Below are 144179 nucleotides of genomic sequence, written 5' to 3' on the forward strand. Positions count from 1 at the left end.
ACCACCTGCACGTTCCCCTCCAAGTCACACACCATCCCGACTTGAAAATATATCGCCGTTTCTTCATCGTCGCTGGGTCAAAATCCTGGAACTCCCTTCCTAACAGCACTGTGGGAGAACCTTCACCACACGGACTGCAGCGGTTCAAGAAGGCGGCTCACCACCACCTTCTCAAGGGCAATTAGGGATGGGCAATAAATGCTGGCCTCGCCAGCGACGCCCACATCCCGTGAACAAATAATAAAAAAAAATACTTTGTGTGCCTGTGGTTTGTTATCTCCTTACATGCTGATTGTATTCCTAAAGAATTCAAATCGAAAATTGAATACAGGGTTTGCACCTTTAGGTACAGTTTGGTCACACTCAGATATAGTCCTATTAAATCTGCCATATCTTAACTCGTGCACAAAGGTCTCTCGGGAAAATCGCTCTCCGTTTCTACTCATTACCTCGGCCCATAGGTTTGTATCATCAGCAAATTTAATAATACTACAGATACTTTGATCCACATCATTTACAAACATATGTGACCAGTGGGGGTCCCTTTGTGAACGTCCCTGGTCAGTTGTGTACCCAGGCAGAACATTTTCTATTTATCACCACCCTCTGTTTTTCCGTTGCTAAGCCAACTCCCAATCCACCGAGACAATTTGGCAACTATTCTGTGAGCCTCAACATTCTCTAATTGCCTCACATGAGGAACTTTGCTGAATGCTGTTGGAAATTTCAAGTGAACTACAGCTACTGGATTCCCATCATCCACCAGCTTAGTTAACCCCTCAAAACATTCCAGTAGGTTTATAAGGCGTGACCTATTATTTCTAAAACCATGCCGACCGTTCCTTCCCATACTCGTGCTCTTTAAATGTTTTTTTGTAGCATCCTACAAAATGCCTTCGGGCATTTATCCCTATGGATGTTTGGCTAACCAGCCTGTAATTACCAGGGTTGTGTAATTCTTTGAGGATTCTAGGATGGATCCTATCTGACCCTCGAACCTGGTGAATACTTACAATCTTTCCAATTTCTGCATTACATATTTTTACCAACTTCCACATGTTCTATAGATCACTTCGCCCCATTTACTATGGCTGGAATTTGCCTGCAGTCTCCTTTGTGAAAACTGATGTCAAGAATCCATTCAATATATCTGCCAAATCCTGATCATCTGTAATAATTTTACCCAATTTATCCTTTAATGGACCCACCTATTCTTCCAACTTGTAAAACTTTCTTTGAATGCCTGTGATTTCTTTCAGTATTTCTCTTCCATCTTTGCTTTTGTATGAATTTTAATTCTCCCTTCTTATTGCCTAAAAATTACTGCTGGTAATATTCCCAGACGAATGCTCAGTGTGTTTGTCTGCCTGTTATTTTAGTGGGGGTATTAGTTAACATCTGTGTTAAAATGGCAGACAGAGGAATGCCATACAGATGTGTAAAGCATTTGTCTGCTGATATCACCAACACTCATTTCTAAGCTTCCAATTTACACAAACACTAAACTTGTCGTGTAAATCTGGAGCTAGTGAGTGCAGTGGAGTGAGACTGCCGAGACTCTCTTCTCCACACTATGTAAACATTTACATTTCAAACTTTTCAAAGGAAGCTCTGCACTTGTATGCGTCTGTGCAAGTGCACAGCTCCATCCTGAGCAGAATGATTAGTGATCCAGGCAGGCAGGAGCCAGACAATGTAAACACATATCTACCTGTCAGGAACCCAAACTTCATCTACTGGTCTCAGACCGCTAGTGGAATGTAAAAGCATCCTAAAATACCTTCCAGTTTTCTTCAGCTGGTCTATTTTTAAGTGTGATTTCCCACTAGTTCCAAAATGTATTCTCCTAAAGTCTTGTACCACCACATTGCTGACTTTGACCTTATCAAATTTAACAATGCAATGACCGCTAGATTTCTGACCCCACCACCTCCAGGTTACTAACCAGCTTAGGTGCCTTGTTGAACACCAAGTCTAACACAGTCTCTGTTTAGATACCAGCATCACCTGTTGTGTGAGGAAGTCGTTGATTTGTTTGCATTTCACTCTTTCCTTTGGTTTGTCCTAATCTGCCTATTCAGTCTCCAGGATGTTGAAATCCCCCATGATTAATACATTACCATGTGAGACAATAGTTCTTATTTGCACAAACAGCTCCTCGTCCACCTGCTCACCTTGTGCACGTGGTTTGTAACAGTTACCAATTAATAATTTGTCACACTGTCATTACTCTGTTCATTCCATGTTGTTTCAATCTTAACCCCTTCTGTCACTATATCCACCTTTCCGATCTTATCATTCCTTTACTGTGTTAGTCATGGCTCAGTGTTAGCACTCTCGCCTCAAAGTCAGAAGGTTCGAGAGTCAAATCCCACTCCAGCAATTTGAGCACAAAATCCAAGCTGACACTCCAGTGCAGTACTGAGGGAGTGCTGCACTGTTGGAGGTGCTGTCTTTCAGATGAGATGTTAAACCGAGACCCCCCATCTGCCCTCTCAGGTGGATGTAAAAGATCCCATAGTACAATTTCAAAGAAGAGCAGGGGAGTTTTCCTCAATGTCCTGGTCAATATTTAGCCCTCAACCAACATCATTAAAACAGATTATCTGGTCATTATCATATTGCTGTTTGTGGGACCTTGCTGTGCACAAATTGGCTGCCGTGTTACCTACATTACAAGAGGGATTACACTTTAAAAGTACTTCATTGGCTATAAAGCGCTTTGGAATGTTCTGAAGTCATGAAAGACACTGTATAAATTGTGGCCAAATTCAGATATATTTAAACCCCTTTTTACATTGAACCCATAGCTTTCATCCCGAATCTTAAAACCCTTCACTAAGTTATTGTTTCTATGTGATTTTTTTGATCAAAGAATAAAAAGCAGACAACAGATTTTCTTGATCGAATGAGAAAAGTTGCACCGTTTAGAGGTTTCGGTTGTACCACTGGAATAGAAACTTCAACTGCCCAGTTACATAGGAACAGGGGTAGGCCATTCAGCCCCTCGAGCCTGTTCTGCCATTCAATTAGATAATGGCTGATCTGTATCTTAACTCCATTTACCCGCCTTGGTTCCATACCCCTTAACACTCTTGCCTAACAAACATCTATCAACCTCGGTTTTGAAATTTTCCACAGCTTTTTAGGGGAGAGAGTTCCAGATTTCCACTATCCTTTGTGTGAAGAAGTGCTTCCTGTTATCACCCCTGAATGGCCCAGCTCTAATTTTAAGGTTATGCCCCCTTGTTCTGGACTCCTCCAGCAGAGGAAATAGTTTATCTCCATCTACTCTGTCAAATCCTTCAATCACCTTGAACATGTCAATTATATCAACCCTAAATCTTCTATCCTCATGGAAATACAAGCCTAGTCCATGTAATCTGTCCTCATAATTTAACCCTTTTAGCCCCTGTATCATTCTGGTGAATCTTTTTTTTTATTATTCGTTCTTGGGATGTGGGCGTGGCTGGCGAGGCCGGTATTTATTGCCCATCCCTAATTGCCCTTGAGAAGGTGGTGGTGAGCCGCCTTCTTGAACCGCTGCAGTCCGTGTGGTGAAGGTTCTCCCACAGTGCTGTTAGGAAGGGAGTTCCAGGATTTTGACCCAGCGGCGATGAAGGAACGGCGATATATTTCCAAGTCGGGATGGTGTGTGACTTGGAGGGGATCGTGCAGGTGGTGTTGTTCCCATGTACCTGCTGCTCTTGTCCTTCTAAGTGGTAGAGGTCGCGGGTTTGGGAGGTGCTGTCGAAGAAGCCTTGGCGAGTTGCTGCAGTACATCCTGTGGATGGTACACACTGCAGCCACAGTGTGCCGGTGGTGAAGGGAGTGAATGTTTAGGGTGGTGGATGGGGTGCCAATCAAGCGGGCTGCTTTGTCCTGGATGATGTCGAGCTTCTTGAGTGTTGTTGGAGCTGAACTCATCCAAGCAAGTGGAGAGTATTCCATCACACTCCTGACTTGTGCCTTTTAAATGGTGGAAAGGCTTTGGGGAGTCAGGAGGTGAGTCACTCGTCGCAGAATACCCAGCCTCTGACCTGCTCTCGTAGTCACAGTATTTATATGGCTGGTCCAGTTAAGTTTCTGGTCAATGTGTGACCCCCAAGATGTTGATGGTGGGGGATTCGGCAATGGTAATGCCGTTGAATGTCAAGGAGAGTTGGTTAGACACTCTCTTGTTGGAGATGGTCATTGCCTGGCACTTGTCTGGCATAAATGTTACTTGCCACTTATGAGCCCAAGCCTGGATGTTGTCCAGGTCTTGCTGCATGCGGGCACGGACTGCTTCATTATCTGAGGGGTTGCGAATGGAACCGAACACTGTACAATCATCAGCGAACATACCAATTTCTGACCTTATGATGGAGGAAAGGTCATTGATGAAGCAGCTGAAGATGGTTGGGCCTAGAACACTGCCCTGAGGAACTCTTGCAACAATGCCCTGGGGCTGAGATGATTGGCCTTCAACAAGCACTGCCATCTTCCTTTGAGCCAGGTATGACTTCAGCCAATGGAGAGTTTTCCCCCTGATTCTCATTGACTTCAATTTTACTAGGGCTCCTTGGTGCCACACTTGGTCAAATGCTGCCTTGATGTCAAGGGCAGTCACTCTCACCTCACCTCTGGAATTCAGCTCTTTTGTCCATGTTTGGACCAAGGCTGTAATGAGGTCTGGAGCCGAGTGGTCCTGGCGGAACCCAAACTGAGCATTGGTGAGCAGGTTATTGGTGAGTAACTGCCGCTTGATAGCACTGTCGACGACACCTTCCATCACTTTGCTGATGATTGAGAGTAGACTGATGGTGCGGTAATTGGCCGGATTGGATTTGTCCTGCTTTTTGTGGACAGGACATACCTGGGCAATTTCCACATTGTCGGGTAGATGCCAGTGTTGTAGCTGTACTGGAACAGTTTGGCTAGAGGCGCAGCTAGTTCTGGAGCACAAGTCTTCAGCACTACAGCCGGGATGTTGTCGGGGCCCATAGCCTTTTCTGTATCCAGTGCACTCAGCCGTTTCTTGATATCACGTGGAATGAATCGAATTGGCTGAAGATTGGCTTCTGTGAGGGTGGGGATATAAGGAGGAGGCCAAGATGGATCGTCCACTCGGCACTTCTGGCTGAAGATGGTTGCAAACGCTTCAGCCTTGTCTTTTGCACTCACGTGCTGGACTCCGCCATCATTGAGGATGGGGATGTTTGCAGAGCCTCCTCCTCCCGTTAGTTGTTTAATTGTCCAGGACTGCAGAGCTTTGATCTGATCCGTTGGTTGTGGAATCGCTTAGCTCTGTCTATAGCATGTTGATTCTGCTGTTTAGCATGCATGTAGTCCTGAGTTGTAGCTTCACCAATCTGCACTGCACCAAGCCCAATATTTGCTTTCTGAGGTGCGGTGCCCAGAACTGAATGCAGTACTCCAGATGCGATCTAACCAAAGCTTTATTCAACTGCAGCATAATCTGATTTATACATCTATAGCATAACTTATGCCCCTTTGTATTCCAGCTCCCTTGAGATGAAGGTTCTATTAATCTTTAAAATTCTTTTTTGTACCTGTCCACTAGCTTTTTGTGATTTCTGTACATGGACCCCGAAATCTCTTTGCTCCTCCATAGTCCCGAGCTTCTCACCAGTTACAAAATACTCTGATCTATCTGGTTGACTTCGTACTTCCTCACGTTGAACTCCACCTGTGAGTCCATTTGCAACTTTCTGCACCCATCTACACTACATACTGTGCCAACAAACTTAGTTTCATCAGCAAACTTGGATATCTGGCTCTCTATTCCTTCATCTAAATCATTTATAAATACAGCGAAACGCTGAGGCCCCAGTACAGATCCCTGGGGAACCCCACTAGTCACATCCTGCCAATTGGAATACATACCCATTATCCCTACTCTCTGTCTCCTAGCTCCTAATCAATTCCCTACCAATGTCAATAGGTTGCCTCCAATTCCATGTGCTTCCATTTTTCCTAACATTCTCTTATATGGGATCTTATTGAATGCCTTCTGGAAGTCCATATAAATAACATCCATAGACACTCCCTTATCTACTGTGTTAGTGACCTCCTCAAATAATTCAACTAAGTTAGTTAGATAAGACTTACCCTTTACAAATCCATGCTGACTCTCTCTGATCAGTTCATATTTGTCCAAGTGCTCAGTCACTTTGTCCCTAATAACAGGTTCAAGTAACTTCCCAACAACAGATGTTAGACTAATAGGTTTTTACTTTCCTGGTTTATCTCTCCCATCCTTCTTAAATAATTTAGTGACATTGACAATTTTCCAATCCAAGGGGACAATTCCTGAATCAAGAGAGTTTTGGAAGATCATGACGAATGCATCTACAATTTCCTCACCTTCTTTTAATACTCAGGTCCTGGACATTTGTCTATCTTCAGTCTCATTATTTTCTCTATTTCCATTTTTAACTTATATTAAATTGAGTAAGTTCATCCCATTGATTTATTTTTAGTTTTCCTTTCATCTCGTACTTTATCCAATTCCTCTACTGTGAAGACCAATACAAAGTAATTATTTAGCAAATCTGCCATTTCCTTATTTTCAATTACATTATCATCTGCGTCTGTCTTTAAGGGGCCCACATTACCCTTAGTCACCCTCTCTCTCTTTGTAAAAACCTTTAATGTTGTCCTTGACTCAATATCCTAACTTGTATCCTCATTATATTGACTTATATCCTAACTCGCACCGTCCCGTTCACCCATCACCCCTGTACTCGCTGACTTACATTGTCTCCCGGTCCGGCAACACCTCGACTTTAAAATTTTCATTCTTGTGTTCATACCCCTCCATGGCCTCGCCCCTCCCTATCTCTGCAACCTCCTCCAGCCCTACAACCCTCCGAGATCTCTGCGCTCCTACAATTCTGGCCTCTTGCAATTCCCCAATTTAATCGCTGTTGGTGGCCGTGCCTTCAGCTGCCTCAGCCCTAAGCTCTGGAAATCCCTCCCTAATCCTCTCTGATCTCTACCTCTCTCTCCTCCTTTAAGACGCTCCTTAAAACCTACCTTTGACCAAGCTTTTGGTCATCTGTCCTAATATCTCTTTATGTGGCTTGGTGTCAAATTTTGTCCGATAACGCTCCTGTGAAGCGCCTTGGGACATTTTTACTACTGAAGCCTGTATATTAGGGACATCTAAGGGACTTGCATCAGGTGTCCTTTATTTGCAGGTGTCCCTATTTTCAAAATGGTCATTGTACGTACAGTAAATTATTTGGGACTGTTAATGAGTGTCCCTTTTTTGGAGGTGTCCCTGTGTACAGGGTTTCACTGTATGTTAAAGACGCTATAAATGCAAGTTGTTATTGTTGATATCCCTCACAAGCTTTTTCTCCTATTCCCTTTTTGCAGCTCTTACCTCTTTCTTTGTATCCCTTTGCTATTCTTTATATCTCTCCCAGTCCACAGGATCTCGACTGCTCTTTGCATTTGTAGAAGCACTTTCTTTTCGGTTTATACTATCGATCACCTCCCTTGTTGACCAAGGTTGTTTAATTACACAAGTAGAGCTCTTGTCCTTTAGGGGTGTGTGCAGGTCTTGTATTGTACAACACAACAACAGCAACTTGCATTTATATAGTGCCGATAACATAGTAAAACGGCCCAAGGCATTTCACAGGAGCGATTATCAAACAAAATTTGACCCCGAGCCACATAAGGAGATATTAGGACAGGTGAGAAAAGCCTTGGTCAAAGAGATAGGTTTTAAGGAGCGCCTTAAAGGAGAAGAGAGTGGTAGAGAGGTGAAGAGGTTTAAGGAGGGAATTCCAGAGCTTAGGGCCTAGGCAGCTGAAGGCACGACCGCCAATGATAAAGAGGATAAAGGGGATCTTATGGATATGGTGTACTTGGATTTGCAGAAAGCTTTTGACAAGGTGTCACATCATAGGCTACTGCACAAAATAAGAGCTCATATTGTAGGGGGTAACATATTAGCATGGAAAAAGGATTGGTTAGCTAACAGGAAACAGAGAATAAGCATTAATGGATCATTTTCAGGTTGGCAAGATGTAATGAGTGGAGTGCCACAGGGATCAGTGCTTGGAACTCAACTATTTACAATCTATATCAATGACTTGGATGAAGGGACCGAATGTATGGTTGCTAAATTTGCTGATGACACAAAGGTGGGTAGGAAAGTAAGTTGTGAAGAGGACATAGGGAGTCTGCAAAGGGATATAGATAGGTTAAGTGATTGGGCAAAAATTTGGCAGATGGAGTATAATGTGGGAAAATATGAACTTGTCCACTTTGACAGGAGGAATAGAAAAGCAGTATATTATTTAAATGGAGAGAGATTGCAGAACTCTGATGTACAGAGGGATCTGGGTGTCCTAGTACATGAATCACAAAAAGTTAGCATGCAGAGACAACAAGTGCTTAGGAAGGCAAATGGAATATTGTCATTTATTGCAAGGGGAATGGGATATAAAAGTAGAGATTGTTTTGCTACAGTTGTACAGGTCATTGGTGAGACCACACCTAGAATACTGTGTGCAGTTTTGGTCTCCTTATTTAAGAAAGGACATAATTGCTTTGGAGGCAGTTCAGAGAAGGTTCACTCGACTGATTCCTGGGATGAGGGGGTTATCTTATGAGGAAAGGTTGGACAAGTTGGGCCTGTATACACTGGAGTTTAGAAGAATGAGAGGTGATCTTATTGAAACATATAAGATCCTGAGGGGACTAGAAGGGGTAGATGCTGAGAGGATGTTCCCCCTTGTGGGAGAGACTAGAACTAGGGGCCACAGTTTAAAAATAAGGGGTCTCCCATTTAACACGGAGATGAGGAGAAATTTTTTCTCTCAGAGGGTTTTGAGTTTGTGGAACTCCCTTCCCCAGAGAGCAGTGGAGGCAGGGTCATTGAATATTTTTAAGGCCAAGTTAGATAGATTCCTGATTAACAAGGGAGTCAAAGATTATAGTAGGTAGATGGGAAAGCAGGGTTGAGGTCACAATCAGATCATCATGATCTTATCAAATGGCAGAGCAGGCTCGAGGGGCCGAATGGCCTACTCCTGTTCTTAATTCGTATGTTCGTAATGGTCAAGTGATTAAAATCGGGGATGTGCAAGAGGCCAGAATTGGAGGAGATAAGAGATCTTGGTGGGTTGTAGGGCTGGAGGAGGTTACAAAGGTAGGGAGGGGCGAGGCCATGGAGGGATTTCAAAACAAGGATAAGAAATAAAAAATTGTGGCATTGCCAGACCATGTCCCAATGTAGGTCAGTGAGCACAGAAGTGATGGGTGAACGGGACTTGGTGTGAGTTAGGATATGCACAGCAGAACTTTGGATGAGCTCAAGTTTATGGAGGGTGGAAGATGGGAGGTCAGCCAGGAGAGCATTGGAATAGTCAAGTCTAGAGGTAACAAATGCATGGATGAGGGTTTCAGCAGCAGATGAGCTGAGGCAGGGGCGGAGAAGGGCGATGTTATGGAGGTGGAAGTAGACGGTCTTGGTGATGGAGTGGTTATGAGGTCGGGAGCTCATCTCAGGGTCAAATAGGATGCCCAGGTTGTGAATGGTCTGGTTCAGCCTCAGACAGTGGCCAGGGAGAGGGGTGGAGTCAGTGGCTATGGAACAGAGATTTTGGCGGGGACCAAAGACAATGGCTTCGGTCTTCCTGAGGAAATTTCTATTCATCCATTACTGGATGTCAGACAAGCAGCGTGAGAAATCAGAGACAGTGGAGGGGTCGAGGGAGGTGGTGGTGAGGTAGGGCTGGGTGTCGTCAGCCTACATGTGGAATCTGATGTTGTGTTTTCGGATGATGTCACCAAGGGGCAGATGAGAAATGGGAGGGGGCCAAGGATAGATCCTTGGGGGACAACAGAGGTAATGGTGTGGGAGTGGGAAGAGAAGCCATAGCAGGAGATTCTCTGGCTACAACTGGATAGATAGGAATGGAACCAGGCGAGCGCAGTCCCACCCAGCTGGACGATGGAGGAGAGGTGTTGGAGGAGAATGGTGTGGTCAACCATGTCAAAGGCTGCAGACAGGTCGAGAAGGATGAGGAGGGGTAATTTACCATGGTCACTGTCACATAGGATGTCATTTGTGACTTTGATAGGGGCCGTTTCAGTACAGTGACAGGGGCGGAAACCTAATTGGAGGCATTCAAACATGTAGTTGTGGGAAAGATGGGCGTGGATTTGGGAGGTGACAACACGTTCAAGGACTTGAAGATTTGAAGGGGAGGGGGACAGTACCTGAGGAAAGGGAGCCGTTAACAATATCATCTAGCATGGGGGCTAGGAAGGGAAGTTGAGTGGTCAGCAGTTTGGTGGGAATAGGGAGCACGAGGTGGGTCTCATGAACAAGATGAGCTTGGAGAGAACATGAGGGGAGATAGGAAAGAATCTAGAGAAAGATGCAAGTTCAGGGCTAGGGCAGGGGGAGAACCTTAGGGGAAGTTTGGCTTGGTGGGCTAGGGGAAGGGAGGGAAGAGGCAGAGGCAGCTGAACGGATGGTCTCAATCTTAGTGACAAAGAAGTCCATGAACTCCTCACACTTGTCGTTGGAGCTTAGGGTGGAGGGGGCAGGGGAGAGCGGTTTAAGAAGATGATTTGTAGTGGAGTAGAGAAGCCGGAGATTATCTTTGCATTCCAGGATGATCCTGGAATCGTGAGCAGTTTTGGCAGAGGAGAGCAGGACCCGATAGTGCTTTATGGGTCCAGCCAGATCTGGCGATGAGTGGCTAAACCATTTGTCCTCCATAAACGTTCAAGTCTGCGTCCCTTGGACTTAAGGGAGCGGAGATTAGGGCCGTACAAGGGGGAACAACCAGGGTGAGAGAGACTAATGGTTTTAATGCGGACAAGGGCATCAAAGGTGGAAGCGACGGTGTGATTGAGCTGCAGAAATGTTGTGGTGAATGGAGGGCCAAAGGCTCGACAGTCGGGAATTTAAAAGTGCTGTTGTAAGTGACTTGGGGAAGAGAAATCTTTGAACACTGCATTTATCAAGAGGGAATGTTACTTATTTATCAGCATCTCCATATGGAAGGTGTTCACCATATAATTCCTCATCAAATTCCTGTAATTCATATCAATAAGAAACGTATGACAGCTTGCTTCCTTTGGCTTTCTTTCAGCTCTCGAATTCTTTTTTTACACAAAGCGAACCAGCTCAATGAAAGCAGAGAACTTGGAGAAAGGATTTTAATTTGAGTGATAACGGTGTCTAATTATAAACTGGGGACAGTTTGCAATCGCAGAAGAATGTAAAAATTTCCAAATCCTGCAAAAGACTCGAGCAGAGTCCGATTCTTTGCTCTAACTTGAGAAAAATATTGTCACTGATAGATCTTTACACAGTCGACCACAGATACATTCAGTGGAGTGGAAAGATGTTAACGCAACTAAAATACACCAGATGGCTACTTTGGCAGCAAATCAACTATAATCTATATCCACACAGGCAACAAACTCGCTGCACTCTATTGTAAGCTGGGAACAATTCATCCAACTGTTCTGGACAGCAGTAGTAAGGATCCCACATTGGGTTTCAATGACTCGGTTTTACCAGCTACGGAAGAAATCATTAGCCCAGAATTCCCTTGGAGCTGCTCTCACTCTGCCATTGTGACTTAGAATCAAAGAATCATACAGCACAGGAGGAGGCCATTTGGCCCATCGTGCCTGTGCCAACTCTTTGATGGAGCTACCCAATTAGTCCCATTCCCCGGCTTTTTCCCCGTAGCCCTGCAAATTTTCCTTTTTAAGTATATATATCCAAATCCCCTTTTGAAAGTTACTATTGAATAAGCTTCCACCACCTTTTCAGGCAGTGCATTCCAGATCATAACAACTTGCTGCATAAGAAAAATTCTCCCCCCTCGTCCTTTTGCCAATTATCTTAATCCTCTGGTTACCGACCCTCCTGCCAGTGGAAACAGTTTCTCCTTATTTACTCTATCAAAACACATCATAATTTTGAACACCTCTGTTAATTCTCACCTCAATCTTCTCTGCTCTCAGGAGAACAATCCCAGCTTCTAAAGTCTCTCCACATAACTGAAGTCCCTCATCCCTGGTACCATTCTAGTAAATCTCTTCTGCACACTCTCCAAGGCCTTGACATCCTTCCTAAAGTGTGGTGCCCAGAATTGGTCACAATACTCCAGCTGAGGCCTAACTAGTGATTTATAAAGGTGTATCATAACTTCCTTGCTATTGTACTCTATGCCCCTGTTTATAAATTGTAAACAATTTTACAACACCAAGTTGTAGTCCAACAAATTTATTTTAAATTCCACAAGCTTTCGGAGGCTTCCTCAGGTGGTGTGGAAAAATTCCACACCACCTGAGGAAGGAGGTAGCCTCCGAAAGCTTGTGGAATTTAAAATAAATTTGTTGGACTATTGTTGGTGTTGTAAAATTGTTTACAATTGTCAACCCCAGTCCATCACCGGCATCTCCACATCCTGTTTATGAAGCCATGGATCGTGTACGCTTTTTTAACAGCCTTCTCAATTTGTCCTGCCGCCTTCAAAGATTTGTGCACATACACCCCCAGGTCTCTCTGTTCCAGCACCCCCTATAAAATTGTACCGCTGGACGTGTAGCAGATACCTCATTTACGTGCTTAAATGGAGGTTTCTGCTGCACTTCTGGCAAGGTTATGGTGGACGAGCAGCAGCCGCCCTGAGGAAATTCCAGGCCATAAAGTAGATTTTATGAATGTTCACTGACCTCCGCACCTGAACTCCCGATACGAACCCCAGCATGCAAGCACCCACGCAGGAAACACAAGTACATAAAATCTACCATTATGTTAACTACAGGCTGCAGGATCAGAAATGACGAGCTTAGGAACATAGGAACATAGGAACAGGAGTAGGCCATTCAGCTCCTCGTGCCTGCTCTGCCATTTGATAAGATCATGGCTGATCTGTGATCTAGCTCCATATACCTGCCTTTGGTCCATATCCATTAATGCCTTTGGTTGCCAAAAAGCTATCCATCTCACATTTAAATTTAGCAATTGCCGTTTGCGGAAGAGTGTTCCAAACTTCTACCACCCTTTGTGTCTAGAAATGTTTTCTAATCTCACTCCTGAAAGGTCTGGCTCTAATTTTTAGACTGTGCCCCCTACTCCTAAAATCCCCAACCAGCGGAAATAGTTTCTCTCTATCCACCCTATCCATTCCCCTTAATATCTTATAAACTTCGATCAGATCACCCCTTAACCTTCTAAACACTAGAGAATACAACCCCAATTTGTGTAATCTCTCCTCGTAACTTAATCCTTGAAGTCCAGGTATCATTCTAGTAAACCTACGCTGCACTCCCTCCAAGGCCAATGTGTCCTTCCGAAGGTGCGGTGCCCAGAACTGCTCACAGTACTCCAGGTGCGGTCTAACCAGGGTTTTGTATAGCTGCAGCATAACTTCTGCCCCCTTGTACTCCAGTCCTCTAGATATAAAGGCCAGCATTCCATTAGCCTTATTGATTATTTTCTGCACCTGTTCATGACACTTCAATGATCTATGTACCTGAACCCCTAGATTCCTTTGGACATCCACTGTTTTTAACTTTTTACCATTTAGAAAGTACCCTGTTCTATCCTTTTTTGATCCAAAGTGGATGACCTCACATTTGTCTACATTGAATTCCATTTGCCACAGTTTTGCCCATTCACCTAATCTATCAATATCCCTTTGTAATTTTATGTTTTCATCTACACTTACAATGCCACCAATCTTTGTGTCATCGGCAAACTTAGATATGAGACTTGCTATGCCTTCATCTAAGTCGTTAATAAAATATTGTGAATAATTGAGGCCCCAAGGCAGATCCCTGCGGGACTCCACTAGTCACATCCTGCCAATGTGAGTACCTACCCATTATCCCTACTCTCTGTCGCCTTTCGCTCAGCCAATTTCCTAACCAACTCTGTACTTTTCCCTCGATTCCATGGGCTTTTAACTTAGCTAGCAGTCTCTTATGTGGGACCTTATCAAATGCCTTCTGGAAGTCCATATAAATAACATCCATTTGACATTCCCCTGTCCACTACTTTAGTCACCTCTACAAAAAATTCAATCAGGTTTGTCAGGCACGACCTACCTTTCACAAATCCATGCTGGCTCTCTCTGATTAACTGAAAATTCTCGAGATGTTCAGTCACCCTATCCTTAATTATAGACTCCAGCAATTTCCCCACAACAGATGTTCGGCTAACTGGTCTATCATTTCCCGGTTTCCCTCTCTCTCCTTTCTTAAAAAGCGGAGTGACATGAGCTTCAGTGAGAATCAGCCAGAAAATTCCTTTCATCTTCAATCCGCATTGGTAATGTCTTTAGGAACAGTATAAGTGGGGTTTGCATCTTTAGGCACAGTTAAGAGGTTTGTCAACGCTCCCAGATTGTCCGGGAGTCTCCTGGAATGGGGCATGAATCTCCCAGACACCGCTGCTTTTAGCCCGGGAGAGCTCCGCACTTTGAGTTTCTTGCGGCATTAGTGCCCCCCCCCCCCCAATTCCGACCCCCCACCCCACCCCGCTCCCTAAAGTCACCAGCTGTCGCCGCAGAGAAGCTTCAGCTCGGGGACGAGAGTCGGCCCCTGCTTAGGGATGACCAGAAACTTGACTAACAATGCAACACCAGCAAAATCTACTTCAAAGCAGACAAACTGAACTTTCCAGAGTCAGAAAACAGGGCCAAAATAAAACGCCCAGAAGTTAACCAGAAGCCTGGCATGACAAACCAGCAACTAACCAGTAAGTACTGTGTGGTCCCTTTAAATAGCTCTGGGGAGGGGTCCTTCCTGCCAGTTGGTGCCACAATTTGCTGGGCGAGTTCATCTCGTGGCGAGTCAGGCGTTGGGCAGACCAAAATCGGAAAAGGGTCCTCCGAGAAGCACGTAATAAGTTTCAATAAGTTGTTCTTTACTTTAAATAGTTCTGGCGTACACTCTGGATGCTGACGGAGAAGCCCAATCCAATATGGCGGACGGCACACTTCCAGCTCGAAATGAGCACACACTTCCTACCCGCCATATTGGAGGCTTAGGCATGATTGTATTTCTAGCCCAATGTCTCTAAGGAACATATTTCTTAGAGAAAGAAACCCATTTACCATTTTTACAGCTTCCCTCCCTTGTTCCAGCGGGGTGACCTGTCACCCTCAGTCCGGATGGGTGCCTGTTTGTGCTTCTGGTAGCGTGGGCACCCACAAATGGCAGGCTAATTAGGGATCATTCCCTCCCCCACCCCCACAAACTCAGAAAGTTCACTGAGGTCAGCAGCTGAGGTTCCCACTGGGCACAATTGTGGTGTAATTGCCCAGAATGCAGGCTAACAGATTTTCAGGGCCATTGTGTCTAGGACCTTGGCTATTTCATCACTCAATATTCTGGAATATCATACAATTGGGCCTGTAACTTACGACCTTTAAGTTCTATGAACTCTTTTAATATTGTTTCCTTTTAACATTTATATTGGGGTAAACTTTCCCAGTTCTTTTTGTTATATTCATTCCCGGGATGGGGGTGTTGCTGGCAAGGCTGGCATTTATTGCCCATCCCTAGTTGCCCTTGAGAAGGTGGTGGTGGGCCTCCTTCTCCCACGGGAGTTCCAGGATTTTGACCCAGTGACGTTGAAGGAACGGCGATATATTTCCAAGTCAGGATGGCATGTGACTTGGAGGGGAACGTGCAGGTGGTGGTGTTCCCATGCACCTGCTGCCCATGTCCTTCTAGGTGATGGAAGTCACGGGTTTAGGAGGTGCTTCCGAGGAAGCCTTGGCGAGTTGCTGCAGTGCATCCTGTGGATGGTGCACACTGCAGCCATGGTGCACCGATGGTGGAGGGAGTGAATGTTTAGGGTGGTGGATGGGGGGCCAATCAAGTGGGCTGCTTTGTCCTGGATGGTGTCGAGCTTCTTGAGTGTTGTTGGAGCTGCACTCATCCAGGCAAGTGGAGAGTATTCCATCACACTCCTGACTTGTGCCTTGTAGATGATAGAGAGGCTTTGGGGAGTTAGGAGGTGAGTCACTTGCTGCAGAATACTCAACCTCTGACCTTCTCTAGTAGCCATGGCTTTTTTGTGGCTGGTCCAGTTAAGTTTCTGGTCAATGGTGATCCCAGGATGTTGATGGTGGGGGATCTGGTGATGCCATTGAATGTCAAGGGGAGGTTTTTAGACTCTCTCTTGTTCAGGATGGTCATTGCCTGGCACTTGTGTGGCGCGAATGTTACTTGCCACTTATCAACCCAAGTCTGGATGTTGTCCAGGTCTTGCTGTATGTGGGCATGAACTGCTTCATTATCTGAGGGGTTGCAAATGGTACATGATCGCTGTGTAATCATCAGTGAGCAGCCTCACTTCTGACCTTATGATGGAGGGAAAATCATTGATGAAGTAGCTGAAGATAGTTGGGCTGAGGACACTGCCCTGAGGAACTCCTGCAGTGATGTCCTGGGACTGAGACGATTGGCCTCCAACAACCACAACTATCTTCCTTTATGCCAGGTGTGACGCCAGCCACTGGAGAGTTTTCCCCCTGATTCCCATTGACTTTAATTTTACTAGGGCTCCTTGGTGCCACACTCAGTCAAATGCTGTCTTGATGTCAAGGGCAGTCACTCTCACCTCACCTGTCGAATTCAGCTCTTGTGTCCATGTTCGGATCAAGGCTGTAATGTGCTCTGGGGCTGAGTGGTCGTGGCAGAATCCAAACTGAGCATCGGTGAGCAGGTTATTGGTGAGTAAGTGCTGCTTGATAGCACTGTTGATGACTCCTCCCAATCTGATGATTGAGAGTAGACTGATGGGGCAGTAATTGGCCAGGTTATATTTGTCCTGCTTTTTGTGGACAGGACATACCTGGGCAATTTTCCACATTGTCGGGTGGATGCCAGTGTTGTAGCTGTGCTGGAACAGCTTGGCTAGAGGCGCGTCTAGTTCTGGAGCACAAATCTTCAGTACTACAGCCGGGATGTTGTCGGGACCATAGCCTTTGCTGTATCCAGTGCACTCAGCCGTTTCTTGATATCACGTGGAGTGAATCGAATTGGCTGAAGCTGGTATCTGTGATAGTGGGGATCTTGAGAGGAGGCCGAGAAGGATTATCCACTTGGCACTTCTGGCTGAAGATGGTTGCAAACGCTTCAGCCTTGTGTTTTGCACTCACATGCTGGACTCCACCATCATTGAGGATGGGGATGTTCGTGGAGTCTCCTCCTCCCGTTAGTTGTTTAATTGTCCACCACCATTCACAACTGGATGTGGCAGGACTGCAGAGCTTTGACCTGATCTGTTGATTGTAGGATCTCTTAGCTCTGTCTATACCACACCGCTTCTGCTGTTTAGCATGCATGTAGTCCTGTGTTGGCACCGCATCTTTAGGTATGCCTGGTGATGCTTCCAGCATGCTCTTCTACACTTCTCATTGAACAAGGGTTGGCCACCTGGCTTGAAGGTGATGGTGTAGTGAGGAATATGCCGGGCCATGAGGTTACAGATTGTGGTGGAAGACAATTCTGCCGCTATTGATGGCCCACAGTGCCTCATGGATGCCTAGTTTTAAGCTGCTGGATCAGGACTTCATCTATCGCACTTAGCACAGTGCCATAGGACATGATGAAAGTTGTCCTCAGTGTGAAGACGGGATTTTTTTTTTATTCGTTCATGGGATGTGGGCATCGCTGGCGAGGCCGGCATTTAGTGCCCATCCCTAATTGCCCTTGAGAAGGTGGTGGTGAGCCGCCTTCTTGAACCGCTGCAGTCCGTCTGGTGAAGGTTCTCCACAAGGACTGTGTTGGTCACTCCTACCAATACCGTCATGGACAGACACATCCACGACAGGTAGATTGGCGAGGACGAGGTCAAGTAGGTTATTCCCTGGTGATGGTTCTCTCATCTCCTGCCGCAAGCCCAGTCTGGCAGCTATGTCCTACAGGACACAGCCAGCTCGGTCAGCGGTGGTGCTACTGAGGCACTCTTGGTGACATTGATGTCCCCCACCCAGAGTACATTTTGTGCCTCTGCTAGCTTCAGTGCTTCCTCCAAATGGTGTTCAACATGGAGGAGGACTGATTCATCGGTTGAGGGAGGGCGGTAGGTGGTAATCAGCAGGAGGTTTCCTTGCCCATGTTTGACCTGAAGCCATGAGACTTTATGGGGTCCAGAGTCAATGTTAAGAACTGCCAGGGCCACTCCCTCCAGGCTGTATATCACTGTTCCCCCACTTCTGGTGGGTCCGTCTGTCCTGCCGGTGGGACAGGACATACCCAAGGATGGTGATGGAGGAGTCTGGGACATTTGCTGAAAGATATGATTCTGTGCGTAAGACAATATCAGGTTGTTGCTTGACTAGTCTGTGGGACAGCTCTCCCAACGTTGGCACCAGTCCACAGATATTGGTGAGTAGATCATCGTGTGACAGGAGCACATATTGGGAATTCAGGTTTGAGGTCAATGTGTCCAATTCATGGCCCACACATTTTTCTATCTATTAATCTCATAAAATCTGCCACATTTGTTTGTTGTTTTTCCATGTCCTCATCTGGTATTCCTGCAGTCCTTCTTCCACTCACTCCTGTAAAATATCTGTTAAGCATTTTGTTTATGGTGGGACAATTGATTGACTTTCTTTGCAATCACCATAGATTGAAACTAAAGGTGGTTAGTACAGTGTACGAGTGACTGCACACTGTATAGAAAACACCACTACAGTCTAAAGAGTTTCCCATCAATTGGCATAACACTGGAGTGGAGCTAGGTACACATCTGTATTATATTAAAAGTCTTACATGCAGCAGACACTTCCTGTAACACATTCCCCATCACAATGTATTGATGACATCCCTGTTGTTACATATACCCTGACTGGGAGCAACACCGGGGGGAGATCTGCTATTATTACAAATCCACGTTCTGTTAAATGGCTCTGGAAGCTAAGAAGTATGGTGGTAAGCAGGTGATCACCATGTGTGTGTGTATATATATGTGTGTGTGTGTGTGTGTGTATTTTATATATATATAATATACTCAAGCAAGAACGCAAATGTCAAAGAACGACCTTCACAGAATTACTTGATATTAATTTTGCTCTACTACTGTATTTTTAACTGACCTCTTCCAAGAAACTGCTGATTTCAGTATTATTCTACAGAGAAAGGATCTTATTGCTTAACAGACTGAAGTACTGTATCACTGCCACCGAGTCTGCGCTGCAAAGCCCTCTCTTTGAAGGCAAGTTGCAATAATTCTTTAGACAACTGTAAAGGTTCAGTGAGTGGAATACATTTTGGGGTGCTCACTTAAAACTGTATGAAGAATGTAATTTAAAAAAAATAGTGGAAAACTTAAAATCAAGTAAGTGTGCACGGTGCACACAGAGTTGAGTCCTAAAATGGTGATTAGGGTCCTATGTACCAATTTGCATAGTGAAAGGGCTTACCCCCTGACTCTGGGTTGGGAGGGGGCACTCTCTGGCTGCCTTTGGCAGTACACTCTCTGGCGGTGGGCCCTTGGGTATATAGTATCGGCCACACCGCCGGTGCCAGTGGGGCACTAAGTTATGCCGCACCCTATTAGGGATGGGCAATAAATACTGGCCTTGCCAGGGGCGCCCACATCCCATGAACGAATAAAAAAAAAATTCAGGGCATTACCGCCCCATTTACCCCGGGCAGGAGGCCTCAAAGTCTCCCCTGATTGGCGTACACTAGTTTCTACAGATGATCACCCCATTCTCCACCATTACGACATTTGTCCCTTTCCCATCCTAGCCAACCAGTGGACTCTATGAACGATGTTATGAAATTAGGGGCAGTTCTCTACAGTGGGCCCAAGCCCATTAGAAACTGGTATGAGACTATCCAAAGCTCTCCTTACAATCAGTAGGATTATCCTATCAGTTTGGGACTGATTGGACCACGACTTGTGATCAGAAGATTCCACTGCACTACTTGCCTATGGGCAAGAACAGCTCAAAATTTCTGGTTCATTGGTTTTAAGGAAGTATTAAAGAGAATTAAATGCAAATTCATCGCCATTCCTTTATAGTAGAACTGGCTGAAAATCCTTTCGACTCACAGCCTGGCAGACTAGTCTTACCCAAGATTATGGGAAAGGTTTTGGTGTTTCATCCAAGTGAGCATTTGTGCACCTAGACAATGAATGTTGGTGGGCTATTTCATTATGGAAGACATCACAAACAAGCCCAATTGTCTCCTCACCTGATGGCCACATATGCACACTTTCCACCAGGGGATCACTGAATTACTGATCAGGAATGGGGATCCCTGCTGATTTGTCCCCCACCTCAGGGCACTCAGACAATTATAGAGCCATTACTTCATGAGAAGGAGTGACTGGAAAAATTCAGATTGATGCTGTTTCCAACACTGACGATGCCACTGAAGAAGACAAAGAGGAGGTAAATTACCGATTTCTGGTGGGAAGCCGCGCCTGCCAGCTATGCCCACATCTACGTTTGGAGCGATTGCATGTGCACCACTCGCTATGTCCCGAAACGCACGAGGCATCCTTCCGGCACTGGGCACTCGGAAAATCAGCTCCATAGCATCTAAAAGATTTACAACAGGAACACCGCCAATAAAATGAAAGTATTATGTACTACTTTTTTAGTCATCTATGGCTGGAAATTCATAGAATCATATAGCACAGAAGGAGGCCATTCAGCCCATCGTGCTTGTGCCGGCTCTTTGAAAGAGCTCTTTGAAAGTCCTACTCCCCTGTTCTTTCCCCATAGCAGTACAAATTTCTCCTTTTCAAGTATTTATCCAATTCTCTTTTGAAAATTACTATTGAATCTGTTTCCACCACCCTTTGAGGCAGTGCATTCCAAATCATAACAACTCGCTGAGTAAAAGAATTTCTCCTAATATCCCCCCTGGATTTTTTGCCAGTTATCTTAAATCTGTGAACATAAGAACATAAGAAATAGGAGCAGGAGTAGGCCATACGGCCCCTCGAGCCTGCTCCGCCATTCAACAAGATCATGGCTGATCTTCAACCTCAACTCCACTTTCACGCCCTATCCCGATATCCCTTGATTCCCTTAGTGTCCAAAAATCTATCAATCTCAGTCTTAATTATACTCAACGACTGGGCATCCACATCCCTCTGGAGTAGGGAATTCTAAAGATTCACAACCCTCTAAGTGATGAAATTTTTCCTCATCTCGGTCCTAAATGGCCGACCTCTTATCCTGCGACTATGCCCCCTAGTTCTAGACTCTCCAGCCAGGGAAAACAGCCTCTTAGCATCTAACCTGTCAAGCCCTCTCAGAATCTTATATGTTTCAATTAGTTCACCTCTTATTCTTCTAAACTCCAGAGAATATACGCCCATTCTACTCAACCTCTCCTCATAGGACAAACCTCACATCCCAGGAATCAATCTAGTGAACCTTCGTTGCACCCCCTCTGGCCTGTGTCCTCTGGTTATCGACCCTCCTGCCAGTGGAAACAGTTTCTTCCCATCTACTCTATCAAGACCCCTCATAATTTGGAACACCTCAATCAAATCTCTTCTTAATCTTTCCATGAGTTTTTCCCAATCTACCACTGTAATTTCGAAAGAAGATCGCAAAACACTTGGAGAAATGGTGTAATTGGCCTTTTACGCAGTCTCTTTGGGGGGTTCTGCTAAACTCTCACCGAAATGACAACAGAAATCCTCCCCAAAACTTTGTAGACACATTTTTTTTGGGGTGGGGGGGTAATTCTGACTTTCTGCGATAGTGTGAAATGGGTGATAGAGAATCGGCAGGCCGTTTTACATCTCTCACAAATTTTATTTCCATTGAAGTCAATGGAACGTCTGAGAAATGCTACTAGCATCTACCTCAAACTTTTGTACAAGATACAAAAGAGAACTTGTCAATTGTTACCTCGTCCTTCTCTCACCTCTAGCCTCCAACCTCGCTCTCCATTGCAACCCTACTTGTCTCTCTCCATTTGGTTGATCATGCTCTAGTAAGTGCTCCTCTGAACTTTTCTATCTTATTCTTCATTTGCAAATACACGAACATACGAACAATGACGGGCAGGAAAAGACCCTCTGGTCCATCCAGCCTGTCCCATACAGTGTGATACCTTGTGTATAGACATGTACACAATATATATACTCCCACTCCACCCAAAACCATGTGATCTCCTGGGAGAGGTGGAAAAAACAGATAAAAACCCAGACAAATTTTTTTGGGGGGGAGAAATCTGGAAAATTCCTCTCTGACACCCCCCTCCCCGCCCAGGTAATTGAAACTAGTCCAGGAGATCACCGTGGCCTTGATAATTGTATGCATTAGATACCTTTTGTACGAGATGATCTCCGCCCTAGCCAGAAACAGGTCCAGCCTGTTCCAGAGGTCCACTATTCTCTGGGAAACGAACCATGTCCTGATATCTAACCTAGACCTGGTCCTCTCTAACCTATTTAATTGGAACAAACCGTCAACTCGAACACAATCTGTTCCCTTCATCACCTTATAAACCTTGATCAGATCATCCCTAAGTCTATGCTTCCCCAGGTGGAGTCCCTGCTCTTTTAGCCTATCTTGATAACTAAGATGCTTTAAGCTGGGAATTAGTCCAGTGGTCCTCCTCTGCACCCTTTCCAAAGCCTCAATATCACCGACCATGTGAGGAGACCAAAACTGGGCACAGTATTCCAACTGAGGCCTGACCAAGGTCTTGTACAAGACAAAATAATATGCTTTGTCTTAGTCAGTTGTCCTATAAATGCACCCAACACCGTATTCGCTCTATCTATTCATGGTATTGCTCATGAACCTTTAGGAGATCTATGTACTAGAACGCCCAGATCGCTTTCTTTCTCCACCTGCTTTAATGCTTTTCTCTGAAGGGTGTATGTATGCTGAGCATTTGCCCTTCCCACATGCATAACATTGCACTTTTCCAAATCAAACATAATTTGCCAGTCACGAGCCCAGTCCCCCAACACATCAAAATCCGCCTGAAGCAGTCGAGCATCGTCTACAGTCCTGCCACTCGCACAAATCTTAGTATCATTTGCAAATTTTCAGAGCGCGCTCCTAACACCGACATCTAGATTATTAATAAAAATAGTGAAGAGCAACGGTCCCGACCCCAATCCTTGCCGGTGACCGGTCTCCAAACAGATCCAAATCCATCTATAGCTACTTTTTGCCTAAAACATCCTGTGTTCCGATACATTTGCCCCCCTTCATCCTCGCTGTATTGAAATCAAGATGTATCAGACTGATTGTTAAACTCATTCTTTCTCAGGACCTCAAGCCCATGGATCTCCTTAACTCCCTCAGTCTTTCCTTCCACAATCTAAGAGTTTCTAAAACCCAAACTCGACATCTAATTTGCTGCACCTTCTCTTCCACGCGTTTTGGCCTTAGTGATGTCCTGTAATATGGCATTGGGCAGTCAGCTATGTTTCTTGATAATAATAACAAAATAAAATTTTGTGAAAATGTTGTACTTCTGGAAGTCTATTATTTAAAGCACATAGGATGCTAAATTGGCCTGTGTACCGTGACGTGCGCCTGACGCCATCTTGGTATAGGAGTCAGCGCATGGGCAAACACCAAGCACCGGAAGCACGTAAAGTAGGGAGAAAATGCATTCAATCAGTGTGCAATGCTGATTTGAAGTGATAGAAACCATTTTGGACCTTAACGCTCAACTCAAAGCACTGTCTTAACCACGCATACCCGAACATGTCTTAGAGTGCCTGGAGGACCCCCCACCAGCGCTATTCAAAGGGACCATGCAGGATTTACAGGTTAGTTGCTGGATTATTGCTTCTGGCTGCTGGTGGAATAAGAAATGTTTTTTGAAGCTCCCTATACTTACTGAGATTCCTAGACTACATTTGAGATCGGTTTGGCAGGTACTGCCTTACGGTTCGGAAAGTTACAACCGTGGTTGAACAACATTCCTGGTAACCATGGGTGGTCTGCCAGGGCTCCCACTGGGCATTGAGCACGACTGGGAGCATGCAGAGAGGCCACGCCGAACAGGTCAAGCTGCAAGGAAAGGGAGGACGAGGAGGCACAGGGCACTGAGCAGGAGGCCCTATCCAATGAGGGCCTTCCGGGATCAATTCTTTTACCTCAACATGACCGAGGAGGATTGCATCCGACGCCTGAGGTTCACCAAGGAAGCCATCACCGCGATCTGTCAACTGGTGCGGCCACAACTGCAGCCTCAGAGCAGGGCAAGGACAGCATTGCCTGTGGCTGTGAAGGTCACTGTGGCGCTGAATTTCTACGGCTCAGGAGCATTTCAGGCCTCTGCTGGCGACGTGCAATATCTCACATTATGCAGTGCACTGCTGCATAAGGGAGGTCACAGATGCACTGTACCAGATGAGGAACAGGTTCACCACCTTCCCTCTTGAGAGAGACAAGTAGAATGAGCGAGCATGGGGATTCGCTCGCATTGCTGGCTTCCCCATGGTGCAGGGTGCCATTGACTGCATGCACACTACTCTGTGTGCCCCGCACATCAACTCGGCCGTCTTCGTCAACCGAAAGGGCTTCCACTCCCTCAACGTGCAGCTGGTGTGTGACCACACGCATCGAATCATGGAGGTCGATGCCTGCTACCCTGGGATCAGTCATGATGCCTTCGTCACGCGGCAGTCCAACGTGCCAGCTATCTTTCATCCGACTCGGCAAGTCAAAGGCTGGCTACTGGGCGACCAGGGCTATCCCCTCACGACGTGGCTCATGACACCGGTCAGGAATCCACGCACACGTCCACAGCAGGCCTATAACGAGAGCCATGCTGCCACACGCAACATCGTGGAGCACACCATAGGCCTCCTCAAACAATGCTTCCGCTCCCTGGAACGGTCTGGAGGAGCCCTGCAGTACTCCCCTGAGCGGGTGGGCAGATTCGTGGTGGTATGCTGCATGCTGCACAACCTCGCCATCATGAGGGACCAGCCTTTGCCACCAATGATCGGAGAAGACCCTGAGCCAGAGGTGGAGGAAGAGGAGGCTGAGGAGGAAGAGGCTGAGGAGGAGGAGGAGCTGGAACAGGAAATGGAGGAAGATGCAAGAGTACAGCAGGAACCACATGCCTTGTGTGCAAGGGCTCTGCTGCTCGCCTGATCCGTACCCGTTATCAATAATTTGAACTACATCCCCTAACTCACCAACAGTCCTACACTCCCCACCTTTCCGCTCCCACAAGACAATTAAATCACCCTCCATCTGATTACACATTGGTTTCCCTCTCAGCTCACTGCATAAATAAAAACCACCACCAAATGCAAATTCAAAGTCACATTTATCAATAAATGAAATTATGCAAACATAATTGAACTATTCACCCTTGTGCATTCCCTTAGTGCCTTTTCTTCGTGTGCCTTTACCTATCCTAGTGCTCCTACGAGGTGCTTCCCCAGTGGCTGGAGCATGGGTGGTGGAAGGCTGCTGGCCTTCAATGGAGGAGCGTGCAGATGGCCTTGGAGGACGACCTCGAGCAGCTCTGGGCCGGGAGGGCCCGACTTCATTCTGCACCATCGCAGCATGGGCTGCAGCAGTCTGGCCTGGCTGGTCAATAGGCAACAACAAGGGCTCTGGTGGAGTGGTAGGGGTGGGAACAGGAAGGCTGTTGTCCTGAGAGAGGACAGCAGGTCCGACTGCCATGGCACCACTGCCACTCTCCTGGGGCGGTGCCTCAGCAATCCTGGTGATCGGCTGGAGAACGGATTGCTGGAGTGCTGTGACGTCCTGGAAACCCAGTTCCACAGTGGTCCCCAGACCCACGATAGCAGGAGATCTGAGCTTCTAAGGCAGCCGTCTGAGCTGCAACTGTAGCTGTCAGACCTTGGATGGCAGATGTTTGTGCTGCAATGGAAGCTGTGACATCAGTCATCAGACGCTGCATCATGGTGGGTTCCACAGGTGCGCTGATGGAGGTGGCCACCACGTTGGAAAGGATGGGCTCCAAGCTCTGCGCAAAGCCCCCTGTCAAGTTGGAGCTGGACTCCTCCATGCCCCTTGTCATTGTGTGCAGGTTTTCTGGCAGGCTTTCCAGTACCCCAAGCATTTGGTGGTGTACGCCCATCAGCCGTCTTCTGTAGCCTGGCCCATCGAAATCCTCATCTCACTCCTCTGCAGTGGAACTAGTGAGCGACCTTACCCTCCGGCGAGCTGGCCTAGCCTCTAAAATACGCGCAGTGTCAGTCCCTGAGCTGGTGGAAGCGAGTGTCAGATCGAGTGACGGTGTGGCTTCAGTGTCCTCCTCCTCCTCCTCCTCCTCCTCCTCCTCCTCGGACGGTGCCACCTCATGTTCTTGGGTATCTGCAATGACAAAGGGAAACAGGTTGAGTTGTGGAGTGGGGAGAGGAGCAAGTAAGACGTGCGTGCTGACAGCATCTGCAGCACGTGAGTCAGAAAAGATTATGGGAGGAGGGAAATGTGGGAAATGAGAAGGAGCATTAGATATGCAGACACCCCCTTAATCGGGATCTCCAGCGCGGCATGTTGTCGCAGCTGCAGTGACGGCCCGCCCAATGATCCGAAGCACTGTCTCTTCTAGGGGGGTGAGGACATGTAAGCATTCCCATCCACCCTCGGGTCTCTCCTGCTGCCAGCTGTTATGCTCCACCTTCTCCTGCAAGATAGAGGACAGTGTGTCAGTGAGTATCCTGCTGTATGGGTGATGTGCCTGTCATGGTCGAATAACTGCCAGTGTGACCTGTGAGTGGTGGTTGTGTGGCCTGCAAATGCGGTACTATGTGCGGATGAGATGCAGCATGCCGAGTGCAGCATTGCGTATGGATGGGCAGTGTTTGTTGGTGGGTGGGTGACTGGGAGTGTGATGTGTGGAGCAGTGGTGCAATTGGTTGGATGTGCTACTTGACACTTGCATTCACTCACCTTGACCACTCGTGTCAAATCATTGAACTTCTTTCAGCACTGCACCCACGTGTGTGGTGCAATGCTCCTGGCGTTTACTTCCTGCGCCACAGCCTGCCAATGCCTGCCCTCCTGCCATCCTTGCGGCCATCTTTCCCTCCTCCTAGTGGACGGTGCATGTCCCATTTAAAATGTGCACCTGCACCTTTAAGAGGTGCAGGCTGCCGATGACGTGCGCTGTGCACGCCCCATTTCCGGCTTCCTCATTATCCTCAGCCTCTCAGCAGCGTGGCTAGCGCTGGCTGCACGGAGATAGCATGGTAAGTAGCAGGCAGCACGGAATTCACGGTCCATCGGGCGAGGGGGTACTAGCGCATCACGCTACCCATGCCCAAAAATGGGCCCTTTCGAATTTTTTCCCCCATTGTCTCTTTACCAAAAAGAACAATGGACTGAGACCGAATGTCAGCCCTGGCTCAGAGATAGCATTCTTACTGCTGGATCAGAAGGTTGTAGGTTCAAGCCCCACTCCAGGATCTGAGCTCATAATTCAGCTGATAGTTCAGCATAGTACAGAGAGAGTGCTATGCTCTTGGAGGTGCTGTCTCTAGGTTGCAGTGTTAACCTGTGGCCCTATCTGCCTGTTTAGGTGGATGTAAAAGATCCCACTATTCGAAGTAGAAACAGAGGGTACGGCCTACGCACGAATGAGGGTAAATTCAAAACTAATCTGCGGAAACAATATTTCAGTGAGTGTGCGGTCAATCAATGGAACGGGCTCCCGAGGGAGATGGTGAAAGCAGATAGGGTTGATTCATTCAAATGCAAATTAGTTAGATTTCATTCAGAAAATAACATTTTGGGATACAGTATATGGGTAATTTTAGACATGACATGTGGTAAGTGTAGCAACAGGTGACTTTGGACCAATGGTTCCCAAAGTTGTCCATCGCTGGGGTTGTCTTTGTGTTATATCTGGGTCTGTTGGACAGTAATTGATAGAGATTGATTGCTATGATTAGTCAACAATTCCATTATCATTGTATCATATGACCACCAGGATGGTGGAAGGTGAACTAGATGGACTTCAGTCTTTTCCCGTCAAGCAATTCCGATGTTCCTATAAAGAGCAGCGGAGGTATTCCGGCCAATATTTATCCCTCAACCAACACAAACAAACACCAAAACAGATGAACTAGTCTTTATCTCATTGCTGTTAGTGGGAAAAGGGGCAGAGACTCAGCATCACAAGTCCATGTCCCCTTTGTATCGTTCTGTGATTTCTAGGGTTTTCACCGAGGAGCTACAAAGTGCTTGCACTTGGAGCAGGTCCAAGTATTCAAATTGGTTTTAAATGAGACAGGAGTAGCACAGTGACGCCTCCCACCTCATAGTGGGTATCCATCAGAATAAGTTGGCGTTAGGCTTTGCACTCAGACCCCTTCAGATTAGAAGAGCTCAGAGGGACAGGCAACAAGGAGGAAATGAAAAGGTAAGTGGCCTTTTTTTCAAGTTCCACATTGGTCTTCAGAGCTTGAAACTTTCCGGCTGCTTTTTGGACAGTAGTCAGACGGCCATGTAGCCTACGAACTGCTGCAGGCTTGAGTGACTTGCAGCAGTTGAGTTTCTGTCCCTGTTTCTAGGGGGTGAGGCCTGCACCCATGTGCGCTAGGGTGGCCAACTCTGCTTGGACGTATTCCTGAAGGTTTTATCACATGACCTCCCACCTCCAATCGTCCTTCCCAGTCAAACAGCATTTTCTCCCCCCATTTCCAATATTTTTATAACTAATAAACAAAAGTGTTCAAAGAAAATAAAAGAAACACCCAATTTTTTTCGTACCTCTATGATTTTTCTCTCGGATTGCTCACAGCTGTGTCCAGATTAATCTTTAATTCCTGTAGGCTCCAGGACAATTCTGGAGAGTTGGCAACCTTAATCTGCGCTAGGCATGGGGACATAACCTGAACCCACCAATACAGGCAGGTTCATGTCAGGTGGAATACTGTTTGGGTGCACTCCGCCTGACTTGCATTGGACGGGGAAGAAAGTCAGTGCTAACGTGTTATTCTGCTACTAAGGTGGAACTGTGTTTAAATTCCCTGTTCCTTTTAGATCACTAAAGCCTAATTGCTGTAAATCCTGATGTCAATAACAAGTTATTTACAATCCCTTACCTGTTATTTTATTACAGGCACCCTGTCAATTATTGACGGTCAGGCGTCATCCATGGGGGTGACAAATGGGTTAAAGTTACGGGTGTGGTCGTTTCATCAAAACTGGAGGATATTACAGACGAGCAGCATTTAAAAAAGAACATAAAGGAAATGGGGGAATAACACAACTTGTATTTATATAGCGCCTTTAACGTAGTAAAACATCCCAAGCTGCTTCACAGCAACGTTATCAGACAAAATTCGACACTGAGCCACATTCAAAGAGGTAGGTTTTAAAGAGTGTCTTAAAGGAGGTGAGAGAGGTGGAGACGGAGAGGTTTAGGGAGGGAATTCCAGTACCTAGGGCCTGGGCAGCTGAAGGCACGATTGCCAATGGTGGAACGATGAAACACACACACACACACACACACAAAAATAGAATGACCTGTAAGGTGCTCGAGTGGAAAACGAGAGGTGGTTAAATGGCAGAAGTGATATTAGCATGAGAAAACAGGAGATATTATTATTCGAGAATGGCTGGTGGTATTTGGCATGCCTTTGTTACCCATATGGGTCAATTCAAGAAAGAGCTTTCTCCAACTACTGCCAACAATACTGTCACTCCTGATAGGTTCAGCAGTTGATTGGCTGAGCATGGCTGATTTCTGATTGGTCAACTGGAAGAGGGGTGGGGTTTGTCAAATCCGTTATCTGGTATGCTGATTGGTCTACAATGCTGCACTTCTGATTGGCCAACTGGGTGAGAGACCAAGAGTCACTGGGGAAAACGTCTCAGGGTAGGGACACCGCTGATTGGCTGTGGAACGGATCTCATTATAGTGGCACCACTGATTGGCTGAGATACAGTTCTCTCAGCATAATGACACTTCTGATTGGCGGGGCGGTGGGTCTCAAGTAAATGGATGCCGCTCATAGGCTAAGAGGCGGGATTGGGTCTTGTGTGCAGCCCAATGGAAAGGGGCGTGTTAATGAGAAACGATCAGAGGAGGAGAGCAGCAGTGGTAGAGGTTCACCTCTGTCTCACTTGGATATTTTTCTTTCTGTCCATAAATCCCTCTGTGTCCTTTCACTTTTTAATCACCACTTTGGTTCCAGCAAAGTTTAAAACATTTCTTAGTTTTCATCTCTCTGCCCTCATGTTTCCCCTCTCATATTTCTATCTTAAGTAATTTGTCCATCAGTTTGCTTTTTAATCTCCTGATTCTTTCCTCACTTACCTAAACTTTCTTTTACTCCCAAGCTTCATCTGATATTTTATGTACACATCAATACTTCACACTTCTCTTGTCAGATTTTCTCTCTCGTTAGCACATATTGCTTTCTCCCCACGCTTTTCCTTCTCTCCTTTTGATCTGACTTCCTCTATCCCTCACTCCTATATCTCCTTTCCCCTCTCTCTCCCTTCCCTCCCTCCTCTGCATCAGCTCGCTTCCCCCAGTGTGCAGCGCTGAAGAGTCCAGCTGTCTTGAGTCAAGGGAAAGTGTTTTTCTTTTTTTTAAAAAAAAGACAAAGAAAATGGCGAGAGATGAAAATAAACTCCGTTCCCTTGTCTTCCCCCCCCCCCCTCTCCTCTTCTGACATAATTCCAACCAACCTAATAAAAGCGGCCGAGATGCCCAGCCCAGCACAACTTCTTTTTACGTGGGAGAAAAAAAAAATCCGAGGAGATTAAAGGGAACGTGCCTGGATGCCTCTGATCTTGTCCTGTCGTCCAGACATCTCGGCAGCGCCTTCTCCTCGGGGGTAAGTCCTTATTTTGCTCCGGTCTTTTCTCTCCCCATGTGCTGTTGGCGGGACCTGCGTGCTGTTATCCGCCCAGTGCATTAAAAAAAGTTTCCTCCCAAGTTTTCAGTTTGTTGTGGGAGAAGTTGCCGAAGAGTTATTTTGTTGCCGGTGTGAGATTTATTTGCCACCTCTCTCTCTCTCTCTCTCTTGCCTCTTGGCAATCGCTAGTTCAGTGAGGAAACAATTTAATTTGAATGTGACTTCGTTCCAAGTCGAGGAGGATTGTTGAAATGTAACTTGTTGTTCAGGCGCAGGTTTTAGGGATTTTAATTATTTTTGTTTTGACAGTGTCAAGTGACACACACAACTATACATCTCTTTTAATTCATTGAAGTAAAATGCTGTTTTAAAATGGGAGTTCAGCGCTTCAAATTCTGTCCCAGTCTGACTGTGGCTTTTTGGCTGGGATGTGTCTGTCACATTGAAATGAAGGATGAATTTCCCCCCTCAAAAGGGAGAAGACCCCCCCCAGGACACAGGGACAGAGACACTTAGCTCCTGAGGAAGAGGGGGAGAGGGTTGCAATACATCAAGAAAAATCTTCCAGAAGACTTGCAATAGTTTAAATGATTTCCTTGTGTCTTGTTTGAATTTTAAGTTTGTTTGTGTGTGTGTGTGTTTTGTAAGTTCTCAGAATCTGAAGAGGTGACCTTGACAGCAGAGACCTTGAGTCCATGGAGGAGGGGCTTCCCCACAGGTGAGGAGCAAGCATACTTTGCCTAGAACTTTTTCCACAACCATTTCTTTTATTTAAAGTGTGTATTCCGTTTTAAAATGAACTGATTTGCCTCGTTTTTATTGTACTATTCTCCCCAAATCTCAAAATTTGAAATCTTTTACTTTTTGAAAAAAGGTGTTGCATAAATCATGAAATGCATTAATACACTCGTATACTGGTTCAGACTGTGAAGCGTATTAATATCAAATCATGAAGTGCTCTAATATACTCTTGCCCTCAATAGTTTAAATCATGAAATGCTGTAATATATTCACCTGGTCACGGGTGCAAATTGTCGAGTGTCTTGCTGTCTTCATGTGATCATGGGTCCATTCTGATTCTGTTAATGAGTGTTTTGTTTAACGAAGGATTGCCAAATCAAGTTTTAAGTGTTAATACAGTTTTGGAAGGTTTATCGAAGTTACACTTTAAGCCATGGGAGGTAGGGTGTTAAATGGCTGATTGATTTTACTTGCACTTCTCATTGAATTGCTGGCACTGCTCTTGTCTATTTACCGTGAAGTGTTGTAAATCCTTGGCTAAGGGGAAAAATAACGGATACGTATGACACTACCATTACTTTTTAATTGAGTGAAATGGAGTGGGAAGTGACGCAAGATACACCTGTAAATATTTCCATTTAAATTGTTTTTTTAAAAGTTTAATAGTGATGCCCCATCTGAAAGAGAAGTGCATATGTTGGTGAAAACCAAGATTTTAAAAAATAATGTTTTCTCATCAATTTTGTCCTCGCCTCTCCTGAGATCAGATCAGATCAGAGACTTGGATTTGGCCCTGAAATCTCATGTATATTTACAGCAGTAGGTCCTAGTGGATTTAACATCTATTGAAATTGTACCATCTACGGAAGGTTAAGGGGAGAGGTGTCCAAAATTATGAGGGGTTTTGATAGAGTACATAGGGAGAAAAACCGTTTCCACTGGCAAGAGGGTCAGTAAGCAGAGGACACGGATTTAAAATAATTGGCAAAAAAACGCCAGTGAGGAGATGAGCCAGTTGTTATGATCTGGAATGCATTACCTGAAAGGGTGACGAAAGCAGATTCAGTAGTAACTTTCAAAAGTTTAGTATTAGGTATCTACTTAAAAAGAAAAAAAATTGCAGGGCTATGGGGAAAGAGTAAGGGAGTGGGACTAATTGGAAAGCTCTTTCAGAGAGCCGGAACAGGCACAATGGGCCGAATGGCTGCCTTCTGTGCTGTATGATTCTATTATTCTATAACATTTGCTGGAAGCTGAATTTATACTGGTAGCATTTGTACACCAAAATCAGACAAGAACTGCTTAGCTGATGGTGGATGACCCTCGGCTTTTTAAAGTTCAGTGTCCAGCAGCTGTGTAGTGAGCTACTGTTGAATCTTAATGATCATTGCTACAATGGGACTTACATGGAAAAATGTGCAAATTGCTGTTGTCAACTGAGTGAGTCTTTACAACTCAAAATATCTCATCTCTTTGAAGATAAAGGGAAGGAATTCTTTACTGGATTTCTCATCAATTACAAAATATCTCAAGTTACTTTGGTATATCAATTAAATGGAATACTTTGCATTGCAGATAGCCTTCCCTGACCTGATTTACTATCAGAGTAATATTTCCCATTTTGTTTCCCCCTCAAATTCTGTCCTCTCCTTTCCTGAAAGGATGGATTCATTTTGGGGTAGGGTGCTCTGCATACCGAATGTTGTCCCATATCTTGTTGCAGTGAGCATTTTTCACGCCAAAACCTAGACAGTGAGGGTTGATTGGTTGTTCAATTATGGGATGCCATACCTTGTCGGGTCCGGTTCCCACACTTTTTCCAGCAGAGGTCACTGGATAGTAATCAGCTGCAGGCATCCTGGCTCATTTTCTCCTCCTTAGCCTGGAGGTAGTAAGGCCAATCATTTATCCCAACTGTTTGTTATCTCTGCTCAGGTGGTAGCACTCTCTCCTTTGAGTCAGAAAGTCTTGGGTTCAAGCCCATCTCCAGGACTTGAGCATGCGTAATCTTGCATGACTTTCCAATCTAAGTACTGAGGGAGTCTGGATTTGTTTTGGGTGCTGTCTTTCAATTTGAGCCTCCATCTGCCTGTTATGAGCTTCTGACCACATATCCTCTCCATCACCAAGACTGCCTACTCCCACATCCGTAACAGCGCCTATCTCCGCTCCGCCTCAGCTCATCTGCTGCTGAAACTCTCATCCATGTCTTTGATGCCTCTAGACTTGACTATTCCAATGCTCTTCTGGCCACCCTTCATAAACTTGAACTCATCCAAAACTTTCCCCGTGTCCTAATTCGAACCAAGTCCTGTTCTCCCATCACCCCTGTGCTCGTTGACCTACATTGGTTCCCAGTCCAAGAACACCTCAATTTTAAAATTCTCATCCTTGTTTTCAAATCTCTCCATGCCCCCCCCCCCCCCCCCCCCAATCTCTGTAACCTCCTCCAGCCCTTGGCGATCTCTGCGCTCCTTCCATTCCGGCCTCTAGCGCATCCCTGACTTTAATCGTTCCACCATCTGCGGCCATGCCTTCAGCTGCCTAGGCCCTAAGCTCTGGAATTCTCTCTGCCTCTCTCCTCCTTTAAGACGCTTCTTAAAACCTACCGCTTTAACCAAGCTTTTGGTCACATGTCCTAATATCGCCTTATGTGGCCCGGTGTCAAATTTTGTTTGATAACGATCCTGTGAAGCACCTTGGGATGTTTTACTATGTTAAAGGCGCTATATAAATGCAAGTTGTTAAGGTGGGCAGTAAAGATCCCATGGTGATAGTCAAAGAAAAGCAGGAAATTACCTGGCCAAAAGCAATATTCAGAAAATTATCCATTAAAAGCCAACTTAGCCTCATTGTTGCTAAATCATTAATGGTTCTGCTGTGTAGCCAGCACATGCAAATGAACTTGTATTTTTGTATTTTAGTTACTGGGATACTGGATATTGCATATGCAAAAGAGAAAGTGGATTTTATAACTATAATAGCATGTTCTATGCGATCTTGCAGCAAACTCACATATCGTTGCTGTCTGGTTCCTCACCTTGTCATCTATAGGAGATGTTGTCATTGGCCAAGTAGGAAGTTCCTTAAAACCAAATACTAGGTTAAGAGGTCAGTTTTCTTTCCACTGGGATAGAGGGTGGGGTATGATGTGCCTTACATGAGGGTGGATAATGGATTTTCAGCTGGAAACAACTATTTGAAACTTCTTTAAAGAAGCACTTAAAAAAAGAGAGAAGAGCACTATGCTACATCTGAAACCTTTGTGTTGCACTGCCAAGCCCTAATACTATGTAGTCTTGTACATAATTTTACCATATTTGCAACCAGTTTTAAATGAATCTTTTTGCTGAGGTAGAAACAAATTCCCAAACTATATCTGTGGTGCAAATTGTAAAAATGCAGCAGCATTGATTTTTGGAGGGATGTCTAGACCACAGCTCATGGGCCATATGTGGTCTTGTGAACCCTGGGAATCTGGCTCACAAGGCCCAGGCAACTCACTTCTTCTGTTTGTGCTGTATTTCTTACTCGCTAGTTTGTAAGCCTCCAGTCCCATGAAATTCGAAGGGCTGGCCTTAGCAAAGCTGCCTCATTAGTGGATCGATCTTAAATCAGAACACCAAGATCTACTGATGTAAATGGAAATTTATGGAACATTCATTCAAAGCTTAGATGTGATCTGCAAAGTTCCATGGTATGTATGTGATCTACACTTCCGACCTGCAGCTCACCGCTATTCCAACATGGATTTTCTGTGGTGGTAATGTACTTTCTAATATTTAAAACCTGGCTTTGAACTCTGCAACTTCCAGGTAGATTCACACAAGCTGCTTGCTGAGATGAGAGATACAACAAGATTGAGGTCGAACAGACTTTCTATGCTTGCTTTATAGGCTGTAACCAGAGGCTAGTGTTTAACATGTAAGGAACTTGTGCAAACTTTTTTAATAAACTGGTTGATTGATCAAACAATTAAAATGTGGCCTGCTTAAAATATTTCATATGCAAACTCACTAAAGTTAGTCTGGTCACTGCTCATCAATTTGATTTTTTTGAATGAACAATTAGTTGCACAGTAATGATTGCTTAAAGCCTATTCATTAACGGGATATGTTTTTATTTGTATTGAGAAAACTAGGAGAAGGGCCAACGCCCACAAGTGTAGGGCATCAGCCAGGTTGCAAACAGTAGAAAGGTAGGCAAAGTGAATCAAAAAGTAGTGATTAAGTGACACGAAGGCTGGAAGTTTAAAAGCCTGTAGATTGTATGAGGAAGGGAAGATTGAAAGAGGAAAGCAGTCTTACAGTTTTGAGGTCCTGGGAAAGAATAAGTTGGCAGTAGGAGATAGCGTATTGTTTTCACTTCAACATAATGAAGGATGTAGGATGGTGTATTTATTAGAAAGAACAAGACAGGCAAGTTCAGAGGAGCAATGGCTGTGCTATTGATAAAACAAAAAATGTTGTGTGAGAGAGTTTGGAGACTAGAGGGGAGCAGGCCCCCCTCATCGAGTGACTTTTGTTTGTGAATGTCTTGCTTAAATGCAACTTTTGTAAAATACTGGATTGAGAAGGAATATTTAAGGAATGCAAATTGTAAATGAAACACTGTCGCCTTGGGTAGATGTCAGTCTGGTTTCCATGCAATATTGAAGAATTCAATGTACCAATAATTAACTCCTACAAGTGTGGCAACTCTGAACTTCAGGATCTTACAGGTTGGGCAGCTCATGATCTCAACGGTTAAACGTGCAGATTATTTTGCAGATAAGACATTTGTTGGAATGTTGAAGTTGAATTTCAGTAAATCATTGGTAAATGGCATTGATTTATGTAATGCAGTCTTGCTTCGGAGTAAATGCTCCCATCTCCTGGCCTCCAAGGTATCCTGGGCTGTGAAGCACAATGCAAATAAGTGATATAAAACATTTATTTTTTTCTGCAAGAAAGAAACGAAAACAGTACTTTTGATCAGTTGGTCATTTAGTGCTAGTTGGTGCATGAACTGAATCTGGGCATCTTATTTGTATGTGTGTTAGGCAGCAGGGTTCAGATTGAAACATCCCACTGTGAATTGAGTTCTTTAAATACAGCTTTCCCCTTCTGTCTTAAAGGCGGAAATGAGGAGGAATTTCTTCTCCCAGAGGGGCGTGAATCTTTGGAATTCTTTACCCCAAAAAGCTGTGGAGGCTGAGTCATTGAATGCATTCAAGGCTGAGTTAGACAAATTTTTGAACAGCAAGGGAGTCAAAGGATATGGGGAAAAGGCGGGAAAGTGGAGTTGAGGTAAAAATCAGATCAGCCATGATCTCGTTGAATGGCGGAGCAGGCTCGAGGGGCCGAATGGCCTACTCCTGCTCCGGTCTCTTGTTATGGTCTCTTTTATGTCTTTGTTCCCCACCTGCCAACATCACTCCTGCTAAGCATAACAGTAAAACTGCTTATTTTGACATTCAAACAGATAATGTTAACGAAGGAATTCGCACTTATATAGCACCTTTCACACACTCAAGACTTCCCAAAGTGCTTCACAGCCAATGAAATACTTTTGAAGTGTAGTTGCTATTGCTCTGTAGACAAATATTGGACACATCAAGGTCCCACAAACAGCAAATGTGATAAATAACCAGATAATTACGGTGTTAATGGAGGGACAAATGTTTGTGAAGACACCAGGAGAACTCCATACTCTTCCACGAATAGTGCCATGGGACTTATGTCCACCGGAGAGGATAGACGGGGCTTCGGTTTAACGTCTCAGCCGAAAGGTGACACCTCCTGATAATGTAGCCTCAGTGCTGCATTTGAAGTGTCGGCCTAGGTTATGCGCTCCAGTCCTGGAGTGGGGCTTGAACCCACAACTTTCTGACTTTGTGGCGAGAGTGCTACCAAACTGAGCCCAGCTGATAACAAAGTTTGTACATTGTTGTTGGAATCACAAAAGTGTTCAGTTTAAAACTAAATCCACAATCCCCACCTCGCTGTCAGATGTTTCAAATTAACAGGATTGCAAAGTGGATTTGCTGGAAAAAAAACACTTCTTCAAAGTTTGAGAGGGAGGTGAAGGTGGGGGGGAGAAAATAACCTTAAATGTTGACATTTAATTCACCTTTGAAAGTCCATTCTGTTAATCATACTCAAAAGTAGTGAAGATATGGTTGGCTGCTTCAGTGTTGTTAACATGCAATCGTGCTCAGCATCTAAATTTTTCAACGTGATTGCTGCCTACCTGGATGTACTTTTATATTTTTTTCCCCTCTTTGTTGTAAAGTTAGTGAAGCCCCTGAGGCTGGTCATAGGCTGGAATTTGTTTTTTTTTTCTGTTGAACAGAAGTGAGTTCCTGTCATTAAAGGACCACAGGGTGTGGTTATTAACTGATTGGAGTAGAAATACTTCCGACTCTGGGGCTCATGTTGCCTTTTTTCCTTTGCCGATAGCCTCTACAATGAGAGAGGACAAATTTGTGCCGTTGAAGGTTATTCGCGAAGGAGCTGATGACTGGTAACTGCCCAGTTTGGCGAGACAACTTCTGACGCCTGCACTGGCACGACCAGAATGTCCAGATGTGAAAGGGGTTATAAAACAGTAAGTAAGCTCACTTTATTTCTCTCTCTGTTTATCCTGCTTAACTTAGTCTGTGTAGAATAACAGTTATTTTGCATAAAACTGTTGGTACACCAGTGATATTTGATTACCTGTGTGATACTGAATATTGGGTTGTAACCTAATAGGGGTCATAGTTATAAACAGCAACATCATAACTTGAGCAGTTTATCAATACTGTGAGATCAATTATTTCTCTATAATCATGTATTCGAAAGAGCACAATGTAATGAATTTTTAAAAGATTTTTTACTTTGTGTTGTTTTTGCGTGTGTTTTCAAGAGTGTCCCATAAGGATGCTCACACAAAGGGTATTGTGTTGCTACTATTGAATGTCACAGTGAAGCTGTGGAGTGCCAATACGTATGACGTACGTACTTGACCTTGTAATACAGAAGCGACATAACCTTCCAGTAATACTTCATTAACCAGTTGCAACATATAGTGGTTAGTAAGTTCTAGCAATCATCAGCTGATTATTTCTTGATAAACCTGTGGAAGTGCTGTTGTGGACATTCAGCTTGCACCTTGAGCATTCTTGATTTTTAAATGACGTGACATGCACAAATAGATCCAAAACAGAGGGAAAAAACCATCCAAACAAATTTAAATGGCTAGCAGCATTAAAAGGAACGAGAGAATAATTTCATGGCTGTTTTTCTATTATAATCTAGGAGCTCAGATAATTTTGGTGTAGATTGCAATCCTTTTTATTGCACAGTTGCTGGTATAACTTGAAATAAAGACAGAAAATGCTGGAAACACTCAGCTGGCCAGGCAGCATCTATGGTTCCCACATTTTCTGTTTTTATCTCAGATTTCTGGCATTCGTAGTATTTTGCTTTTGTTTTTTCGATATAACCTGTTCTGCTCCTCCCTTGCCCACGTTAGTAATGGCTTGGTACCTGAGCTCTTGACTGAAGGCTCTGAACTTTTCTTCCTGTAATTTAGTGCGCTTTCTGACAAACCTTATGAATTTGGCATTTTTAAGCACGATTTCCATGGGCTCAAAATTCCGACTGCACTTGTGTTTTCACAGTTCTGGTGCAAGTGTCGGAATTTCTGAGACGGTTGGGTTTGTCCTTGTTATCCTGTTGTTTACATACATAGAATTACACAGAAGTTAGAACATGGAAACAGGCCATTCAGTCCAAGCAGTAGGTGATGGTGTTTATTCTCCACATGAGCAATAATCCTAATCCTAAAGCTGCCTTGTTGCTATATCCCTTTATTCTCCCTTTCCTTCAACCACCTATGTATCCTATTCTTAAATAGGTTCTCTGCTTCAAACACTAACTTTGTTGTTGCAATCCATAGCCTTGCAACTCTGTAAAATAAAAAAAAGTTTCTTCTGCTGCTCTCTGTCCTAAATCACTTGCATTTAATCTTAAAAGAAAGAAGTTGCATTTATATAACACCTTTCACAACCTCAGAACGTCCCAAAGCGGTTACAGCCAATGAAGTACTTTTGAAGTATAGTCACTGTCGTAATGTAGGGAAAAGTGGCAGCCAATTTGTGCACAGCAAGGTCCCACAAACAGCGATATGATAATCACCAGATAATTTTTTTTAAGTGATGTTGGTTGAGGGATAAATATTAACCAGAACACCAGGGAGAACTCCACTGCCCTTCAAGTAGTCATATGGCATCTTTTATATCCACCTGAGAGGGCGATGGAGTTTAACGTCTCATCCAAAAGATGGCACCACCAACAATGCAGCAGTCCCTCAGTACTGCACTGAAGTGTCAGCAACGATTACGTGCTCAAGTCTCTGGAGTGGAACTTCTGACTCTGAGGCAAGAGTACTACCACCGAGACAAGACTGACGCCTAATATCCATCTGATAGCTATGTGTCCTTAATGTAGACCTTTCAACCAGTAGGAACAATCACTTTCTATCTACCCTGTCCAATCCTTTAATATTTTTAAGACCTCTAAAATCATCCCATAATCTCCACTGTTCTGATGAAAACAACACCACTTTTTCAAGTCTGTCTTCGTATTTGTATTTTCTCATACCAGAGGCATCCTAGTGAATCTATGCCATTTTGCCTCAACATCCTTCCTATAATGTGGAACCCTAAACTGCACACAGTACTCTTTAAGATACTACTAAGATTTTATATTGGTTCACAATCTTGACTTCTAGGTTCTCTCCCTCTTGTCATGAAACCCAGTATTCCATTAGCTCCTTTTTGATAACCAGTTGAGGTGCTGCTTTTAATATCTTGTGAACCCAAATTCCTCTGCTCTTCCCCATCCCGCAGCCTTCCCCCATTCAATGTATAATTATTACTTTTGTTTTTAGGCACTTTAGAGGTGAGTGCATCTTCTGCCAGCAACCATTTCCACCAGAATCGAATGTGTATTTTAGAACGGGTGTAACTCTGGTGTATCTGATCTACACCTCTAATTCTGATCACCTATGCCAGAACTACACCACTGTTACCTCACAAAATATCAGGATTTTGGGCCCCATTTGTTTACCAAATCCAGTGCGTTGATGAATGCTGCAAGGGTTACAGCTTTGTGCAGTACTGAGGACACAAATTTAAGGTAATTTGCAAAAAAAAAAAAGCCAGGAGGGAGATTAGGAGAATTATTTTTTACGCAGCGAGTTGTTATGATCTGGAATGCATTGCCTGAAAAGGTGGTGGAAGCAGATTTGGTAGTAACTTTCAAAAGGGAATTGGATCTCTATTTAAAAATGAAACTTTTGCAGGGCTATGGGGAAAGAGCAGGGGAGTGGGACTAATTGGTAGCTCTTTCAGGGAGCCGGCACAGACACAGTGGTCTGAATGGTCTCCTGTGCTGTATCATTCATTCTATAAATATAAAAAATTTGGTGTAATTCAGATTTTCCAATGTTTTCATTTATGTTGGGTCTGGGTTTGTTCCCTGTGGAATCTAATCAGGACTTCAAAATAAGATTTATTTGCAATCTTATTTGTGAAGTTATTTAAAGCTGCTCTGTTGTAGAAGAAAATATTTGAAGTTGGAGAAATGCTTGAATTGTGCGCTGTATATTTGTATTTAAATATATTTTGATTATAGCGCATGAACTTCCATCAACAATGAAGGGTTAAAGACAAGAGCTACCCACTAAATGACAAAATAGAGGTTGTAGGAATGAAATCTGGTTAGGCAGGGTGAAAATTTTCTCTGGTAAATGTAAGCTAAGTAGATAAATTATTCAATAGACTATAAATTAACAAAGATTTTGCATAGGGTATGTGCTTTCTGTCTACAAATCTTACTTGTCACTTTTTCTGTCAGCATTTGTACATTGCTATGTCAGCATTTCCCATTCAACTGTGTGGTCAACTGTGATGTAATTGTGGACTTTGGCCTCTAGATGGCTCTGTGGAGCAAGTTTCTGAAGTCTCTCTCCGAGCTTTGTCTCCATCTCGTACACAAAAAAACATATAATTTATCAACTTACTCTGGGCAATGCCACGGGCAGTTTATCAGCACATAAATAGAGATTTAAGTTTGCATTTCTAATAATATAACATATCTCACAGGTAATTTGGAACTCCCAACTACAATCAAGGAATTGAAGATAACTACAAGCAGTGATGTTGTTTTCTCAAAACTGGGAAGAAAAAAGAAATGTTGTAATTAGAAATGTGGCAAAAGTTTTGGCATATCCCCTTATTCATCATTCTCTAAACTCTCTTCCTCCAATGCTCTCCTTGCTGGCCTCCTGACCTGGTTAACATCAGCCTAAGTGGTTATGGTACTGGACTAGCAACCATGAGGTTAGTTCAAATCCCACCATGGTAAGTTGTAAAACTGAATTCAATAAATCTGGTAATGTCGGGGCGCCCCAAAATAAAAACACAAAAGCTGTCTGATTGTTGTAAAAATCCAACTGGTTGACTGTCACTCACATCCCAAAAAACAAATTAAAAAAAAACTCTGTCCTCAATCATCCAAAATTGAGCCCCACTTGCTCATCGCCCCCATCTTGTTGACCTACAGTGGATCCCTATCCCCCAAAGGATTGTACTTGCCCTCATCTACAAATCTCTGAATGGCCCATCCAAGCTTCCAAATGGCCTCCCATGTCACCCAGTCCTCTGATTCCAGCCTCTTCTGCTCCATCTTCAATGGCAGAGCCTTCCCAAGTCCCTCTGTCTCATTACCTCTCACCTTACATTTTAAAAGCTTTTGCAATTCCCATCTTTTTGACCAAGCTTTCGATCGCCTCCCCAGGGACCTCCCAGGTAGGCTCAGTAGCCGCTCCTTTCCTCTACTGTGAAGGGCACTGACATTTTATTGTATTAAAGTCACTAGATAAATGTACGTTGTCAGTAAGATTCATTTCTCCTTGGGCACATTATTAGGTGACATTGAGTATCATGCACCACATAGTGTCTTCTCCAAGGCACTGTTGAGGTCACCTTTTGATGTTACATCTCGAAGGTGGACCTGAAGTGTTGATCGAGGTACCATCAGAAACTACGACGGAGCCTACATCTACCTCCCCTCAAGACCTCAGAGGAGGCAAAGCAAATTCTTGTGAAGAGAAGAAATCTGACTGGTAGTTGTACCAGAGATGTCTGTGACACGGATTGGTCTGGACCACGGACAGGCAGAAAGACTTTTGAAACAAAATCAGAAAATGCTGGAAATACACAGACGATCGATTTTAGTATTTGAAAGCAAAAGATAAGTTAAAATGCCATGATTTGATCCTTTGTCGGAAAACCTTCCGATTCATCGTTTTACCAAAGAGTCAACTGATCACTCTTTGCCACTAGAAAATTGGATGTAATCATTCTGTGCAACATTTGCCCTATTGTCAAGCTAAAGAGCTTGAATATTGATCACCGCTGCACCTGTGCCACTATCAATCTGGGAGTTAGGCTTATGTTGTGCTCATTATAGTAACACTTGCATCACTGCAGTGTGCTGCGGATATAGTTAAAAGTAACTTACTGGTACAAAGTTTGTTGTGTTACTAAGGTGAGATAAACAGTTCATTAATCACTCTTATCTCTGCAATGCTACCATGTTGAGATATACTAGGTGATTTGATTTGAGGCATTTAGTTGTTTTTATGTTGGGCCAGCATAACTAAAAGAACCAGAACCTTAACACAGGTGATTTGCTTCAAGCACACTGCTTAAGCCTACAGGACACATGCACGGAACATTTACAAATGCAATTCTGCAATATTGTTGTTTTCGAATTGTAAATGGGCAAACTAGCAACTGAAAATAAGTGTCTCTTGTGTCGTGTAAAATTCATGTATTGCTATAAAGTATGCTGAAAGCAAATCCGTAATAGGACTTTTGGCAAGTAAAGTTTGTTTTATCTCTCTAGTCTTTAACATCAAGGAGAAGTCAGATGCTGTCTGTTTCTAACAGGAAGATTTTATTTATACCAGCACTGCTTGCTGTCTCTCAATGGCTGGTGGTATTTTATTTGTTTTCAGGATGTGAGCTACGGTCTCAAGGTCACATTTGTTGTCTATTCTAGTTTCCCTGAGGGGGTTGTGGTGGGGCTTCTTCTTGAATCACTGCAGTCCTTGTGTTGATGGTGGTCCAACAATGGTGTTAGGTGTGGAGTTCCAGGATATTGACCCAGCGATGATGAAGGATTGGCAATACATATCTGATGAAGGAATGGCAATACTTGCCCAAGTCATGCTGGTAAGGAATTTGAAAGTGATAGCATTCCCTCAACATTTCTGCTCTTGTTCTTTTGGGTAGTAGAAGTCTCAGGGGAGGGAGGTGCTGTTGAAGTAAGCTTGGTGAGTTGCTGCGGTGCCTCCTGTAGATAGTTCATACTGCAGCCACAGTGTGCTGGTGATGAAGAGGTAGGGGGATGTTAAGTCTAGTGCCAGGGGCACTGATCAAGCAAATGGCTCTGTCTTGGATAGTGTTATGTTTCTTGAGCATCATTGTGGCTGCACTCATTAAGGAGAGCATTGAGTATTCCATCACATTCCTGACGAGCTTGCAGACGGTGGAGAGGCTTTGAGGAGTCAGGCGGTGAACCACTCATCGCAGAGTACCCAGCCTCTGACCTGTTGTAGTTGTCTTGTTGGTATGGCTGGTCCAGTTAAGTTTCTGGCTGGTGACTCCCAAGATGTTGATGGACACTCCAATGGTCATGACATTGAAGGTCAGTGGGCATTGGTTGGGCTTTTTCTTTTGTTTGACATGGTCGTCACCTGGCAATTATATGGCATGAATATTACTTGTCAGCCTAAGCCTAGATGTTGTCCAAGTCCTGCTGTAGGCTGGCATTGTCTGCTTCATTATCAGAGATAAAGTAATTGCATTGCCTGTAAACCAGATAGTATTGTTTTAGGAATTTATATTTAAACTAGTTATTAGCTGCTTCAGAATAGCAATTCATTTTGCTGCATCTTTTATTTTTATATTAACCATTGCCCTTCAGAATGTTTTTAATACAACTGGTCATTCTCTCTCTTTCTCTTCCTTTCGGATGTTTCTCTCTCTCTCTCTCTCTCTCTCTCTCTCTCTCTCTCTCTCTCTCTCTCTCTCTCTCTCTCTCTCTCCCTCTCTGTCTTTGGTTCTGGCCGTTTGTATATTCAGTAGTCTGGTATCTAATGTTTCTCTGTCTGAACACTATTCAATTCATTTGATTGCCTTGATAACGGGCAGTTGGAAAGATTATCTGTAATCACCAGGCAACGGTCTATGACTATATATGCGGTAATTTTCAAGGAATCCGACACTTACCTGATGAAGGAGAAAGCCTCCGAAAGCTTGTGATTTTCAAATAAAACTGTTGGACTGTAACCTGGTGTTGTAAGATTCCTTACATTTGTCAACCCCAGTCCATCACCGGCATCTCCACATTCAGGAGGTCAGCATGGCTAAATAAAATCACTGAGTTTTCTTATCGCTTTTACTTCAACAAGTCAGTTTTCCAGTAATTTCAATAGCCGTCAACAGTAATCAGCCAACCATTACCATCAAACAAATTGATTCCAACTTTTGATCATGGGCAATCAGCCACTTCATTAGGTATTGAGGTCCATAGATTATCTGATCATTGCTGTTTGTGGGACCTTAATCATAAGATAGGACACTTCATCCAGGAATACAGGGCAAAATCCATTTTTGTTTGAACCACTGAATACTTTTGCTAGGCTTAAAACTGGTAATGTTTACTCAGTGAAGGGCATGGGATAGTGAATTCTCTTTAGAACTCTGTTCAACTCCCTGGGGTCTTAGCTGACTCTCATTTTCCAAGCTTAACACCAAAGCTGCATTAGGGTTAGGGTTAGGGTTAGCTAACTGAGGCAATCATCTTTAGCTTAGTAAAACTTTAAAAATCCTCCTTGAGCTGTGTTTTCTTTAATCTCGACAGTTACTTTCCCGGGAAGATAAATCATCAGTTTCACCTTGAGATCCAGATCTAGATAAAATCTTCACTTTAGCTAGCAAATTCGTGAAAGATATCTGAATACTCTGCTGCCTGTACCCTAACTCACACCAGGCCCCGTTCACCCATCACCGCTATGCTCACTGATCTACAATGGCTCCTAATCCGGCATTGCCTCGATTTTAAAATCCTCATACTTGTTTTCAAATCCCTCGATGGCCTCGCCCCTCCCTATCTCCGTAACTTCCTCCAGCCCTAAAGCCCTCCATGATCTCTGCGCTCCTCCAATTCTGGCCTCTTGCGCATTCCCGATTTTCATTGCTCCTTGCCTTCAGCTGCCTAGGCCCTAAGCTCTGGAAATCCCTCCCTAAACCTCTCCGCCTCTCCACATCTCTCACCTCCTTTTAAGGCGCTCCTTAAAACCTACCTCTTTGACCAAGCTTTTGGTGACCTTTCCTAATATCTCCTTATTTGGCTCGGTGTCAAATTTTGTTTGATAACACTCCTGTAAAGCATCTTGGGATGTTTTACAATGTTAAAGGCGCTATATAAATGCAACTTGTTGTTGTAGTTGTTACCACAAGTCCTCCCTTTGGGGGGGCGGGGTTATGTGTTTACTACTAAGTGAAGTAAAGAGAGTTGGAAACTGAGCCCTCGGGTAGTGGAATCAGAACTTAAAAAGACATTGAAATAAAGCTTAGGTGAAAAATTGAAATGCAATCTTTTAAATAGTGACTGACATCTTTGTTTCTTTGCTTGAGTCCAATTAATAACACCAGATTTGGTAAAATGAGTTTAAATCAGATTTCTGAATTGTCCAATAAAGATCCTGTTACTCAAGCAATCAATGACTGAATAAATTCACTCAAAAAAAAAATGGTTAGTGAATAAACTGATTTGATTACAGTTTTGTTGGTGGTTTTTGCACATGTCATCAAATGAAGTGTGCAAGATTTGTAGGTAACTCATGTTTTCAGATATTTGGTAAAATGGCTGAGATCCTTTGGGGGAATAGGGCCAGGAAAGGAAAATCTGGGTGAGGGAGGAGTGGCACCCGACAGGGCAATGGGGGTGAGAGAGGAACGGCATGTTACCAGGGCAGGAGGCAACGACGTGCATTTGCGAATTTGGGGTGCTAGAAGAGAGGTATCCCATCTGAGAACGAGGGTGGGAGAGGAATGACCTATCAGGATCAGAAGCTGGACAATTCCTCCAGCCCCATCCGCCTGTGCGGTGCCCCATCCGCCTGTGCTCCGGGTGCCTGTATCACAGGCGTATACTGTATAAGTCTTCTAATTATACCCACTCCAAAGCTGCAGGCATCCGGGAGTTCTTTGTTAGCTTAATATCACTTGCTGCTTTTTATTCTTTTTAATTCCACTGAACGTCTGTGTTGTTTGCTGCTTAAAACTATTTATTAAATCACTTTACTGCAGCTGAGTGACAATGGAGATCAGAATTCAATCTGCAGCACATCCTAATTTTTTTGCTTAGTAAGTTCCCAAATCCTTACAACTTTGCTCCCTACTTCACGCAGCATCTCTACCTCTGGCACCATGGTTTAACTCTCGAGCCCCTTCTATCATTATGGAACAGTCAGAAGCGGCAGTGAGAGACTTTTTGTTTACAGTATCGCTGCTTGCTGCCTCACTACTTCCAGCTCCCTCAATGAATGGTGGCATGCTTCTTGTAAACTTATTTGCACAGCCTGTCCACCAGATTGTACTGCTGGTGATTGGGCTCACTGTTGGCTGTTTCACCTTACTGCATAGTCCAGTATTAACTGAGAATCCTTACCTGAATTTTCCACAACATTCACCTGAGGAAGGAGGAAGCCTCCGAAAGCTTGTGAATTTCAAATAAAATAGTTGGACTATAACTTGGTGTTGTAAAATTGTTTACAATTGTCAACCCCAGTCCATCACCGGCATCTCCACATCATGAATAGGTGAGGCATTGGAGTTTCATTGTGCCCCAGTATTTGCGTAGTGTTGTCAATTATGCTTTAGCTGTAAACTCTAGAGACGGTATTCTGGGATAATTATCATACAGCATTGTGGAACCAGTATTAAACTTAGTTTCTCTTTCCTGTTTTATTGAAGTTTGTATTCATTATGTATAAAATAATTTTAGTTACTATGGAACCATCACAAGGCATTTACTTTCAACCCAGACTAATACTTCTTTGAAAGAGTTGGTTCAATCTTGGACTTCAATCCTATGATTAAGTTTTCGCACAATGTAAAGAAAGAACAAACTTAAATTTATAGAGGGCCTTTCACGACCTCAGGACATCCCAAAGTGCTTCACAGCCAATGAAGTACTTTTGGAAGTGTAGTCACTGTTGTAATGTAGAAAATATAACCCACATGTTCTTGCCTCCAAAACCTTTATGCACTTCAAGTGGGATTGATGTTACTGGCCTCATTCTCATGCCCCACTAGGTTCTCTTTCGTTTCATTTTAATTTAATTTACGATAAAAAGTGTGACATGGTAATTCCACAGGGGCGCTCTCCTGCATGAGACCAATGCCCCCCCAAACTCACCCTCCGTTCCCCCTCCCCCCAAACAGCCTTAAAAAAAACCCAGCCATTTCTCTGCGGTTTCTGCCAAAGTTCCGACAGGAGATCGGGAGAACCCTGTGGAAGTCCAGGGCCAATTGACAAATGGCCCTTTTCAGTTTCGAAGCTATAGTTCCTAGCTGGTTCTTGGACTTTATATAACGCCATTATTGATTTCAGCGAAAATATAAATCGGGCAGGTTCTATAACCTGCAGGCGATCTGCTTCGCCACATTATCGCCCAAGTGGTGAAGGTGAAAATTATCCCCAATGTCTAGGTTTCAGGTTACGTCACTGTTGGGTTTTGTTGAGGTCCTGACCAATTCTTGTGCAGGAGCCACTCTTGGCATTTGCTAAGTGGTGATGGGGCTAATAGTTTTATTTGAATAGGGCCCTTTTGCTTGCTGCATGGAAGCTGGGAGACTGTACATAAGCCCAGCTCAATCAACATCCCACGGAGGTGGAAGGCGTGAGTGGAGACTTGCAGTCAGATGGAGCAGTGAGTCTGCGCAGGTGGAGGGGATCTGGGCTACATTGTAAGGATCAGTAGGTTTTGTGAGCACAACAAAGTGGGCAAGTTGTATCAACATGTCTGCTTTTAATATGAAGCATACTGAATACTGGTAAAAGTTTGTGGTTTTTATGAATGGCCTGTCCAATTAAAGATGACATTTTGTGTGGGAATGTTGCATTTTACTTGAATTGGCATGAATATGTCCAAAAATAAAAGTCTATATTTGGATTATTCACGCAGCTAATTTTAGGTGTTCCATGGTGCAGGAAAATATTCCTTTTTCTGGAAGAACATGTTAGTCCTGCCACACAGCAAATGTACAAGAATTCATTGTCACTCGACACAGGCCACAGCTTTAACTGCAGGCAATGATGCGACGGGAAACAGATTCATCAAAATTTGTTCAAAACCGTTCACCTGATCTGGATGAGACTTGGTCAGATCTTGCCTCAGAATCTATTGCTTGTAGAAAGGGATTGCTCTCAACTTAAAACTCAACTGTAACATTGCACAGTCCCTTAAAATGGTATGGGAATTACCCGAAGCATCTCGCCACTCCCCCTACAATCATAGATGCTCCCAACATGGTCTCTTCCACCCTGTCACTAAAACAGATTATCTGATCATCATATTGCTCTTTGTGGGATCTTGCTGTGTGCAAATTGGCTGCTGCGTTTCCTACATTACAACAGTGACTACACTGCGAAAGTACTTCCTTTTTCTGTAAAGTGCTTTGGGATGTCCTGTGGTCATGCAAGGTGCTATATAAATGCAAGTCTTTTTTTTTTCTGCTTTGTAGCTTAGCATATTGGCACATTAAAGCATTGCACCATCTATAAAATAAAAATGGCACATTGTGAACATTATGGAGTCAGTACAGATCCAGATGGATGAGGGTGGAGAATTTGTTAGTCTTGTTCTTGAAGTAATTTTTAGCTCTCTATACTTAGTGAAACATTATATTCTTGGAATGTCAATTATAGAACACAACAAAGCACCATAAAAGTAAAACTCACCAAGATTAAAATGGTTGCAGCGGAAAGATGTGCATATATGCCTTTAGGTGGTCACTGTACTTGTTGATGGAAACAATTGATGCGTCAGATGTTAAGATGGAGTCGCCATCAGAATCCCTATTAAAAATTCAGCTACTACAAAAAGTGATGAACTTAACAACTCTGTATTTTTACTGTTTGTTTTTTTTAAACTAATCTTGCTTAAATGACTTCAATAGGATACTGGATATGGATGATTTACCATTCTGGCAGTGTAAGGGAGCTGAAATAATACCATCTTAAATGATCACAGCTGTATGAATGTTAATTGGGTTCTCTTGCATGGTTGGGCTCAGTAACTCCTCCAAGCCAAAAATAATATCATCAGCACATGCAACACAGGGATTTTTTTTAAAGTTGAGAAAAGATAATTACAGGAATGTCAAAGTTAGTCCGAATTTCTTCTCAGCGGTCGATTCAGTGAAAAGGGTACCTGGAGAGAGACTCCCTCTCTCTTTTAAGAAAGGGAATTTAGTCAATTGGACCCAAAATTAAAAATCCCAGGAATGCTTCAGGAACACATACTTTTGGGAGAAAGTACCCATATTTGGAAGATAAGGGAGGAAGTAAAACTGGAAGGGGAGGTGAAGATCATGTTGTCCATCAGTCTACAAACTATCTAGTTCCTGTTCTTGACTCATTCTTTCCAGGACTCCCTGTCTATGGAACTCTTTACTTCATGTTCCCTTCCTCCTCCCTTCTTTCTACAATCTATAGACTTTGTGTCAGCCAACCACCACAAATTATTTTATTTCACCCACGTCTCCCATTCTTTTCAACCTCCGTGGTCTCCCTCACCTTTGGTGGTCTCCATCATCTAGGTTTCCCAATTAATACAAACTAACAGCTTGGGCTGTAAGAACTGCATGAATAACACTGTTGTGAGCCAGAAATAAAGAACGGCTTAACAATTTTGAAGACGTGTTGTTGGAAATGGACTGCCGTGCGGAAGGTGTGTGGTGGCAGTACATGTCTCATCTTAGTCAGCTCTTCCATAAGTTAAGTACCGGAAAGAGATGTGAAATGGTAGAATCCCTAGCTGGTAATTTTGAATGACCTTTCTAAAAAAAACACGAATGAAGCATATAATTATGTTACCTAACTGGATGCCCTTGAACTCATTTTTTTTAGGTTGATGCCAGGTGTAACGTTAGACATTGAATAATATGATCTTGTCTTTCTGATCAGAGATGGCCTTGATTTGACTTCGTGAATGCTTGATCTATTTGATATGTTCCTCGTAATGAACTGGAGACCGAGTAAAGAAGGTAAGAAATCGTGTGACATTCCAGCTATATTTTCCTGAAGTTTAGCTTTTCAACTGGAGTCTTTTATGTCTTGTTGACCTGATAACTATTAATGAGCGGGGCATTAATTTCTAATGTTTTTCAATTGTGCTCTGTGAGCAGATATACCTTGTGGGGAGGGGGGTGGGGAGACATCACCTTGGTGAGAAATTCGTAGTTTTATTGATGTAGCTTATAAAATATATTACCCATCCCCCCCCCCCCCCCCCCCCCCACTAACCTTGGATTAACATGCCAATTGTAAAGAATTCCTGGAATGCAGGATTGCTTTGCTGCGATAAAGCTCTGCTTTGTTCTGCTACTGACTGGACCCAGTGAGAATATACGGGTTGCCAGGAAGTTTTAATAGCACAAAGTCGATGGCAGTGAAGCCGACTGCTGCAGAATTATACATCTGCTTCACCTGCTGACTAGGAAATTAGTCTTTTTACTCCCGTGCTTAAGAAATATTGGTCGAGTGGTGTGTAAGAAGGTCTTTAAAGGCTGGGAATTTGATTCTCTTCGAAATGGAGCTGTTGCTACACGTTTTTTGATCTGGCTGTCCAGAAGTTTCTAAGTCACACACTGGACAAAAGAGTTTACTTATTTTACAAAATATCAATTTCCCCCCCCCCCCCCCCCAATTAGTCCCGTGTCTCCTAATGTGAGCGGCACTACATATACATCGAGTTTTCGTCAACAAAAAAGAAAAGCTCCCAACTCAAGCCTTCCGTCAGTCTTTGAAATTAGTAAAAGGTCATTTAAAAATGGCTGAGAAAGAAATATTAAAATCTGGGCTTCAAACCAAAATATGTACAAGGCTAAAGGGTTTATTCCATAAATTTTTAAAAACATGCTTAACTACCAAAACCTTGTGAAGATATCAGTGCCCCTAAACAGCACTCCAGGCTGTCATTTGCACAGTACACTCTGTGATTTTTTTTTACTGTTGGCAACATATATATTGTGTACAAAACATGGATATGATAACAGAGCTGTCTCTAGTTAGGAGAGTAACTGGTCTGGAGTGGTGCCTAAAGAACCTTTTCCTATGGTTTGTTGGGATGTCAGTGGTCAGGTGGAACTACACAGCTACTGCTTGACAAGTTTCCTTTCACTTATTCATTGGGCAGTTTTGGGGTTTTGTGAAGTTACATTAAGTGTGCTTGGAGGGGCTCGGCAATAGACCGTAATGGTTAATTTTTAGTCGATCAGAGCTGATGTAAACATTTTTTACTGGGCGCAAACTTTCAGTTGGGTGTTTGAATGAACTTGCTAGCTTCATTCTGCATGGTGAGTGAATTGTTTTTCTATCTCTGGCATCTGATGTACCTTTAAGGTTCTGTATCCATTAGGAAAGCCATTATATATTTTTGTTTCCATCATATAATATACGTAGCGGGTGACTTGCAGCTATGGGTTACTGTCGAGACTTCCGTAGCTTTTTTGCATGATTGCTTAGGCATCTAGTAGTGGCCCTGACCATCTATATCCAGTTGACTGCTATACTTTTGTAATTGTATTTTTTTTTCTTCTGCTGTGGACAGGCCATGTTGGACTTTCATAGATCTGCCCAGTTATTCCTGCTAGCTAGTGTTAGATGGTACACCAGGACAGAGCAGCAGCTGTTCCAGTAGGTTGACAGTATGTGCTACTGTAAACATCCTCGACTGGAAGCTGTGACGCAGCAGATTGGGCTTTCAGTCGGATGTTTGCAGCTGCCAGCTGCCACACACCACAAAAGGAAAGTCAACTTTCGTCCCGTACACTAACTGCTGAGTGTCCAAAGATGACTCGTGTGGTTCAAGCATCCATTGACCTCATGAATATTTATCATGTAACAACACTTGAAGAAAGGGAACCTTGGTTGGTTTCATAGTAACAACAACATATTACATTTATATAGTGCCTTTAACATAGTAAACTGACCCAAGGCGCTTCACAGGAACATTATCAAACAAGATTTGACACCAAGCCATGTAAGGGGATATTAGGACAGGTGGTCAAAGATGTAGGTTTTAAGGAGTGTCTTAAAGGAGGAGAGAGAGGCAGAGAGGTTTAGGGAGGGAATTCCAGAGCTTAGGGCCTAGTCGGCTGAAGACACGGCCGTTAATGGGGCGAAGGAAATCGGGTATGCACAAGAGGCCAGAATTGGAGGTGCGCAGAGTTCTCGGAGGGTTGTAGGGCTGGAGGAGGTTACAGAGATAGGGAGGGGCGAGGCCATGGAGATAAAATCCAAGGTGGTTTGAATAGCTTCCTATTTACATAGTTGCATCCAGCTTTAGAAAACAAAATGAGTAGTTTTGTTGGAGCATAACAGAGGCTCATTTCATTTGGCCTGACCCCGTTACTGCATTATTTTGAGCAGTGAACGATAGATAATCCTGCTCCATATTGGATTGTCTGTATATACATAAATTTAAATAATGAACAGAAGAGCCAAGTGATTTTTCATGCATGTTATCAATATCTAACTCTCTTCTTAGCAAGTTCCTTAATCTGTTCTCTCTCCAGAAACAATTTTCACTGACCCTGAACTCATTTAAACCTTTCATTTCAGCAGCCAACCCTAGTCACAATCCACATGCCTATTACGTTGCTTGTGTTTTTTTGGATCTTCTGCTTTGACTTTAACTTGTATTTAAGCTCATTGTCATAGTAACTAATTATTCATAAGGTCACCTTCATAATCGTGAAAACTTAAATTTTGGTTATTTAACCACAATCTCCTACCCAAAGATGTGGAGCATGAACACCGGCATAGACCAGTTGGGCTGAATGGGCTGTTTCTGTGCTGTAGTTCAATGTAAAGAAAACAAGGCCAACTTTCTTAACCTATCTCAGAGCTTAAATCTGTTTTTAAATATGATTGACCATGAACATTCCTGGAGATGAGTTCTGATTTGGCCTCTTAAACTCAAACTAGAATGAGCTGAAAGGTGAATTGCATAAGTCGGTCTGAATAAATCTGGGTCTGTAGACTGTACCTTTGTTGGCGTGTATTTGTGTACAGGCTAGGTTTCAAAAGAGGTAGTTACAAAATAAAAGTTTATTCTTTTAAGGGGGTGGAATCATGAAACTAGAAGGGGTGAAAATTGTAGGGCTATTGGAAAAGAGCAGCCACGAGGGACTAATTGGATAGCTCTTTCAAAGAGCCAGCACAGGCACGATGGGCGGAATGGCCTCCTTCTGTGCTGTAAGATTCTATGATAGAAGGTAATGTTTAATCATTCTATGCACTTTAATCTACATTGCAGAAAAAACAAAGGTCCACTGTCATCCTGTCTGGGTTATTTGCGTTGCTGTCTGTTACATCTTGCAGTGTCAAGCAGCAAATGTGCGTGTGTGATCATGGTGTCAGAGATGAGCACCACAGTGATGCTGGACCTTTAGAAAACTCCTGGTTGGATGCTAGAAGACTGTATAATGGCCACGTTGGGTCATTGAGATTCTGATGCTTTCTATTGCCTGAATGTAGGTTCTGTCACTGATGGTATTTTCGCAGGTACCTAAATGCCTTTTAGTGGAGGGGGTTGTGACAAGTCCGCTTTGTTAATGATGACATAATCTGCAAATATGTACAATGAAGTTATAGGATATGTGGAAAGAGCTGCTCTGTTGCTGACTGTAAAATATCTCACTCTGCTGTGACCAGAGGAGCTGCCATTCTAGTATTCAAAACAAAAGAAGACGTCTACCCTGCCAAAAGAAATCGAGATAAGGGGAAAAGGAATGATAAGTAGATATCAAGCAGGGGCAGGAAGATCAAATTATGTTTGAACTATAGAAGTTTACAGCAGAAACGATTTCCTCTGGAGAAAAAGAGAGCATAATCTTAAAACTCGAACTAAGCCATTTAGGAGTGAGGTGGAAATCTGGAACTCGCTCCCCAAAAAGGCTGTGGCTACTGGGTCAGTTGAAGCTTTCAAGACTGTGATCAATAGATTTTTGTTAGGGAAGGGTATCGAGGGGTCAAAGGCAGGTAAATGGGGTTGAGGTACAGATCAGCCGTGATCTAATTGAATGGCAGGCTTGAGAAGGAGGCTATTTGGCTCAAAGCGTCTGTGTTGCCTTTTTGCCAGAGCAATCCAAAATTAATCCCAGTGCACCACTCTCTCCGCATAGACCTACATCTTGCTGTGCTTCAAATATTTATCAGATTTTCCCTTAAGAGATGCAGTGATCTCTACCTAAGCCATCCCTTGTAGTAAAGCATTCCATGCTCCCAGCAACCCTCTGCGTAAATAAATGTCTCCTAGCCCCTTTCTTCACACTCTCCGTAACAGTTATAAATTGATGACCCCTCATAACTGGAGGAAATAATCTTTCCGTATATACTCTATCGAAACCCCGTATCATTTTGAAAAAAACTTTAATCTTCTTTTAGCATTCTCTGTTCCAGTGGAGATAGTCCCAGTATTTCAAGTCTCTCCTTATAGTTCCCCATTCCTGGCATCATCATGCTGAATCCACACTGTGCGCTCTCACTATAGCTTTAATGTCATTTCCATAATGAGACACCCAAAACTGCACAATACTTCAACTGTGGCCCAACCAGTGGTTTGTATAAATTACCATTACTTCTTTACTCTTCTACTCTAAGCTCCTATTTTATGGCTTTATGTATCAAAGTATTTGTGTACTTGAATCTATAGGTCTCTACAAGCCCTTCAGTATCTTGAATGCGAATCCATGGGTAGAAATGTGCTTCCAAAGCGGGAGAATCTAAGAAATTTGGACAAAAATCTGACTGCAACAGCCAGATTAACTGGAAAGCTGCTATATGAGTTGGCTGTGTTTATTCAACTCCCCGAGTTCATGCTTTGGGGAGCAGTGACGAGGGTGTTTCTGGAACTTAAAACTTTGTAAGGCTGTTGGAATAGAAGAATAAGAGGAGACACAGTCCAGGTCTTGCTGATCCAGAGGTTTGTATAATGTAATGTAAGCAGGTTGCTTAATATAGGCTCCATCACTGGAGGGAACGAGTACAAAATTAATAAGCCTTAAGTAAAACAAGAGATCAGAAAAAAATACCTTCACCCCTTGCCCTTCCCATGAAGTAGTGGATCTTTCAAATAGACTTCAATTGAAAGCACTTAATGCTGCTAATTAACTGCTTTACGTTTACAAGCAGCAGGATAAATATCTAGTTAGGAATGGAATCGAAAGCACAGAAATGGATGATCAAATGTTCTCTGGCCTTTAGGGATGTGATCTGTGGAATGCATCTGTTCAGGAATGAATGAAGTAAGTTTTATTGTTAGATTAATATTTTTGAGTGTCAGCCAATAGCTTTCAGGGAGTTGAAATAAAAGCATCAGAGTTTCGTATTGAAATTTTTTCTTCTGCTTTTTTTTCCGCCCCTCTCCTGCATCTCCGTCTCAGTCTCTTGCAGGGCTACAGTTCCATGGATTCCAGCAACTCCCTGGTATTTCACCCGAGTGACCATTCTTCATATGGCACGGAGTTCAAAGTGGTATAGTAATCCAACATGTCGGGCTACTTGCAGCTACAGGTCCCTTGCTTTCCAGCTGCATTGTTCGAGGTCACTTGAGAAACTTCAGCCCAATGGCCAGGCACCTTCTCCATAAAGGACGCTGCTCTCGGAGGTTTGGGCGAGACGCTGGCCTTGCAATAATGAATAGGTGCCAAGTCTCAGTGGGTCAAGGCATCTCTGATTGGGTCAAGGCATTCAGTCACAAGAAGAATATTGCCAACTGTGCAGCCTGGGACCTGGTCTGTCAATTGCTCATAGGGTGGACTCAATGGCTGAAGTCATCAACAAACTGAAGCTAGAGCCTGCTAGCCACTTGATCACTGAACAGGTGGTTGCAGAGGGAATGAGAGTTGTTAGATGGAAACAGAGGACCTTTTAAAGTGATACTTGGTGCCTCTGGAGCAATTGAAAGCTGGTGCAAAGATCAATTATGATGCAACATGAGTGCAAATTCAGGATGGACATTAGGCAGATGAAGTGGGATCAGTGAGTTTTGATTATACAAAAGTTGCAAGAATATACAATTACACAAAAATAAACCTAAATCGTTGATAAACTTTGCCATCGGTCGTGGTTGAAAAGGTACCAATAATTGATAACTCTAACAACTGCCTGACGGTATCCTGGAGCATGGAGAAAGCATTATCCCAAATGCCAGCCCCCCTATGGCCATACTAAGGATCTATCCACAGTGAGATTGGAAAAGCCAGTGGGGATGTACTGCATGGATGGAAGGTCTTAAAAGAACTTGTATGCTGGGAGGAAGTGGACTTCACACTGTTGCTTTCTAATGGCAGGGTTCAGGCATGGACGGTACTCAGGCTGAATTGCTATAAGCTCTGGGAAAGCAACAGCAATGGTCTTGGAGATGAGTGCTAGCTATTGTCCAACTTGCCTGGGACCTGTCCTTCTAAGACTAAGGATTTCCTTTTGAGGCCTTTGGTTTTCCAAAGCACAGCTGTGGTTTCTATCCACAAGAGGGTAATCCTTTTCAGATTGAAAGCTAGAGAGACGTCTCTCAGATATTAGTGACTGTTCTAGCGGTTCCCCCTGTTATTGTAGCACGTATATTGGATGCTTTGGGGCCCATTTAGTGATAGGAAATAAACAGTCTGGATTTCCCCCTAATAAGGGGGAATTGGATATATAGTCGCAAAGGAGAAATTTGCAGGGCTACGGAGAAAGCAGGGGAGTGGGATTAATTGGATAGCGCTTTCAAAGAGCTGGCACAGACATGACCGGCTTAATGGCCTCCTCCTGAGTTATATCATTCTATGATTAGGAATGTATAGGGTAGGCTGTGGTTCATGAGGTTCCTTAAGACTGTAGAGCTTGGGAAACCCACTCCGATTGTTTTCAGTGAATTTTTTTTTGTTAGATTTTTGATGAAGTGAAGAATCTGATAGCTTTGTGATTACTTGGATTTCATCTGGTGTGTCTCTTCCCAGTTCCATGACCCATGTAAGAATAGATGGGAGACTTCTTGAACTTATCTCCCTCAAAAGAAGAATGTGAGGCAAGATTGTCCACTGTCACTAATCCTATTCAATGTCTTCTTCAGTGATGTGTTGGATGATATCATAAGGTTCAGCCTCGATGTCTGCACTGGGTATTTCTAAAACTATTGTGGTCCTGTTTTTGTAGATGATGTTGTGTTGGTGGTCTGCTCACCTAGTGATCTGGGTGCTCTATTCCCCATCTTAAACAAGGGTCTAACTGGTAGTATTCCCAAGTGCAGGCTTAAGTGGCAAAATGCAACGGGTTTCTGTCCCAATTGTTAACTCATATCATTATCTTGGGGTTCTGTTGGACACTAATTTTAGTCAGGACACAATCCCTTGGTCTTTCACTGAGAAGGCATTTTGGTCTTTCTTTCTTCAATGACACAGAAGTCCCATTGCAGATTAAGCTTGTGATGTGTATGTATCTAAAAATAGACCTCAGCCCTGAGCATGCAGCAGAAGGGCTTTATGTATGAAAGTCAGTCCCAAGCTCTGATGTGAATTGGTGGAAAAAAGGGGAAAAGGTTGTAGAGATAAGGGCTACTACATGCACTGACCTGTCACCGAAAGAGAAGACTACCTTAAACAAGACACATGTCTTTGCCAAAGCCCTACATAGAAGGACCTGGACTAAGCAGTTAGTAATGAGAAGCCTGGCATGTGGCACTGGATTTGGACTCTGGCAAGCTGCTGGCACATCACACCTTACCCTGTGTATGTCCCTCCATCGCACTAAAAGCAGATGTCTATCATGAGGAAACTCAGACACTTGAGATGGCAGCTACTGTAAGATGTTACCTGGAGGTTGGGATACAGAACACATGCTAATATATCCAGGGTTTGATATCGACCATGATTGGGTTGTAGATGGGCAATAAATGCCAGCCTTGCCAACATCCCGACAATGAATAAAAAAACAAAGATAAGCTGTCGCCGCTCTGCGCCCCCAGCTGGCGTTCGCCGCTCTGCGCCCCCAGCTGGCGTTCGCCGCTCTGCGCCCCCAGCTGGCGTTCGCCGCTCTGCGCCCCCAGCTGGCGTTCGCCGCTCTGCGCCCCCAGCTGGCGTTCGCCGCTCTGCGCCCCCAGCTGGCGTTCGCCGCTCTGCGCCCCCAGCTGGCGTTCGCCGCTCTGCGCCCCCAGCTGGCGTTCGCCGCTCTGCGCCCCCAGCTGGCGTTCGCCGCTCTGCGCCCCCAGCTGGCGTTCGCCGCTCTGCGCCCCCAGCTGGCGTTCGCCGCTCTGCGCCCCCAGCTGGCGTTCGCCGCTCTGCGCCCCCAGCTGGCGTTCGCCGCTCTGCGCCCCCAGCTGGCGTTCGCCGCTCTGCGCCCCCAGCTGGCGTTCGCCGCTCTGCGCCCCCAGCTGGCGTTCGCCGCTCTGCGCCCCCAGCTGGCGTTCGCCGCTCTGCGCCCCCAGCTGGCGTTCGCCGCTCTGCGCCCCCAGCTGGCGTTCGCCGCTCTGCGCCCCCAGCTGGCGTTCGCCGCTCTGCGCCCCCAGCTGGCGTTCGCCGCTCTGCGCCCCCAGCTGGCGTTCGCCGCTCTGCGCCCCCAGCTGGCGTTCGCCGCTCTGCGCCCCCAGCTGGCGTTCGCCGCTCTGCGCCCCCAGCTGGCGTTCGCCGCTCTGCGCCCCCAGCTGGCGTTCGCCGCTCTGCGCCCCCAGCTGGCGTTCGCCGCTCTGCGCCCCCAGCTGGCGTTCGCCGCTCTGCGCCCCCAGCTGGCGTTCGCCGCTCTGCGCCCCCAGCTGGCGTTCGCCGCTCTGCGCCCCCAGCTGGCGTTCGCCGCTCTGCGCCCCCAGCTGGAATGGTCACTTGGTTGAGGTGCTGAACGGCAGGCACCGCCTGTGGAACTATACACTGGGGTAACTCATTGCCTTCAGGAAAGGGAGAGGCAAAGATTTTCCTTCAAAAAAAAATGTAGTGTACAAGCCAGTTACTTAGCTTCTTGGAAGCTGATTGCCCACTTTGTATCCTGCAGGAGCTTCAATGAAATAGCTATTATTCGAAGTATGGATATTTGATCATTGTCAGGCACAGCATGTAAAGACAATAAGTTACTCATCTGAATAAATGTTGAGAGGAGGGTGCAGAATCTGCAGCAGTTTGTGGTTTGATTTTCCTGCCACTATCCATGTTTATTGCCATTTATAACCCAGATTCCACATCCAAAATCATTTTAACAAGTAACACTAGTTTAAGATAAAAGTACAGGGATGAGTTCTCGGTCCCCCTCCCTCCCTCCCTCTCCACCCCCCCCCCCCCCCCGCCCACCCTCGTTCCCATACTGCAGTTTTTAGAAGATGTGAATCAAAAACCAATCCCGATAATACAAAATCAGTTTGAGCCAAGGTTTCTGTTGTGTCCCGATCTTCTCCAGTACTTAAATATCGTGTAATATTGTGATGCGCATGTGCTTGACTGGGCTCTGTGTGTATGTTGCATTGTTTTCCTGTTTCCTAAGCGGAAGTGTGAGGTCATCCACTTTGGATCCAAGAAAAACAAATGGGAGTATTTTCTAAGTGGTGAGAAACTAGAAACTGTGGAGGAGCAAAGAGATTAGGGTGCCCATGTACACAAATGCTTGAAAGCTAGTAGATTGGTCCAAAAAGTTATCAAAAAAGCTAATGGAATGTTGCCCTTTATCAACGAGTGGTTAGGATCTGGAATGCACTGCCCGAGGGGGTGGTGGAGGCAGATTCAATCATGGCCCTCAAAAGGGAACTGGATAAGTACTTGAAAGGAAAAAAAAAATTGCAGGAACACGGGGATAGGGCGGGGGAGCAGGACTAGCTGGATTGCTCTTGCATAGAGCCGGCGTGGACTTGATGGGCCGAATGGCCTCCTTCCGTGCTGTAACCCTTCTATGATTCTACAGTCAGACCCATCTGGAGTAGTGTGTTCATTTTAGGGCACTGCACCTCAGAAAGGATATATTGGCCTTGGAGGGGATTAAAGGGTTACATTGAGGACAGGATGCATAAACTTGGCTTGTTTTCCCTTAAGCATTGAAGATTGAGGTGTGATCTAATCAAGGTGTTCAAAATGATGAAAGTATTTGATAGAGTAGATAAAGAGAATCTATTTCATCAGGGGGGGGAATCCAGAACAAGAAGGCATAATCTTCGTTAGAGCTAGGCCATTCAGGAATGAAACCAGGATGCACTTCTTCACACGAAATGTAGTAGAAATCCAGAGCTCCTGCCCCCAAAAGGCAGTGGATGCTGGGTCTATTGAAGCTTTCAAGACTCAGATTGATAGATTTCTGTTAGGTAAGGGTATCGAGGGATAGGAAGCAAAGCCAAGTAAATGGGAACAGATCAGCCATGATCCAATTGAATGGCCATGATGTGGAGATGCCGGTGATGGACTGGGGTGGACAAATGTAAGGAATCTTACAACACCAGGTTATAGTCCAACAATTTTATTTTAAAATCACAAGCTTTCGGAGATTATCTCCTTCGTCAGGTGAGTGAGCGAAAGGTTCTCAAATCGCATATCTTATATTAGGCTGGGACACCATCATCTGTTTCCTGTCCCTTAGCCAATTCTGTATCCATGTTGCTACTGCCTGCATTATTCCACGGGCTGCAATCTTAATGATAAGCCTACTGTGTGGCACTTTATCAAACTCCTTTTAAAAGTCCATATACATCACATCAACTGCATTGCCCTCATCTACCCTCTCTGTTGCCTCATCAAAAAGTTCTATCAGGTTAATTAAACATGATTTGCCTTTAACAAATCCATGCTGGTTTTCCGTAATCAAGTGACTGTTAATTCTGTACCGGATTATCATTTCTAAAAGTTTCCCCACCATTGAGATTAAACTGACTGGCCTATGTTTGCTGGGTTTATCCTTACACCCTTTTTTGAACAAGGGTGTATCATTTACAATTCTCCAGTCCTCTGGCACCACCTCCCCCGCCCCCCCCCCCCCCCGCCCCCACTATCTATATAGATGTTTGGAAGATTATGGTCAGTACTTCTGCAATTTCCACCCTTACTTCCCTCAGCAACCTAGGATGCATCCCATCTGGACCGGGTGACTTATCTACTTTAAGTAGAGCTAGCCTTTCAAGTACCTCTTCTTTATCAATTTTTAGCCCATCTGGTATCTCAACTATATCTTCCTTTACTGAGACTCTGGCAGCATCTGCTTCCTTGGTAAAGACAGATGCAAAGTACTCATTTAGTACCTCGGCCATCCCCTCAGCCTCCATGAGTAGATCTCCTTTATGGTCCCTAATCGGCCCCACCCTTCCTCTTACTACCCGTTTACTGTTTACATGCCTACAGAAGACTTTTGGATTCCCTATTATGTTGGCCACCAGTCTATTCTTATACTCAGTCTTTGCCCCTCTTATTTCCTTTTTCACTTCCCCCCCCTGAACTTTCTATATTCTGCCTGGTTCTCACTTGTGTTATCAACCTGACATCTGTCATATGTCCCTTTTTCCCATTTTATCTTACTCACTATCTCTTTTGTCATCCAGGGAGCTCTGGCTTTAGTTGCCCTGCCTTTCTGCCTTGTGGGAATGTGCCTAGACTGTACCTGAACCATCTCCTCTTTAAAGGTTGCCCACTGTTCAATTGCAGTTTTGCCTGCCAATCTTGGATTCCAATTTACCCGGGCCAGATCTGTTCTAATCCCATTGAAATTGTCCCTCCTCCAATTGAGTATTTTTACTTGAGTGGTCCATGTCTTTTTCCATAGCAATTCTAAACCTTATGATACTATGATCGCTGCTCCCTAAATGCTCCCCCAATGACACTTGCTTCACTTGACCCGCCTCATTCCCTAAAACCAAGTCCAGCGATGCCCCCTTCCTCGTTGGGCTGCAAACGTACTGGTTAAGAACGTTATTGGCAGGTTTTACTGATTGGACACTTCCGTGGTGATTATTGCCACAGCATTGCCCTCTTGCTAGTTGCAATTTGCTAAGTCATAATCCAGTGACACTTACCAGCCTGAAATTTCACTATGTATTTTTGCTTTAAGCTGGACAGAAAGGTCATTTAGAAAATGTCATAACCAAAGTTTCAACTTGCAAGAATAGTGCTGAGAGTTAAACCATGCTGATCAGGAATGTCCCAGGTTCAATCTCCAGTTGCTGCTAAGTTTGGTTACCCCAGCTGGGACAGTAGTATAGGTGTCCCAGCTGGCCTCACTACCAGGAAAATCAGCTGCGTGCCAGCTCCTGATCACTATCCAGTAACCCTTGCTGAACGTGAATGCATGTGAAGATTGCATGTGGCAGGATCAAGCACAGATATGGTTGTCCTTCATTGGAATAATTACCCATACTCACTGTCGAGGCTTGTAATTGAATAATGAGCTGTTTGGACAAGGTACAGAAGGACAACTTCTAGCCATGGAATCATATCTCATCAAGGAATCCAATGCTTTCAAGATGTTGTCAATGCCTTAGAATGATTTATTGTAGGGTATTCTGCACATGGCAGATAAGAGACATTGGTCAGAAACCTCTGCAGTGAGGGAACAGGTACATTTTTTTAAGAAAAAGATCAAGTTGGATCTGAGAAAGAGCTTCATTAGATTAGCTGAATTACCATTAAATGGACAGCTTACAACCAGACAGTTTTTTTAAAAAGCTATAAGTTGGTGCCAATTTTTTCTTTTAAGCCCAGGCAATAAAATTTACATCATCTGTGCAACACCACTTTGATATTAACCTTCATAACATGGACCTGGGGAACCAAGTGTTAATACATTATAACTAGGCACATGCTGTAAGAAGTCCTGTTAAAAATAACCGAGAACCAAGGTAGAGTGCAGGTTTAAAACTGGAATATTTTAGAGGAGGAGCCTATAAGATGTGATCCCAAGTCTCAAGTGTTATCATTTACATTTTTAGAATAAGAGGATGAGCCTGAAGTAATTAGACCACCATTATTGGGTTCATATCTTGACCAATCCATCACTGAAAATAACTTAGCTCAAACTGCTATAGTTATGGGGGAGGGGTGGGGGAGAAGAAAGTTTAGAAGGGCCTTGAAATGGGTAGAAGGCATGTTTCCCAGCAGCTATTTCTGTGAAGGATCAATCTGCCTAAAGTCTTTGAACAACTGGTGGAAATGGGACCAAAGCCTGCCATCTAGAGAATTAAATAAATGCAAGCCTTTGTTACAAAAGTTGGAAAATGTCCAGCTAATACTGGAGTTGTCGATCTGAATTTGTATAGAAGCCTGTAGTTTGTGTGGATTCGTGTACGATTGCCTGCTTGGTTTTTGGCACACTTGATAGCAATTATGTGATTCACGTTTTTAAATTGAAACTTGGTTCCAGTTAATGGACGAGTTGTACCAGCAATTGTGAACCAAGCATAAAGAACAGAACTGTAACATCTAACATTTCACTCATTGTGAATAGACATCTATTGGTGTCTATAGGAGCTAAAAGGGTTAAGTTATGAGGATAGGTTGCATTCCATTGAATACAGCAGATTAAGGGGCGATCTAATTGAGGTGTTTGAGATGATTAAAGAGGTTGATAGGGTGGATACAGAGAAACAATTTCCTCTGGTGGGAGAGTCCAGAACAAGGGGACATAACCTTAAAATTAGAGCTAGGCCATTCAGGGGTGATGTCAGGAAGCATTTCTTCACACAAAGAGCAGTGGAAATCTGGAACTCTCTCCCCCAAAAAGCTGTTGAGGCTGGGGGTCAATTGAAAAGTTCAAAACTGAGATTGATAGATTTTTGTTGGGCAAGGGTATTAAGGGTTACAGAACCAAGGTGGGTAGATGGAGTTAAGATACAGATCAGCCATGATCTAATTGAATGGCAGAACAGGCTCGAGGGGCTGAATGGCCTACCCCCTGTTCCTATCTGTGCAGCTTTTTGCATTGCATAACTGGATTTCTCCCAAGTTTAGCTTAAAACTCAGTACCAAACCCTTCCAATGTTTCCCTCCCCCTTTCCTGAAGACTGTGGCTCATGCTGAGGTACAGTTCCATGGATTCCAGCAGCATTCCTGTACCTCGTGTAACAAGCTCTTCTTTGTATGCGAGGGTAGACAGTGATTGTTTGGCAGATTTTACAACAATGGGGTCGTTACAGCCAAGCCCAGTCCTCATTCCATGTAGTTACTTATGCACATCTGTTGTTATCAGGAACCAGAGCACGGGGATGATGTTCCTCCTCTCTAGCCCTGGAGAATATAGCACCCCACCTGAGATCAGTCAACACACCACCGACCAGGGATCAGATATAGGGCTTATCTGCGCTATATCACTCCCTACCACACCATGAGGTGCACTGAGCCAACAGAAAAAGCTCTGAAAAGCTAGTACAAATACAGTGGAATTAAAATCAAAACTTCATAAATTTTGGATTCCAGAGCTAAACCAGTACAGTCTTCAGCCGTGAAAATCATGCCAATATTGTCACTGTATTCCAGAAGTGATGATAGGAGTCTGCTTTGATCAGTGCTATTTGATTCCAGGCAACAGGGAATAACAGTGTAGTGATGTGATGTATATTTATGGCTCACTCTTGACACTATTACAAAATCGCACTACTATTCTAAGTATTAGAAGCCAGCACATAGTACAGTAGATAGCCTAATAGTTATAGCTACAAAGATTTACAGCATTAACATGGCATTAGCCTTTTCATTATGCTGAATGTATCTCCAGCCAGAATGTTATTAAATGTGTGTGTGTTTTTTTAATCAATGGAGCTGTTTAATTTTTTTTTACACAGACTGACCTGGGACTTGGCTGTAGGTATCAGTTTTCTGTTGAATTTATCCAGCTGAAGGCCTTTTATTATTTTTGGAAAACAGAGCCCTACTGAAACCATAGTGAGTCTTGCCCATTACAAAAATCACATGTTAATAGAAAAGCTTTCATTTATAATCCAGCTACTAATGACTGAACAAGGACCTTGAGCTGCTCCGATATCCTCAGGGAGTCACGTAGTTAAAGCTAGACTTTCATGTCAATATTTTGCTTAACACCAGAAAGTAGCCATTCCCCCTCCCACTCCTCACATCACAGACTACCATCTAATGTAATGATGTCAAAGCTTTCATAGTAAAATCTATTTTGCTGTCGTTGGCCCTGAACCAAGTATGGCGAACCTATATATTACAGCAAAAAATTGTTTCTTCAGTGTCTTTGGTCCTAATGAATGACACTAGGAAAAATAAACAGAGTTTAGCATTTCTGAATTGTGGAAATAGACTAAGTTAAAAGATTTTTTTTTTAAAGTATTGTGCCGATTTTAGTCAAACACTCCATATGAATAAGAGTTTTTGGTACAAGGTAATTGCACATTTAAATGATTTAGTTGGTAAATGCAGATGAGGAAGGTCCATGGTTTGTGCTGGGTTAACTGATCTCAGCTGGGGTGACCATAAGGGCACTGTAACTGGTCTCATTGCCTTTGGCCAAGGGAGTGGAGGGTAGGGGAAGGAAGTCACTTAGATTTCCTGCTCCTGATTTTGGTCTGGTAACTCCTCCAGCAAAGTGTATATGTGTGGATGAGTCAGGATCTACTTGGCTGTGATAGCAGGAAGGAGATTAGAAAGGCTAAAAGGGAAGATGAAAAATGACCAACAGGTAACGTAAAAGGGGATAGTAAGAACTTTTATAAGCATATATAAAGTAAACAATACCTAAAAGAGAGGGTAGGATCACTCTGATGGAGGAGGAAGATATCGTGGCGACATTAAATAAATATTTTGCATTGTTCTTTACAAACTGAGTATTGACACCACAGTCAGCCAATGAGTTTGAGGCAGGGCGGGACTCGCAGCAAACAGTCTAGTTACGCAACAAAGTCTGTTTAAACAGAGCGTCTACGAACTACAGAAAACAGAACTCATGACCGAAACTACAGCAAAGTCTCCCAATAAAAGCAGGATTATTTCTCCAGCAAAATTCAGTGAGTGGTGGATAGTTTAATAATACAAACTGTGTGTGTAAAATCAGTCCCAGTCACTTCCAGCAGTGCGGTCTCCAGGCATGATTGATGGGGGAATTCCCCCATCATCTCCATTCTGGCTAGGATTTGAGGTGTCACTATATGCAGCCTTTTCACAAATGATGGTAGAAGTGAGAATGTAGATACACTAGAGGAGAATCGGTAACTATTGATGGGAATAATTGTAGAAAAGGAATTGGTTATGAAGAGATTAGCAGAACTCAAGGTTAGTAAGTCACCCAGCCCTGATGTGTCCTAGGCTGTTGAAAGAAGCCAAAAAGTAAATAGAGGCTCTGGTCACAATTTTTTAAAATCTTCCTGAACCAGGCGGAGTTATCTGCACTTTTCTTCCTGGCATATGCTGGTGATTTGGACCTGGGTATAGGGAGCACATACTTGAAATTTGCTGAACACACAAAAGTAGGAGATTTTTCACACAGCAAGAAGGACAGTAAAAGAGTTCATGAAGTTGTAGGTAGGTTAGTGGAATGGGTAGGCAAGTGGCAGGTGCAATTTAATGTGGATAGGTGTGAGGTAATATACTTGGGAGAAAAAAATAAGGAATGGGAGCATACACTTAATCGAAAGACACTCAAGTGTGTGGACGAATCAAGGGACTAGGGAATTAAGTACATAATTCCCCTGAAAGTGCAATTGTAGGTAGATGAAACCGTAAAAATGACCGGTAGAATTTCAGGATTTATAATTAGGAGCATAGCATACAAGAGTAAAGAAGTAATGATAAATATGTACAAAACATTGGTTAGACCTCATTTAGAGTACTGTGTGCAGTTTTGGGTGCCCCGTTATAGAAAAGATATTAAAGCCGTAGACAGCATATGGTATCGATTTGCCAGGATGATGCTAGGGATGGGGAGCTATAGTTATGAGGAGAAACCTAAGACACTGGGACTATTTCCACTGGAGCAGGGAATGCTAAGAGGAGATTTAATGGAGGTTTTCAAAATCAGTGAATAGTGAAAGACTTATTTCCTCTGGTCGGGGAGTTGGACATGAGGGCGTCAATTTATAATTATCGCTAAGAAAGTAAGGAGAGATATTCGGAGGGATTTCTTTACTTGGAGGGTTGTTGGAGCTTGGAATGCTTTACCACAAGGAGTGGCTAAGGCAGAGACCATTATATCTTTTAAGGGAAAATTGGATAAATATTTGGAGCAAAGAAAGAACAAGGCAATCGGGCGGAGGTGGGGGGGAAGGGGCGGGGGGGGGGGGAAGGGCTGGAGCTGTTCCATTTTCTTGCTTTGATTGATGCAGGGAGGAATTCTTTTTAAAATTTCATTTTTAAATTAAAATTTCTCCTTTTTCAGAGGGAGTGCTGATTGACTCTTGTTATCACTGCAGAATCCTTGGTAACAACACGTCAACTTTCAAAAATGCTGATCCTCTCTTTTCCCCAGCCTCGGTGCTGACCTGTAATACCAGCTTTCCATGTTTGTACATCAGTATGTCTAGGTTCCTGCGATCTTATTTAGCATAATCCTTTCAAGCAATCATGTGACTAAAGCAATCAAATTATCTTACAAGTTTGAGGTTTGAGCTTTGACCCACACACTGGGCATACATTGTTGAAAGGCTTACAGTACTTTCATCATGATATGTGCAACATATGTACTACTTAAATGAAGAAGGAGTTCATAAATTTCCCATGAGTTTTAAAAGCTGGTTAGAAATTAAAAATCCTAGTTATTCCACTTCATACATACATACATACATAAGTTTATGTTTACTTAGCGGTCCCAACTCTCCTGACTGTCTCAGTACAGGCTAGGGTTTGAACCTGGTACCTTCATGGTTTCTATGGCTTGGCCACACTGGGCAGAGTTTTTACCCATTAAGCCACCAGTTTCAAGATCTGCAGTGCAGACACCAAGTTTAGGCCAGACTCTTTTTCTCAGCAGAAGGAAAAATGCCAGCAGCCAAATTGCCTTGATTACTTTTATGACCCCCGAGAATAGCCGGTTACACAGTGACATTGGGCAGGAAGGAGGCCCTTCAACTGCCTGGCGTCTTTGCTACAGCATGGTGTGTGACCTTTGAAACTTTTTGTTTTTGTTTTGTTTTAGCTTCATTAAATTGAGACGTTACGAAGTGAGTGATGAATTTGCAGATTAAAAAATAAAGTCAAACTTCAGTTATTTAGCAGGACTAGAGAAGCTGGAATTGTTCTCTTTAGAGCAGAGAAGATTAAAGGGAGATTTGATGGAGGTGTTCAAAATCATGAAGGGTTTTGATAGAGTACATAGGGAGAAACTGTTTCCACTGGAGGGCCAGTAACTATTGGACACAGATATAAGGTAATTGGCAAAAGAACCAAAGGAGAGATGGAGAATTTTTTTTTAAGCGGCGAATTGTTATGATCTGAAATGCACTGCCTGAAAGGGCGGTGGAAGCAAATTCAGTAGTGACTTTCAAAAGGGAATTGGATATATATTTAAAAAGGAAAAATTTGCAGGGCTATGAGGAAAGGGCAGGAGAGTGGGACTGATAGTGTCGCTTTGAAAGAGCGATTCAATGAGCCAAATGGCCGCCTCCTGTGCTGTCCCATTCTACGATTCGATGAAATGGTAACAGTTATGGAACAGAGTTCTCTGGATGTATTGAAAATTTTTGCTGCACACTTGGAGCTTGAACTCCCGGGTATAGTTAATGAGAGGCACCTTGGTGATAAATAAACTGCCCGTTATAAATGAACAATTTGCAATTCTTCCAGTTCTGGGCTATCGCAGCTGTAGGTTTCCACCCCCAATTCCGCCACCCTCCCCACGCTGCCAGGTCCATGGAATTGCCTCACTGTTTCTGACGTTGCATCTGCTCGAGGGACTAACTGGTCAGATGGAAAGCTACCAGTTTTCCTCGGAGCGAACGGTCTGCCTTCGGCATTGAATCATTGAAATGCTCTCCTCCAATTATTGGAGGCAGACTATGTGATGTTAAATCACGATTGTGGTAATGTGTGGCTATCAAAATATGAAATAGTGTTATGTATAGACTGAGAGAGGGAGAGAATTAAGAATAAGAAGAGCCCATCTGTTTTGCTTATCCTGTTTTATTTAGCTCCACGTTCTGGAACGACTCCCATCCTGCTCTGAATTTCTGGCATCTCGTGGAGGCGGTGCCTCTACAGGAGTGTCAGAATCACCCTGTCCCTGGGATTTGAGACTGGGTCAAGCGTCCCGAGCAGCTGACAACTGGAACTCCCGCTCTGCCCTACATCCAGCGGCTGAGTAGCATCCCAAGAGGTTTGGGCCTAATATGGGCGAGTTAGCCATAAAAATTACACCCCTCAAATAGTAGCAATCCAAAACAAAAACAGCAAGTACTGGAAATACACCGGTCAGTCAGCATCTGAAAGAGAAAGACAGGCTAACGCTTCCACTTTTTATAAAAGGTCCCACTGAAAACAACTATTCAGATACTGACTCAGCTGTTATTTCAACAAGAACTTGCATTTATACAGCGCCGTTAACGTAGTAAAACAACCCAAGGCGCTTCACAGGAACGTTATCAGACAAAATATGACACCGGAGCCGCCTCGGGATGTTAAGACAGGTGACCAAAAGCTTGGTCAAAGGGATGGGTATTAAGGAGCGTCTTAAAGGAGGAGAGAGAGGCAGAGACGGAATTCTCGAGCTTAGGGCCTAGGCAGCTGAAGGCACAGCCGCCGATATCGGAGAGATTAAAAGCAGGGATGTGCAGGAGGCCAGAATTGTAGGAGCCCTGAGATCTCGGAGGGTTGAAGAGCTGGAGGAGGTTACAGAGATAGGGAGGGGCCTTTGCTGTCTTTATTTCCTAAATTGTGTTTTATTTAATTCAAAATATTGCCTCGACACATTCTGAATTTGTGCTAACAGCACACTTCCCTCTTCCCCCCCCCCCCCCCCCCCTTTTTCCTGTTAATGTTGTCACAGTTCTCAAGTCTCCTGGCAACTGGCTCTTGTGATTTTTTTTTATCTCTCTCTTTAGAGACACTGGTTAGCTAGTCGACATGTTGCACTTGTGTTGCTGGTTCATCTGGCAGTTGACATTGTTCACATGATATTCCTATCCTGGAGCCTGGACTTCCAGGGACAAAGATTTGAAATAAAAATGTTTGGAGTTTTAGTGGCTATGTTTCTCCATTCTACTGATGGACCCAATCATTGCTTCATAGAACTTGGCACCTTGGAATGGAGTTACACGTCCTACTCAAAAGCAGCTAACAAAACGAAACTCTTGAAAGTGAATAAGATGGGTGTAAACACAGAATACGTACAAAGTACTGAATAAATCCACTTCAAGCTCTAGAATTGTGCACTTGCGACTAAATATTTCTCAGTAGTTCAAACTTTGTGATTATGTCACCATTAATTCTTCTGTGTGCACATCCTCATCGATTACCTGGTTAACGGTGTTCAAATTGACAGCCACCGCATGAAAAATAACAGAACAAGACCCACCCCCCCAAAGTTAGTAATCTATATTGTGATACCAATAGGAAGATAGGAACAGGAGTAGGCCATTTAGCCCCTCGAGCCTATTCTGCCATTCACTGAGATCGTGGCTGATCTGTGACCTAAATCCATGTACCCACCTTAGCCCCATCTCCCTTAATACCTTTATGAACTGCAGCCTTGAAATCTTCTCTTGAGGTCCAAGTGATCAGTTGTAAACCATTTGAGATTTCCTTCAGAGTGTGTGTTGACATTCTCTGATCTCTTCCCCTGCCCCCCACCCTCCCCCTCTATTAGATTACTGCCTTGCAATCAGTCATATGTTATTATATCTCCTATTGCCCATAGGCCACTGCTGGTGCTTGCACCTTCCATTTATAGAATCATAGAAGTTACAACATGGACACAGGCCCTTCGGCCCAACATGTCCATGTCGCCCAGTTTATACCACTAAGCTAGTCCCAATTGCCTGCACTTGGCCCATATCCCTCTATACCCATCTTACCCATGTAACTGTCCAAATGCTTTTTAAAAGACAAAATTGTACCCGCCTCTACTACTGCCTCTGGCAGCTCGTTCCAGACACTCACCACCCTTTGAGTGAAAAAATTGCCCCTCTGGACCCTTTTGTATCTCTCCCCTCTCACCTTAAATCTATGCCCCCTCGTTATAGACTCCCCTACCTTTGGGAAAAGATTTTGACTATCGACCTTATCTATGCCCCTCATTATTTTATAGACTTCTATAAGATCACCCCTTAACCTCCTACTCTCCAGGGAAAAAAGTCCCAGTCTATCTAACCTCTCCCTATAAGTCAAACCATCAAGTCCCGGTAGCATCCTAGTAAATCTTTTCTGCACTCTTTCTAGTTTAATAATATCCTTTCTATAATAGGGTGACCAGAACTGTACACAGTATTCCAAGTGTGGCCTTACTAATGTCTTGTACAACTTCAACAAGACATCCCAACTCCTATATTCAATGTTCTGACCAATGAAACCAAGCATGCCGAATGCCTTCTTCACCACCCTATCCACCTGTGACTCCACTTTCAAGGAGCTATGAACCTGTACTCCTAGATCTCTTTGTTCTATAACTCTCCCCAACGCCCTACCATTAACGGAATAGGTCCTGGCCCGATTCGATCTACCAAAATGCATCACCTCACATTTATCTAAATTAAACTCCATCTGCCATTCATCGGCCCACTGGCCCAATTTATCAAGATTTGGTTTCATGTCTGTTATACATCTTGGACAAAAGTGTTTGTTGCCATGAAAATAGAAGTGTGAGGATAACACATTGATTCTGAACTTTAAGAGTGCTAACACTTAGTTGATGAAGTAAAGAGACGAATATGGGTTCAATTCCCAATTTAGGGATGAAAGAGGACTTAACTTCTCCCTCCGATTTATCCAGGTTAACTAATAACATACCAAAAAAAACCGGACTGATAAAGACCAACTGACCCATTGATCAAAACATGGGGAATATATAATTTTGAGAGGCGTTCAGCAGTCTAGGAACATTCTAATGAAGAGAAAAGGGGCTGCCTCTAGGCTCGTGGTTCTGATCGAACAATCAAATTTGGCTGCAAATAAAGCCCAGGTTGAAGCTAAGTACACAGAAGAGAGTTGTAAAAAGTACCATAATCCTCCAACAGAAACAAAACAAGAAGCGTGGAGAGGGAGTATGGGGGGAAAGAATCTTGCAGGCAACGTAAAGGAAATAGCTTTTTTTTCTTATAAACGCTTTAGGAAAATGACGATCATTAAGAAAGGGTGGAGTCCCTCAAGAATACATGTTTTGAGATTATAACGGTAGATAAGGAAATGGCAGTGTTGTTTAATATGTTTACAGTGTTTAGAGGAGAGTGAAGGAAGACTTCAAAGGTTTGTGAATTAGGAATTAGAAGGGCAGCCAATAGATGTATGGATTTATAAGGAAACAGTCCTTGAGGATTCTGATTGATAAGTGTCTAGGACCCTGATGGTGCCAACGGGCTCCAAAATACTGGAGGAGGTTGTGGAGAGACTAACCATGATTTTTCAAAATTCATTCAGGATGGGAGCTGTGCCGAAGGACTGGAGGGTGGCAAATGTGTGCACATCAGTTCAAAAAGGGATAAACTAGATAACTATCAGCTGGTTGGCCTTGCATCAGTAGTAGGAAAATTATTAGAGGCTATAATTAAAGGTAAAATAAATTGAATGTTTTGAATATCGACTGATCAGGGTTGTCCAACATGTTTGATTAACTTGATATTTTTTGAGAGAATAATGGAAAGTATAGATGGAGGGATGCAACAATTGGGCTTCCGGAATGCATTTCACAGTGTGCCATGCAAGACATTGGTTGAGAAAATTAGGGCCATTACATAAAAGGGAAATTGGCCGTATGGGTAGAGAGAGGCCTGAAAGGCAGACAACAGAAGGTTGCACTGAGTGGATGTTTTTCAGACAAATGGCAGTAGCTAGTGGGGTGCCCCAGGGTTTGGGGTGGGAACCACTTGTGGGGTTAGAATTTAATTTTGGCAGCTGGGTGTAAATGGGGCAGTAGCGGCCCGAAAATGGCTTACCGCTCTGTTTACGCTGGCAGTCCAGCTGCCGCCGTCTTCGAAGAGGCCTACTGCTTAGTGGCTGAAGCGCCCGGCTGTTTCAGGCAGCAAGTCCTTCTAATATGCAAATCGGGGAGACTCTGACTTGCAGAGGCCCTGATTACCATGTTAGGACAGAACTGGGCAGAGTGTGCGGTTTCAGCTGGCAGTCTAGCCGAAGGTGAGCCCAAGGGTATGTTTTTATTTAATCTTGTGGAGTCAGGAGGAGCAGAAATGAATACCCCCACCCAATATTGTACCGACCCAGAGCCAGCAGGGACCGTTTTCTGCCTGCAGCCCGATGGTTTGCTAATAAGTTCACAAAATGGACAGGGTCTCCCATCGGTAGCAGCCAGCACACTCCGCCCAATAGTCAAGATCTGGACCTAGACACGAGTCATCAATGTCTTGCCGATTAATACTAAACTGGATCGGAGTAGCACATTTCCAGGAAGAATACAGGAGACAGTGGGAGGGCACGAACGGGCTATGAAGATGGGCAGATCGGAAGCAGATGCAGTTTAATACTGAAAAATGTGAGGCAATATATATATATTGGGGTGGAAATATTGGATTTATGACTTTTAACTCATTGGAGTTATGAGGAAGGGCTAGAGCAGCCAGGCCGATATTCTCCCAAACTGAGAAAAATGAGGGAGGATTTGATGGGGGTTCAAATTAATGAAAGGAATAGACAAGTAAATGTAGATTATTTCTATTGCTGGGTTAATCGATATCAAGAGACCATGATTTTAAGATAGGCTCTAGATACATAAAGAGGGACATTAAAAGGAACACTTTCACGCAGTTGCCATAATGTGAAATGCTTTGCCTCAAGTGATGACCGATGCTAAATCGATTACAGTGTATAATAAGGTACTGGATAATTACTTAAGGAAGAAGAGGGAGAAAGCAGGAAAATTTGATTAGTTTAGAGAGGAGGAAGGAAATGGGACTATGTAAAATCAACCTCCCAAGACTCGCCTAAATTCAACACCGGCAAGAAGAGCCAAGTGGCCTCCTCCTGTGCTAAAATATCTGTTTCAATCTGCTCCAAGCTGAATAGAAAAGCAGGTAGCAGAGGCTGCAGTGTATTCCTGCACGAAGGAGGGAAATTACTGGTGTCTAGCACCTCCAGCTGGTGGCATTAGCAGCAGTTCGGGGGCAGGCCAGATGGACTGCAGTTGAAGGATCATTTACATAAGAATGTGGCAGGTTTGTTTTATTATACCCAAAGGTTTCTAAATATGTGATATTAAAGCTGCACCTGCAATATTTTACTTCAAGCGGCAAAAATGTTTTCTGCTCCCTCCCCCCTTCCGCCTCCAGAAAAAATACATAGAAATAGGTCTGAAGGTGCAACATCAATCATCCATCAAATATGTCATGTTATGACACACAATGTTAATTTCTCATAAGTTTGGGATTTTTTTAAAGTTTATCTAGATGTTACTATTGTGCCCAAAAAGTTAGTCGAACTTATTGGACCCTTGAGTGCATGTAAATATAAGGAAATGACTACACAGCTTTAGTTGTAGCAAACTGAGCGTGTATGTGTTGGTTCAAAAAGAAAGACTTGCATTTATATAGCGCCTTTCACAACCTCAGGGAGTCCCAAAGCACTTTACAGCCAATAAAGTACTTCTGTAGTCACTGTTGTAATGTAGGAAACGCGGCAACCAATTTGCACAAGGTCCCACAAACAGCAATGTGATAACCTGTTTTTAGTGCTTCCAACAGTGCAGCACTCCCTCAGTACTACACTGGTGTCAGCCTGGATTTTTTGCTCCAGTCTCTGGCGTGGGACTTGAACCGCTGACTCAGAGGTGACAGTGCTACTATTCAGCCACAGCTGACCAGAACTATAATGTTTCTGTTACATTTTTTCCAAGCTTTCTCACCAGGCACTGTGTCCGTAAGGATTTAGATAATAACTAAATTTATTTAGGTATTCATACTAAGTAGTTCTCAACTCTTTTCAGCCTTGGAGAATGAGCTGCACTAGTTCAGTGATAATTGTATTTTACTTGTAGTCTCCATCTGTAAAACGTGTAACATTGGAAACGCTCTTTCGGTGACCTTCAGCTGCCTAGGCCCTAAGCTCTGGAATTCCCTCCCTAAACCCCTCTCCTCCTTTAAGACGCTCCTGAAAACCTACGTCTTTGACCAAGTTTTTGGTCACCTGTCCTAATAACTCCTTATGTGGCTTAGTGTCAAATTTTGTTTGAAACGCCTTGGGACCTTTTTACTACGTTAAAGGCGTTATATAAATGCAAATTGTTGTTGTATATTTGCCAACATAAGCTGGTGTTGAAGCGGCTGAATGGCTGCAGTACTAAGAGTCATTGGAAGTGACCAGGAGGAGGAGCCCAGAGTTTAAATCCACCTTGACTGGTATTTGTACTTGGACTTCCCTTCGAGGAAGGAAAGCAAGCCTTCCAGAGAGGGATCTCTGCCTGCACCATCTGAATATCTCTTGGTGGGCCACCCAACCACTGGCCCTAGAGATATCCAAGGACAATTATAGAATCATAGCATGTTACAGCACAGAAGGAGGCCATTCGGCCCATCGTGCCTGTGCTGGCTGTTTGAAAGAGCTAGCCAATTAGTCCCACTCCCCTGCTCATTTCCCATAGCCCTGTAAACTTTTCCCCTTCAAGTATTTATCCAGTTCCCTTTCCTGACTATTGGGTACCTAACCTAGGGGAAAGAGGGAGTCAAAAGAGAGCACGTTATCAACAGACGTTTCGGTAAAGGTTGCTGTAAAAAGCGCAGTACTTGTAAATTCTACCTGTTACGCTTCAGTTATTCACTATTTTGCTGAACGGATTTATCCAAAATGCCCAGGAAGATTGATGTTTTCTGTCCAAACTAGACCTTTTTTTTAATTGGGCAGCAGAGGTCTAACTGTTCAAGCTGCATTTAATGAGATCCAACAGCTGTAAATAGGATTAGGTGGTACAGTACTGGATTATGGCCGGTTTCTGCAATCCTGGGTCAGTCATCACGGCTTTCTATAGGAGTTAGGATTTTGTTATGTCAGTACCTGCTTTAATGCTAAAAACACGGATTTGCGGAGCTGTTAGGAAAGCTGTGGCATTTTTAGATTAGTGTTTCTTGATTTCCGATCACTGAACTACTGTACAATACATGAAATCTTTGAACATGAGCTGTGTAACATAAGTTCTGCATGACGGGGAGTGGGTGGGGTTGGGTGACAGATTACATCATGATCCAAGTTAAGCCTGTGATGAGCTGTATATTCTAAAAGGTGCTGTATGCCAATATTGATCTCAAGAGTCCCATTCGCTGCTTGAGTTAACTACAGCACACAGTATTCTATGTGGTATTCGGAAGAGAGGAAAGAAAACGCTTACCTGAGATAACCAGAAGTTTTATTTCTTGATTTTCCTAAAACTTGTTTCTGATGGTGTACAAAATACTTTTTTTTTTAAGATGTGCTACAGATAACGAATCAAATGAACTTTCCTCGAGGAATGAAATTTGCGAACCATCAGTTTGTCCTGCGATGTAGAGAACAGATTTCTGCAACAAGGCCATGCCAGACAAAAGCATTGTTTCTAAACACAAGTTCAAACATAGATGATGGATCATGGGCCGAGAATTTCCTCGGAACCTCTCCCGCTCTACTGCTGTTACTTCTCTGGAGTTTTCAGCGGAACGGGAGCAGCACCGAGGACATTCCCGGCCATAAATTAAAAATGACTCCATTTACCCATTGTAAATTAGAATTGCCTGTTGCGCAGGCTTGTCCCCCTCTCTGAGGCTTGGGGCTTGGGTTCTGCTCCATTCCCAGAGCTAAAAGTCTTCGCCTGTTTGTACTTTCCAGGTATTTCGCAGGAGTTCCACATGTGTGAGTTCAATAGCTCTTGGGACAGACATTAGAAGCACCAACCCTTTCCTAAAATGTGATGCTTTTGGCTTATTATGTATAGAACTGAGGACCAATGCAAAGTTTGGAGAAACTTCTTTACTCAGAGAATGGTGAGAATGTGGAATTTGCTACCACATGGAGTGTTTGAGGTGATTAGCATAGATGCATTTGAGGGGAAGCTAGATAAACACATGAGGGACAAAGGAATAGCAGGTTTTGCTGATCAGGCTAGATGAAGGTGGAGGGGGCGGTGGGGAACGCTCGTGTGGAGCACGAACACTGGCATAGACCTGCTGGACCGAATGACCTGTTTCAGTGCTGTAATTTCTGTGTAATTCTATGTAAGCTTCAGGCTTTTCCCAACACCCTTTACTCATTGAAATGGGCTGATGCCAGTTTCCACAGGCAGTCTGCCTCTCTTACCAGCTGAGACCTGCTTCCTTTCCTTTCTGCCGCACCAAGTTACCGTAAGCTGGTCCAACAGTTAACTCCAACAATGGTAAGTTGTTTACTGGAGAGGATTTAGGCTACTCATTGCATCTCCTGTCAATTCAGAAGGCAGAAAATATCGGAGCTTGAGCGGTGACCTGATCAGAGTTATTCAGGATTATGAAGGGTTATGGTAAGGTAAATAGTGATGGACTGCTCCTTTAGTCAGTGAGTTGGTTACACGAGGGCACAAATTTAAGATAAACACAAAAGGAATTAAAGGGGAGGTTAGAGAAAATGTCTTTAAACAAGAAGTTGGTTGGAATGTGGAATTGTGTACCACAAACAAGTCATTGAAGCAGAGCCCATGAGTGCTTTCAAAAGGGAATTAGATAGTTGCTTGAAAATGAGGATTACTAATGGGTATGGGAAGTGAGCAGGAGAATGGGATTAGACTAGGGAGCTAATGTAGAGATAAACACCGGCATAGATCTGAGGGGGATATTGCAGTGCTGTAGGATTCTGTACAGGCTAAAACTACTGATCAGAATTCATTCACAATTAGATTCACAGAAACAAAGAGACAAAATAATACGGCTTAGATGGTAATTTACAATACCTACAACTGGGGTCACTGAAAGAGTCGGTTCTCCCAGCTAGCCCGGAAAACTCTTGAAATTACAGTCTCTTGCTGTAAGGGCCCGTCTGCCCTCTCAGGTGGACGTAAAAGATCCCATGGCACTATTTCAAAGAGAAGCAGGGAAGTTCTTCCGGGTGTCCTGGACAATATTTATCCCTCAACCAACATCATTAAAAAAAAACAGATTATCTGGTCATTATCCAATTGCTATTTGTGGGACCTTGCTGTGAGCAAATTGGCTGCTGCATTTCCTACATTACAACAGTGACTACACTTCAAAAAATACTTAATTGGCTGTAAAATGCTTTGGGACGTCCTGAGGTTGTGAAAAGCACATATAAATGCAAGTCTTTTTTCTTTCTATTGGACCAAAGCATGTTTTGATTCTCTGACTTAACTGCTGACTATTGAAAGATTCTTGTTTTTTAAGAAGTTAAAAGCAACTCACTTGAGGATTATAAATCAAATAGAATCTTAACATTTCTGTTGCAATTCAAGCTTTCGCCCAACAATTTACCTCACTGAAAGTGAGGAGAGAGGTTAGGAGAACTTTCTTTGTATAGAGGGTTGTTGGACCATCAAATGCTTTACTACAAGAAATTGTTGAGGCAGAGACCATTGCATCTTTTAGTGGAAAATTGGATAAATATTTGAAGCAGAGGAAGATACAGAATTATGAGGAGAGAGCAGGGCAGTGGGATTACTTTGGATTGCTCTAGCAAAGAGTCAGCACAGACACAAAAGGCCAAATGGGTCTTTCTATGGGGTTAACTTCTATGATTATTGCTTGCAGCAAAAAGGTGGTTCCACTAACACTTGTATGAAGCAAAACCTACTTTTGTACATACCTTAAATAGAATGACTTGCCCCAGAATTAACAACTGTCCCTTAATTATGGTATAACGCACCATTTGGGGTTCCCACCATGTTATCCTGGATACTGCAAAAGATGATACAAACCACAATGTCGGAAGATTCCATTCAGGCTGAAACAGTCAGACAGATTTATTTATATAACGCATAATTATACCGAAGCAGAAAGATAGAGGAAGAGAATTGTACTACAGTGACTTACGCAATACATAAACTGTTACAAAACAAAAAGACAGTCTGAAAACCTTGTAGTTCTTTTCAGTAGCCGTTGACTGAGTCTCTGGATGTTGTATAGCATATTGACCACCCAGGGAAGCCTGTTAGCCCTCTCCCGTGGTTGAGGCAGTACAGAGCTGGGAGGGGAGTTGCGAACTACAATGCTTTTCCTCAATTATATGTCTGTCCTTCGAAGTTAAGGCGGGCTCGTTTGATCAAATAAATGCAGCATTAAATAATCTCATGGGTAAATTTCACAATCTTTGTGTAAATTATTTTCACGCGTTTGATCATAATTATTTATACAGTGAAATATTCAGCTGGGTCATAAATCAAAATGGCGACTGAAACCACTTGGAATAAATAAATTTAGCAAAGTGATTGCTTCAAATTGCAGTGTTTGAATTGACTTCTTTTCAAGGTGTTTTCCTGCTCAATATTTCAGTGAGTCAGTAAAGGATGACATTTGATTTCTTTTTCAGGTGTCTCATTTAATATACAACCTGCAAGACTTTTAATTACATATATTGCAGTTACTTAAAATCGCAGTTACAAAATGGTGTATCCAACCACTGCCCACTGCCCCTCTTTACCATGTGTATTATGAAGACATCCCAAGTTTGTCCAGCAGTTTCAGGAGTGCCCTCTAGCTCCCTGTATTTTCCTCTCGTTGACTCCTGCTTTTGGCCAGAGAATTCCAACTGCGCAATTTGACTGGAGTGAAGGTCGGAGGCCAGTGGCTTACCAACACGAAAGGTACTTGAAAATTGCCTCTGCTGCATAAAGCCAACCCATAAATAGGGTGAAAACTTTGGCCTGGAGTTTCCGCATGATTTCCAGCCAGATAATCTGGGCGGAACTAAATGAAATAGCGCAAAAGGTTCGCGGAATTTTAAGTCTAAGTGCGTGTGCCCATAATCGCTTTACGCTGGAGTTTCCGCAATCTTTTACGCTGGTTCAAAAGACCCTTCGCCAGTATAGTCCCTGCCCACAAAACTGGCCACGCCCCCACATTGGAAAGGAGAGATTCCAACGATTGCGCCCGTTCGGGGCTCATCACATTGCGCCTAGAACCTCGGACGCACAGGCACCCATGGGTCACGTTAATTCATCGTAAATAACCTGCAGCTGCAGTGACCAGCAGTCAATGGAAGCCTCACTCATGTCGGTTTCTCATACTGGTGCTACAATTAGTTTGAATTCAGTTTAAATGAGTTAAAATTCAGACCGTTGATCTGCCCCTTCTTGCATAAGACCTGTGACCAGCAGTCAGTTGAAACCACTAATAGGCCTGTTTGTTCAACTTCAGCATTTACTTGAATACAGTTTCAGTTAGTCATCTTGAGGCCCCATTGGCCCCGTTCCAGTCAATAACCAATTACGATCGATAGCCCTGCTTGATTGTGCTGATTTATGGGAGATTGTAACATTCGGGCTTATGCAAATGAGTTTGAGTGGAAACCTGGGCGTATTTCAACCTCGGCAAAATCCAATGCAGCGTCCAGCGCGTTTTACCGATTCCGCCCCTAGCAAAAACTCCAGGCCTTTAAGTTTAACTCCCTCAATGGCTCAGTGAGTGAGTGCTCTAACTGGGATTGAGCTGTATAAACTAGGAAGGTCCCAGGTTCGATTGGCAGTCTCTGCCCAGGTGGCAGTACGAATGCAACAATTCAGGTTCCACACCCATGAGATTGTGGCTCCTGATTACTTGCCAGGAGTGCAAGAAGTGCGGCTGTTGGACGAGGACCCTACCCGGTTTAACTGCAATGCCTCCTGTGGTCGAACAGCCTGCACCTGCTGTCAAGACTCTCACTCGAAGAATGATCACTTGGGCGCAATACTGGAGGGTGACTATAGACTCAGCAGCAGAAAATGGATGGTGATTTTTTTCTTAAGTAATTTCCTAGGCTTCTTCCTGTACATTGAAAGAAACCTTTTATTTTGCAGCTGCTATGGAGCCCAACAACTGTAACGTGACAATTTCAGATTTGATTTTAAAAAAAGAACTGGGCCTTAGAAATGAATTGCGGTGTAGACCCAAATGGAAGACCAAAGCATTACAGAAGAGTAGTTTGCTGTTAGGGGTAGATGCTTTTACATGCTAATTAGTATGTTCGAGATCTCTGGTAGCAAACTGTGGTACAAGAAGTACTTGAAAAGGGATTGTCTGCGAAATAAGACTCCACTTAATTGGAGCATTGTACTGGTATCGAGCGACACTGTCGCATTAACAGTGTGGTGGCTGTGTAAACATAAAATGTGGATGGTCTCCATATTTCTGTTTGCTCAAGGGATTACACAGGAGACTCCCTTCCAATAGAGGAAATGGCCTGATGAATGTAAAATGCACTCCGTACGAGCTCATTGAAATCCACAGAGAAAGAGCTGCATCCTTCAGAGAAGGCAGTCGCCACACAGTGGGACCATGACGTTAATCAGTGGGAGGTGGTGTAAGGATATTCTGCAGTTTTGTGCCAGTTTTTTTTGCGATTTTTTTTCCAACCTATTTGGAACAGGCTGGAGACTGAATCCTAATGCGTGCAACGTACAAACAAGGCTTCACTGTTGCGGCACGCTTGATAAAAAATCGCCGGCTGTAAAAAGAAACTTTTGTCTTTTGGTTGTGATTTAAATAACTTGCATTCAGTGGAAGTGCCACAAAGGAAATCCATTTAATCTTTTCATTTTTATCTCACTCTTAGACAAATAACAAAAGGGATTGTTTTCCCCCTTCCTTTCCTTTTTCTGCAGTTCTCTCGATGGATTCGAGAAGTGGGTCTTGCATTCTAAGCTGTACCTTGCATTTTCCAGAACTTAATTTAAAACAATGCAGCTTTATCAAAGGCAATTTTAAACAGAGAGAAGCTGATGTCTTTTGTTTTTGAATATCACTTACACAAAGTCTCGCGAACAGTGCAAGATAACAGTAATGGCCGTATACTTCAAAGCGCGGGGGCTCCTACAGTGAGTGGTATGTGTACAAATCCCCACAGAATGGTTTTTAAGGCATTAGCTGCAAGTCTTTTGGGAGGAGTACGCTCACCCTCTTGAACTGGAACTGAATAGCACATTTACGGTTTAGAGGGAAGATGAATCTGAAATTGTTAATATACAGTTATACAAAGTGGTTGCTGGCCCTTCTGGGGGAAGTCAATTACATGCTATGAAGTTTTCTCTCTTCCCCCTCTTTCCCCCCCCCCCCCCCCCGCCCCCCTCGCCCAGGCTACTAGTTGTCTGTGTAATTCCTGGGCTTCCTTTCCCTACAATGTTTGGCTTTAGGAAGAGCTCCGTGTAGCTCACAGGCCTGCAATTCTGAGTTGGCACAAAAACAAATCTTGCAGCAATCTGTTTCTTTGCCAGTATACTCTAGGTTTTTAAAATTTATGTACTCAGATAAACTGGTCTTTAATCAAAGCTTCCTGTTAGTTTAGGGTAGAGGTGCCACCCAGTGAGGAACAAAGTTGTCAACACCAGGAAGGTGTCAGCCCTGGCTCACTGGTAACTCTCTCGCCTCTGGGTCAGAAGGTTGTGGGCTCCAGATACTTTAGCACTAAGTCTAGGCTGACACTCCAGTGTAGTACTGAGGGAGTACAGCGTTGTCAGAGGTGCCGTCTTTAGGATAGATGTGGAGATGCTGGTGATGGACTGGGGTTGACAAATGTGAACAATTTTACAACACCAAGTTATAGTCCAGCAATTTTATTTGAAATTCACAAGCTTTCGGAGGCTTCCTCCTTCCTCAGGTGAATGTTGTGGAAAATGGATAAGATGTTAAACCGAGGCCCCATCTGCCCCCTCAGGTGGAGGTAAAAGATCCCATGGCACTATTTCAAAGAAGAGCTGGGGAATATTTATCCCTCAACCAACACCTCTAAGCAGATTATCTGGCCATCATCCTGTTTGTGGGACTTTGCTGTGTGCAACTTGGCTGTTGCGTTTCCTACATTACAACAATGACTGCACTTCCAAAGTACTTCATTGGCTGTGAAGCTCTTTGGGACATCCTGAGGTTGTGAAAGGCGCTATAGATATGCTGGTTTGTTCATTCTTCTTACGTGCCCCTGGGCCGAAGGATCAATTAAAATCTTTTCCATGGCCAAAAGGTTAATGGCAAAGCTCAGTGTGGCACTAAAGCCATACAGACCAATAAAGGTCGCAGGCTTAATGGCTAAAGTTGCTGATGCAGCAATTAAGGTCGTTTTATGATGGGGTGGGGATCAACTGGGCTGCACGGTCACTTGCTATCCAGTGATCCTTGCTTAAAAATGCATGTATGGGTTTCAGGCGAGAGAAGGATCAGGCTCAGAACTGCTGCCTTCTGTTGTTGAATAGCCTGATGGTACTCACTGTCTATAGGCTTACATGTGTAGGTGTGTGGGAGGGACCACTGTGCTTTCAGCTGGTGTGGAGCCATACCCCAGCAGGAGTCATCGTCTGAAAACTGGCAAAAGGAAATAGTCGCCTCGGGTTTTATTTTTGCTGATTTATTTTTCTTTTCCCTCGCCTCCTCTGCGCTGAAGATGTTGGCTGACCTTTGTTGGCGTATGATTCTACAGCGACAAGTCACCCTCTGGTACCTCATTCAAAGGGCAGTTTTCATCTCTGCGAGCTGGCCTGCAGGAGCTATTCGACTATGCTGGGCATCCTGCCCAAACAGCCAGACTTCACAGTACAGATCACTGAATAGATATCAGGAGTGGGAAGCCCAAGTAACAGGCTAATTACAGCACCCCTAATCGCACTCTGGCAACGATTGGTTAACTCAATATCGATCAGGAATCAAACTCTCTTCCAAAGAGCCGGCACAGGCACAATGGGCCGAATGGCCTCCTTCAGTGTTGTATGATTCTATGAAACCTGGGGCCTTCTTAGGCTGTATAGGTCCATTCTACACAGGACAGTGTATTTCTTAACTGAGCTCTTGGGGAGCTCCTTCTATTTTTTTAATATATTGGTTCTTATGGATACAAAGGTAAACATGTAAGAATTCTACACACTGACTGGGGTGAGCTCCCTTTCTCCCATGTCCTCCTGCTTTATTTCTTCAGCTTTTACTTCGTGCTTATTCTGTTATTTGAAGTCTCTCTCTCTTGCGACCTTTTAGATTCTTAAATACACCGCTTGACATTGCGCTCTGTACCTTTTTTAGATTTGTAAACAATTTTACAACACCAAGTTATAGTCCAGCAATTTTATTTTAAATTCACAAGCTTTCGGAGATTTTCTCCTTCCTCAGGCAAATGTTTCAAGATCTCCTTTTTTCTCCTTCCTCAGGCAAATGTTTCAAGATCTCCTTTTTTAGATGACTTTTATTTTAAAGGCCAATTATTTATTGATTTTAAAGTTGTGAAAGCTGCAATGAATTGTTACCCAATAAAGTAACCTCTTACTCTGGAAACACTGCTGATTGAAACACTTCATCTTTCCAGATTTCTATTATGTAACTGGCGTGAAAGATTTGCAGAACTTTTAGAAAGTTCCATACATCAGTGTATTTTAGAAGGCTTTTGATGTGCTGCTACAAGATTTTTTTTTTTGTGTTTTTGAGTAAAAAAGTAATGAATGAATTGGCCAAATCTCAAACTGTCAGTGAAAAACGACCAATTGAGTTCTGTCTCTTTGTAAGATATTGCTCTAAATATGGTCATTGGTCCCCTCACATTCTTCTGTAATGATGTGGAGATGCCGGTGATGGACTGGGGTGGACAAATGTAAGGAAAAATAAGAACGGGATATGACGCTCGACTTGTAGATCGACAGTTCCGATGGGCCACAGCGAAGAATCGCATAGACCTCCTCAGAAGACAAACACGGGACGCAACCAACAGAGTACCCTTCGTCGTCCAGTACTTCCCCGGAGCGGAGAAACTACGCCATGTTCTCCGCAACCTTCAACATGTCATCGATGACGACGAACACCTCGCTAAGGCCATCCCCACGCCTCCACTACTCGCCTCCAAACAGCCACCCAACCTCAAACAGACCATCGTTCGCAGCAAATTACCCAGCTTTCAGGAGAACAGCGTCCATGACACCACACAACCCTGCCACAGCAACCTCTGCAAGACATGCCAGATCATCGACACGGATACCACCATCACACGAGAGGACACCACCCACCAGGTACATGGTTCATACTCCTGTGACTCGGCCAACGTTGTCTACCTCATACGTTGCAGGAAAGGATGCCCCGGAGCATGGTACGTTGGCGAGACCATGCAGACGCTGCGACAACGGATGAACGGACACCGCGCAACAATCGCCAGACAGGAGGGTTCCCTCCCAGTCGGGGAACACTTAAGCAGTCAAGGACATTCAGCCACCGATCTTCGGATCAGCGTTCTCCAAGGCGGCCTTCGAGACACACGACAACGCAAAATCGTCGAGCAGAAATTGATAGCCAAGTTCCGCACCCATCAGGACGGCCTCAACCGGGATCTTGGGTTCATGTCACGCTACACGTTACGCCACCAGCAAGGGGAAAAAAAAGTTATCTGTTTTTAATATTCTCTCTCTCTCTCTCTCTCTCTCTAGGGTCTCTTTCTCTGTCTGTGTAATTTGACACAATGTGTATTCAGTATACTGGGACCTTCTGTTTTCCGTGGCTAACCTGTCTGAACACCAACGACACCTTTTGATTGGTGTGATGGTGTCCCAGCCTAATATAAGATATGCGATTTGAGAAGCTCTCATTCACTACTCACCTGACGAAGGGGACAATCTCCGAAAGCTTGTGATTTTAAAATATAATTGTTGGACTATAACCTGGTGTTGTGAGATTCCTTACATAATTCTTCTGTAAGGGGCTGAGGCCTGAATAAATCAACACATGCCTATTTGTTTACCCCTTCACCAACTTTTGGTTGTTTTTCTACATTATAGGTGCTTTTATAAATTCACGATGTTGATGATTTAGCTTTACATAGAAGTTACAACATGGAAACAGTCTGTTCAGCCCAACCAACAACTACAACTTGCATTTATATAGCGCCTTTAACGTAGTGAAACGTCCCAAGGCGCTTCACAGGAGCGTTATCAAACAATATATAACACCAAGCCACATAAGAAGATATTAGGACAGGTGACAAGAGGTGGGTTTTTAGGAGCGTCTTAAAGTAGGAGAGAGAGGTAGAGGTTTAGGGAGGGAATTCCAGAGCTTAGGGCCTAGGCAGCTGGAGGCATGGCCGCCAATGGTGGAGCGATGAAAATGGCAAGAGGCTAGAATTGTAGGAGCGCAGAGATCTCAGCGAGTTGTAGGGCTGCCGGAGGTTACAGAGATAACTCGTTCATATTGGTGTTTATCGTCCACATGAGCAGTAATTCTAATCCCATATCCCTTTATTCTCTCTTCCTTCAACTACCGATCTAACCTGTTCTTAAATGTTGACATGGTCTCTGCTTCAATCACTAACTCTGGTCATGCCTCACCACTCTCCGTGTAAGCAACGGTTTCTCCTGCTTACTGTCCTAAATCTTTTGTATTTAATCTTCCATCTATGTCCTCATATTATAGACTCCTCGGTCACTGGAAATAGTTTGTTTCTAACTACCCTGTCCTGTCCGTTCAGAATTTAAACACCTCTAATCAAATCACCTGTAGTCTCCTCTGTTCTAATGAAGCAGCCTCCATTTTACAAGTCTTTCTTCATATTTAATATTATTTGTATTATCCAGTTCTCCTTGTTCCCACAGGATTGGAGTTATTGCTGATACAACCATGATGTCTGGACCCATTTGGCCAATTAAATGGTTAAAAATTGAAATTCAGCAACCAGGGTCTTGATGGGAAGACTGTCATGTAGATTTAATCAAAATTGCCTGTGGATAAGAGTGAATTCATACTTCAATCCTGATCTGAATTTTATTTCTTGCAGAAAATGCTAAAACATCCAGAGCTATTATTTTTGGGGATTATACTCTCTCTCGCTTATCTCTTCTGAGTCCTGTTAGCACTGGTTAAGAATGAGTTGATTTGGCTTCAGCAGGATTGGCTGGTATGAAGATCAGTCAAAAATCCTTTTCAAGGCATGGAATTGGGATCTACTGATGCAGATTTTGCCTTTTTTAAAATTTTAGGAACTTTCCTAGTGAAATAGTAGGGAAGCTCACCAACGTGCCAGGGGTATGCACTTATTATAATATATATTATGCTTTTAGTTCATTGCTCAGATAAGTCCATGGTAGTGCCTTAGGATAGAGTACCTCAACAAAATTTCTATTCACATCACATAGATGATGTTTTTCTTTCCCCGTGACAAAATATATCTAAGGGTGCATTCACACACCATTCCCAGTAGCACTAAAGATGGCGTGTAAACAGGGTCGATGGCAGATCTAATCAATCCCCAGACCGGTCTGTGCGCCTCCCCCCACCAAACACCTGATGGTTCCAGACTCGAATTGTAGATCATAGAAAGATACAGCACAGAAGGAGGCCATTCGGCCCATTGCACCTGTGCTAGAAAAACAGGAGTTGAACCTACTATTTTCCGATCTGTAGTCAGGCGCGTTATCCATTGCACCCACTGGCCCAGACTGTCGATCTCTGATCGTGGTGCAAACGCGGCCTTCTACAGTTCAGGTTCCAAAGGGCAAAGTTCAGCAGACCTAGGGATGAAAAACTTTTAAAAAAATATTACATCAAATCGTTCAGCAATCAGTTGTCCCTCCTGGGAATGATGCAGCAAATATTTCTAATTACAGCCAGAACAGTTCCGTGCACGCGCTTTGTGACATCACCGCACAAATGTTATGATGTCACCAGACTAACACATCACTGGGGACTCAGATCGGGTTTTGGAAGTGCCAGTGTGAGTCAGACCTCCAAAGCAGCAGTGAACTTGGCAGCGAATCGCTCAGAGTTCAATCGAAAGAAAGAAAGCCTTGCATTTATAGAGCGCATTTCACCACCTCAGGACGTCCCGAAGTGCGTTACAGTCAATGAAGTACTTTTGAAGTGTAGTCACTGTTGTAATGTAGTAAACGCAGCAGCCAATTTGGGCACAGCAAGTTCTCATAAACAACAGTGTGATACTGACCAGATAATCTGTTTTAATGATGTTGGTTCAGGGATAAATATTGGACACGACACCAGGGGGAATTTTCCTGCTCTTCTTCAAAGTAGCGTCATGGGGTCTTTTACATACGCCTCAGAGGTTTAACATCTCATCTGAAACTGTACCTCCAACAGTGCAGCACTGCCTCAGTACTGTACTGACGTGTCAGTCTAGATTTTTACACTCAAGTCTCTGGAGTGGGACTTGAACTCATAACCTTCCTGACTCAGAGGCAAGAGTGCTACCACTGAGCCAAGGTTGACATCATTGAGTCTAAATGGGCTGTTACACACTTTAACACTTCAATACTTGAGCAAATTTTACAAAACAAATGACCTATTGAAATACTTTAAAAACAACCCTCTCTGGTTGAATGCTTGCCTTTTGCCAGGTTGTGAGGTTATGCATCTACTCTATGCATAGATGAGTAGCATGGGTTTTGCCAACGGACCTATTCAGAGGTTGCACACAATGGGTAGTGGAAATCTGGAACTCACTCCCCAAACAGCTGTGGATGCTGGGTCAATTGGAGCTTTCAGAACTGAGATTAATAGATTTTTGTTGGGCAAGGTTATTAAGGGATACCAAACAAAGGCCGGTAAATGGAGTTGAGATACAGATCAGCCATGATCTAATTGAATGGTGGGACAGGCTCGAAGGACAGAATCGCCTTCTCCTGTTCCTATGAGCCATCCCTTGTGTTTACTTGAAGGGTTTGCTTTGGAGAGGAGCAAAGGGCTAAATTAACACATTGCATTGTCATACAACAAATGTGTGCCTGTCTCAAGGGCAATTAGGGATGGGCAATAAATGCTGGCCTTGCCAGCAACGCCCACATCCCATGAATGAATAATATTAAAAAAAAAATACAACAACCTTGGCAAACCAAGTGTAGAGAATGGGAACTCGTTGTTAATTTGGTCAAATTATAAATTATTAGTCCTACCATTTCATTGTAGTGGTGTAACAAGATTTGCTGCCACAGGTTTATTTTATGTAGTTTTCCAACCAGGCACATTCCTGTGATTTTTGAACTGGACACGAGCAGTTTACATTCATTCATCCAGGTTGCAATGACACTGTTTACAGGTTGACTCGTATGATTATAAGGAAGCAAAAGCTACAAATGTTTGACCCAAATATAGACTATGATGGGAAAATGTCTTTCACAAATGAATGGCTGAAGAGGTTTGGGCTGCATAGTGATTACTTACTGCTTTAATGGAAAGGACTGCAGAGCCATGCAATACGAAATCTGCCTGAGTGTGTTAATTTTGAAATGGATTTAGTCTTTACAGAAGAAATCGGTTTTCTTTTCCAAGTGAATATTGACACCACTGTATCAGCCAATGAGTTGAAGGCGGGGCGGGACTTGAGTCTTCGAAATCATGACCGAAACTACAGCAAACAGAGTCTCCCGATAAAAGCAGGGTTATTTCTCCAGCAAAATGCAATGAGAGGAGGATAATTACATGAGCGTAAAGTCAATCCCAGTCATTTACAGCAGTGTGGGCTCCAGGTGCGGACTAAATGTCAGTCCCTGGAATATGTAGTGGCTTTAAGTGAAAGTAGAAATCTTCAGTGCTATTTTATAGGCAACGTCGGAGGGGGTAGTGAAGACTTTGGGGATAGGGGGAACTGAGTCTTGAAGCAGTCAACTGTAGAGGTCCAAGAAGACCTAATAGAATTATTAACATGGGTCACTTTTTAATAAGCGATGCAGTAAAAATATGGCTGCAAAATAGAAATTGCTTTAGTTTGCATGTCTGCTTTGCAATACTGCTTCCAGGTAGAGCTGATGTGGACGTACTTCTGAGCTCATGTCCATTGCTGGGTCCGTTACCTTCCTAAGAAACCCAAGTTGCAGTTAGTGTAAACATCCTACACTCTCAGTTGTGACAACTGGAAAAGCTGGGAGAAGGTTGTTTACTCTCACTGGCTTGGATATTCAGCGGTCCTGTAGTAGACTGATCACCAATTGATCTTGATGACTTGTAGGGTTTTTTCCTCTTAGTACACAGGTACCCTTGTGCTAACGCAAACATACTGCTTTAAACACACTTTCCACCAACGGATCTGTTGCTACAAAGAGATTACTTTTTGTTCCAAGTATATAACTGTACTCAGATGGTTGCTAGTTTCAATTTATAAAGCATCTAACCATTATCTGGAGAGAATGGAGAAGCAAGGATTGTTCTACTTAGAGCAGAGAAGGTTAAGGGGAGATTTAATAGAAGTGTTCAAAATTATAAGGGGTTTTGAGAGAGTAGATAGGGAGAAACTGTTTCCAGTGGCAGAAGGGTTGATAACCAGAGGACACAGATTTAAAATAATTGGCAAAAAACCCAGGGGGGAGATGAGGAGAAAATTTTTGACTCAGCGAGTTGCTATGATCTGGAATGCACTGCCTGAAGGGGTGGTGGAAGCAGATTAAAACCAAAGTCAAACTTCAGTTGTGTGAAGAGACTAGAGAAGCTGGGATTTTCCTTAGAGCAGAGAAGATTAATAGAGGTGTTCAAATTATGAGGGGTTTTGATAGAATAGATAGGGAGAAACTCTTTCCACTGGCAGGAGGGTCAGTAACCAGAGGGGACAGATTTAAGATAATTGGCAAAAGAACTAGAGGGGAGATGAGATTTTTTATTACGCAGCGAGTTGTTATGATCTGGAATGCACTGCCTGAAAGGGCGGTGGAAGCAGATTCAGTAATAACTTTCAAAAGGGAATTGGATCTCTACTTAAAAAGGAAAAATTTGCAGGGCAATTGGGAAAGAGCAGAGGAGTGGGACTAATTGATAGTTCTTTCAGAGAGCCTGCACAGTCTCAATGGGCCAAATAGCTGCCTTTTGAGCTGTATGATTCTATAACTTCCTTGCATTGATGTAGCCACCTACAGTGCCTTTTTTGTAAATTGGCTCTATTTATTCTCTGGTGATCAGTGCATGGTAGACTTTAATAGGGCTTTTATTTGGATCAACATTTTTGGTCTAAACAGGATTTGAATGACAACAGTATTAATAGCTAATAAGAACTGGTGATTGAATGGCACCAAATGACTCCTGATCACGATCAGAGCAGTCACTACCTTCTTGCTTTAGTACCTGGTCTAATTAAGGCAAGTTGTGCATAAATCTGTCAGCATCATTAAAAGGAGAGGTCGGGTGGAATATTTCTGCACAAAGAATAAAAGTTGTGAAATAAGTTAGCAAGGAAAGTGATTAGAAATGGTTCCCAAGAGGCAACTAGATGTAGATGTTTTGGACAAATGGCTTTTTTTCCAATTCTCTACCCCAGAGGGCTGTGGAGGCTCAGTCATTGAGTACATTCAAAACAGAGATTGATAGATTTCTAGATATCAAAGGCATCAAGGGATATGGGAATGGTGCAGGAAAATGGGGTTGAGGTCGACGATCAGCCATGATCTTGTTGAATGGCGGAGCAGGCTCAAGGGGGCAGATGGCCTACTCCTACTCCTATTTCTTATGTTCTTATCCAGTCACTCCTGTTGGTAAGATGCAGGTGTGGGGTGTCTGGTAAGGATCAAACGTCCTGCTTTTAAAGGCAATTTTTGGTATCATTAATCAAAACCTTTCATTGGCTTTTTAGGTCTGTTTACAGTTTTTTTTGATCGTTAGTTCCTTGCGGGTTTACTCAGTTTTCTGCCTTTTGTTTATTTCTTCACAGAAGGAATGCCTTTCAGGGCTTGATTTACCTCCAGGCACTTTGCTTCTGCAAACCTCTGTTGGATTTAATTGAAACTGACAACTTTATACTGTTACAGTGCTTGTATGCTGGGATTCCTTTGCATGCGTCAATATTATGGTGAGTTCATTAGTCATTTTTCACGAGTTCTCTAGTCCTTTATTGAGTAGAATGGGCCTATATTCTCTGGAGTTTAGGAGAATGAGAAGTAATTTCATTGAAAAGTATAACATTTTTTGAGAGCTTGACCGGGTAGATGCTGAGAGGCTGTTTCCACTGGCTGGAGAGTCTAGAACTGGAGGTCATAGTCTCAGGATAAAGGGTCGACTGTTTAGGACCGAGCTGAGGAAAGATTTCTTCACTCAGAGGCTGTGAATCTTTGGAATTCTCTACCCCAGAGGGCTGTGGATGTTGAGTCGTGGAGTAGATTCAAGACTGAGATTGATAGATTTTTGAATACTAAGGGAATCAAGGGCATTGGGGACAGGGTGAAAAAGTGGAGTTGAGGTCAAAGATCAGCCATGGTCTTATTGAATGGCGGAGCAGACTCGTGGGGCCTTATGGCCTACTCCTACTCCTATTTCTTATGCTCTTCAGGCCTACTACTTTTCATTGGAAAGGTGTCTTGTTGCGTGCAAACCATCACATTTATTATTCTGTAACCATATTACTCTGGGTGTGCTGCAAGGTAGATCTGAACTCTGTTTTAAACTTCTAATTGGCACTGATACTTGGTGAAACTCTGTGCAATGAAAATTGAATTTTTGTTGTCACGGTAGAATGTCTATTGAAGCCTAACTAAGACGAAGTCTATCTAACCTCTACGAATGAAAACTGAAGGATGTCAACATCTGAGCAAACACTCTTGAAAATTCCACAGTAATGGCCCTTTTGGATGAGATGTTAAACTGAGGCCCCATCTGTCCTCTCAGGTGGACGTAAAAGATCCCACAGCACTATTTCGAAGAAGAGCAGGCGTGTTCTCCCCGCTGTCCTGGCCAATATTTATCCCTCGACCAACATCATTTAAAAAAAAAAAAGATTATCTGGTTATTTATCGCATTGCTGTTTGTGGGACCTTGCTGTGCGCAAATTGACTGCCACAAAAGTACCTTTTTTTTATTCGTTCATGGGATGTGGGCTTTGCTGGCGAGGCCGGCATTTATTGCCCATCCTTAATTGCCCTTGAGAAGGTGGTGGTGAGCTGCCTTCTTGAACCACTGCAGTCCGTGTGATGAAGGTTCTCCCACAGTGCTGTTAGGAAGGGAGTTCCAGGATTTTGAAAGTACTTAATTGGTTGTAAAGCGCTTTGGGATGTCCTGAGGTTGTGAAAGGCACTATATAAATGCAAGTCTTTTTTTCTTTTATACTATAGCTTGGGTTTTGGGAGAGCAGCCCAAGAGTGTCATTATCCCAAAGTTAAGGCTGCAGTCAGGCCCTGAACCGGTGGCAAAGTACAAAACACAAATGGAACTGGGGAACATAAGTGCGATCACTCAGTGGGGAAATCCGCACACTTTCTCCTGTGGAGCTTCGGAACTCGACGTTCCTCAATTCTTATGTCACACCAAGAACTTATGGTCAGAAGTTTAAATTGCTATGGAAGTGCCGAATCGTACCTAAAAGGATCTGGCTTTCAAAATGATGGGTACTTGGATACTGTGCTCAGAAAATGGGGATTTAAATGAGTTCATGTGCAAATCATTTTTTAGAAATTGTACCAGATGATTTGCGTGGGTGGGAGAGAAGTTCACTGTGGACCATATGTAAAAAAAAATCATGAACCTGTTTATAAAGAATGAGTTTCCAATCATGCACAGACAAAATCTCCCTCCCTACCCCCCCACCACCACCCCAATCGGGTTGATAGTTAATAATTGTAATGCACTAAGTGAAGATGGCTGAGAAAACAGAGCGTTGTGCTATCTGACGAGCTTCAGTGATCCATTTACCTGGGCAGTGATCCATTTACCTGGGCAGTGATCCATTTACCTGGGCAGTGATCCATTTACCTGGGCAGTGATCCATTTACCTGGGGGATCAGCCACAATACCGTCGTGAGCCAGGAGACATGACACAGAATAGGTCGAGGGGGTGACATTGGGACTGTGAAGTGTTCCAGTTGTAACAGGGTGATGAGATCCTCCATTCAGCAACCTGAACTGTAAGAGCTGAGATCTTCAAGCAGGGTGTTGAGTGGGGGAGGGTAGCCCAGGCCCATTTTCCAAAGTCAGCTCATTTGCACAATGGTGAGTAGGCTCCCATCCAAGCAACGCCCACGATTGGCATAGCGCGGTGGAGGCAGGGTGGCAAGTAAAAGACTTAAAGAGGCAGACATTGTTAAAGAGTAAGGAGAAAAGGCATAATGTGATAGCAAGGGCCCTTTCAGCACATTGTGCTGCACAAATTTCAGTGACACTGACGTGGAGGTCCTACTGCAGGAGATCAGGAGAGGAGGGAATTGCCAAGGTCAGTGGCAGCAGCTCAGTGGAGAGAGGTGACACTGGCAGTTCGTGCCACTTCCACAACACCCCAGACAGCTGTCCAATACAAGGAAAAGTTCAATGACCTCACTAGGCTAATGTAAGGAATCTTACAATACCGGGTTATAGTCCAACAGTTTTATTTGAAAATCACGAGCTTTCGGAAGCTCCGAAAGCTTGTGATTTTCAAATAAAACTGTTGGACTATAACCTGGTGTTGTAAGATTCCTTACGTTTGTCCACCCCAGTCCATCCACCGGCATCTCCACATCCTCACTAGGCTAGGCAGGGTACAAGGAATTACCCTCATATTGCCCCAGCTTGTCAACCTACACTGTTCCCATGATGTGTGCCCTCTCATGACTAACTCTCTTTATGATCGATAGCTTTAAAAACATTATACTGTGTGCCAGTGTAAGCAAACACCCTTGCCCTCCTACCTGTCATCTGCAAATAAACCTTCCCTTACAATCTTAGCTACACACTTACCCTTCAAAGGCACATCTGGCATGTCTCCATTTGTTTGAAGCATTTGTCATCATCCATTCATGCTGCGTCTCCTCACACCTGCATTTCCTACCCAGGCCTTTCACACTGTCAGCATTGTTCTTCCAGGAGAAGATGGCTTGCACTATAGAAGCCCTTAGAGCAGGACAAGCATCCTCACTGGCAGCTCTGATTGCTGCCCATAAAGGCCTCGAGCGACCAGGTCAAGAAGGCTATGTCCTCTGGCTTGGTGATCAGTCGTCTGTTGGATCCAGTGTGGAGTGCCAGTGCACTGCCCGGAAAGTGCTCAAATAATCCTGCTGTGTCTCAGGATAGTCGGACAAGGGAGCTGTCCAGCCGGTCCCCACGGGTCCCTGCACATGTGCAAGTTGCAATCTATGGCAGGTCCTTGTTAAGACATTGGCAGAGAGTAAAGGCACCACAGTTCCAAGAGCCTCGTACAGATAGAGGTGCGAGGAAAGCAGATCCCGAGGCAAAGAAAGAGCAGGATCATCATAAGCTTAGTCAAAGAGGTGGTTTTAAGGAGGGTCTTGAAGGTGGAGAGGGAGGTGGAGTGGTTTGAGGAGGGAATTCCAAAGAGAGGGGCATGGGCACCTGAAAGCACAGCCGCCAATGGTGGGACGAGAGACTGGAGAACACAAGAGGCCTGAGTTAAAGAAATGGAGATTTTGAGGGGAGGGCTAGAGCAGGTTATAGAGATGTGAAGGGGTGAGGCCAAAGAGAGATTTAAAGACAAGAGCAAGAATTTTACATTTTATGTATGGAGAGGGGGTGGGGGCAGGAGCCAGACTAGGAATAGGATCTTATTTTTCCAAGGAGACTACAGGAGAGAGTGCATATGGAGGGTTCTGAGGAAGAAGTGCGAAATGTAATATGGAAGTAGCGGATGGAGAGGGCCCTCGTGTGAAGGTGTCCCTCAATATGTTATTTCCATTGTTAAGTCATGCAGGCACAGGGTTATTTCTCCCTGTTGCCTTCCCATTTCCTCCCCTCCTGGTTTCTGCAGTTGGATATCTCTTTCAAGGGTCAAAATATGGAGCAAAAGGCTACGATCCTGGACACTCCTGCTGGGATCTATTACAGTTCCTTTCCAGAACTGTGACATCTACATGCCAATGGTATGTTCAGTAAGAACCCTTATGGCTGAATACCACTCATCAGCTCTTTCCTCTACTGCTCCAGGGGAACGGCACCAGCGTCGGAAGCCAAGATCCATCTAGAACTTGCATTGAATCTCTCAGAAGAGGTGGTACACTGGAAGGTCACATGATCACAAAATAGTTTTGGTTGAGGATGAGGAAGACAATTTGGCCTATATTTGTTCAGCCATCCAGAAAGATCCTAAGGAGTCTTGACAGATCCCTGGAAAATGCACGTGCCTAATTCGATGGTGATGGTCACATAGGAGCTGTACATTCAGTCAGTGGAAGCCTATTCTGCTCACCAGGAATTCAGGAGACACTTCTTTACGCAGAGACTGGTTAGAATATGAAACTTGCTCCCACATGGAATAGTTGAGGCAAATAGTATAGATGCATTTAAGGGGAATCTAGATAAACACATGAGGGAGTAAGGAACGGAAGGGTATGCTTGATAGGGTTAGATGAAGTAGGGAAAGGAGGCTTGTGTGGAGCATAAACACCGGCCTGGACCATTTGGGCCAAATGGCCTGTTTCTGTGCTGTAAATTCTATATAATATTTGCAATACCATGAATATATAGTCAAGTAGGTCCCAGTGTTAGCCTCTTGCTCAACTCGGAATCTTGCCATTCTGGGAACAGTAACTTCCCCTTGATTGACCTTGCAGCCATTGGGAAGTTAATGATGTGTGGTGCCTGTGCTTGACCTTCCTGATGCATTTGTGCACAGCTGACTGGGTGATATAGATATACCTCCCTTCCTCCCCTCCCCCGCAGCATCATGAAAGGATCCAGATGCATAAAAATTGACTGCAGTTGTTAATTTACCAGCTGCTGAGAGCTCGGGAGTTGTCGAGGTTTGTGTGGAGCTCCTGCTGCAACACTTGGTGCAGGTCATGGATGGCTCCTTTGGGGAAGTGCAGCCTCCAGGTGCACAGCTCTTGTGTGAGGTACACAAGATTACCGGGTTCGGTACTTTCTACTTGGTGGGTTGCATCCGCCTTCTGCGCTGCCCAACATACCCCTGTCTCTCTGTTCTTCTTCCTCCTGTTGTTCCACGGCTGTCAAATATAAAGCAATTTCCAAGGTGACTGACATTCTCCAAAGGGTGCCCATGGTCAGGTGGTGGTGTTGGGGGTCCCAGAAGTTGGATGTCGGGCAGCTTTTGAGATATACTCCATGGGATAACAGAACCAAAAAAAAAGCTTACAGTTTTGGCAGCCCTGAGTAATGACTATACGAAGCCACTACTGCCTTTGCCAGTGTACCTTGACAACAGGGAGCATCTGCTTTATACACGCGTCCCTTAATTCAGGTGCGTGTTAATATGCAACGAGGGAAAATGTAATAATAATGTCACTCGTAATGCATTAATTTCAGTTTTTATACCTGAACGTGGGTGGGCACTTTTAGCATGCAACTGATTAGAGATTTTAAATGACACAAATCTATTTCCTTTACAAATCACCGGTTAGGCCTCAGCTGGAGTATTGTGTCCAATTCTGGGCACCACACTTCGGAAAGGATGTCAAGACCTTGGAGAGGAGATTTACTAGAATGATACCAGGGAATAGGGACTTCAGTTACATGGAGAGATTAGAGAAGCTGGGATTGTTCTCCTTAGAGCAGAGAAGGTTAAGGGGAGATTTAATAGAGGGGTTCAAAATCATGAAAAGTTTTGATAGAGTAAATAAAGAGAAACTGTTTCCATTGGCAGGAGGGTCGGTAACCAGAGAACACTGATTTACAGTAATTGGCAAAAGAACTAGAGGGGAGATGAGGAGAATATTTTTTACGCAGCGAGTTGTTATGATCTGGAATGCACTGCCTGAAAGGGTGGTGGAAGCAGATTCAATAAGAAGTTTTAAAAGGGAATTGGATATAAACTTGAAGGAGAAAATTGCAGGTCTATGGGGAAAGAGCAGGGGAATGGGACTGATTGGATAGCTCTGTCAAAGAACCAGCACAGGCATAATGGGCCGAATGGCCTCCTTCTGTGCTTTAGGATTCTATGATTTCCCGGCATACCCATCCGACTGATACTGATAATGTGGCAGAGGGAGAGTGAAGGATTCCAAACAATGTCTTCTAATCATGTTACACTGTTGGAGTAAGAGGTGCACTCCATAGTGAGGAGCAAAAGTATATATTTTTTTAAATTAAGGGACTAAGTAAACTATTTCCATGGATATAGACTTATAATTCTACCCCAGGGGTAGAAATTGGTATGCATTGTCCCGTTTTACAGGCGCAAAGCGTATCAATTTAGCAATGGAACGGTCTGCGGCCAGTCTACACAGGCGTTGGTCCCATTGCTAAATTCATGAGGGCCTTTTATAGGCAACCCATCCGGACACCTAAAACAGGCACTGGGTCCCTTAAATATGTAAATTAGCCCCCCCCCCAACGCCAGTTGAAGGACCCCATTGAGAAATGAGTTGGCGATGAGCAGGGCAGATTGACGTCTGCGTCTGCCCCGCTCACGATTCCAGGCCCCTGTCGCTGCCAACTCCAGGCAAGTGTGAAGCCAGGAGGAGCGGGACTGCTCCCTTGACTCCACGAGAGTTGCAATCGCACCCCCCCCCCCCACCTCCTCCCCGGCTCCCTGCAGCCCGGTCAGTCCTCCCTCTCCCGGACTGCTGTCGGCAGCCTGACGTTGACGTCTTCGCTCGGGGCGAGCTGCCCGTGGAGGAGCGACAAGCACCGGCGGCTCACCCCGAGCATGTTGATGAGGCGATACTCTGGCCTCTTGGGTCAGGCGTGCACTGGTCTCACAGCACCGAGTCTGGACCCGAAAATAGGCCCGGACTAATTTCTAGCCCCAGATTTCTTTTTTTTTTAATAAATAGGGTTATTTATAAATGTCTGTTTTTGTAAAGAAACTCTGAATTGGACTGGATCCAACCTGCATGATGTTGCAGTTTGTTGGCTTTATGGCTTACAGATGCATTCATATGTTGATGAATGACCCACTGATATTTTGCCTACATGCTGTCCTCGGCCAACAGAGCCAGAATAGGCCAGTGATACCGGTTTGGGATGAGAGAAGCAAGTGTGGGTGTGAGAAGACCCGGAGAATGTCTGTGGATTTTGGATTCGATTCTCGATCCAGCCTGGTGGGGCATGGACCTCCGGGACAAAGCTAACCATGATTCGGCATTAATTGCCAATCTCACTCGGAGAGGGCTAAGGATGGGAAATGGGAATAACAGGCCTGATTTTGGTGGAGCAGGCCCATCTCGCAGTGTGCCCTGTCAGTTAGACTTACAATTGCATGTTTAGGTTTTAAAATTTTTTGCCCACAAAGTTACTGGAAGTGTGAGCCAATAACGGCGCAGTGAGGGCAAAGGGGCATCTGGGACCTTGGTGAACAACGGGACAAACAGGGTATCTCCTTAATCAATGAGTTTAAAGGATTGAGAAATAAGCAGAGCAAGGACTGAGAAGGAGGCTGAATTAGAGTGGGTGAATTCAATGTCAAATCAAGTACAGAAAGAGAGGGTAAGAAAGATTGGATTAAGAGAGAGAGAGAAGAAAAAGACAAAGGAAAATTAAGAAAGAAATTTTTTAATTTGACATTTTTAAAATCTCCGAAAATCATTCACAACCTGAAGGAAAGAGACTCCGCACTTATAATTGTTTACTTTCTGGGCAAGAGAGGTTGATTGGCAGTCATTAGTAATTATCATGCCGTTAAAAGGGTACTTACACTGATAATTACTGGACTTAACTTTGAGGCGAGTTTAATGGGCAATTAATGTGCAAACGCAGCAGCTTCCTGAAAATCACGGAGGTTAAGGGTGAAGATGCCTTTTTTGTGAAGCTAACGGCGGAGCAGCACAAATCAACCAGCAACTTGTGGCGATTCGCAATTCACGGGATATCTCTTCCTCGCTCCAATTTGCTGGCTGATTTGCACGTTAATAATAGTTTGCGTTGTCCAGATGCCGTTATTTTTTTCAGCAAAATCTGGTCCAATTGGAACAGTTGGGAGTGTTCTTCAGAGGTTGGGGCTGAGGCACAATGTTTCAGCAGAGTAGAGGGAAAGAAAGACAGAACTTTCATTTATATATGACTTTTCATGTGCTCACGGCTCCCCAAGCATTTTTTAAATCAGTTAATTATTTTGAAGTGTAATCACTGTTACGTAGACAAAAACAGCAACCAATTTGTACACAGCAAGATCTCACAAACAGCACTGAGATAAATGACCAGCTAATCTGTTTTTGGTGGTGTTGGTTGAGGGACAAATGTTGGCCAGGACAACAGGAGAACTCTCCTGCTCTTCTTCAAATAGTTCCATGGGATCTTTAGCAGCTACCTGGTGCCTGGTCCAACTACATGGGAGCCAATAGTGAGTGTTCACCATTGGGTGCATTATAGCTGAGCCTCTATTAGCCCAACATCCACACATGCACTGACTAGCAGGGGTCACTTGTTAATGATCAGTAGAAATCCTGCCTAATGTCCCCCCAGCTTTTTAGGTTAGGAGAACTGAGGCTAATTGTAGCTCCACAGCCATCACTCTAGCCTGAGATCAGCTAATTCAAGAAATCTGGGGATTGAACTTGGTCTATGTCTGAACCAAAGGGGAGTGGAAATCTGGAACTCTCTTCTCTAAAAAGCTGTTGAGGCTGGGGGTCAACTGAAAATTTCAAAACTGAGGTAGATAGATTTTTGTTAGGCAAGGGTATTAAGGGTTACAGAACTAAGGTGGGTAGATGGAGTTAAGATACAGATCAGCCATGATCTAAATAAATGGGGGAACAGGCTCGAGGGACCAAATGGCCTACTCCTGTTCCCATGTCTGTGTGTCTGTTTCACATTGAGCATTGCATTTACCAAATGAGCCATTGGGGCACAGCCATTATCTATTGGGGGTGGGGGGAAAAGAGAGGAACATTTAAATAAAAAAAACATCAGGGCTCTCACAATGGTGCAAATGAGTTGATCATAAAGACTAGGAAGATCCCAGATTTGATTCTTGGCTTGTGCTCAATTTGATGTCAGCCTCAGCACCCATTCGTTAAGGAGGAGAAAGTTGGCCAAGATTTCATCACTATCCAACCAGCTTCTGATGTTCCCCCTCTGTGAAGGTACATGGTGGATGGGATTGAGTTCAGTTATGAATCCCCCCCCCACCACCCCGGTTTAATAGGCTGCTGACACTCAAGGTTAAGACCGGCATGAATAATGGCCACTTGGGCAAGGGACCAAAGAGCAGCATCTGTGAAACTCAGCAAGGTGTTGACGTCTTCAGGGGAATGAGGAAGACAAACAAATTGTATTCTATCATAAAGCTTTGTGGGTTTAAAGCCCTTCTGTTATCAATATATGGTTTGCAATCTTGATTTTGTCAAACTGATGCTGTTACGTTAACCATTTGAGCTGCTGACCCAGATCTCACTACCTCTGTACTTTACCTATGGATGATGTCATCTTTTCTACCTGAAAAGTGGCTGTTTCACCGGTGGGAATTTTTGGCTGTGTGAGGTGTGACCATCTGTATTTGTTGTTCATTAGAAAACATTCTGATTTGAAGCATTTAGTAATATGGTGCAAGTTGAGGAAATGATGGCCATTTAACTTTCACAGAGAAGGCACCCATTATTCAGAATGTTTAGATACGAAGGAAGAATGAGGTGTGGTACTGAGATCTACTTCATAACTATTGATCGTTTGAAAAATCCAAAAAGAAAATTAAAATATTTTTCAAACTAAAATGCACTTCAGATTCTCCCAGTAGCTGTGTGCCCGTAAAAATGAACAGAATTTCTCCGATGATTCAGGCTACCAATATACACTTGGGACCAGGAAGGTCTCAGGTCCAACTCTTGCCTGCTTTGAGTTAGCTGATCTCAGCTGCGGTGCTGTAATTGGCCAGAGCATCCCTCTTCACTATCCAGGAACTCATGCTGGAAAATCCGGGTGTTGGGCAAGGACAGGACTTGTTTTGATGCCCTCCATGATCTAGTAACTAGGCTCATTCATGAAGAATCCACTAGGATGAGGTAGTCACGGGCTGCTGCCACCCATGGAACCAGACTCTAACGTGAGTTCTAGCATCTTCAGCTTAGAAGGGAAGCAAAAGAAGAAAAATGTAGAAATACATAACATCAATTGTTCCTTTAAAGATGCTAACAGACCTTGCTGGATTTATTTGGAATTTCCAGTATTTGCAATTTACTTTTCCCCCCCCTCTCCCCTCCTGTAAGAAGACTGGTTGTGTTTGTGGGGCTTGTGAGCAATAGGCCAAAAACAATTGGTAAGTTCCCAATATTGATGAGAATGTTTTAACTCTAAAGTTTGACTGCATATCACCGAGATCATTAACCATGGTGGAGGATCAAGAGTTTGCAATGGGGGGAAATGGTTTTGGTGCCTCTTAGAGTTGCTAAACTACAGACAATAACAATTTTATACTTTGAGAAATTCTAGGTGAATTTAAACTAAGCAAAAGGTTCCATTGAAGGACTAAAGTATTTAGCCAGGATACTAAGGATGTTAATAGTATTAAATCTTTCTGTGTATTTTACTGTTTTACAACAGAACTTTCCACATGGCATCTGAACAGGACCAAAATGACAATTTGAGGACTGTTATAAATGGAAAGAATATTGCTGCAGTTATTCAAGGACTAAGCACTGAGTACTCATCGAGTGTTTCCTCGATCAACGAATCTCACGCATGGAAGGAGGGGTGCGGAGAAATGCCCCTTTTGTTGGTGTGAGTGTTCTGTTTGAAGACAACACCGGACTGTTACCAAAGACCCAAATTTCAAATAGAGAATTCTGTCTAGCTGAATTCGATGAGAGCTGTAATGACGCTGAGATGTTTTTACCACATGCAGTGAACTCCTGTTTCATATTTATTGGGGTGGGGGAACAGCCCCACGGTGCAGGTATATTTGGGCCAATTCCCCCTGGGGTTTCTTTATAAATAAAATTACCCATCACATATGTGACCATTGCTTTCTGTATGTTTTCTTTGTAAATTGGTTTGTCTAGGTGGCTGAGACACTGGGGTAGTGGCACAGGGATTTGAATGGCTTTTCTTTCTAACCATCTCTGAGAAAGTCATTTGGAGCTACTTTTTTGGGGTATGTAGCAGAAGCTGGTCCAGTGTGCAATCTGAATTCTACTTAATGCCAAAGTCAGTTAATTGTTGGATTGTCAAGATTTACCAAGAAACTGCTTTTTGAAGGAGGAGGAATTGCATGGAGGGGTATGGTAATATAGTGGTTATAGCACTGGACTAGCAGTTTAGAGATTCAACTTCCACCATGGCAAGTTGTAAAATTGAACTTAATAAATCTGGTAGCAGCAGAAAAAATAACCATGAGAGTTGTGGTATAAACCCAACTGGTTTACTAATGTCCTTCAGGGAAGGGAACCTGGCCAGTCTGGCCTACATGTGACTCTGGTCTCATGGCTGACTCTTGATTCCCTCCTGAAGTAGCCTAGTAAGCTACTCATTATTCAAGAAACATGAGGCAAGAAGGTGGCCCGCCACCTTTTCAGGGCAACTGGGGATGGGCAATGTCAGCTACATCCCGAGAACAAATTTAAATACATCTGGCTTATCGCACAAACCAGATGAAAAAACATTCAGCTCAAGCTAAAATAGCAACAGCTGTGTGTCAAAATCTAAAAAGTTTATCAATATGGCAATCATTTCTTTGTACAACTTGGGACTTCCCAGCCTGTTTTACCTGACTTGCCAGACAACCTGTAGAATCCAGTAGATTCTCATTCAAAGATCCTAGCCCTGAAATTCCACGGAAGTTCTCCTGGGTCGTGACTCCAGTGGGAGACCAGCAGAACCTCCCAAGTAAATGGCAGAAAACCGACATAATTGGGCTATGCCCGATTTCTGCCATTTCTTGGGCGGTTCTGCTGGTCCCCTGCTGGAATTTCAGAGCCCTCTAGTCTGCTCTTTTGCAGTTAGAATCACCTGAAAGAACATAAAGAATGGAGGGAAAAAGCAGCCCATCTAGCTCAACATATTTAAGTCCATGGATCATTTTGATCACCCTCCTGCCTTGTGCCAAAGTTGTGTTGCTCCATATTGAATGTGGAATCGGTTCCTTTCTTTTAATCCTTTAACTAATTTGAAGAGCCACCTTGCTCTCTGCTTTCAAAAACCCCAAAACCCTCCTCAGCAACCAAGTCTTGGGTTCTGTATTGTAGCCCCTCCATTCTCCTCCCATTTCCCCACGCTCTGATTCCATCGTATCCCTTTCCTCCTCTATTGTGAAGCACTCTGAAGTCTCTTCCTATACCTGAGGACCACTGTATAAATGCACGTTGTTTTCACATCAGCTTCTTCAGTTGGGATTGGATAACTTCTCCACTTCCCTTGGGTGTGGTAAATGGCTCTTAGGTTTTGCTTTCAGAAAGGAAGCCCGATTCCTAGTTGTTATGGTAGGTACAAAAAGATATATCAAGGCAGACGTACAATTATACTGGTATGTGATCGTCACCCTTGGGTTATTGCAAGTCACTACAGTAAACTTTTTAACTTAAGTTTAGGGAGGCTAGCTGTATCTGCCCATATTCATCAGGTACCCATGTCGCATTTTGGGGGTCTAATCTAAATTCCAGCTTTTTGGCTAATGTGACACTGCCATTGATCTGAATTGGATTGGGGGGGGGAGCTGAAAAACAAGTCATTGTGAACATACATCCCTGCTGCAGAGTTGTACAAATAGGACTGTAGGCTCTACTCTATATTAAACCAATTATTAATAATCAACTCAGAGGATCGTCTGTTTGCAGTGCTAGCTGAATTGTTCAGAAACCAGACTAGCCATAAAGCTCAACTAAACTGAGGTCACCGTTTTCTCAGATAAAAGTTCTCGAGTCCTATATTTATTTAAGTTTTAAGTAAGTACCTTCAGTGGCCAGTGGGTATAACTACTGACCTTGCAGACCAGAAGGTCCTAGGTTTGATTCTTAATTTGTACTAAAAGTTAGCTGATCTAAACCAAGGCAGCTGTTGGGTCTCTACAGTTGCTTGAATGTCAGTGGGTTGGAGATGAGGGAAACCAGTCAGGATTCCAGCTCCTGATAACCATCCCATACACATCGGGTGAAAACCGGTTTGTACTTGGTGTGTGATGCCTTCCATGAAGGAATAGCTGTCCGACAATTATTATCTGTCTAGACTTGCATATGAAGAGCGACTACTTAAATGAGATGCCTGAGAGCAGTGGGCAGTTAGCACTAGTCGAGTCGATACCTTCACAAAAGAATGGTAGAAAATTGGAAAATCTTTTGTTTAAAAAAAATGGAATATTATTAAATTTTTCTCCCCGCTAAAAGTGCTGACTCCTGATCACATAGAAGTTACAACACAGAAGCGTGCCGTTCAGCCCAACCAGTCCACGTTGGTGTTTATCCTGTACGTGAGCAGTAATCCTAATCCTATGTGCCTGCTCTACTCCCAACTTCCCTTTTCTTCAACCACCTATCCAACTCCTCTTAAATGTTGGTCTCTGCTTCAATCACTAATGCTGGTAGTGCATTCCATAGCCCCCCAATCCTCCATGTAAAACAAGTATCCTGTGCTATCTGACCTAAATCTCTTGCATTTAATCATGTGTCTATGTCCCCTTTGCCCTCGAACCCTCAAAGAAAGAATGAACTTGCTTTTTCTATAGTGTCTTCTAGGACCTCAGGCCGTCCTGAAGTGCTTCACAGCCAATGAAGTACTTTTGAAGTGAAGTCACTGTTGTAAGGCAGGGAAATGTGACACCCAATTTGTTCACTAACAGCAATGACTTTAATGACCAGATCATCTGTATTGAGAAATGGGCGATGTCAATTAAAACTGATGTGGAGATGCCGGTGATGGACTGGGGTGGACAAATGTAAGGAATCTTACAACACCAAGTTATAGTCCAACAATTTTATTTTAAAATCACTAGCTTTCGGAGATTATCTCCTTCGTCAGGTGAGTGAGTGAATGAGAGGTTCTCAAATCGCATATCTTATATTAGGCTGGGACACCATCACACCAATCAAAGGTGTCGTTGGTGTTCAGACAGGTTAGCCACGGAAAACAGTAGGTCCCAGTATACTGAATACAAACTGATGGAGATTACAGACATTCAGATGTCAGATCAGAGCATTTTAATCCTGGAAATGCTAAACTTTGTACCTTTTTAGGTGCGTTTTTCCACCCCCACGTAATAGTCTATTTTTACCCAAAACATTTTTTTTTCCAGATTGTTTGTGTAGTTTCATTCAAAATCAACAGAATTAAAAATCCAGTGATTTCTTTCAATGGGTATTTGCTACATCATCGGAAAAGGAGTAGGCCATTCAGCCCCTCGAGCCTGTTCCGCCATTCCATTAAATCATGGCTGATCTGTACAACTCCATTTAGCCACCTCTGATCCTTGAGATGAGACGTTAAAGCAAGACAGTCTGCCCTCTCAGGTGCACGTAAAAAAAATCCCATGCCATTATTTTGAAGTAGAGGAGGGGAGTTTTCACCGCTGTCCTGGCCAATATTTATCCTTCAACCAACACCGTAAAACAGATTGTCTGGTCATTATCACAATGCTTTTTGTGGGATCTTGCTGTGAGCAAATTGGCTGCCGCGTTTCCTACATTAACACAGTGACTACACTTTAAAAGGTACCTTGTTGGCTGTGAACCATCCTGAAGTAAGTTCTTTCCCTTTCTTTAACAAAAATCTATTGATCTCAGTCTTGAAAGCACCAATTGATCCAGCATCCACAGCCTTTTGGGGGAGAGAATTCCAGGTTTCCATTAACTTTTGTGTGATAATGTGCTTCCCGATTTCACTCCTAAATGGCCCAACTCTAATTTTAAGGTTGTGCCCCCTTGTTCTGGATTCCCCCGCCAAAGGAAATAACTACACTGTGTCTACCCTATCTAATCCTTTTGTCATTTTAAACACCTCGATTAGCTTACCTCTCAACTTTCTAAACTCACAGGAATACAAGCCACGTTTATGCAACCTGGCCTCATAATTTAACCCTTTAAGCTCTGGTACCATTCTGGCGAACCTATGATTTACCCCTTCCAAGGTCAATATATCCTTTGAGGTGCAGTGCTCAAAACTGAACGCAATACTCCAGATGAGGGTCTGATCAAGGCTCTATACAACTGAAGCCTCACTTCCTCCCCTTTGTATTCTAATCCCCATGAAATAAAAGCCAACATTCCATTAGCCTTGTAGATGACCTCACACTTCCCCACGTTGAACTCCATCTGCCACAGCTTTATCCACTCACTTAATCTGTCTGTGTTTCTTTGTAACTTACTGTGCCTCATAATTTACTATCATCTGCAAACCTGTATGTACAATTTTCTATTCCTTCATTCAAGTCATTGATATATATGGTGAAAAGCTGATGCCCCAGTGCAATACCCTGGGGAATACCACTTGTCACATTCTGCCAACGTTCCCTTTATCCATACTGCCTGATTACCCTCACTGAAATCCTTTCTACTGCTGCAATATTGCTACTGCTTCTTGCCAAATGTCCCTGTCCTTTCTAAAGTTCCTATCGTCTGGAATAATTGCCTTCAATCATGCCCAGTTTGTAGCCAGGCCTCTAATAGTAACTATATCATACCCTTTAAGCTGAATTTGTGCTTCTATCTCACTTGCTTTATTTCTTATGCAATGTCCATTTGCATCAAGTCAAAACATTACTTAAATGTCCTGCAAAACTGGATCAAAACTGTTATCACCTCAAAAACTCACTATTCTTTATTGTATTTGGCATTTCAATATCCTGCAATTAAAATATTTATAGTCATTTTGATGGATGTTGGTTTTTAGAAGTGTGTATTGTAAAAGTTCAGAAAGCTATGCGTTACTCAGAGGGGCTAATTTAAAAGACCAGCTCAGATTACCGCATTATTTATTACATTGCATAAGGAACCAAATTATACCATGAATGCAAATTGTTTATATATTCCTCGGGTAGTAACTTTTTTTCTCTCTTGCTACATGAAGGTTGCTGCAAAAGTAAAAGGTTTTATTCTAAGAATATTCTCTATATTTATAGAGTACGAGGCAATGACTAAATCACTAGGGCCCAGACTATGCTGCATTGTAAACTACAGACCTGCCACAAAATGGGTGTCTTTTGCATCAGTCATGATAGTTGCAAGAATGAAAGCTGTGGAAAGGTCTCAACTCTGCTTGGTGTCTCCAATTCGAAAGGATCTGGAGAATGACTTTAGAAATCTTAACTAAATTGATGAACGGCCAAATTCTCAGGAGGGAACATGATTTTCTGCTTTGATTGGACCTAAAAATGCTGAGATGAGGTATGGAATGAAAGCATCAAGTCCATTCAAGGAAAATGTATAACTTGCCTTACTATGGACTCAACTGTCTTGATCTTCATCGAGAGATAAATGCAGATCTGTGCAATTTTGCTCAACCCTTTTAAGAACAAGACGACAGGATGTTAATCCAGATTTCTAACACACATTATTCAGTTGCACATACCATAACTGGTTCAACCATGGTCCCATGTTAATCACCAATGCATTTACCCTTATTACATTGTATTCTGTTCTTAACCATTTCCATTTTTAAAGGACTTAATCAACATAGAATTAACAGCTTTGGGTAAGAGCCTGTTCTACATCCACGCTGCTCTGGGGAAAGGAATCTTCTAATCCCCGGCCTTGACAAGTTTGTACTTGTGTCCTTAAATTGCATGATCAGTCCAAGTTTGAAAAAGCCGGTTGGTGTCCACACAATCCATACAATGATTGTGTTTACAGGCCTGGATCATATACATCTTAAATTATGTTTTCACTTTTATAAGTCTTCATAATTTACAGCCCTAAGTTCCAGAATAATTCTTGCCACTCTGTTTTGAATTCGATCAAGTCATTTTGAAAGTAGGTTTGACACCATATTTTAGTAAGTTATATAGGCAACATATAGAGTACACATATAAGCACCATGGGACGTTTTAATACGTTAAAGACGCTATATAAATGCAAGGTGTTTTTATTATAGTAACCCCTTTTGGCTTATTACCAAATGCCTTTGCGATGCATCCTTGTGTATGTCTGATTGTTTTCCTTTCAGGTATAATTATCAGCTCCATGGACTAAATGGATAAGATTTCTGACTTCAGCTTTACCAATGAGACTATAAGTTTGAGTCTTGTTCTGTTTCTTCCCAAAATAAAACCAATTTTTGACGCACTTTATGTTTACTGTTTCAGTGTGATTTACTGTGTATCTGTCTACAATAGTACGTTTATATACTCTGACGTTCGTCTTCCATTGCTATAGTCTGACTGTTTAATTGATCTTTGAATGCTATCGACCCCCCCTTAAACTGGGCATCAGCCACATTGCACCTGAAAATTAAGCTATGACAAATATCACCCTCGCTATTATTTATGAATATACCCTGATGAACCTCTGCTTGCCACTGAGCCCAAGCCAAAGCTTTTCCAGTTTAACTTTGTGCTTCCTATTGCCAATTCAAATTTCAACCCATTAATTGGCTATTAATACAATGAGCATTAAACTTCTGCAAAAGCCTTGTGAAGAAATGTTATCATTGTGAGTGAATTGGGATTGCTCTTATCTAGCAATTTAATGAACTTCTCAAAGAATTCCTGTAGATCTGTGGGGCGTGAACTATTGTTTCTAAATGCATGCACCCCATTATCTTGCTTCTGGTTGAACATTGATATCCAATCATAGAGGCTGTCGGTGTGGAGTGTAACTCTAGTTTTTTGAATATCAGGATCACATTCAGCACTCTCCAGTCTTCAGCTATGGCCCCTGTATTTAATAAACCTCCTATTTGCTTATTTTCCTTCTCATTTCATTGAGGATTTTAAGCTGCACCATCTTGTTCAGGTGCCCAATAGACATTGATCTCCCTGAGATACCTTCATAACCTATGTTATAGATTGCTGAATCAAATTGACTGGATGCTGAATTTGTCTAATCTTCACCAGTGATGATTGATGTGCCCCATTTGTTTAATACATCTGCCATTTCAGGATTCTCCATAACATTACCACCCAACTTGTTTCTTAAAGAACCTTATCTGTTTAACACTCCATCCACTTAGTTCACAGCTTAATTTTTTGGAACCCATTTGTTGCTATCTGCAGTTTTATTATTCACTTTAGTTATCTCCAACTGACTTTTAAATAGACAGAGCTAAACGATTCCACAACCAATGGATCAGTTCAAAGCACTGCAATCCTGCCACATCCAGTCGTGAATGGTGGTGGACAATTAAACAATTAACGGGAGGAGGAGGCTCCGTGAACATTCCCATCCTCAATGATGACAGAGTCCAGCACATAAGTGCAAAAGACAAGGCTGAAGCGTTTGCAACCATCTTCAGACAGAGGTGCCGAGTGGATGATCCATCTCGGCCTCCTCCCGATATCCCCACCATCACAGAAGCCAGTCTTCAGCCAATTCGATTCACTCCACGTGATATCAAGAAACGGCTGAGTGCACTGGATACAGCAAAGGCTATGGGCCCCGACAACATCCCGGCTGTAGTGCTGAAGACTTGTGCTCCAGAACTAGCCGCACCTCCAGCCAAGCTGTTCCTGTACAACTACAACACTGGCATCTACCTGACAATGTGGAAAATTGCCCAGGTATGTCCTGTCCTCAAAAAGCAGGACAAATCCAATCCGGCCAATTACCGTCCCATCAGTCTACTCTCAATCATCAGCAAAGTGATAAGGTGTCGTTGACCGTGCGATCAAGCGGCACTTACTCACCAATAACCTGCTCACCGATGCCCAGTTTGGGTTCCGCCAGGACCACTCGGCTCCAGACCTCATTACAGTCTTGGTCCAAACATGGACAAAAGAGCTGAATTCCAGAGGTGAGGTGAGAGTGATTGCCCTTGACATCAAGGCAACATTTGACCAAGTGTGGGACCAAGGAGCCCTAGTAAAATTGGAGTCAATGGGAATCAGGGGGAAAACTCTCCAGTGGCTGGAGTCATACCTAGCACAAAGGAAGATGGTAGTGGTTGTTGGAGGCCAATCATCTCAGCCCCAGGACATTGCTGCAGGAGTTCCTCAGGGCAGTGTTCTAGGCCTGACCATCTTCAGCTGCTTCATCAATGACCTTCCCTCCATCATAAGGTCAGAAATGGGGATGTTCGCTGATGATTGCACAGTGTTTAGTTCCATTCGCAACCCCTCAAATAATGAAGCAGTCTGAGCCCGCATGCAGCAAAACCCGGACAACATCCAGGCTTGGGCCGATAAGTGGCAAGTAACATTCGCGCCAGACAAGTGCCAGGCAATGACCATCTCCAACAAGAGAGAGTCTAACCACCTCCCCTTGACATTCAACGGCATTACCATTGCCGAATCCCCCACCATCAACATCCTGGGGGTTACCATTGACCAGAAACTTAACTGGACCAGCCACATAAATACTGTGACTACAAGAGCAGGTCAGAGGCTGGGTATTCTGCAGCGAGGGACTCACCTCCTGACTCCCCAAAGCCTTTCTACCATCTACAAGGCACAAGTCAGGAGTGTGATGGAATACTCTCCACTTGCCTGGATGAGTGTAGCTCCAACAACACTCAAGAAGCTCAACACCATCCAGGGCAAAGCAGCCCACTTGATTGGAACCCCCATCCACCACCCTAATCATTCACTGCCTTCACCACCGGCGCGCCATGGCTGCAGTGTGCACCATCTACGGGATGCACTGCAGCAACTCGCCAAGGCTTCTTCGACAGCACCTCCCAAATCCGCGGCCTCTACCACCTAGAAGGTCAAGGGCAGCAGGCACATGGGAACAACACCACCTGCACGTTCCCCTTCAAGTCACACACTATCCCAACTTGGAAATATATCACCGTTCCTTCATCGTCGCTGGGTCAAAATCCTGGAACTCCCTTCCTAACAGCACTGTGGGAGAACCGTCACCACACGGACTGCAGCGGTTCAAGAAGGCGGCTCACCACCACCTTCTCAAGGGCAATTAGGGATGGGCAATAAATGCTGGCCTTGCCAGCGATGCCCACCTCTCATTAACAAATAAAAAAATAATTTATCCCTCAGCCAACATCACCAGAACAGATTATGTGGTCACATTGCTGTTTGTGGGACCTTCCTGTGCACAAATTGGCTGCCACATTTCCTACATTACAACAGTGACTACACTTCAAAAGTGCTTCATTGGCTGTAAAATGCTTTGGGATGTTTTGATGTGCTGAAAGGTGCTCTATAAATGCAAGTCTTTTTCTCTTTTTCTCTTTCAAGGATTGATAATTTGAGGATAGAATAGAACAAATTTAAGATTAAAAAGATGCTTCAGAACTAATTGTTTGGAGCTCTTTTCACACGTTGCTGCTTGATAAATCATTCTAAGTACTTGTTAAGGGCACTAGTGTTATTTTTTGTAATCATGTGAGAGAAAAATTTGCAACTAATTACAAATCAAACTTCCATTTTAATAAGATAAGAAATTATGTCAAATATCAAACTGCACTAATAGAAACAGCTGCGATGAACAAAGCATTTCAGATTCAAAGTATCTAGGATAGTCATCCATCCAGCGTTTGGTACCACAGTACATATTTAAATTTTCAATGAAAAACATTGATTTGTCAGTCTTTTGGTGAGTTCAGACTCTAATTTAAGTTGGGAATTTTTTGTGTTGAGAGGCCTGGGTGAAGGCGCAGAACAGCACCAAGGCGGAAAACAAAAGAAGTTTTTGCCTCTTCTGCAGAAGCTGCTCACCCTGCTGGGCTGTTCCCATTGCTCCCTGGGTTCTTGCTTTCAGAGACCATTCTTCATCTGTGAGCTGAGACAGTGAGTGCTGGCAGGTTATTTAACTCTTGGGGTATTGCAGACGAGTACAATCCTGTCCTTGCTTAACATCCACACTTCAGCAGGTCTGCAGTTTTCAGCAGGTGTTGCTGGATAGTGAGAAGTAAGAAAGAACCTACATTTATATAAACACCTTTTATGAGTTCAGGACATCCCAAAGTACTTGGCAGCCAATTAAGGAATCACTTTAATCTAACAGGCAGTGCAGCTTACAGACTAAAGTCTCTGGAGTGGGGCTTGAACCAACAACCTTCTAAACATAGGATAGGAACAGGAGTAGGCCATTCAGCCCCTCGTGCCTGCTCCGCCATTTGATAAGATCATGGCTGATCTGTGATCTAACTCCATATACCTGCCTTTGACCCATATCCCTTAATACCTTTGGTTGCCAAAAAGCTCTCTATCTCGCATTTAAATTTAGCAATTGAGCTGGTATCAATTGCCGTTTGTGGAAGAAAGTTCCAAACTTCTACAACCCTTTGTGTGTAGAAATGTTTTCTAATCTCACTCCTGAAAGGTCTGGCTCTAATTTTTAGACTGTGCCCCCTACTCCTAGAATCCCCAACCAGCAGAAATAGTTTCTCTCTCTCCACCCTATCCGTTCCCCTTAATATCTTATAAACTTCGATCAGATCACCCCTTAACCTTCGAAACTTTAGAGAATACAACCCCAATTTGTGTAATCTCTCCTCGTAACTTAACCCTTGAAGTCCGGGTATCATTCTAGTAAACCTACGCTGCACTCCCTCCAAGGCCAGTATGTCCTTCCGAAGGTGCGGTGCCCAGAACTGCTCACAGTACTCCAGGTGCGGTCTAACCAGGGTTTTGTATAGCTGCAGCATAACTTCTGCCCCCTTGTACTCTAGTCCTCTAGATATAAAGGCCAGCATTCCATTAGCCTTCTTGATTATTTTCTGCACCTGTTCATGACACTTCAATGATATATGAACCTGAACGCCTAAGTCCCTTTGGACATCCACAGTTTTTAACTTTTTAACTTTTTAACATTCTGACATCAGAATGCTACCAACTGAGCTAAGGTTGACACTTTGGTCACTGAGGAGTGGGAACCCTGACCAATCTTTCCTTTCCTTAGCCTGTGAGAACCGAGTCCAGTTATAGTTTCATTAACTGCCTACTACCCAAAGGAAATCTCCTCCTCCCCCTCCCCCTCCCTCTCCACCTTCCTCTCCATCTCCCTCTCCCTCTCCACCTACCTCTCCCTCTCCCTGTCCTCCTCCCTCTCCACCTCCCTCTCCTCCTCCCTCTCCTTACACTCCTCATCCCTCTTCCCTCTTCACGTTCCTCTCCACCTTTCTCTCCTCCCTCTCCTTCCATTCCTCCTTCCTCTCCTCCTCCCTCGTCTCTCTCCACCTCCCTCTCCACCTCTCTCCATCGCCCTCTCCACCTCCCTCTCCTCTTCTCTCTCCACCTCCCTTTCCCCCTCCCTCTACACTTTCCTCTCTGCCTACCTCTTCCTCTCCATTTCCTTCTCCACCTCCTTCTCCTCCTCCTTCTCCTCCTCCCTCTTCACCTCCGTCTCCTTCCACTTCTCATCCTTCTTCCCTCTCCCCCTCCCTCTCCACGTCTCTCTCCATCTTCCTCTCCTACCTTTCTTTCCACACCTCATCCCTCTCCTCCCTCTCCATCTCCCTCTCCTTCCTCTCCTCTTCCCTCCCTCTTCCCCCTTCCTCTCCACGTCCTTCTCCATCTTCCTCTCCTCCCTCTCCTTCGACTCCTCATCCCTCTCTTCCCTCCCTTCCTCTCCTCCTCCCTCTCCACCTCTCTCTCCATTGCCCTGTCCACTTCCCTCTCCACCTCCATCTCCCCCTCTCTCTCCACTTCTCCTTCCTCTCCACTTCCCTCTCCTCCCTCTCCATTTCCCTCTCCTCCTCCCTCTCAACCTTCCTCCTCCCTCTCCCTCTCCAATTCCCTCTCCACCTCCCTTTCCTCCTTTATGACTCGGCTTAAAACCCTTTATTTTGACCAAGCTTTTGGTCACCCCGTTTAATCTCTCCTCCTTTGGCTTGGCCTTCTGCCTATGTTGAAGGTGCTATATAAATGCAAGGATAAATAAATTCAAATAACTATCTGAGGAATATGAATAAATACTGGCAAACATATATTTGAACAAATCCCCAAACATGTTTATATTTGCACCAAATGGCTTCACTCTGCAGCCACTAGAATCAACTAATTAACGCTGCTTTTTAACCCATTACACACCATGCTAAATCTGAGGGAAAAAATGCTTCAATTTTATCGCAAATGCATTGTGGTGAATAGTTAATTTTTGCCTTATTTTTGAAATATAATTGTGGAAAATGTGGGCATATGATTATGGCGTTACCAGAGGGAAGGTGAATTTTAAGTAAGCGAGCAAATTTATTACTGTTTCCCCCTTAGCATTTTTCCCATTTTTTCCCCTCCTTTTATATTCATTGCTGAGGCAAATGCTCAAAAATAAGAACAAGCTTGTTAGAAAGAATGGAATGGGAGACTGTGTATTCAATAACTATGTACAAATCTATTCAATTGTGGATGCTGCCCCATCCATTTAACTACTACGTAATTAAGCTAAACCCCAGAATATGTACAGATACTCACATCTTCACCATATAAGAACAACATTATCATTTGACCCGTCTCACAACTGCCCAAGCGATATAAGAACTGCACTCTGTGGCATATCTGACGGTCTCAGTCTCTATCCGACGGTCTCAGTCTCTATCCGACGGTCTCAGTCTCTATCCGACGGTCACAGTCTGTATCCGACGATCTCAGTCTCTATCTGACGATCTCAGTCTCTATCTGACGATCTCAGTCTCTATCTGACGGTCTCAGTCTCTATCTGACGGTCTCAGTCTCTATCTGACGGTCTCAGTCTCTATCCGACGGTCACAGTCTGTATCCGACGATCTCAGTCTCTATCTGACGATCTCAGTCTCTATCTGACGATCTCAGTCTGTATCTGACGATCTCAGTCTCTATCTGACGGTCTCAGTCTCTATCTGACGGTCACAGTCTGTATCTGACGATCTCAGTCTTTATCTGACGGTCTCAGTCTCTATCTTACAATCTCAGTCTCTATCTGACGGTCTCAGTCTCTACCTGACGGTCTCAGCCTCTATCTGACGGTCTCAGTCTTTATCTGACGGTCTCAGTCTCTATCTGATGGTCTCAGTCTTTATCTGATGGTCTCAGTCTCGATCTGATGGTCTCAGTCTTTATCTGACGATCTCAGTCTCTATTTGACGATCTCAGTCTCTATCTGACGATCTCAGTCTTTATCTGACGATCTCAGTCTCTATCTGACGGTCTCAGTCTCTATCTGACGGTCTCAGTCTCGATCTGATGGTCTCAGTCTCTATCTGATGATCTCAGTCTTTATCTGACGATCTCAGTCTTTATCTGACGGTCTCAGTCTCTATCTGACGGTCTCAGTCTCTATCTGATGATCTCAGTCTCTATCTGACGGTCTCAGTCTCTACCTGACGGTCTCAGTCTCTATCTTACAATCTCAGTCTCTATCTGACGGTCTCAGTCTCTATCTGACGGTCTCTGTCTCTATCCGACGGTCTCAGTCTCTATCCGACGGTCTCAGTCTCTATCCGACGGTCTCAGTCTCTATCTGACGGTCTCAGTCTCTATCTGACGGTCTCAGTCTCTATCCGACGGTCTCAGTCTCTATCCGACGGTCTCAGTCTCTATCTGATGATCTCAGTCTCTATCTGACGGTCTCAGTCTCTACCTTATGATCTCAGTCTTTATCTGACGGTCTCAGTCTCTATCTGACGGTCTCAGTCTCTATCTGACGGTCTCAGTCTCTACCTTATGATCTCAGTCTCTATCTGACGGTCTCAGTCTCTATCCGACGGTCTCAGTCTCTACCTTATGATCTCAATCTTTATCTGACGGTCTCAGTCTCTATCTGACGGTCTCAGTCTCTATCTGACGGTCTCAGTCTGTATCTTATGGTCTCAGTCTTTATCTGATGATCTCAGTCTCTATCTGATGGTCTTAGTCTCTATCTGACGGTCTCAGTCTCTATCTGACGGTCTCAGTCTCTATCTGACGGTCTCCGTCTCTATCTGACGGTCTCAGTCTAAAACTGACGGTCAATGTCTATGCATATCCAATTAAATATTTCCAATTTATTATAATACTTGTTGGTAACACCCATTGTTGCTCTCCTTTGGCAGAAAGTGCTTGCGGTTTTGCCTCATAAATCATTGTATTGTGTAACAGTCATATTTTAAAATGCTGAAGCTATTAGGTCCCTAATTGATAGTATTCAATGTACAACCCTTGGTCCTCATGAGGGCAAAGGGTGCTCGAAGGGAAGGCACAGGAAAGCAGAGTGGAATGAAAACACATTATTTAGAAGTGAAGAGGCTATGGGGGAGGTTTTCATCTCCACTGACTGGGTGTAAAACATTGTCCAGATGGGGAGAATTGCACACCTGCCTTGTTTTCTTTCCATTAATTTAAATAGATGGAAAATTGAGCATGTTCCATTTTGGGTCTACGATCCTCAGCACCCCATTTTCCTCTCTGTGCCCTTCTCACGCAAAGCTTTACAGTCAGGCAGTAAAGACAAGAATCTACCATGTGTTGCCCCCTTAGCCAAGTCCCGTTCACCCATCACCCCTGTGCTCGCTGACTTACATTGGTTCCCGGTCCGTCAACGCCTCGAATTTAAAATTCTCATCCTTGTTTTCAAATCCCTCCACGGCCTCGCCCCTCCCTATCTCTGTAACCTCCTCCAGCCCTACAACTCTCCGAGATCTCTGCACTCCTCCAATTCTGGCCTCTTGCGCATCCCCGATTTCCATCGCTCCACCGTTGGTGGCCGTGCCTTCAGCTGCCTAGGCCCTAAGCTCTGGAATTCCCTCCCTAAACCTCTCTGCCTCTCTAACTCTCTCTCTCGCTCCTTTAAGATGCTCCTCAAAACCTACCTCTTTGACTGTCCTAATATCTCCATATGTGGCTCGGTGTCAAATTTTATTTGATAACGCTCCCGTGAAGCTCCTTGGGATGTTTTACTATGTTAAAGGCGCTATATAAATGCAAGTTGTTGTTGTAGCCCCTCCCACAGTGTGTGCTGACGGATGTGTAATCTCTCTCAGGCTCCTGGACAGGATGCAAGACGAAGCTCATCAGAAGGTGATCCTTCTCTCACCTTCAACTTTCAATCTCTCTTTCTCTCGCCCCATCTCATTCTCTCCCATCCTTCCCTATTTCATTGATATTACTATGGTCAGTGGTCCTCTGAATGTTCCTTTCTTGTTCCTCCTAAACTCTAAATATGTTCTCCTACCTGTTCTCCTTTCTCTCTGTGTCCTTACCGTGTTGAAATCAAGACTTACTGCACTCCGGCTCACTCATAACCCAGTGCATAATCCAGGCTGACACTCCCAGTGCCAGTACTGAGGGAGTGCTGCACTGTCGGAGGCGCTGTCTTTTGGATGACATGTTAAACCGAAGCCCCGCCTGCCCTCTCATGTGGATGTATAAGATTCCATGGCACTATTTGAAGAACAGCAGGGGAGTTCTCCCCGATGTCCTGGCCAATTCTCATCCCTCAACCAACATCACTAAAAAGCAGATTATCTGGCTGTTTGTGGGATCTTGCTGTGCACAAATTGGCTGCCGCGTTTCCTACATTACAACGGTGACTACACTTCAAAAAGTACTTCATTGGCTATAAAGCCCTTTGGGAAGTCCTGAGGTCGTGAAAGGCGCTATATAGAATGCATAGAATCATTGAAAGGTTACAGCACAGAAGGAGGCCATTTGGCCCATCGAGTCCACGCGGGCTCTATGCAAGAGCAATCCAGCGAGTCCCACTCCCCCACCCTTTCCCTGTAGTCCTGCAAACCTTTTCCTTTCAAGTACTTATCCACTTCCCTTTTGAAGGTCATGACTGAATCTGCCTCCACCACCCCCTCAGGCAGTGCATTCCAGATCCTAACAACTCGCTGTGTAAAAAAGTTTTTCCTCATGTCACCTTTGGTTCTTTTGCCAATCACCTGAAATCTATGTCCTCTGGTTCTTAACCCTTCTGCCAATGGGAACAGTTTCTCTCTATCTACTCTGTCTAGACCCTTCATGATTTTGAATACCTCTATCAAATCTCCTCGCAACCCTCTCTATTCCAAGGAGAACAACCCCAGCTTCTCCAGTCTATCCACGTAACTAAAGTCCCTCATCCCTGAAACCATTCTAGTAAATCTCTTCTGCACCCTCTCTAAGGCCTTCACATCTTTCCTGAAGTGCGGTGCCCAGAACCTGATACACTACTCCTGTTGTGGCCGAAACAGTGTTTTATAAAGGTTCATCATGACTTCCATACTTCTGTACTCTATGCCTCTATTTATAAAGTCCAGGATCTCGTATGCTTTTTTAACCACTTTCTCAACCTGCCCTGCCACCTTCAATGATTTGTGCACATATACCCCCAGATCCCTCTGTTCCTGTACCCCTTTTAGAGTTGTGCCCTCTAGTTTATATTGCCTCTCCTCATTCTTCCTACCGAAATGTATCACTTCGCATTTTTCTGCGTTAAATTTCATCTGACATGTGTCCGCCCATGCCACCAGCCTGTCTATATCCTCTTGAAGTCTATCGCTATCCTCCTCACTGTTTACTACCCTTCCAAGTCTTGTGTCATCTGCAAATTTGGAAATTGTACCCTGTACACCCAAGTCTGTGTTGGCTCTTTGCTAGAGCAACCAAAACTGATCCCACTGCCCTGCTCTCTCCCCGTAGCCTTGTATTTTCCTTGGCTTCGATTATTTTTCCACTTTTCCTTTCAAAGTTGCAATGGTCTCTGCCTCAAATATTCCCTGTAGCAAAGCATTCTCGGCTCCAAAAATTTCTCCTCGTCTCTTAGTGATGATTTTAAATGCATCACCCCTCATCACTGATTTCCTAACCAAAGGAAATAGTCTTTTCCTGTTCCCATATCAAAACCCTTCTTAATGTTGAAGATTTCTATTAAATCTCCTTTTAGCCTTCTCTGCTCCAGTGGAAATAGTCCTGGTATCTCAACTCTCCTCATAACTAGTTTCTCATCCACGGTGAATCTACATTGTTAATCCTCTATAGCTTTAATGTCCTTTCTAAAATTGGGGTCATAACTGCACACAGTACTATAACTGCGGCCTAAATACTGGTTAAGAAAGCTATCCTGGACACATTTCAAAAATTCCTCCCCCTCTGTGCCCCTTGTATTATTATTGTTATCCCAGTCCACAAAATGCAGGACAAATCCAATCTGGCCAATTACCGCCCCATCAGTCTACTCTCAATCATCAGCAAAGTGTCGTTTACAGTGCTATCAAGCGGCACTTACTCACCAATAATCTGCTCGCCGATGCTCAGTTTGGATTCCGCCAGGACCATTCGGCTCCAAACCTCATTACAGCCTCGATTCAAACTTGGACAAAAGAGCTGAATTCCAGAGGTGAGGTGAGAGTGACTGCCCTTGATATCAAGGCAGCATTTGACCGAGTGTGGCACCAAGAAGCCCTAATAAAATTGAAGTCAATGGGAATCAGGGGGAAAACTCTCCAGTGGCTGGAGTCATACCTAGCACAAAGGAAGATGGTAGTGGTTGTTGGAGGCCAATCATCTCAGCCCTAAGACATTGCTGCAGGAGTTCCTTAGGGCAATGTCCAAGGCCCAACCATCTTCAGCTGCTTCATCAATGACCTGCCCTCCATCATAAGGTCAGAAGTGGGGATGTTCGTTGATGATTGCAGTGTTCAGTTCCATTTGCAACCCCTCAAATAATGAAGCAGTCCAGGCCCACATGCAGCAAGACCTGGACAACATCCAGGCTTGGGCTGATAAGTGGCAAGTAACATTCGCACCAGACAAGTGCCAGGCAATGACCATCTCCAACAAGAGAGAGTCTAACCATCTCCCCTTGACATTCAACAGCATTATCATCACCGAATCCCCCACCATCAACATCCTGGAGGTCACCATTGACCAGAAACTTAACTGGACCAGCCATATAAATACTGTGGCTACAAGAGCAGGTCAGAGGCTGGGTATTCTGCAGCGAGTGACTCACCTCCTGACTCCCCAAAGCCTTTCCACCATCTACAAGGCACAAGTCAGGAGTGTGATGGAATACTCTCCACTTGCCTGGATGAGTGCAGCTCCAACAACACTCAAGAAGCTCAACACCATCCAGGACAAAGCAGCCCGCTTGATTGGCACCCCATCCACCACCCTAAACATTCACTCCCTTCACCACCGGCGCACCGTGGCTGCAGTGTGTACCATCCACAGGATGCACTGCAGCAACTCGCCAAGGCTTCTTCGACAGCACCTCCCAAACCCGCGACCTCTACCACCTAGAAGGACAAGGGCAGCAGGCACATGGGAACACCACCACCTGCACGTTCCCCTCCAAGTCACACACCAGCCCGACTTGAAAATATATCGCCGTTTCTTCATCGTCGCTGGGTCAAAATCCTGGAACTCCCTTCCTAACAGCACTGTGGGAGAACCTTCACCACACGGACTGCAGCGGTTCAAGAAGGCGGCTCACCACCACCTTCTCAAGGGCAATTAGGGATGGGCAATAAATGCTGGCCTCGCCAGCGACGCCCACATCCCATGAACGAATTTTAAAAAACTCTATATTAGGATAGTTGAAGTCCCCAGTTATCACTACTCTATAGTTTTTGCACTTCTCTGTAATTTCCCTGCAAATGTGCTCCTCTATATCCTTCCCACTAGTTGGTGGCCTATAGAATACATCCAGTAGTGCAATGGCACCTCTTTTATTTCTTAACTCTAACCAAATAGTTTCTGTCCTTGACCCCTCCAGGACATCCTCTCTCTCCAGTACTGCAATATTCTCCTTAATCAATACTGCCACACCCCCTCCTTTCTTTCCTTCCCTATCTTTCCTGAACACCTCGTCTCCAGGAATATTTAGTACCCAATCCTGCCCTTTTTTGAGCCAGGTCTCCGTTATCGCCATGACATCGTATTCCAATGTGACTATTTGCGCCTGCAGCTCACCAACCTTGTTTACCACACTTTGTGCGTTTACATACATGCACTGTAAACCAGTCTGAGACTTTCTTGTACTCTCTCTTGGTCTGATCCTACCTAATACTGTACTACTACTTGCTTTAGTGCTATTTTTCTCCCCTGATCCTTTGTGCCTCTTGTTTCTCCTTTCCATTGCTACATCCTGGTGCCCATCCCCCTGTAAATTAGTTTAAACCTCCCCCGCAACACTAGCGAACCTCCCCGCGAGGACATTGGTCCCAGCTCCGTTGAGGTGCAACTTGTCCGACCTGTACAGGTCCCACCTTCCCCAGAACTGGTCCCAATGCCCCAGGAATCTAAAGCCCTCCCTCCTGCACCATCTCTCCAGCCATGTATTCATCTGCTCTATCCTCCTATTTCTATGCTCACTAGTGCATGGCACCGGGAGTAATCCGGAGATTACTACCTTTGAGATTCTGCTTCTTAATCTCTTTCCTAACTCCTTAAAATCTGCCTGCAGGACCTCATCCCTCTTTCTACCTATGTCGTTGGTACCGATATGGACCACGACCTCTGGCTGTTCACCCCCTCCCCCCCAGAATGTTCTGCAGCCACTCAGTGACATCCTTGAAGCTGGCACCAGGGAGGCAACGTACATCCTGGAATCACGTCTGCGGCCGCAGAAACACCTGTTCTGCTCCCCTAACTATAGAATCTCCTATCACTATCGCTCTCCTGACCTTTCTCCTCCCCCCTGTACAGCTGAGCCATCCATGGTGCTGTGGACTTGGCTCTGCCTGCACTCCACAGAGGAACCCTCTCCCTCACCAGTATTCAGAACTGAATACTGGCTAGAAAGTGAGATGCCCTCGGGGGACTCCTGCACTACCTGCCTGGTCTTCCTTAAGCTGCAGGGTGACCACATACTGAAACGTGCTATCCACATAGCTCTCAACCTCACGGATGCAATGTAGTGATCCCAGCTGCTGCTCAAGCTCCGAAATCCAAAATATAAATGCAAATCTTTCATTTTTTCTTTCTGTCTTAGTACCTCACACTGAAACCCCTAAATCCTCCCCCCTATAGACATTTACATCCTAACCTTGGTGTCACCTACTCAATACTTGATTTGTTAGGGTTAATGTTCTAAAATAATGAGATTAAGTGGGCTGAAGTGCCGTTTCCTCAGAATCTGTGTGTACTTTACCTTTTCTCCTATTGTTTTTAACCTTGGTCCTGTACCAAATGACCCTCCTTTAAAAATTGTCTTTTTGTAAAGGAGTTGATAGGATAGATGGAGAGAAACTATTTCCTCTGGTGGGGGGAGTCCAGAACAAAGGGGGTATAACCTTAAAATTAGAGCTAGGCCGTTCAGGGGTAAGGTCAGGAAGCCTTTCTTCACACAAAGGGTAGTGGAAATCTGGAACTCTCTCCCCCAAAAAGCTGTTGAGGCTGGGGGTCAATTGAAAATTTCAAAACTGAGATGGGTATTAAGGGTTACAGAACCGAGGAGGGTAGGTAGAGATAAGATACAGATCAGTCATGATCTAATTGAATGGTGGAACAGGTTTGAGGAGCTGAATGGCCTACTCCTGTTACTATGTTCCAACTTTTAAAAACTACACTTACGTTAAAATTAGTGTTAACTAAATGTTGGCTCCAATTTCCTCCCCCCTCTTAAAAATACACCATAATGCCATGATTTAAACAGCCACTTTAAAACAGTACACTTTCCATTTTGATGGATTTTTATTGGCTATTTTGAACTTTTTAAAGAAAAGAAAGCTTGCATTTATATGTGCTTTTCACGACCTCAGGATGTCCCAAAGCGTTTTACAGCCAATGAAGTACTTTTTAAGTATAGTCAATGTTGTGATGTAGGAAACATGGCAGCCAATTTGCATACAGCAAGCTCCCAGAAATAGCAATTTGATAATGACCAGACAATCTGTTTTATTGTGATGTTGGTTGAGGGCTAAATATTGGCCAGGACACTGGGGAGAACTCCCTTGCTCTTCTTTGGAAGTGGGGCCATGGGATCTTTTCTATCCACCTGAGAGGGCAGACAAGGCCTTGGTTTAACCACACATCCAAAAGACAGCACCTCCAACAATGCAGCACTCCCTCAGTGCTGCACTGGTGTGTCAGCATAGGTTTTGTACTCAAATCTCTGGAGTGCGACTTGATCCCACAACCTTCGATGACTCAGAGGCAAGAGTGCTACCAACTGAGTCACAGCTGACACTGTAGGTTAAAAGACTAAAAGTAATTGTAGGGAAAACACAGCTTTAATTTTGTCATAAAAACAGTAAATGCTGGTAAACACTCAGCAGGTCAGGCTGCATCTGTGCAGCGAGAAACAGAGTTAAGGTTTCAGGTCGATGACCTTTCATCAGAACTCGATTTTGTCATCTTGTTTAATTTTATCTGATTGGATATCATTCCCTGCTACATTTACTCATAAAGAAGCTGCTTCTACTTTTATCGGACGTATCCCACGATGAGCCTCTATAATAGACATTACTTATCAACCTGATACACTCTAGTAGAACAATCTGTCACATTATCAAAGCACTGTCACTAAATTACTGCATCATTAATAATCCTGGTATCCAAATCACACTCACTAAATCAATTATTTGGGCATTGCTTTTAGCTCCAAAAACCATTTCTGATGTTGTATCAATTCATTGAGGTTTTCTTGGATTATAGGAACATAATCCAAGAGTAGTCCATACAGCCATTCGAGCCTGTTCTGCCATTCAATTGGTTGATCTGTACCACATCTCCATATCCCTTGAAACCCTCAACTAATAAAAATCTGTCGATCTCAGTCTTGAAAATTTCAATTGTCCCAGGATCCAAAGTCTTTTGAGGGAGATAATTCTTGATTTCCACTATCCTATGTGTGAAAAAGTGCTTCCTGATTTCACTCCTGAATGGACTAGCTCTAATCTTAAGATTGTGTCTCCTTGTTCTGGATTCCCCCACCAGAGGAAGTCATTATTCTGTATTTGCTCAATTGAATCCTTTTATCATTTTAAACACCTCGATTAGGTCACCCCTCAACCATCTAAACTCAAGGGAATACAAGCCAAGTTTATGCAACCTGGCCTAATAATTTAACCCTTTAAGCCCTGGTATAATTCTGGTGAATCTGCGCTATATTCCCTCTGAGGCCAATATATCCTTTCTGAATTGCAGTGCCCAAAACCAAATGCAGTGCTCTAGATGGAGTCTGAACAAAGGCTCGATACAACTGAAGCATCACTTCTACCCCTTTTAATCCAGATCCCTTGAGATAAAGGCCAACGTTCCAATAGCCTTGTTGATTATTTTTTTGTACCTGTGCAGCAGCTTTTCGTGATCTGTGTACTTGACTACCAAATCCCTTTGTTCCTAGTCTCTCGCCATTATAAATATTCCGATTTGTCTTTCTTGGATCTAAAGTGAATGACCTCACACTTCCCCATATTGAACTCCATCTGCCATAGTTTTGCCCACTCATTTAATCTGTCTATGACCCTTTGAAACTCCTTGCTCTCATCTACACAACTTACTGTGTCTCCTAACTTAACGTCAGCTGCAAACTTGGATATACAACTCCCAATTACTAACCCTCAATCCCTATTCTCCATCCATTAATATCTCTAACCCCCATCTCTATTCTCCATCCATTAATATCTCTAACCCCCAATCCCCATTCTCCATCCATTAATATCGCTAACATTTGTAACTTCTTGCTCTTATCTACACAATTTACTGTGCCTCCTAACTTAGTGACAACTGTAAACTTGGATTTACAACTTTCAATTCCTTCCTCCAGTCATTGATAAACATGGTGTAAAGCTGAGACCCCAATCTTACCCCCAATCCCCATTCTCCATCCATTAATATCTCTAATGCAGTACAGATCCTGGGGGACTCCATTTGTCACATCCCACCAATCAGAGTACATATCCTTTATCCTACTGTCTGTCTCCTACCTTCTAACCAATTGCTAACCCATGTCACAAGGTTACCTCCAATTCTGTGTACTTTTATTTTTGCTAAAAATCTCTTGGACCAAACCTTATCAGATGCCTTCTTGAAGTCCATATAGACAACATCCATAAACACGCCTCTGTCCACCATGTTAGTGACTCCTCAAAAAATCCAACTAGTCCTCCCCGAAGCTTTTTTTTGTTGCAGATTCACTGCTTTTATTTAACACTTACAAGGTTGTTTTCATCCCTGCCCTTCTTTATGTACATAGATGAACTTGCCAAATGGAACTGCTTATTGTTTGTCCTTCGCCAGCAAGCCCAGTTGGCCATTGTGGCCTTTCATTGTAAGATCGCTGCTTGTGATTTGTCCAGTAATTTTCCATCTCTGATCTTTGGTAATGACTAAGTCTGGACTGCAGTAGTCAGAATGATTAAGAAAAGCTTGGCACGCTCGTGCACTTTGCCAGTAATCATTTCCAGATGGCAAGGTCCTTTGGGCTTCAGTTGATGGCAGTTTCCTAATCTGCAAGGTCCTTATGGAGCGAAATTCCAGTTTCTTAACATAAAATTAACCCGCTTAAAACTTCATCCACCTTCCACCAATTTTATAGAAATGTGTCAGAACAGGAAAATGCTAAGCGCCCCTTTCAATTGATCTCAACCTCACTTATCCCCCTCCTCATCACATCAATTAGTCCCGTCTCTCTCCAGAAACATATCTACTTGCCTCTCAAACCCATTCGTACACTTCAGTGGTCTTCCCTGTTAACTTATTCCTAAACCATAAACAAAGTCAAATCATAATACTGCCCACCAAATTGTGCAGATTAGAAGTGAGGGTTTATTAAACAAAACAAACTTAAATTGAAAATTGAAAATTCAATGGGTAGTGGGTGAGGGAAAATTGCTGAGAAAATCAACCCAGGCCACTCTCACAGACTCCAAAAGAGTTAAGTTAAGAGAGAGACTGCCTGCACACCCCATGTCAAATGCTATATCGCACAGCATCACCAAGAAACTGGGTTTGAATCCATCCTCTTTTGGTCTTCAGTTTTCAAGGGTAAAAATCAGAAAAAGAATCTTCATTGATGATAGTAAGAAAGATAAGACCAGAAGAAAGTGTGTCATGGGTGATGGCCTTTTGACTTGTCGAGCCTACTCCTTCCACATGTATAATTCCCTGATCATCAGAGGTAATCAACCAAACCTGCAAACATTCATCCATCACCACACTCCAATGTTCAATCGTGGCCTCTTCCATTGACAAGACCCAGCAACGCAGCAACCATGATAAAAAATAATTAAATAATTAGAGGACACAGATTTAAGATAATCAGCAAAAGAACCAGAGGGGAGATGAGGAGAATTTTTGTTATACAGCGAGTTGTTATGATTTGGAATGCACTGCCTGAAAGGGTGGTGGAAGCAGATTCAATAATAACTTTCAAAAGGGAATTGGATAAATATTTGAAGGGGAAAAATTTGCAGGACTATGAGGAAAGAGCAGGTTAGTGGGACAAATTGGATAGCTCTTTCAAAGAGACAGCATGGGTATGATGGGCCGAATGCCCTATTTCTGTGCTGTATCTGATACTATGTTGTCAGAATATACTGCTCAATTGTGACTTTAAACCCAAAGAACGTTAAAGAACGTCACAGCCAGACTGACGCTATTAACAGGTCTAAAGCATCAGCCTCATCGTTTGACCATTACCAACAGTTTCAATTCTTTGCTTTCAGTATTTATTTTAATTCAACTTCAAGGGGATTTTTTTTTAGTGTTTATTTAAAACGAAATTCTGTTAAAAAGTGAACTGTTTTTTGTGGCGCAAATTGCGTGGGAAAAATTCAAAGTTACAAAAAGTAAACCCTCAGGAAAATCTTTTGCAACTATTCACTTCAAGCAGGAAAATGAATGGAAAATTGGCAAATGGATTGAAAATTTAGGGGTAGAGTTTCTGCTTTGGGCGCAATCGGTAAACTGGGTGCAAATTGTGTTTGAAATTGCACTGGTTCGGTTATAGTTCAAGTTCAAAATGCAGTTATATAATCACAAACGTAAAATCTTCCACAAACCAACGCATTCGGGCAGCGTAATCGAACGTAATCGTTTATTTTCTTTCTCTTTGCATTTAAAATATTCACTGGTGTATTTAAGAGTGGTAACATGCTACAGCTTTATTAATGCAGCTGAAAATGGGTTTATCACAAAAAATAAGCATTTTTAAGGGTGTCTGGTCCTCCAACTGTGGGTAACCTGATTTAGAATCGCTGAAAATGACTTTAAAAAAACTACACTGAACTATTTGCTACTTTCAATGGTGGTACACTAGTCAGTTTCTTAGTAAATTAAATGTTTTTAATACACAAAAATGTTTAAAACGTGCCCGTGCGCCTAAGAAAACGAGTTTAATTTGAAGACCCTCCTCGAACAGGCGCAATCGATGCAAACTCACTATCTTCGTTATTTCGATTGGGGGGGGTGGCCAATTTGGTAGGCGGGGTCGGCTTTTGGCGCAATGATTTTTGAACCAGCGCAAAAGATCGCGGAAACTCATTTTACACTTGGTGTAATTTACACTTGATTTTTCCACGATCTTTTGCACTGGTTCTGGTGGATTGCGCCTGATAAAACCAGCGCATTCTAACGGAAACTCTACCCCTTACTCTTTCCTAACTCAATGATTAAATGAACTAACCAGTGTAGCCTAACCCACACAGATCAGGAAAGGCTCAGGTCCAGTTGTTGGTTTGTGCTATGTTAGCTAATCACATCGGCAGACATGAGGGAGCGGGGAATAGCGAGACATGTGGTAGGGTAAGAAGAGGAAATTAGAGTGGTTGGAGAATCGTGTGGAGTATAAGCACCAACATAGGCCAGTTGGGCCGAACGGCCTGTGTCTGTGCTGTAGATTCTATATATATCTATGTAATATGCGATGGAAATAGGCCACTAAAATGTGGGAGGGAAAACAATTCAGCCAAGGTTGCAATTTCTAATCATTACATAGAATTATATAGAATGTACAGCATAGAAACAGGCCATTCGGCCCAACTGGTCCATGCTGGTGTTTATGCTCCACAAGAGCATCCTCCCACCCTACTTCATCCCACCCTATCAGCATAACCTTCTATTCCTTTCTCCCTCATGTGTTTATCTAGCTTCCCCTAAAATGCATCTATGCTATTCACCTCAACTACTCCTTGTGGTAGCGAGTTCCACATTCTAACCACTCTCTGGGTAAAGAAGTCATCACTACTCTGTATCCATCTTCTAGAGAATGCGTGTACAGCACATGCAAGGCATACAAGTAGGGAATTGAGTGTGGCTTTGATGCCTCTCATGGTAAAATATCTTGCCAACACGCACTATTTAGGTTTGCGTGTGTACAGTGAGTACTTGGGTGGGGCGTTGCAGGACAGTCAATTCCCTGGAACCATATAGATTGGAGCAGCCTACATTCAAAATGACATTTATGCATTGGTGAGGGTTCAGAGAAGGACAATTCTGGCAGTTAGGGCCTTACATTATGGGAAAGACTTGCTGAGCTGAACTTGTTGTCGTTGCAGAGAAGAAGATTAAAAAGGTACCTGATCCAAGTCTTTAAAATGCGAAGAAGCATAGTTGATATAGATTTAAATTGGTTGTTTAATGGACTATGAGGATAGAACTAGATTTTGCAGGATTTGCTTTTCCCCCTACAAGGCAGTGACTATGTGGAACAGATTCCCAACAATAGCAGTTAATGTGTTAAATAACTCCAACAAGGATAAGCTGGAAAAATGTCTGGTTGGGAATGGGATGGGGAGCGGGGTAGAAAAATAAATATAGCTTGAAACAACCAAATAAGGCATTCAGTGTCATAGAATAGAATCATACAGCACAGAAGGAGGCCATTCGGCCCATCGTGTCTGTGCCGGCTCTTTGAAGGAGCTGTACAATTCACCCCACTCCCCTGCTCTTTCCCCAAAGCCCTGCAAAAAAAAATTCAAAGTTACTATTGAATCTGCTTCCACCACCCTTTCAGGCAGTGCATTCCAGATCATAACAACTCGCTGTGTAAAAAAAATTCCCCTCATCTCCCCTTTGGTTCTTTTGCCAATGATATTATATCTGTGTCCTCTGGTTACTGAAGTGCATTCCAGATCATAACAACGATGATCTGAGTTTTTGAGCAGCAGTTGCGAGCATTACTTTAACTTCATCAGAGTGATTGCTGAGAATGTTGACTCGCACGAGGTATGTAGAAGATCAGTGTGCTAACATGTCATAACATATCATAGACGTGATACCACAATTCAGTACCGACTGTGACATATGATCAGGTTATCATTCACTCTATCAAAACCCCTCATGATTTTGAACACCTCTATTAAATCTCCTCTTAACCTTCTCTACTCTAAGGAGAACAATCCCTACTTCTCCAGTCTCTCCACATAACTGAAGTCCCTCATCCCTGGAATCATTCTAGTCAATCTCCTCTGCAGCTCTCCCCCCTGCACCCCACCCCTCCCACACACGCACAAAGGCCTTGACGTCCTTCCTAAGGTGTGGTGCCCCAGAATTGGACACAACACTCTGCTGAGGCTGGAAAAACATTTTGTGTTTTTAAAATTTTTCTGGTGAACAGATTATGCAGCAAGCCCTGGTCTTTACAATATGAATGGCAGCGTGCACAGTGTAGTTTTCAATAAGTGTCAGCTTGGCTCAGCAGTAGCACTCTCACCTCTGTGTCAGCAGGTTATGGATTCAAGCCTCATTCCAGGAGTTGAGCACATATTCTCGGCAGATACCTCAGTGCATCACTAAGGGAATGCCGCACTGTCGGAGATACCATCTTTCGGATGAGACTTTAAACCAAGGCCCTGTGGGCCCCCTCAGGTGGACATAAAAGATCCCAAAGAAGAGCATGGGAGTAATCCCCGGTGTCCTGACCAACATTTACCACTCAACCAACACCATCCAAAATAGATTGACTGGCCATTCATCTCATTGCTGTTTGTGGAGCCTTACTGTGCACAAAATGGCTGCCACATTCGCCTATGTAACAACAGTAACTGCCTTTCAAAAGTACTTCATTGGCTCTGAATTGCTTTTGGACATCCTGAGAACATGAAAACCCTCAATAAAAGTAAATTCTTCTTCTTGCAAATGTCAATCTGATAGTGCAGGTTTGTACAAGTTCAGTCTTTAGATTGTAATGCCTCAACACACCCTTCAGTGCTTTTTATTTGCAAACAATCATTTTCTACTTAGCTTCTCCTTTCAGCCAATACATTCCTCCCTAAATATTTTGTGTACCAATAAAAATACATCATCTTTGCATAGTCAGCTTGATTGCAAGTAACTATTAGAAATACAGAACTACCACGAACAACACACCCCAGCAGCCTCCACATTCATCAGATCATCCTCCGTCATTTCCGCCACCTCCAGCACGATGCCACCACCAAACATATAGTCCCGTCCCCTCCCCTTTCAGCATTCCAAAGGGACCATTCCCTCCGCGACACCCTGGTCCTCTCTTCCACCACCCCTAACACCTGCTCTCCTCCCCACCGCACTTTCCCATGCGAGCGCAGGAGATGCAACACCTGCCCATTCACCTCCTCCCTTCCCACCGTCCAGGGCCCCAAACACTCCTTCCAGGTGAAACAGCGATTTACTTGTACTACTTTCAATTTAGTAAACTGTATTCACTGCTCACGATGCGACCTCTTCTACATTGGGGAGGCCAAACGCAGATTGGGTGATCACTTTGCTGAACGTTTCCGTTCAGTCTGCAAACGTGACCCTGAGCTTCCGGTCGCTTGCCATTTTAATTCTCCATCCCACTCCCACTCTGACCTTTCTGTCCTCGGCCTCCTACACTGTTCCAATGAAGCTCAACAGAAGCTCAAGGAACAGCACCTCATCTTTCAATTGGGCACTTTACAACCTTCTGAACTCAACATTGATTTCAATAACTTCAGATAAGAACCACTGCTCCAATTTTTTCAGACAGCAGGTGCTGGTAATGGTTCTGATGTTGCTATTTACAGCTCCTCTAGACCCATCTTTTGTTTCTTCATTATCCCTTTTGCCTTGCACCATCATCCCCTTTGTCATTTAAATCACTTCTACCATAACCACCCTATCATAGAGCTCCACCCCCCCCCAGGGTCTGTAATTGTTTATAAACTGTTAAATCTCTAACTTCTTCCAGTTCTGATGAAAGGTCATCAACCTGAAATATTAATTCTGTTTCTCTCTCCACAGATGCTGCCTGACCCGCTGAGTGTTCCCAGCATTTTCTGTTTTTATTACACACAAGCAGTGTTTTATCCAACTTGAACACTTTCATTTTTATTCCAAACTGAGCCGTACTTTAAGCCAACCCTTGGCCTTTACTTGGTCAACTGCCGAATTCTGACCAACCTGGCTCCATCTTAACAGATTTTCTCTTCGTTCAACATTTGCTTCAATCTTCGTCTATCCAGTGCCTTGTGATTCTCTGCAATTCCTCAGAAGCAAGTGAGGGATTTCCAAGTTTTAAAAAAAAGTGCCTAATTCTATGCCATCCAGCAGCTGAGTACGAGAAAATGATCTTCCTCTCGGTCGTGGCTGCTCCTTTACAGTTCTCATGGAAAAACAGGCAGAATTTCGTCCCAAAACCATGTAATAAAGATGAAATTTGGCTTTCTCAGTCATTATAACGCAATGACCCTCCCTGTAACTGGACGGAATCACAGAATGCGATTTGCAAAATACCAGTGCAAAACACGGAACCCCCTGTAATAAAGGTGGAATTTGATTTTCTCCGTCACTAAATCAGGATGAGTCAGCACCTTCAGAAAAGGAGGGGACAAGGTTTGTGAAATAACAGCTACATAACTGCATTCTGCACCTAAAACCATTCTAGCAAGGCCTTCAAAGAACTATACGAGCCTGCGTGCAGGCAGGCACCAGTTATTAGAGAGCCTTTTCAACCTGTAACCAGGCCAGTTATGTAATTTAACACAAAGGTAACCATATCAGCTGTGGGGTGGGTCCTCGGGGTCCCACAGGGCCAACCTTTATGTTGTGGAGAATTCAATAACAGGCCTCGGCAGCCCAGCACGGTGCGGAACCTGGGCCCACGCTGGCACATCTGCTGGTTGCCCGTACCCCGAGGGTTCATTGTCTTCTTGTGCCTTGTCATGGTCCTCTTCTGGGATTGTCTCACCCCGCTGCATTCAGCAGACCCTGAAGGAAGTCAATTGATCTGAAGAGATGAGAAGGATGACGTTTTATTAGAGAGGGACAGAATAATGATGTGGACACACAATTTTCTTCATGTGATTTTGTCGTTTTGCAAACTGATATCAGCAGATTAAGGGAAATGTTATGAAGAGTGCTTCCACATTTCTATCATGTGGGGCAATTGATGAAAATAAACTATATTTCATAACCCTCACTCCTCCATCATCTTCAAGCCAGGTGACCAACCCTGGTTCGATGTGGAGTGTAGAAGAGCATGCCGGGAGCAGCACCTGAAAATGAGGTGCCAACCCGGTGAAGCTACAACACAGGACAACATGCATGCTAAACAGTGGAAACAGCATGCTATAGACAGAGTTAAGCGATCCCACAACCAGCCGATCTGGTCAATGCTCTGTAGCTTTGCCACAGTCAGTCGCGAATGGCGGTGGACTAACAGCGACTAACAGGAGGAGGAGAATCCATGAACATTTCCCATCCCCAATGATGATGAAGATCAGCACTTAAGTGCAAAAGACAAGGCCGAAGCATTCGCAACCATCTTCAGCCAGAAGTGCTGAGTGGACGACCCTTCTCAGCCCCCTCCTGAGGCCCCCACTATCGCAGATGCCAATCTTCAGCCAACAGTTGAACGCACTGGACACAGCAAAGGCTAAGGGTCTGGACAACATCCCGGCTGTAGTGCTGCAGACCTGTGCTCCAGAACTAGTCCCGCCCTTAGCCACGCTGTTTTAGTACAGCTACAACATTGGCATCTACCCAACAATGTTGAAATTTACCCAGGTATGTCCAGTACACAAAAAGCAGGACACATCCAACCCAGCCAATTACCACCCAATCAGCCTACTCTCAATCATCAGCAAAGTGATGGAAGGAGTGATGGAACAGTGCTATCAAGCGGCACTCACTCACCAATTATCTGTTCACCGATGCTCAGTTTGAGTTCTGCCACCACCACTCGACTCCACATCTCTTTACAGCCTTGGTCCAAACATGGATACAAGAGCTGAATTCCAGAGGTGAGGTGAGAGTAACTACCCTTGACATTGAAGCCTACGCATTTATACATATAGAACAATACATGGTGTTTACAGAATGCCCCTGCAACTGCCCGTTGCCAAGGCAATCACCGTGTTCAGACAGAGAGGTGTCACCTGCAGAACCCCCGAATACACATTCAACAAAAAAACAAACAGGAAAAAAACAGAGAGAGGCAGAAACATCCGGAAGGCAGAGAAAGCCAGCAAATGACCCATTATATTAAAAACAGATAACATTTGTTCGCTGGTGGGGTAACGTGTAGCGTGACATGAACCCAAGATCCCGGTTGAGGCCGTCCTCATGGGTGCGGAACTTGGCTATCAATTTCTGCTCGACGATTTTGCGTTGTCGTGTGTCTCGAAGGCCGTCTTGGAGTACGCTTACCCGAAGGTCGGTGGATGAATGTCCATGACTGCTGAAGTGTTCCCCGACTGGGAGGGAACCCTCCTGTTTGGCGATTGTTGCGCGGTGTCCGTTCATCCGTTGTCGCAGCGTCTGCATGGTCTCGCCAATGTACCATGCTCTGGGGCATCCTTTCCTGCAACGTATGAGGTAGACAACGTTGGCCGAGTCACAGGAGTATGAACCATGCACCTGGTGGGTGGTGTCCTCTCATGTGATGGTGGTATCTGTGTCGATGATCTGGCATGTCTTGCAGAGGTTACCGTGGCAGGGTTGTGTGGTGTCGTGGACGCTGTTCTCTTGAAAGCTAGGTAATTTGCTGCGAACGATGGTCTGTTTGAGGTTGGGTGGCTGTTTAAAGGCGAGTAGTGGAGGTGTGGGGATGGCCATAGCGAGGTGTTTGTCCTCATTGATGACATGTTGAAGGCTGCGGAGAACATGGCGTAGTTTCTCCGCTCCGGGGAAGTACTGGACGACAAAGGGTACTCTGTTGGTTGCGTCCCGTGTTAGTCTCCTGAGGAGGTCTATGCGATTTTTTGCTGTGGCCCGTCGGAACTGTCGATCGATGAGTCGAGCGTCATATCCCGTTCTTACTAGGGCGTCTTTCAGCGTCTGTAGGTGTCCATCGCGTTCCTCCTCGTCTGAGCAGACCCTGTGTATTCGCAGGGTCTGTCCATAGGGGATGGCCTCTTTGACGTGGTTAGGGTGGAAGCTGGAAAAGTGGAGCATCGTGAGGTTGTCCGTGGGCTTGCGGTAGAGTGAGGTGCTGAGGTGCCCGTCATGTCACGCTACACGTTACCCCACCAGCGAACAAATGTTATCTGTTTTTAATATAATGGGTCATTTGCTGGCTTTCTCTGCCTTCCGGATGTTTCTGCCTCTCTCTGTTTTTTTTCCTGTTTGTTTTTTTGTTGAATGTGTATTCGGGGGTTCTGCAGGTGACACCTCTCTGTCTGAACACGGTGATTGCCTTGGCAACGGGCAGTTGCAGGGGCATTCTGTAAACACCATGTATTGTTCTATATGTATAAATGCGTAGGCTTCGAGGAGCTCCTGAACATTTACCTGAGGAAGGAGGAAGCCTCTGAAAGCTTGTGAATTTAAAATAAAATTGCTGGACTATAACTTGGTGTTGTAAAATTGTTTACAATTGTCAACCCCAGTCCATCACCAGCATCTCCACATCTTGACATTGAGACAGCTTTCGTCCAAGTGTAGCACAAAGGAGCCCAGTAAAACTGGTCAATGGCAATCAGGGAGTAAACCCTCCAATGGCTGGAGTCAAACCTAACACAAAGGGAGATGATTGTAGTTGTTGGAGGCCAACAATCTGAGCCCAGGACGTTGCTGCAGGAGTTTCTCAAGGCAACGTCTTAGGCCCAACCACGTTCTGCTATTTCATCAGTGACATTCCCTCCATCATAAGGTCAGAAGTGGGGCTGATGATTGCACAGTGTTCAGCTCCATTCATAATTCTTCAAATAATGAAGCTGTCCATGCCCGCATGCAACAAGTCCTGGACAACATCCAACAAGTCCTGGGAGTCATCACTGACCAGAAACTGAACTGGACCAGCCACATAAATGCTGTGGCTACAAGAGCAGGTCAGAGGTATTCTGCAGCGAGTGACTCACCTCCTGTCTCTCCAAAGCCTTTCCACCAACAATAAGGTAAAAGTCAGGAGTGTGATGGAATATTCTCCACTTGCCTGGATGAGTGCAGCTCCAACAACACTCAAGAAGCTCAACACCATCCAGGAAAAAGCAGCCCGCTTGATCTGCACTCCATCCACTACCTAAACATCCAGCCTCTCCACCACCAGTGTACTGTGGCTGCAGTGTGTACTGCCTTCAGGATGCATTGCAGCAACTCGCCAAGGCTTCTTCGACAGTGCCTCCCAAACCTGCGGCCTCCACCATCTAAAAAGACAAGGGCAGCAGGCGCATAGGAACACCATCACCTCCAAACCTGGAAATATATCGCCGTTCCTTTATTGTCACTGGAACTCCCTACCTAACAGCACTGTGGGAGAGCCTTCACTATAGTGGTACAAGGAGAAGGCCCACCACTACCTTCTCAGAAGAGAAGTACAATATAAATAACATAAATTACACGTAATATTTCCTGGGCAAATGAGGTTACTTTATGGGGCTGATTTTCGGATGGCGGGGGGGGGCTCGTAAAATAGCAGAAATCTGGAGCGGGTTCGTAGCCTGGCGCCCACCTGCTGACTTCCAGGTTCCCAGTGACATGTCCGGGTGCGCGTGCACCTCCCGAATGCAGGACTCCCACCGGCAATTAAAGCTGGCGGGATGATAATTTAAATAGTCAGTCAGATAGTTGAGGTACTTGAGAGGTGTCACTGAGTGGACATTTTGGCAGGGGTGCAATTTTGAAGGATCCTCAGCGTGTTTCCCGTGCTGTGGGAAACACTCCCTGTTGGAGCAGACGTGTTTCAGCCAGCAGCCAGTGGGAGATGCAAAGGATTCTTTGACAGCTGGGGGGAAAACCCCATTTATTGTAGCAGGGCACTCGGTCACTTCAGACAACGTTTTGGATGCAAGACCTCTGTGTTTCCACTCAAAATTCTTACTTCCACCCAAAACTCTGCTGTGCAAACATATTTATCTACTTTGCGAACCCCCTTAAACTCACACCGTCAGGATGGGGGGCGCCATGGCTGCATTCATCACTTCATCCGAGCTCGAGCAACATCACCAGCCTCACCAGGCACGCCGTCCGCCTCCGCCACGTGGAGCTCCACAACATAGTGCTGCGCCACACATACCTGCACAACAGCACGGAGGGCAACAACAGACAGAGCGAAGTCGCAGGAGGCACTACCCTCGCAACAGGGTCTACAGACCGAGGCTCAGCCTCCTGGACCTCTCTGAGGAGCAGTGCATACGGAGGCTCAGAGTCAGTCACCAGGTAGTCGCAGACGTCTGCAGCCTCCTTCATGCTGAGCTGCTCCCGGCTGGGCCGAGCAGCATCTCCTTACCCGTCGCAGTCAAAGTCACCACTGCCCTCAAGTTCTTCGCCTCCAGATCATTCCAGGGTGCCACCAGGGACATCGCTGGGGTCTCTCAGTCATCTGCGCACAAGTGCATAAGGCAGGTCACCGATAGCTTGTTTGGCGGGGTCTTGGACTACATCAACTTCCCCATGGATGACCTCAGCCAGACAGAGAGGGCAGTGGGATTCCACACTGTGGCTGGCTTCCCACGGGTGCAGGGTGTAATCGATTGCATCCATATAGCAATACAAGCACCTCCGCACGAGCCAGGACTGTTCATCAACAGGAAGGGCTATCACTCCATCAACACTCAGCTCATCTGTGACCACCGCTAAAGATTCCTTCACGTGTGCGCCAGATACCCTGGCAGCTGCCATGATTCCTTCATCCTCCGGGAGTACAACATCCCGCCCCTCCTCCATGCACCGAACACCCATAAGGGCTGGCTCCTCGGGGACAAGGGATACCCCCTTCACACGTGGCTCATGACACCTCTGAGGAACCCCATCACCGAGCAACAGCGTCAATATATCAACAGCCACATCGCTACCAGGTCTACAATTGAGCATGCTATAGGGCTGCTCAAGATGCACTTCAGGTGCCTTGATCATTCTGGGGGAGCATTTCAATACACATCAGACAGAGTGGGACTCATTATAGTCGTGTGTTGTGCGCTGCACAACATGGCACAATGGAGAGGGGTGCCGCTGGAGGAGGGCTCATCCACATCTGCCACTCACATTGAGGAGGAGGAGGAGGAGCAACCCATGGGCGGAACAGCGGCTCACCTGGCTGCTCGTGAGGCCAGGGAGTCACTGATATGTGAACGGTTCTCCTAACATCAGACAGTGTGAAGGTCCAGTCCTCACCACCTGGACAGAGCAGCGCCCAAACCAGCAACTCCCCCCCGCCCCTCCCTGCACAAAACAGTCCTGCAATTACACATACGCCCACTGTGAAGTGACCCAATGGGTGGCATCAAGTGTGGGTGTTCATGGTGAACCTCATGAAAGGGACTTATTACACAAGCCAGTCAAGAATGGCCATGACGTGGCAACAGTGGTGACAATAATAATATTTAATGTGCGATTAACAAAAAGCAAATATAAATAAAAAACATGACCAACCATCAAACACCCTTGTACATCCCCTTTGTGCTCACAAAACCTTCGCCTTTGGCTTCCAACTACTCCTACGAGGTGCTTCCCCTGTGGCTGCAGCAGAGGTAGTGGCAGGTTGCTCTTGTTCATGCCCTGACCGATTAGATGTTTTGGGCCTATGCCCTCTGGGTTTCGGTGCCCGTGAGGGCCCCTCCAAAGACTGCTCCACCTGCAGCTGTGCAGGGGCAGACTCGGACACCTAGAGAGGAGGCAGCATTGCAGGTACTGGTTGAGAGGGGGGCAACGGGTGAGTAGTGGGAGCGCTTTGAGTGGCGTCCCCACTACCATGTCCCCTTTCGCCATCATCCCTCCCCTGGGCCAGGCCCACACCACTCCTACCACTCTGCTGGACGACAGTTTGGAGGACATGTGTGAAGCCTTGTAAGGCCAGTGCCAGAGTATCTGCCTGCCTGTTTAAGGCGGCAGAATGTTGTTCACCCTGAGTCCGCGAAGGGCTGTTATCAGGGCCTGAATAGACTCATTTGTGAGCCGTGCTTGAAGCCCCATGGAGGCTAGCCTTCCCTCCACCGCACTTACCCGCGATACTATCTCAGAGATGCCCTCTCGTCCCTGTGACACTATCTCAGAGATGCCCTCCCTTACCTGGGCCACCATTCCACTCATGCAGGAGTTGGACTCCTCCATCCTCTGCGCGATTATGGAGAGTGCGCGTGGCACCTGTTCCAGCACCTCGCAAATGTGCTGCTGCCCCTCAATTATTCTCCTTTTCATGGATGGCCCTCAGGGTTCAGCATCTGAGTCCAGCTGAGCAGAGCCTGGAGAAGAGTGCGCCCACAGCTGCCCCTGCCACCAGTGTCTGCTCGTGCTCACATGTGTGCGGTGACTCACCATGTGCGACCCCAACTAACTGAGGATGGGGACCCACCGAGGTGTGTGTATCTGTGCTGGTGGATGTGATGGTGCCCCGTCAGAGGCTGGCTGGTCCTCTGAGGAATCGCCCTCTGCCGTCACTGCGGCCGCTGAAGGCCCTGTAAGAGAACAGAAGGCAATATTAAGCATGATGACAGATGTTGAGGTGCTGAAGATGGCAAGGCATGTTAACATCAATTGCTATTGTGAGTGCTGAATGTTAAAGTTCTGTCACCAGCCGTTTGTCGGGTGCCAGTCTCAGCGTCCCTGACGGACAGGCACTCGAGGGTGCGGCTCAGTTCCAGAGCCTCCTGATCCGCGTCTGTGAGGACGACCAGATGTTGCGGCCCCCCACCGGTCCTCGCCCTCTCCCATGAATTCTGGGCTCTCTTCTCCTATTAAGGGGAGAAAGTAGAGAGGCGTGAGTGAGTGATGGTGACGTGGCCAACCGCTGAATGCATTGGTTTGGGTGAGGCTGACCGTGAAAGAGATGCATCAGAGGGTGAGTATGAGACAGAGCCATGACATTGTATGAGGATTGGATTGAGCCGTAGTGGTGGGGAGGTGAGGAAGTGGTGAGGAAGTGCAGGTAAGTTGAGGATGAGGTTTGAGTGGGTGTGAGGAGTGATGTGCTAGAGTAGTGTTGGCAGTGCAGAATAAGTTGTGGGGTGGGGGCGGTGATGTGGAAGACGGAATGTAGGAGAATGGGTAAGTGTACTCACTTTTGCTGACCTAGGTAGGTCATTGAAGCGCTTCCTACACTGGATCCAGGTGCGGGAGATGTTACTGCTGCTGGTGACCTCCTCTGCCACCTCGAGCCAGGCCTTCTTGGTGGCAGAGGCAGGCCACTTCCTCCCATCCACCAGGTAAAATATATCCCTCCTCCTCCTCACCCCATCCAGTAGCACCTGGAGTGAGGCATCACTGAATCTAGGAGCAGCCTTTCCCCTGGGCTACTCCATTGTGTAATTTTGGGTGTTTGCTCCAGGAACAGCCATTGGACAACTGCCCCTTTAAATAGGGCTCCTCCAGCTGACAGCCTGTGATGCGGGTGCGCAGTCCGCCCACTGCTCAGGTTGACGACGGGAAACCCAGAAGCCACATTAAGTGGTTCCAATTTACCCGCGATCGGGTGGGGAACGGACAGATTTTACTGGGCGGGTTACTCACGCACCAAATTGTCCCCCCGCTGTCATCCCGCCTCCCCGGTAATATCGGGGCCTATATTAGAATGGAGAACATCGGTATTAGTGGACTGTACAATGAGGAAATGCCTCATCCAAGGTTTTGTCCTGCTGACATTCTAATGGATAATCAGGAATTGGACCACGAATACTAGAGGTGCACCATGTTCTATTCATGCAACAGCTCAAAGCTGTTTGTGAATACTCAATCACTATTATATTACTTGATAATAATACCACAGATTCACACCGTGTAGCCTCTCATTACTACCTTTATTCCCCGACAAACTTTGAAGTGATTTCTTACATTTGTGATTTCTTACACTTCTACCAAGACTTTCTTGATTCAGGAATGGTCCTCTTGGATTGGAAAATTGCCAATGTTAGTCCATTATTTAAGAAGGATGGGAGAGATAAACTAGGAAATTATAGGCCTATTAGTCTCACTTCTGTTGTGGGGAAGTTACTAGAATCTGTTATTAGGGACAGAGTGACTCAGCATTTGTACAAATATGAGCTGATCAGAGAGAGCCAGCATGGATTTGTAACGGGTAAGTCAAGTCTAACAAACCTAGTTGAATTTTTTGAGGAGGTCACTAACGTGGTAGATAAGGGAGTGTGTATGGATGTTATTTACATGGACTTCCAGAAGACATTCAACAAGGTTCCACATAAGAGACTGTTAACAAAAATGAGAGCAAAAATGATGGAATTGGAAGCAACCTCTTGACATGGGGTTGGGAATCGTTTAGGAGGTAGGAGACAGAGAGTAGGGATAATTGGCAGGATGTGACTAGTGGGGTTCCCCAGGGATCTATACTGGGGCCTCAGTGTTTCACTATATTTATAAATGACTTAGATGAAGGAATATAGAGCTAAAAAGTGGGATTAAGCTGGATTGCTCTTTTTCGGCCGGCACGGACACGATGGGCTGAATGGCCTCCTTCTGTGCTGTAACTTTCTATGATTCTATATCCAAGTTTGTTGATGACACCAAGTTAAGTAGCACAGTAAGTAGTGTAGATGGGAGCAGAACGTTGCAAAGAGACATTGAGAGATGAAGTGAGTGGGCAAAACTGTGGCAGATGGAGTTCAATGTGGGGAAGTGTGAGGTCATCCACTTTGGACCTAAGAAAGATAGATCAGAGTATTTTCTAAATGGAAAGAAACTAGGAACTGTGGGTGAGCAGAGAGATTTAGGGATCCATGTACAGAAATCACTAAAAGCTAATGGACAGGTACAAAAAAAAAATTTAAAAGGCTAATGGAATGTTGGCCTTTATTTCAAGGGGGCTGGAATACAAAGGGGTGGATGTTATGTTACAGCTGTACAGAGCTCTGGTTAGACCACATTTAGAGTACACACTTGGTACAATGCGGCTGGCCTCTAACGTGTGGCACATGCTTTTCTCAATGTGGCTCAAGGACAGAGCACTAAGCTCACTGGTACATGCAGCAACTAATCGTCTTTGAGAGTGTGGTTCATGTTTATCCGTGTACCAAATATTTTACTCCACCTGATTTGTTTTGGTTATATTTGAGAATGAGTCACCCTTTTGTGTTAATTACAAATACATGCTACAGACAGAATCCATTGCGATTTAATCTGCCGTTTGTGTACCCCACAAGTGTTGGAACAATACATCAATGGACGGATACAACTCAATGAAGTGCTCGGGGCACAGCTGCTGTTGTTAGACAGGTTTTAACTCTACGATGAGACAGCACCATCAAGATTTCCTCGTATGAGATCTTGACTCTAGACAGACCAGTCAACGCAAAGCTTTGCTTCACTGTGAAATGGGTTGCGAGTTTGCAATTTCCCTACGTGGTTAGATAGTCACTGGACGCACCAAACATGGTCAAGGTATTTCCCCACAGGACACAGGGACTGTGGTCAGGCAGATCAATCAAAGTGCCTCTCATCCACCTACTAGCGACTAGTTATAGATCAATAGGAACTTGAGACAGGTCGCTAAGTGTACATTCCACCCAGTCTCAACAGCCTGAGACTGATGTCTCATTCCATTAACTGGCTGCTAAGTGATCTAAAAAAGGATTTAAAAAGCAATTTGTTAAAGGCAACCAGTCAACTTTCACTACTGTTTGCCAAAAGTGTCTGCATTTCAAATATAATTTGTGTTTTGAGACATTTCTCAGGGATGTGGTAAGGTACAATAAAAATACAACGCTTTATTTACTATTCAACATCATTATTTATTTATTAATACATTTTCATGATGTATTTTGATTGCTTTATATGGGCCTTGGTCCACTAAAATTGAAGTGCCATTGGGCTGACATCTGGTTTTGGATTAGTCATTCTAGAAATTTCTGAAATGTAGGAGTTTGTCTTTTCTATTTAATTTTGTGTCCCAAGAAGTGGGGGCGAATATATTAAGGTTTTCAATGAATTTTCATCAGCAGCAAAACAAAGTTCAGAACTCAAGTCCACTGGACACCCTAGGGTTAATATTTGTGGTTTGGAAACCCCAGACAAACATGTAAATGGGGTTTCCGCCAAACGTCCACTAAA

At 44.2% G+C, this 144179-nt stretch overlaps 1 long non-coding RNA gene across 6 annotated transcripts; it reads left to right on the forward strand.

The window, feature by feature from the left end:
* The first annotated feature begins 30012 nt into the window (after positions 1-30012).
* On the forward strand, positions 30013-103841 carry LOC137321588 (uncharacterized). Of its 6 annotated transcripts, XR_010962858.1 has the most exons (8): positions 30013-30799; positions 31469-31538; positions 38002-38149; positions 41694-41930; positions 43657-43829; positions 50857-50936; positions 92730-92867; positions 103427-103841. It is a non-coding gene; the product is annotated as an uncharacterized lncRNA (long non-coding RNA). The 6 variants fall into 6 exon arrangements; XR_010962859.1 differs by lacking the exon at positions 41694-41930 and having other exon boundaries at positions 50800-50936; XR_010962857.1 differs by lacking the exon at positions 41694-41930.
* The last annotated feature ends 40338 nt before the right edge of the window (positions 103842-144179 follow it).

The sequence above is a fragment of the Heptranchias perlo genome, chromosome 5 (genome assembly GCF_035084215.1).
Source record: "Heptranchias perlo isolate sHepPer1 chromosome 5, sHepPer1.hap1, whole genome shotgun sequence".
In the NCBI taxonomy this organism is placed as follows: Eukaryota; Metazoa; Chordata; class Chondrichthyes; order Hexanchiformes; family Hexanchidae; genus Heptranchias; species Heptranchias perlo.